General features: G+C 37.9%; 5 protein-coding genes and 1 long non-coding RNA gene across 6 annotated transcripts in view; 5 read left to right on the top strand and 1 right to left on the bottom strand.

Moving 5' to 3' along the window:
- Nucleotides 1–3,464: 3,464 nt before the first annotated feature.
- LOC139710742 (dnaJ homolog subfamily C member 28-like) lies at nt 3,465–4,724 on the top strand. Its single transcript, XM_071622658.1, has one exon. The coding sequence runs from the start codon at nt 3,465–3,467 to the stop codon at nt 4,674–4,676; it is 1,212 nt and encodes a 403-aa protein (XP_071478759.1). The 3' UTR covers nt 4,677–4,724.
- Nucleotides 4,725–11,929: 7,205 nt separating this feature from the next.
- LOC139710741 (retinol dehydrogenase 11-like) lies at nt 11,930–25,633 on the top strand. The gene is made up of 5 exons (XM_071622657.1): nt 11,930–12,143; nt 22,378–22,620; nt 23,237–23,443; nt 24,241–24,424; nt 25,417–25,633. The coding sequence occupies exons 1-5, from the start codon at nt 11,930–11,932 to the stop codon at nt 25,631–25,633; spliced, it is 1,065 nt and encodes a 354-aa protein (XP_071478758.1).
- A 7,828-nt stretch (nt 25,634–33,461) lies between these two features.
- On the bottom strand, nt 33,462–37,970 carry LOC139710712 (uncharacterized). The gene is made up of 4 exons (XR_011709473.1): nt 37,819–37,970; nt 37,124–37,352; nt 36,065–36,151; nt 33,462–33,979 (listed from the first exon to the last, which is right to left on the bottom strand). It is a non-coding gene; the product is annotated as an uncharacterized lncRNA (long non-coding RNA).
- A 7,889-nt stretch (nt 37,971–45,859) lies between these two features.
- On the top strand, nt 45,860–106,365 carry LOC139710725 (uncharacterized). The gene is made up of 15 exons (XM_071622643.1): nt 45,860–46,027; nt 80,417–80,476; nt 80,879–80,916; nt 82,036–82,236; nt 91,930–92,050; nt 93,823–93,915; nt 94,453–94,613; nt 96,271–96,353; nt 97,226–97,414; nt 98,220–98,344; nt 99,331–99,367; nt 100,638–100,786; nt 101,305–101,443; nt 102,716–102,800; nt 104,700–106,365. The coding sequence occupies exons 1-15, from the start codon at nt 45,881–45,883 to the stop codon at nt 104,908–104,910; spliced, it is 1,839 nt and encodes a 612-aa protein (XP_071478744.1). The 5' UTR covers nt 45,860–45,880; the 3' UTR covers nt 104,911–106,365.
- Nucleotides 106,366–115,672: 9,307 nt separating this feature from the next.
- On the top strand, nt 115,673–120,514 carry LOC139710740 (putative methyltransferase DDB_G0268948). The gene is made up of 5 exons (XM_071622656.1): nt 115,673–115,678; nt 118,074–118,237; nt 118,958–119,177; nt 120,165–120,265; nt 120,496–120,514. The coding sequence occupies exons 1-5, from the start codon at nt 115,673–115,675 to the stop codon at nt 120,512–120,514; spliced, it is 510 nt and encodes a 169-aa protein (XP_071478757.1).
- A 6,682-nt stretch (nt 120,515–127,196) lies between these two features.
- Nucleotides 127,197–144,179, top strand: part of LOC139710704 (mitochondrial pyruvate carrier 1-like) — a 17,579-nt gene continuing 596 nt past the window's right edge. The window contains exons 1-6 of the mRNA XM_071622624.1: nt 127,197–127,366; nt 127,517–127,520; nt 139,249–139,264; nt 140,726–140,806; nt 142,727–142,862; nt 143,795–144,179. The exon at nt 143,795–144,179 is cut by the window's right edge and continues 596 nt beyond it. Coding sequence (XP_071478725.1) covers nt 127,197–127,366; nt 127,517–127,520; nt 139,249–139,264; nt 140,726–140,806; nt 142,727–142,862; nt 143,795–143,816 — 429 coding nt within the window. The 3' untranslated portion in view covers nt 143,817–144,179. The remainder of the gene's footprint in view (nt 127,367–127,516; nt 127,521–139,248; nt 139,265–140,725; nt 140,807–142,726; nt 142,863–143,794) is intronic.

Raw genomic sequence — 144,179 nt, 5'->3', positions numbered from 1 at the left:
ATCATTGCTCATGCAGATACATACACATATATCATATACATTGATGGTACCATACATACAAATGGATATACATAAACATTAATTGCTAACAAGGTAAGTTTCATCATTACCTTTAGAATGTACAGCAATACAGTTTCTTCATTGCCTTTACAATGTACAACAGAACATAATTATCAGTGATGCAATGAATAATGCAGAAGGACTACAGCTTAAGCATTGCTTGATTTGCATGCAGCCCTCGTACATAATACATAACATATAGGAAAATAAGGGGAGGGATGACTTGCATAGAGATAGGATAGGAGAAAGGAGAGAGGAGAGGTCTGTCTGCTTTCACTAATACACAAAGTGAGATTACCTGGATCGCTGAATAGTAAAGCATGGCAAAGTATTTTCTCACCGAGGTACAGGTGAACAGTTACAGGTCATGGTCGGTTACATAACATTACGCAATAAATTCTGAATGGCGATAATTCAACGAGGGAATTTCATATACAATGTAATTCAGTTTATGATATAGTCAATACGGCATGACATGCCTATCAACATAGACCTACTTGCTGCCGTTTTGAAAAAACAAAAACAAAAACAAAACAAAAAACATCGAGACAATAATTTGTGTTCCTGCAGGTGATGGAGAATCTACTTGTAAAGAAATTAAAATAATTTTTAACCATCAAAGTTGGGTCTATACAAATCATATCTTATCTATTCATTCTGTCAATTTTGGACAGATATGACTAAGATAGATCCTAAATTCTTTTCCTATCGACTCCCATGAATAAATAGTCCACTTAGATTTGAACCATTTCCAGACTAAGGGATTCGATATTGCATACACTCCTCACCCAGTCGTTACAGAGCTACATGAACGTCGGCCAACATAATTATGACCTATAGTCAAAACACACCTAAAAGAATGACAAAACAACGAACTTCTTTTTCTTTTCTTTTTTATATAGGAAGCAGACTGGCTAGACTCAATAAAATTGTGACTGGCATACTATAATAGGCCTAGAGAAGTGGCAACCACGTATTTCCTTAGGCTAAATACGTGAGGTAGGCCTATATGCTGACAAGACTCACATAGTATAAAATTTTGCCCGAAATAATCCTCTAATTCTGTTGCAAGTTAAGATGTAGGCTTATTACATCGACGGTAGATAAAAAGGTTACAGCTCGTTATTCCGAAGATTCGTTATTCCGAAGGCTCTTTATTCCTAAGATTCGTTATTCCGACGGTTCATTGTTCCGAATTTCATTTTCGGATTAACCAATCTTCGGAATAACGAACCTTCGGAATAACGCCACAAATTTTCGGATTAACGAACCCTTTTTCATTTTCGGATTAACAAACCTCAAGGTATAGGGAATTTGCGTGTTTCGGATTAACGACCCCTCGGAATAACGAACCTTCGGAATAACGAACAGCACCCGATAAGGTTGTGGATATGATCATCATGAAACGACCGTCTTTGACATTCACTTTATGTTGGGAGAGGGGATGCCGATAATCCCCCCATTCAATTTAGTTTGAAATGACTTTTCACATTACTAGAGCACTAGTTTATCCGGACAGAGTGACCTGGGTGACCCCAACATCATCATCGTCATCGTCATCGTCATCGTCGTATCGTCATCACCATTGATCAGACTGGCCAACTAGAGATCACCATCAGCAGCATCTTCGGTTTCAGTTTATTTTCACAAACATTCACATAGTTAGCAAACACGCACAAGCGGAAACGTAAATAGACCTAAGGGCTACATCAGACAGTAAAAAGTGTTGTGATCACCATCGATCAGCAGCGCACTGAAATCTGAATTCATCATCAACGTCATGAACATCATCACAATTTAATCATCACCCGAATGACGCTCTTTGCCATTATCCGCACGTATTTCTGGAGGCGAGGTTGTTTATTGCGCAACACGTCAACAGATGACAGGTCCGAATCACGTTCCACTACACGTACACTGCACTAACTGCACTGATTGTTTGTGTTGTGTACCGGTACGTGGAGTGTCGTGCAGTGGTTCTCCTGCTCTTAATCAACTCTTTCACGGCCTATTCTTCCGTAGCTTCGTAGCAATAGATATCTATACTACAATACTATACAATGTGCTAGTACTGTAGCTTCTTGCTAGCTATTATAGCCACACGTGGCCCAAATGATACTATCCAACCAAATACGTCAATGCTGAAGTGGACAGTCCAGTCAATATCTTTGGAAGTGGGCACGGCAGCTCAGGCAGCAACCCCGGGGCGCCTGTACTGTATATGTTATACGCTGGTGCTGGTGCGGTTAGGTAGACAGATCACGGTAAGCCATGCCCTACGATAAGAGAATGCCACCTGGCAGATGGAGTGGACATGTATTTAAACCAGCAATCGGCAGTTGTCTATAGGGCCCACGCAGTAAAAATATGCACTTTAACGCATCATAATTATATACAAATGATGCACAGGATAGAGTGTGTTAGCGCCGAGTGCATGTTTGCAACCGTTGTCAATACTCGAGAGTGAGCCGCACCTTCACTAACGCCACGAAATAATCCTGTGCATCATTTGTTTTATAAAATGGGTCAAAAACTAACAGCATTATTCACGTACCTTTGTGGGTCAATACATGTAGCACTCGCTCAAAAGTCAAGATGTCCGAAGATGTTCGTCCCAAACATTTACGCACGTCGCACTCGGAAATCCCGCACATAAGTACTGTACGTACGTATAAGAGTATACGTACGCAACGTGTTATGCACAAGAAAGGCCGCCGGCTGTTGTGGCAGCCCGAACTAGAAGTTGTTTACAGGATTGACAGCGCGCATAGTAGCGCGTGACGCACTTGTAACAACTGATTGAGTGCGCACTGCTAGTGTAAACATTGTGACGTACGTCAGGCCCCGGCTGTGCATTTACTAAGAAATTAATGCACGCACACGTGACTCATTTCAGCGCTTCCAATGGGCTACATTCTTGAACCCATTTTATAATAACAGTTGTAGGCACCTTGAAGTTGCGGGGCGCTGTTAACCAGTAACGATGATACGTGTTGGGGTCGCTGGTGCGGTTACCTTGAAGTAAACATATATTGAATACTGCAGTCCACACAGTTCGCAGTCCAGAAACCCATTTATGCTTGTTGTATTTGTGCAATACTGTATGAAAGATGCAAATTGCATCCTGGCTGGGGCCATGGCCAATGGGGATGGGGTGAGGCCAAAATAGTTATGTCACATTACAGGGATATGAATGTTAATCTCAAATATGTGATGTGAATCATTTTGTTGTTGTTGTTCATTGTAACAGATCAAATGGAAATGATCTGTGGCTGGATTCAGATGTGAGAAATGTGAACCTCGAGACGTTGGCACCTAGAGATGGCCATATTAATCTAAGAAGCAAGTTTGTGACCTCTGCCTCCGATCCTGACTCTCTCCAAGCACGATAGTGAGAGTTTATCATGATAACTACAGACTACAGACACCTTGGGTACAGACTGTGCCATAGCTACCATGTCCTCACCAAAGGCTGGCATGGCCAAGCTGTGCTACGCCTCTTTCACACATCATCGGCCGCCTTAGGCTACCGCATCAGTCAGAATGTGCGGGACTGCTACCAACTGCTCAACGTCTCTGAGAAAGCTAGCATCGTGGAGGTGAAGGAGGCCTACTTCAAGCTCGCAAAGCTGTACCACCCAGACAGCAAGAGCAGACAGGCCGATGGTAACAAGTTCAACCAGGTGCAGGAAGCTTACAACACCATCTGTGTGCACATGGAAAAGATGGAGAAACTAGAGAGGAGGAAAGGGGAAGCTCAAGATGAATTGGGAGATAGGCAGGAGTTTGACATCAAGCACACTGCACCTCAGCACCGACAGTACCTGGAGTATGAAGGCGTCGGCTACGGCACGCCAAGCCAGCGGCAGAAGCAGTATCAGAAACACCGGGCAGTGAAGGCAGCTGATGCGGTCAGCTCTCACCGAATGTACAAGATAGCCATGACTGATGAGAAGAGCCTTGTAATCAAGGATAAGAGAGCAGCTCGTAAGATTAGAACAACCAATGTCATTGAGAGGCTTGTTGAAGATCTCATTCAGGACTCCATGGCTAGGGGAGAGTTTGATGACCTCCCTGGAAAGGGGAAACCCCTCCCTCCCAAACCCACCTACTGCCCTTACATTGATCTTAGTACCCACCACCTCAACCAGGTCCTCGTCAATAACGGCTATGCACCAGAGTGGATCCAGCGGGAGAAAGAGATCCGTAACTCACTCAGTGATGCAAAGAAAGCTCTTCTGAAGGAGCGCCGTAAACTGGGACCGGAACCACTCAATGATTTCAATGTGAAAAAGTGGGCGGGGCTTCAAATTGAATTTGAAGAGTCAGTGAAGGGGATTAACAAGATGGTGAATGACTTTAATCTAATCGTGCCTATCATCAAGTTGCAGATGGTCCATATTTGTCCCAAGAAGGAAATCTCCAAGGTTGTCTCAGAATATGATAAAATAGCAGCAGAAAATACTCAGGAGGAGCCTGTGACTGAGCAGGTTCAGTTGGCTGGGGATGAGGTTGCCGTTATGGCTGGCAAAGTTTTCTCCAGTTTGTCCATACTTCTCTCAAAAATGACAAGTCTTATTTTTGACAGAGAAGGAGAAAGAGTGAAAAACAAATGATATGAGTTGGCTTCGACTTTCTTAACACATGATATTTGATGCGTTGTACAGTGCACTCCCGTTATAACGAACATGATTGTAACGAAATTCCGGTTATAACAAAGTAAAACTTCGGGCCGTAACATTATCGAATTTATGTATTTTCATTGTTTATTTGTTCGGTTATAGCAAAATTTCGATATAACAAAAGAAAATTGCTGGTCCCGAGGACTTCGTTATAACGGGAGTCCACTGTATGTATCACTGTACGTAATGAACCGTACTTTACAGTGAATTCATACAATGATATTTGATTGTCGACAGACATTTAGGATTATAATCATTCAGTCAATGATTACTGGACAGGGTTCAAGCTTATATTCCTCTGAAGATAACGGATTAAGACGATGGGTTTATCTTTAACATTTGCTCTGTCAACCAATATTGTTAATTATCTACAAGATCTTTTGTCCAGTGTGGTTACTTAATTTTTCCTTTTTATATACCTCAGCTCAGGTATGGAAAAAATAACCATTAGCATAACATCTACACAAAGCATACACAAGGCACACAAACAAACATAATGTATCATCACACTGCAGGAAGAACTAATGACAAAACATCAAGTAATCACTGGTCACCTATTATTCTTATTGTTTGGGTGATATGCTTTCATGACAGTCAACTTCACAAGGGAAAGGGTTTGTGAATTTGCATTACGTTTTGCATAGCCGTATGTGCATATTTTACAGTCATTTTTAGCATCCCATTCACAGTTAAGGAGCTGCTCTTGAAGAAACAAGCAAAGACAGGTTACTACTAATGTTATGTAGTTCTGAATTGTTTTGTATTTTGTGAATATGAATGAGTGTGCATAACAGCTGAAATTTTACAAACCTCCAGGATTACAAAGTTTTGGGGCTCATATCACTGCTTCTTAAAGGACAAGTTCACCTTCATAAACATAAGGATTGAGAGAATGTAGCAATATTAGTAGAACACATCATTGAAAGTTTGAGGAAAATCGGACAATCCGTTCAAAAGTTATGAATTTTTGAAGTTTTTTTGCATTAACCGCTGGATGAGAAGACTACGGCAGTGTATGAATAACTTAGATGTCACATGCGTACAACAATATAAGGAAAATATAAAGAGATTTTCACAAAATTTCATCTTTTGAAAAAAGTACACATTCCCTTGACTCGTCACCGACATATGTTATGGGTAATATTATTCCCCCTGCCCTTAGAAAGAGGCAAGTCAAGTGCTCTTTTGTTATGCGAAAAAAGTGAAAATATGTTAACTTTTCTTTACATTTTCTTTATACTGTTGTACGCATATGACTCATAAGCTATAGTAGTCTCCTCATACAGCGGTTCCAACACAAAAATTTTAAAAATTCATAACTTTTGCATCGATTGTCCAATTTTCCTCAAACTTTCACTGATGTGTTCTACTAATATTGCTGCATTCTCTCAATCCTTATGTTTATGAAGGTGAACTTGTCCTTTAAAACAAATGTTGGTATTTATGTGGCAAATGATTTTGGGTTTCTTGTTATATGCCTGAAATATTTCTTTGTTACAAGACTAAGAGTGAGCAACATCAAAGTGCACTAGTTAAAACGGTATGAGTATGTATGAATTAACGCGGCACCCCACTCATTGCATTTTAAGTAAGTACATGTGTGTGATGTAAGTAAAGGACTATGCATACATGTTATTTTTCTGTTGATATGAATTGCATGGAAATTAATTAATATCTAATGATATCATTGCAAAGATTTTTTGAACAGTGTGTGGCATAATTTTCATAATCCATCAGTCCTTTATACATGAATGACAGACGATTAAACTTTTCAGGGCCAGTCAGTTAAGATGCTATTAACATCTTGAATCATTATACATTGCTTGGGGAATGAGAAAGTTCAAAGTGCAGCCAGTGTAGCATGTATCAGTCATGTATGAGTAATGCAATGTTAGCTTTGGGGCTACGCCAGCCTTACCTCTGCCACTAATCAATATTGAATGTCAGAGATCATTTTTTTTTTCCTTTTTCCTATTTTGGTATGTGTTGGGGAGGGCTGTGGATTGGTTGACCTACTCATGATTGACAGCCTTCCTTGATATATGGGATCCTAGAGTTGTTATAATAAGCTGCTTGGTACCACTGATATTTCCTTATTATATCAGGTTTCTTATTATATCAGAGATAAAAACAAGAATATAGAATGAATGGGTCAATTTTTTTATCAGGTACTGGGTACACTTGTATCTCTCTGTATCTGACCTCGTTATGACCAAGTTCCACTGTACACTTGCAATTACGATGGTCCAAAGAGCCTTAACGAGAGAGAATTTGATTTTATTTGAGAAAATAAACATGACTCTTGAAGATTTTGGTTCCTGTCCATTGCTATTGTCCAAGGTTTTAACTGTCATGTACTGATGTTTCCATCAGTAATGCAACATGAACTTTAGAGAAGAGTGTGCCTCAATGTACTGTATATTGTGAGTGATAGCCTCAGTGTGTATATTGTGATCAATAGATGAATTCTGTCGATGTATTAGTGATCATGGCTTTGAGCCAGAATGAATGATGTAATAAAGTGCAATGATGAAATATATTGTCCTCTTTTGTCTTGCTTTTGTTTTGTAAGGGCCTGATAATGCAACGTATCATTCGAGTAAAAAGAGTCATAAAGTTACCAAAACAAGATTATGCACCACTTCCATGTTTTGACTTTACAGAAAGGGATTTTTGTGTGCATATTACATGCATACAAATTGCAATATACTTTACACTGAATGTCAAGATATTACTCTACCATATGTACGACATATTCTTCTGTCAAAATGTAGGATACATGTACATCATGTAGTAGGTTCTTTTAACTAACACACATAATGAGTGCATGTCGGCATGTATAAACTTACAGTGATAAGAGTTAAATGCTGATTAATTCTATAAATTATTGTGCAATTTCATGGAAACATATTACAGTCACAATACTATCTGATCATTGTGTGCGACATTATATGTCTCTTGACAATGTTCATGTGTCTTGTTTCTTTGTTATATATATATATATATATATATATATATATATATATATATATATATATATATATATATATATGTGTGTGTGTATGTATGTGTGTGTGTGTGTGTGTGTACGATTCACAACAGTAGTTCAAAATATAAAAAATATACATATATATTTTGTCTGGTGTAGAGGAATGCTGTGCTAACAATACTTGACACTTAGTGGTGACAAGATTTCTCGCCCATGGTCTGGCATGGAGAGACTGAAGAGTGATGAACCTGTGTGGAATGAGAATGATAGAATTTGTTGAACCCAGAATTACTTTTTTTTTTACTGCCACTTCTATCCCAATATCGGCTGACAACCCCCCGCCCCCAAACAATCAAATAAAACAAAACCAAACACATACACAACACAAACAAACAAATGAATAAACAAACAAAAACGAAACATTAAAAAAAAGGCTTCACATAATATACACTGTATGCCAACTCTGGCAACGTCGGGCTGGGCCCCGAGACAGAGTGCAAGGAACATACTTTGTGGGTCTGGACACGTGATGGCGTTTTTCACGGGTAGGATTCACAGAACTTGACTGTATGCATATGGGCGACCGCTCCGCCAATGCTTGGTATCCAGCTGAAAGGTCTGGCAAAACATTGAGGAATAACGTATGGACGGATGTCAAGCGCATTTTTGCCTAAAAGTGCCATTTTAGGGCTAATGTAATAGAATGTAAGAAATCACGATTTTCATTTTTTTGGTCGAAATGAGTAATGCTTGATAAGTACCTTTCAAATTACTTCAGTGTTATTTTCAATTTGCAGCTAGAAACCTGACTGAGTGATGTACATTTGAAAGTTAGATATAACACACACGATACTCATGTACTGTGCAAAGAAGCTTAAAACTGTGATTTATACAAAATAACACATGTAGTTTGTGAAATCTACCAATATTCTAAAGTTATTGTTTTTTTAATCAATCTAAATTCTTCCATCTAAAAGTGTTTTTTGTTTGGACATATTTCATGAAATAATATTATGTTATAATATCCCACGCAGCCAAAAAAAAAGTAATACAGGCTGTAATAAAAAGTAATAAAAAAGAAGAATGATTCTAATCTAGATATTAGCAATGAAACCTAAATAAGAGGTACACATTGTTGACTACTGGTATCTGTTCGGAAATGGTTGTCATGGAAACTGTGAGAACAAATTACACTTGGGAAAATTGTAATATCAAATCCCCCTCCCTGCACCCTCACCCCTTTTATATTGCGTAATTAATGATCTTCTCTTTTTTTTTGTTCTCATGAGGAATGACTTTTAGACATCTTAGTCAAGAACTGCAGAGAACGACAATTGATGCATCTGAGGTCATTACCGCCCTTGTGCATGTCACAGCCTCTGAACACCGTCTTCCTTCCCTTGCTTTCTGAGAGTAATGACCTCACCCTGATATAATGTGTTCACAAATATCACTGCCTTCTTTTGTGAGCATTGGTTGTCAAGAGCGAGCTGCTAATCCTATTGAACTACTATACCCTCCAACCCTAAGCTTCCAACTTTAAGCTTGGTCCGAGTGACCTCAGCTTCAAATTGTACCTAGAATCTATCATAGATGAGTCAAGACATATAGAAGGAAAAGAAACTAAAAACAAAACAAAACAAACGATTAGAAAGTATCTCATAACGGTCTAATATGTGGTGTTAAACTTCTCCATCAAAATGTGAGATTCAACACAGCAATCAGGAAGGCGTGTGTATTTCACGGAACTCGATAGGCCAAATATACTAGAATAAGCGTTCGTATTCATTTGATCAGGACATAAAGATAATTCAGGTAAAAGGATCATGAAAATTAAATCATGTCTCAGCACTTGACTCACACAGTAGTATAAGTCATATTTCTGAAAACATTCTTTTTAATGAGTTAAATTCATGTGTAATCAAAATTTATGATTCCTTATAGATTCTGCTATGAACTGTTACTGTGCCAGTACAATACATTCTTATGTACTGCAAAATGCTTTGCCTTAAACCTACAAACTGCAGCAGTTCGAGACCGAGCATAACTTGCATGTTCCCTTACAATGTCTTTTGTTAGTCGCATTAGTAAAACGGAAACATGCAAGTTATGCTCAGTCGAGTGCATGGAAGGTGCATTCCAATGTCTTTTGTTAAACATATTAAATTAGTGTTTCAGCAATGATTGCCAGATGAGCTCAGGAGCAGAGTATTTTTTGCTTGGAAGGTTTTCTCTCTCTCTCTCTCTCTCTCTTTTTGTTGTATAAAATCTGAAATAATGTGGTAGAAAAATTCCCTATTGAAAGCATGATATTCGTTGCGCCACAAAAGTAATGTTGAGGGCATCACGAATCAACACAAAACAGCCAGTGTCAGCATGCATTTGCATTATACAGTTATAGGGCCTATTAGGCTCTTTAAGAACTTATCACTACACAATGTCGTGATTTTATAAGCTCGTTGCATAGTGCACTGGATAACATATATTTTATATGGAAGAAAGAAGGATTAAGGAAGCAATTCATAATATGATTTGTTGATTTACGAGTAGGTATACGATCACATTGTCAGTATTTCGATACTATGAAAAAGCTCTTTGCAAGTAAGTTATTAAATCCTCCCCTCCTTCACATCGACAGATCAAGCTACGATTGCAATGTCCTCCCCAAAAAAACACACACACACACACACGCACACACACACACATACACACACACACACACACACACACACACACACACACACACACACCAACAATACACATTAAGACAGTGTGAAATGTTCTTCAAACGCTTCAGTGAACTTGTAAAAAGAAAAAGAAGACTCTGGAGGCAGAGGTTTCTACATAATAATGTACACACATAGTGGACTCCCGTTATAACGAAGCCCTCGGGACTTGTTGTATCGTTACATAAAGGTATTTCGTTACATCGAAATTTCGTTATAACCGAACAAATAATAAAGACATAGAGCAGGTAATATGTTACGACCCGAATTTTGCTTCGTTGTATCCGGAATTTCGTTATAACCGTGTTCGTTATATTAATGGGAGTACGCAAGTACACTGTACACACACACTGAATCAATGGCGGCTATACAAGAAGGGCTCGAAGTATAACATGATGAAAGACGAATGAAATATTTATCGTCACCTCGTTACTGACATTTGTCTCGCCACTACGAAACTCACTATTCAAATTAAATCACTTACTGTGGCTATTAAACCGCTATTAAATTAAACTTCATTGACCATCAGGTGCGAGTTTCTTTACTTTGTCTCCCTCTACCCACTCTAAATTTACAGATCAGCAGTTAAGATCTTAGCAAATTTAATTTGTAGAGGGAGACAAAGTGAAGAAACTCGCACCTGAACCTTCACCCCTCTGAAATAATATCTTTCTTTCATTCATTGAGCATCTTAGTAAATCTAATCCTCTCAGCGTAGGATAGAATCACGGGAGATGGGATCTTTTAAAGGGAAATTGATAAGAGATGTAAGTAGGGAGATGGGAAAATGCCTAGTATGTGTCATGTGCCCTATAGGCTCGGCAGTCGACGAAACGTATAGAATCATATTCAGCTTGATGGTGGCTGTATGTATATACTGGCGTCTGATGATGGCGTCTTTACTCAATGGACCCTATCAAAAGCTATTATGCTCCTCTCTTGAGTATAACATGAACATGATACACTTCATACGATTTGTCCCCATTGTCTGAGTACCGACAATACACCACAGACCAAAGTCCAATTGGGGAGGGCATTTCATGAAGCGTTTTGTCAGACATATTTTTTTTCCCGACAAACTGATAGAAGCAAATGAAATCCTTGAATCTGATTGGCTATAAGAGAGGGGGAAAAAAAAAACCCGACAAGACGCTTCATGAAAGGCCCTCCAGAACCTATTTCAATTGAACAGACGTAAATGAATACTCAATCTTAAAAATGAAATTGCTACTCACTTTTCAACTTTTCAACTCGCACTTGTAGAGGTCCAGGGAAAATGTGGCTAAAACACGACAAAGTTTAAAAGCTGAAGTAAGCTTATATAATCAGTAAGGTATTTTCTGCTTGATGGTTGCACTTCTAAACGCCTTGTGCGAAGGTTTACAGTCGAACGGCAATTTCATCATTAATAACCGGCAATATATCATAATAGATTAAGTCAAACAGCGAGCGGATTGGTGCGGGTGATCGTGATGGAATTTGTTAGAGCAGTGTTCGTGTTTTGCAAAGATCTACTCCAACAGGAGGCCGAGTGGTTCCAGGCCGCCTCTCTCCCGGTGAAAATCGCTGTGAGTGGCGCTGGAGTTTTGGCTGCCACCTACGGGGTGTGGTATGCGTGGTTCTTTGGCGGCACACGACGTGTAAAGAGCAGTGTTCGTTTGGATGGCAAGACAGTTATCATTACTGGTAAATCGAATTTTATCTTATTTATAAGCAAATAAACAACGAACAAGACTGAAACAACAAGACTACTTCTTATAGGGAAAAGACTTTATACCTGACGAGACGATCGGTGACGAGACTAACATAACAACGAGAGGAAAATACAACAGAGAAAATGATCTTCAGATGTTTAACGAAAAGACAAGGAAAATAGAGCAGCGATTAAAGGGTTCATTTCCAAATCGTGACAAATATACTTATCGTAGTTTTTTACCTCTTTGCTCAATATTGTGCTGCAATTAACGCCGCTCTTCATAGAGATTTGCGAGTACTATGTGAAATATGTGAAAAAAACCCCAAACGTTTCTTTTCTTTCTTTGTCTAAAATAGATCTAACACGCAAGTTTCGGAACCAAACTCTTCATACCCGGAATGAGCTTAAAACTCTTACCCTTACTGTATATTCGGGCAATAATGGCGATAATAAAGGCGTCAGAGGAGATTCTAAGAGCGAGTGACAGAACTGTTAATTAAGGCTTTAATCGTGTTTATATAGGCCAATCCGATTCTGAGTCACCATTATACAATAGGATTGTAATAGAGGAAACTTCAATCTCCTTTTAAAAGAGTGTATAGAAGGAGCATTATATATATATATATATATATATATATATATATACATATATATATATATATATATATATATATATATATATATAAATATACCGGGTGTCCCAAAAAAAGCGGAACGGTGGATTTTCAGTATCTTGCGGTCTAAAAGTTATATATCTTTTGACATCATTAGAAAGAGCATCTTCCGCAGAAGACTATGATACCAAAATCATCAAATTTGGTTCAGTACTTTTTATTCTACGCCAATTTCTGAAAATGCAGTCATTGCCAAATTTCGCCGGATTTTTGCGACTTATGAGATAATAATTAAAGTGCACTACGCGATCCATACTGTGAATATTGTGTAAGCTCGGTGATCCGTGTCAACAAAAGATACAGCTTTCACATTGGGAAACCCGTGTGTGTGTGTGTCTGTGTGTGTGTGTGTGTGTGCGCGCGCGCTCCCAATATGAAAGCGTTATCTTTTGTTGACATGGATCAACGAGCTTACACAATTCACCGTATGGAACGCGTGTCGCACCCAAATTATTATCTCATAAGTCGCAAAAAATTGAATATGACTGCATTTACAAAAATTGGCGTAGAATAAAAAGTGCTGAACCAAATTTAATGATTTTGGTATCATGGTCTTCTGCGGAAGATGCTCTTTCTAATAATGTCAAAAAATGTATCACTTTTAGAACCCAAGGTACTGAAAATCCACCGTTCCGCTTTTTTTGGGACACCCGGTATATATATATCATGATTCAGAAAATTCCAGTAATTTGGACTAGTAGGCCTTAAAATAAGTGTGTTCTTCCCGTAGCTAAAATCGTTCGAAGAAGTGGTAAGTGAAATTCATTTGAGCGGCTATAGTGGGATAGTTATGGAGTGATTGATTTTGAGGAAGATAGAATCAAACATAAAGGAGAGTAAATTATTCTTATATGCTCCACATAAATTGTTAGAAGTTAGATAAAAACAACTCAATAATTTTTGATAAGTTATTACACTGCAAAAAGTCCGGTGTTAAATAGTGAACACCGAGCTGGTGTTAAATTTTCGGTGCTCATTTATGGTGTTAAATTAACAACTCCGGGTGTCATTTCCAAATTTTAAACTGTTTTTTTTTAAAGAGTTTCTTAGTAACTGCACTTTTTGATGATTTTTAATTTAAACAAGACGATCAAGAATTTTACATTAAAATACTAGATTTTTGAAAAAATGTGAAAATAAATTTACACCAAAGTAACACCAGCTGGTGTGGTCTCTTATTGAAGCTGGACGGGTGTTAAACCATTGATATTAACACCAACAAATATCAAATCAACACCATGTGGTGTCATTTTTGAATTAACACCAGTACAGTGTCAAAATAACACCAGGTACGGTGTCAAATTAACACCACGAAGTGTCAGGTGAACACTTTTCAACACCATCACAGTGCATTTTCAACACCTGTGGGTGTGGTCCTTTATTGAAGTTTGATCGGTGTTAGATTTAACACCCGTGGTGTTAAATCTAACACCGATGTTTTTACAGTGTTGAAGCAAGCAATAAATGTGTTCAGCCGTGAGACTGACCGTTCGCAAGGAGACTGCAAAATACAAGCTTTGCTTTTATGTCTCCTCCTTTACAACAATTTGAATTTTAAGAAAGCCGCAGTATTAATTGTCAATTCATTGATTATGTGATATAATTTATGTAAGTATTTTCTGATGTTGGAAACGAAATGAAAAGAAATTGACACATATATGAGAGAGTAACAAATGATGCTGAGGGCTTTCTTTTGCAGTAGCAACACTCTTTAGATGAGTATTCTCTATTCTAATGAGTACTGCCCCAAGCTACGATTCTATAATTAAGGTATTAAGGCAATATCAACGAGGAGTATGACGTAAGTAATAATTTTTTAGGGATATGAAATTTCAGTCTGTTCATGACGCCTATATTACCCGAAATGGTTTTACAAAATTTCCCAAGAAAGTTTCAATGTAATACAGATTCCAAGAAATTTAAGATATGTATTCTTTCTAAATTAAAATCTCTGAACTCAAAATGTCAACAGTATCAATGTAAAGCATATGACTCTCTTTCTTTTTTTGACATTCAATGATAGCTAATTAGCTATATATATGACCCAATTAATCACTTTTTAATGGAAACATCGATATCGTTATGGGCGAAAATACATGGTTGTCATCGGCAAAACATATGAAAGAAAGTTCTTCAGATACGGAAGAAAAACCGTTGATTGATAACAACGGCCCTAAAAAGACTTCCCTCTAGAACGCCACACTTAAAGGCATAATTTACCATTTTCCAGATGAAACAAAAAGCCAGCATTAGTGCCTCAAAATATAGTTCTAAAACGTGAAATATGGATAGAAACAATATCCAATGTAAAAACTTGAATCAGAATAATCATAATCGATGTTACGTGTTGTTAAATGTACAAAATGTGAACAATAGTTTTTATAAAATGTTTTCAGACTAAACCGTCTACATAGTTACGGTTTATTGAGAAAAGTAGTGATATCTCCTTATACTTTAGGCTGCATTGCAATTTTTTTTTATGGTAGGATGAACCACTCATGCTCCAAGGCTTTCCCGCTTATTCCTTATGCAATAACTTATAGAGTAAAATATAATGTTTCATTGTATCGAAGGCCATTGAGAAGTCCAAGAAAATACTTATTAAATGAGAGTGGTTGCATAACAGTATCTCTCTAAAAAAAAATCGAGTGAAAATATTCACTCCTAAAAGAGTGAATACAAAAAGGAGTGAATTTAGAGTGGAATTGGAGTGAATTTTGAGTGAAAATGTTCATTTTCACTCATTTTGGAGTGACCTCAGGGATCACTCGAAAATTTTGGAGGGATCCCTGACGTCACTCTAAATAGTCTAAAACGAGTGAAAATGAACATTTTCTCTCAAAATCCACTCCAATTTCACTCTAAGTCTAAATTCACTCTCTTTTTTGTTATCACTCTTTTAGGAGTGAATATTTTCACTCGTTTTTTTTTTAGAGAGTAAGTTGTATGAACCATTTTGTCAATAAGAATAAAAAGTGCATGGGTAATACTATATGTCTTTCTCGAAAACTAAAGTGGAATTGTAAATATTTTGCGCAGACTATAAAAAAATAACTCTAATGTCATTTTTATTTCTAAAAGTTTGGACAGTGAAGACGATAAGGAAAACGGGCGGTAAATCATCATACTTTTTTAACATCCAATTTGTTGCCCTTCTTAGATATTTGAAAAACTTTAGTTCATCAGGAAACACATCATTATAAATTGACAAATTGAAAATATGAGCAAGAGGATCTGCAACCGAGGGTATAAACCTTTGAGAATAAAATTATCTATCCTATCATGAATATACCGAACTTCGTTTATCTTCTGCAGGGGATACAATATCAGTAATCTCATATTTGTTGGGGTTAAAAATGGAATTGAGGTTAATCTTGCCTGATAATTCAGTAAATTTTTGTTTTGTAGCCGGGGTGCCTTGAGCAAAGCGTTTTATTTTTGTTCAAAATAAGAATTAAAACTTGCAATATCATATAGGGTCATTAATTATTTCATTATTCAGCTTTATTTCTCCAATCTCTGTTTTCTCTTAATTATCATTTTTTTACGCTTTAAAACTTTCCAAGTATTTTGATTTCAAACTTATATCTCGCTAACTGCTGAGAATGATACTTTTTCCTTTTGATTTTGAAATAAGTGGCCGAAAGGATGAAGACAAAAGTGTTTCTAGAAACTGGCCTGAGAAATTACCATTTCCGGATTTCAGCAAATCAATAACATAATCGCCAAATGTAAAACAATCCTTATTTCGAAAAATTAGTTGTTTTTTGCCAAATCTGAAGATAAAGCAATAAGTGTGCAATATTTGAGTTGGGTGCGGTCTGTAAATAATACTTTTACTACAACATTCCTATACTCACTTTGATACAAATTTATGAAAAGGGGATTCAACGGTGTTACACAGTAGACAAAATGTCATCGTGAACGATACATTATAATTTAAAAGTACTTGATACGTATAATGGAACACCGCCACCACAAACTCTTCATTTCATTTCATTTCATTTCATTTCATTTTTTTTTTTAATTTCATTTCCGGCCAAAGCATATAATAAGACAATTTCATATAAACAAATTAAGTACAATGTAACTTTTACATTTCCATATGAAATTTAGATACACGTCATTTGTTTACATGAATCAATAAACATACTCTTGTCAGGTCTACTGACATAAATATCGTTACCCTCAATTGCAAAAGAAATTTCAGTATACTGCCCTACTTTGGCAAAAGGAAGCAAGTGGCATACCTTCCGAATTTGAGTTATAGATGTTTTCATAATTCACGTAATGCGCTCTTCTTCCAGCCCAAATTTCATGCAGAGACACTCATCCTACTAAGAGATATGTTAGATAAGACATCATGATAGTCCATTGACGTCAGTGTAAATGACAGGCACATTTTGCTCTTTTATGAGAAATGTCACTTTTGTCACTTGCTTCCTTTTGCCAAAGTAAGGCAGTATAGTAGAAGTTAACTAAGTTACACTCAACATGCTCAGTCCAGCCACAGAGAATGACTGACTTGTATCAGATTCAAAATGCTGTTCCTTATGTTTAAATGCAACAGAGAAACTATGATATATCTTTGCATTGATTAGCGGTTATGTAATTACATGACGTGTTCAGAATTCAATCATTAGGCCTACTAAAATCATAGGGCAATTCGTTTGCTGATGAAATTTAGATTATCGGCATCCTTATTGTCATAAGGAGTTGTTCGTGTAATAATAAATGGTACTCCATCAACTGTGTCAAATTCTGATGTTATATGGCCAAGTAATTCCAACAAGTCATTATTTTCCACGGAATGAAAATGCATGCGCATTCGAGAAATCAGCTTTCGCAGTATTATTAATGTGATTATCTAAAATAGGAATCTGCGTTACCAGCAGAACTGTAGTCATCGGTAGTGAGGGAGTGCATAATATGAGAAAATATCAAACCAGTAGACCCTGCAGGGTGTATATAGACGGGATGTGACGACGTGAATGTGTACGGGAACAATCTAGGCACATGAATATAGATGGCGTCTGACATGCTGATGAATACGGAATGTGAAAAAAAAAGTACGGGAACAGTCGAGGCACATGAATGAGCGGCGTCGAAATCGGGATGAATAGAGGATCACTGCAAAGAAAGGGGAGCTTTGAATAGAAAAATGTAGCAGGGTGGGTTTGACGATCAAGATCAGCTACGGCGAGGGAGAAAAGAAAGCACTGAACACACACAACAGATGAATGAGGGGACAAAGCGTATCTCGGTGGGGTTCCAAAATAAATGCCAAGCACATACCTATGCACAAAAATGTTTGGCGGAGAATAATGGAAAGAAGAGGAAGGAATGCACATTTTACAGACAGCACTGCCCTACTGACTGATGCAACGAAGCCAAGGACCCGCCTCAGAAAAAATGTATATAAGCATTGGCGTACAACAAAGACGAGCTGAGCAGTTCCTGCCGATGCCGAGCCATGCAACTCTTCCAGAAAACCAGTTCATTTGATTGCACAATTACCTTTGCTGCTTTGTACAAAATAAAAAGCCAGTGAAGATGAGACGGACCTATTTTACCTATGTATATTTATCTTTAAAGGTACTTTTTACCATTGGGAACACGTAGTAATTTCGAAAATGTTAAGATATACATTTCATGCATATGTGGTAGGTCAGTTGTATCACAAAACATCCAACCATGAAATTATTTCGTAATAAAGTCTAAAACATAAGGAAATACCACTATTTTTCTCAATAAACCGTAACTGTACAGGTTTAGTCTAGAAGCATTTTTATTGTAACTATTGTTCACATTTTGTATATGTAACAATACTCTGTAAAATCAAGCTTACTGATTCAAATTTTCACATTGGTTGTTTCAATCCCTAACTCACATTCTAAAACTATTTTGAAGCACTAAGCCTGGGCTTTGTTTCATCTGCAAATGGTAAATTTTGTCTTTAAAGTATCCTATTTAAAAGAAAAAATGTTGACAATATTCGCAGTGTATTTCACGTGTGTGAGAGAGAGAAAAAATATCACTAAGAGAATAAATCACGACTATTAGTTTTGTAAAACAAACTATCAGATTACCCAATATTGGAAGTCCAACAAATGAAAAGAAATGTAAAGACATTTGAGAGAAGGAAAAGAGAAAACGAGGAAGTGGAAGAGGAGGAAGAAGAAAACCCATCAGAAGACATGTTTCGTATTACCAAACACACACAGTAAAAACATCGGTGTTAGATTTAACACCACTGGTGTTAAATCTAACACCGATCAAACTTCAATAAAGGATCACACCCACAGGTGTTAAAAATGCACTGTGATGGTGTTGAAAAGTGTTCACCTGACACTTCGTGGTGTTAATTTGACACTGTACCTGGTGTTATTTTGACACTGTACTGGTGTTAATTAAAAAATGACACCACATGGTGTTGATTTGATATTTGTTGGTGTTAATATCAATGGTTTAACACCCGTCCAGCTTCAATAAGAGACCACACCAGCTGGTGTCACTTTGGTGTAAATTCATTTTCACATTTTTTCAAAAATCTAGTATTTCAATGTAAAATTCTTGATCGTCTTGTTTAAATTAAAAATCAACAAGAAGTGCAGTTACTAAGAAACTCTTAAAAAAACAGTTTAAAATTTGGAAATGACACCTGGAGGTGTTAATTTAACACCATAAATGAGCACCGAAAATTTAACACCAGCTCGGTGTTCACTATTTAACACCGGACTTTTTGCAGTGCAATATCATAGCGCGTGGCTGTGACGAACCAACAGTGCACCAAGCGGCGCAAACAATTAGGTGATTGCAATTAGTGGCTGCTAGAAATACTCAAATTTCCTCGAACCCCTTATTGAATTCATAACGCGAAAATAACACTAATGAAAGCTCGGAGGCATGAAGCCTTTCGTAGTCATATTCTGCTTTTATATACCTTTATATTCTTTCTGACATTATTTGCTCTCAGCCAATCAGATGCAAGGATTTCAGTAGCCGATATGACAGTTTGTCGAAAAAAATGTCTGACAAAACTCTTCATGAAATGCTCCCCAAAACATAACCACTACGTCACGCGCAGCGAAGCTCACATACCCTAACTTTGCAAAAGAAAGACCAAGGGTGGGAAGATATAGTTTTTGTTGACATGGTGGAATCAAATCTTAACATTTCGCGAGACAATTACATACCCCTTGAGAAGTATTAAAGAGCATGTTATTGTAACAGGTATCAAGAGTTTCATTGATTGAAATCTCTGTTGTTATGGCTGAGATATCCAAAAACAAAGTAACGCAAAGTGGTCCCAACAAAAGGTGAGTGCCACCTTTTATTAGGACCACTTTCTTCAGCTGGATACCTCATGCACGTTTTGGTTTTTCTCACAACTTGAAAGCAAAGGTCATAGGTCTACAGAAACCTCCAAACCGGCTTAGCTTTTAGTGTATAGGATACCTGACCTTACTATTCACACCATTAAGCTAAAGTGAGAACTATATACATCAGATCAAAATACTTCCAAGTTACCATCACAAGGATAATTCCCGAGAGATGGAAAATCTACTCTTTTTTTTTTGACAGAATTAATACTCTCTAAATAATTTCTATAGTGTGCAAAAAGATGATTGTTAAATTAAGATTCTGAAAATGCAAAAGCTCCCTTGTGTGGTACAGCGTCAACCCATCCAATGATCCAACCCTCTCCCTCCTAAACACATACAGACGTCGATCTTCACACGAGTATATGAAAGAAGCTGTTTATTGCCATGAAAGTTTCCATCACGGTATGTTGCCATTGCAGGATGTCATGGTGAGTTAACATGCAGACATGCAATTTATGTTCAGTCGAGTGGAAAGTGCATTCCAATGTCTTTTGTTCAATATAGATTAGGCCAAATTAAGAAAAAAAAAATCGTTTTTGCCGCCGCATCAAAGAAGTGTTTTATTTTCCTTGTTCTCAACGATAAAAAGACGAAATTTGGCTCAAGCACATACATACAGCCTACATGTAACGTACCGTACTTAAAACGACTGTGAATGTGACTACACGAATAGCGTTGTGCAGTGGATAGGCCATTTTAAAATCCATTGTGTCAACTGAATCCTGGAAAGGCAACAACAACAACAACAACAACAACAACAACAACAACAACAACAACAACAACAACAACAACGACAACAACAAAGTGCCCTCCTCTTCCTTTTTTCTTTGGTTTATTTGGTTTGTTGAGAAACTAGTATTTTTTTTTCTACTTGGCTTTAGTATACTTTAGCAATAAATGAGATGAGGCCACGAGTATTTCGGAAGTTTATTTTTTTTTTTTTGTGGGCGTATCCAAGTAAATTTGAAGAAAAACATAGTAACAAAATTATCATAGAATTTGGAATGTATATAGATATTTGCTCTGCCACATAAACAGTGGTGGATCGGGGTGGGGGTGGGGGAAGGGGTTTAAATCCCTCTTCCCATGGACTGCTAAGTCAAAATTACTTGTTGTGATGTGCCCAGAAAACGCCGTCATAATGTGCTGGGCCACACAGTTTGTTCCTATTATATGTCAGGAAAACATCACCTATCGACGGGGATTCAAGATTGCAGAAAAAATAGTGATAAGTGATGTTGAGGATATCATGATCGACACATAAATCCAAAGCATTTGTGTAACATAGGTCCTTTAATACGAAACAAAGTAAATGTCATGGAATCCATCCGGAGACGCATGAAAAATTATTTATCTAGAATGATTGTATTAGAATATGGAAATACAGCATTTGATTTCACAGACAACTTCTAGAATCATCAGGATTTGCGTTTGATACAAAAACATGCAAAAGAAAAGATATTTCCTGCATATCTTAATGTTCTCTTTCGAGGAATCACACAAAGAACAATTGTTCACGACTGGACACAAGACTAAAAAAGAAGTCACGTAACATTTATATTGAATGTAAATCTAAACAAAATGATTTCATCATAAAAATATCTAGACTAAACATGGTGGAAGTATGGAAGGTGCAGATGCGTTGGTCTAGTGGAATATGCATGTACCAGTATTTGACTTTTTTGACATTTTTACCAGTTGTACTTAATCACTTACCATGCTTACACTCTTTACACTATCGATTCTATGTAGAATGCATCTTATAAGAGGAGTGCCACGTGTAATTAGCTCGAAATGGCAAGGACTGATATTTCTCAAATATCTTTCCGGGATGACAAAATTGTCTGTTTGTAAAGGAACATTTTGGCTTATTTGCCTTTTTTGGGGGGGGCCTAATTGTGGACGTAATTTGCATAATGCCGAGCTCATAGGCATTTTTTTTGCCTATAAGTGTCGAGCTGATGGGCCTTTTTTCCCTAGTTTCGAGCTAGCGGGCTGTCATGACCCATGGGCCTTTTCTCAATGTCTGTAATGTATGTATATAGCTCGTGGGCTGTATGACTCGTGGGTGTCCCTGTTTTATCATGGTCGTATACAGCATGAATAAAATCATTATGAAAAGTTTATAAACATAAGTTGGCAACCACTTTGCTCCCTCCTTCCAGGTGCCAATGCTGGCATCGGACGCGAGACGGCCGTGGACCTAGCCAGCCGAGGGGCGCGGGTTATCATGGCTTGTCGCAACCCGACCAAAGCCCAAGCAGCTCTGGCAGAGGTCCGCCAGAGATCAGGAAGCGACAACGTGGTCTTCAAACAGGTGGACACGTCTGACCTCAAGTCGGTTCGAGCTTTCGCTGATCAGATCTTGAAGGAGGAGGACAGACTCGATATCCTCATCAACAATGCAGGTGATTGAAAAAAAAAATCTTTCTTCGCTTGGCTCATTATATCAGTGTTAAAGTTTAAAACTGCTCTCAAGACATTTCTGTTCAAAAAGTATTATGAATGAGTTTGGTTCTGCATTTATGGTACACATACTGTACACTGCATTTCTTCTTTCTACTTCATCCCTCTCCTTAAAGCGCATAGAGACACCACGGTAGTGATATGCGCTATATAAGCACTGCGTTATATATATATATATATATATATATATATATATATATATATATATATTGACCACAGCATACACATTGGCAGTTTACTGGAAGTCGCAGCCAACTTCATCAACACAACTTTTTATTTGTCTTTTTTTTTTTGTCAAGAACACATTATTTATGATCAAACAAAATTGACATTCAATTAGTTCGATTAAAAAAAAATCCATTTTCAGTCTCTTTAGTCCATTGGTCGAACATCATTCAAACCAGAGCGACTATACTCCTGCAGGCACTTTATTTCATATATGATTGTTGTAATTTGAATTCGTACCGATGGATATACCCATGTCATGACGACATAAACATGTTGAACAATGGAAAGAAATAGAAGCATGATTTAAATTCAAGCATTCATACCATCCAGGTGTCGTCGCAGCAAAGGAAATCTTGACACCGGAAGGCTTTGACATGATCATGTCGACCAACCACGTGGGTCACTTCGTTCTCACCATGACGCTGATGGACCTTCTAAAGAAGAGCGCCCCCAGTCGGATTCTCAACGTCTCGTCACTCTCTCATGCGTGGTACACTGACAAGCCTGGCATGGAATTCAGCAACAAATCTGGCAAAGGTTAGAAACAAACTGATTGAACCAATTAATATTAACCAAAATGTCTGTCATCTTCAAGCGAATTTCTTGTGTCATTACGCATATCCGGGATTTCTGATCCGTGACGTAATGTTATCCAAATTTTTCTGCTGTGAATTTGCTCATTTGGGAGAACCGACAGATTACACTCAGTCCTTTGAAAAGATATTTGAAGTTCACCCTCAACAAATCAAATCTGGATACAACGGAGGCCTATAACGTTTTCGTTTTGTGAAAGAGTAGCAAGAAAAACACACATCAGTCTCAAGATTTGCCCTTAAATTTTCCAACCCTATGCTTCCTCGGAAGAATCTTACTTTGTGACTGAGAAGATTGAAATTATTTGTTTGTTGACATAAAATTTGAGCAGACTTTGTAAGAACAACAAAAAAGCAAACAAACAAAATAGATAATGTAGAATGCTTACGCTGCTAAAATAGGATACTTCTATGCTGCATGACATAAGCATTAAATTAGTTATCATAGAGTCACCTTTTTTTCCTCGATATTATTCTGTTGAACAAATTATACGCAGGAAGAGATGTTTAAAGGAAGCACTTGTTTCATAATAAAAGTAAAGACAAAGAGCTTATAACCCAAGATGGATCTTTCGTAATGACGAATTTAACATCAACCGGCATTGAGAAAGCCATACAGCAAATAGTTGTCCTCCAATCAAGACATTATCCTCAAATCAGCAACATTCAGCTTATAGTATAATAAACCTTTCAACAGATTTTTTTTCTTTGTTCCCTTTCATGACGTGTGCCCCTGCACAGGGTTAGAAGGCCTTCAATTTTACGCGAGGAGCAAACTGGCCAATGTGATCTTTGCCAAAGAGTTAGCCCGCCGCCTAGCGGGCACTGGCGTGACAGCTTACTCGCTGCACCCAGGAGCAATCTTCAGCAGCCTCTGGCGAACCGACGAGGTGTGGCTGCATTACTTCATGCGCCCGCTTTTTTGGTGAGTTTGATGTTGGTACTGGAGTATACTGTTGGTATTAACCCTATTAAGCCCAAGAGAGAGAGAGAGGGAGAGAGAGAGAGGGGGGGGGGGGGGGACATTGTGACCCCACCATGTTTTCATCTGCCACTTGGTGACTTTTCCAATAATCTTCATTGCGACCATTTTGATATATATTTCTTGTTACAATGAGAACCCTTGGATGGGAACCATAAACTGACGATCATGTTTGAACTAGTCAGATTTTGTGCATTTTTCTGATCCAGTTTCATTTGCGTATCATAGTGAATGAAATGGGTTTTAATGGCAATTTGCTCAAGGACCAAAATATAAAGTAATTATGGTTATGAACGGCCATTAAACGGTCTTCTTATCATTTCCTTTATATTTCTTGTGACATAGGCATCAAAGAATAGATTATGATAGAGATAACTGAACAAACAGTATTATCCAAAGACTACCCTTTTATTTTGTTTCAGTTTGAATCTTTTACACAAGTTTTTTTTCCTGTAGTTTCATTCGTTTATCATGTTATACATATGCGAACTCAGAATTCCAACACTGTATTATGGAAATATGAAATGTGATACCTGAAAATGTGCCTATACCAAACAATATAAATCATAGTCACTTGTATTTTCTTTATATTTAATGAATAACACCCGCATGACGATGACCTTGAGAAATTTCCACCATAACAAGTAGTGACGTGTGACTTGCTTTTCTAAAATAAAGATTGGGGTACTTTTCTCCGATTACAGTATTTGATACAGGCTGTATACGTTTTGAAGGACAAAGATGTCAGATTTCATTACATCTTCTTTTAATGAAGTGTTGACTTCTAACAGATGACTTCAAGCTAATGTAAGAGCCGATGACTGATTTTATGAAGATTACGTCAGTAATTCTCTATCTTTATTTGAACCTCTTCTGTCCTAAGTTGTGCTCTTTTACCTGTAGGCTTATACTTTCCATCTCTCAATTTGTCATAGGCTCTGCTTGTTGAATGAGAAGGACGGAGCCCAAACGACAGTATATTGCGCTATCGACGACTCAGTCACACAGCATAACGGTGAATATTTCGCAAACTGTCAGCTGGCGAAGGAGTCTATGCATGAGAAGGCCAATGATGTGGCTCTTACCAAGCAGCTCTGGGATGTAAGCTGCGAAGCGGCTGGCATCGACCCTAATGTACCTCTGGTCCGATGAGGTTTTCTCCTGTCTGACGACTTGTCACCCTTTTTACTGGGCTCCATGCACTTCATCATGTTGTTTGAAGTTTATTTGTTCCTTTTCTCTCTTTCTCTCTCTCTCTCTCTCTCTCACTCTGATGTGAAATCATACGGTTTGTTATCATTGTTTCTACAACAAATAAGATGTCGAGTGATGTCAGTTAGAGGTATTTTGGCCTTAAAGTGACTGACTGAAATACAAAAACCCGAATAAAATAAATAGATAATAATGAAACTCTTAATCCCATGCAAGAACTGTCTTTAGTTCTAGCTTTTCAGTATGCCGAACAAAACACAGATTTTCAAAAAAAAATCTTGTTTGTCCGACTTTGTAAACTTTTGTTTAACCAAGAAATTTCATCTTCTTCCTTTAGTCGTTTTGAGACTTGATAAAACTCGTGCATTCTCCCCACACCGATCAGACTAAGATTCTTTGCCTGGTCACTCTGCCGACTTTTGATGAGGATATCTATCTCTATAAATTCACACTCTCAGGGAAATTTGTTTTTCCACATTGACGAAAATAATGCGACTACACCTTTAAAAATCAAATCGCAAGAGAGTAATTAGGCTATATCATGAATTATCAAAACCCGTTTTTTCATTCTTCATTAGTTCTCTGTGGGTTCCAGCTAAAATGTTTTTGAATGAAATGTTCTCCGATTAATGATGTTCTTCCGTTTTTTTATATGCGAAATGAAGTCTGATCCATGCCTATGTGGTTACACTATAAAAATCATTTCTGAAATCCACATAACAAAATCGAATTTACTTGAAGCCTATTAATGTTAAAGTAAGGTATAGGTGTTTGCAATCGCGTGAGAGATCACATGGGGATTACTATGGGTCTTTGTAACTCCTGTATTAACGTGGAGTCACATTCATTTTTATGATTCAAGTTGATATTTTGGTGGTATATATGCATTTTAACGAGGTACTCTAGTATATAGATTTATCAAACGTGTATGTTTTTATGTATGCATTATGTTTTCACTCGAGGTAATACTGTAATTGGATTTGTGAGTTCTATACAGTGGATGACGGATCTGGTATTAAAGTAAACCAACTGGTATATTGTGAGATTATGGTTTGTGTATAATGATAGCGTTCTCATGTTATGTTAAGTTTTTCGGTAACCCTATTTCTATCTATTTTAAGTTGGCAAGAAAACCCTCTGTTGGATATTGTCTATTGACAATGAGTATGAATATTGACAATGAAGACTATTTTGAGTGTGCGCTTTTATAACAAGCTGAGTTGCTCATTATAAGTATCCTTCACCACTTGCTGCATAGACCGACTCCATCGCAACAATCTGAGTGGTATACAAAGATTTGTTTTGCAACCGTTTGAATAGATACTTCTTTGAATATTTATAAGTATCATCTATTTCCATTTTGTTTTCTAGACGAGACATTTGTTCACGCTCTTTACTCCATATTGTTTAGGCTTTTCTGGGGTGTGTTAACAAAATTACTTTCGAATGTTCATAATGTGTTCATTTTGTATTCTTAGGGTTTGTAAAAATCGTGACTATCACTAATATTTAACCGAATTAATCAGGGTATGTGTTTTCTTAGTCGGCAATAAATGGTTCAAGTGAAATCCGTATTAAGTTTCAGTCTCTATCATTCGTGATGCAAGAGGCAATAATTTCTCGTTTTCGCTCGCAAATGACCAACATTGTTTTATTTTCAGTATATATACTCTGGACAACGCTCTTCAGCGCGAATCCTCTCCCCTTTCTCTCTTACAACCCTACCAGAACTCTTTTGGATCGCTTGTGCTCAGTTGATCTCTTTTTCCTGAGTGAAATTACCGATCAATGTGTTGTATACCGGTAAAATTTCGCGTAGGATTTGCCTTTGCTTTATAGTATACCCCTTTTTGTTTGCATGGCATTTGCATGTTTTGTCTCATTGCGCTGATACAATCATTCTAGAGTGAAATATCTCTTGTTTAGGGGCGCATTGCTGTCAGGTTGGAGGTGGACCTTTTCCATCTGCATGATCTTATTCTCTGTTCCAGGGAGATGGACGGAGCCCAGGAACTATATCTACTGTGACTTTGACGAATTGCTCACACAACATAAAGCCTGTTTGTCAGTTACTCCTTGAAGTGGTGAAAACAAATCAAAATAATGTGATAGGGCTCACAACACATTCTCTTTTTAAACATAAGTACTGTGAGGGAAATGCTGTTATCCCCCCCCCCCCCCAAAAAAAAAATACAATACGATACATGTAGTACATAACGAGAACAGCAATGTTGATATTGTCTTTGGATACAGGCAATGTGTTGGTAATTATCTCAAAATTGCTAACGTTTAACATTGGAATGTGAATAAAATTCTGAGAAACACAAAATAACAAAATTGAGGCAATTTACACAAAATGAATATTATAGTAAAGAAGATTTTATTGAAAAATATGTGTAATAAACAGTGAACAGTGATAATAGAAGACTAGCAGGATGCACACGTAAATGACAATGTGTAGACGCTAGCTAGGCTATATAGACATTTGCACAGCGTATATCGTAGTTACCGTATCACAGGATGTTGACGGACGAATTCAGAATTGATGACATAGATTTTGGCTCTTGTAGATCGTTTTGGTATACAAGATTGGATTTTGGAAGAAACTTAAATCATTTGAATGTTTTTACAAGTATAAGATGAGACTATGTGGTTTTACTGGCATGTCTAAAATTAATCGGCAACGGCGAATCCTGTGTGCTAATTATAGCTCAGTCAGAAAACATAGAATAGTATATGTGGGACTGGGGTAAGATCGAGCGTATTCACGTACGAGAAATGGCGTTAAGAAATGTGTAATCTCATTGCTTACCTTTTATGCTTGAGAGAAATAAGTTGGTGAATAGCCAGAATTTGTTCTGGAAGTGTAATGTCCAAAGATGAGAGTGTAATTTTTGTTGTATCCAGGTTAATTCCCCGGCGAACAATGGTCGCTGCAGTGTACTTCCCAATCGAATTTACCGCTCTGCGTGACGTAAAAACTTTTAGCCAATCAGTGTTCAGAGGCGTATTGTCTGCACTTTAGGGCTCAGGGTCAAGGGGTATAAAAGGGGCCCGGGAAGCTTGAAATTTTACCCTGGCTGAGAAATCTTATGAAGATCTTGACTCTGTACATCCTTGATGCTTTGTTGATGCTACAAGTACAATTGTGATCTGATACAGTCTTGAGGCTAAAGTTAGAGCAATTAGAGATGGCGATGATGGAAAGCAGGGTCTGGGACCCTGGGATAGGGGGTCATGAACGATGTCTCCTAGGATAGACTCACTCTAATTATTGTTGTTACCCAAGTTCTTATCCAGTTAGTTGTTGTTACCCAGATTGGTAACTGGTGTTTGGAATTTAAACTGCATTAGGATTGTAGTTAGTGTTGTCTAGAATCTAACTGTTAGTTCTGCTTTTGTATGAGATGCTCGTTGAGACTTAGCTAGACATTTTGCAGAGAAGTGTGAACTTAGAATATTTTGTGGTGTCACTAGTCAGCACTTAGAAATTCTCGGAGAAGTGTGACTTAGAAATATTTGACAGTTGCAGCACTTAGAAATTTCTCAAGGAACTGTGAACTTAGAATATTTTTATGGTGTCAGCACTTAGTCATTCTCGGAGAAGTGTGACTTAGAAATATTTGACAGTGTCAGCACTTAGATATTATTCAAGGGAAGTGTGAACTTAGAATATTTCATTGTGTCAGCACTTAGTCATTTTCAGAGAAGTATGACTTAGAAATTTTTGACATGGTCAGAACTTAGACATTTTTCAGAGAAGTGAGAACTTAGAATATTTCATGAGGAAGGAACTTTGACATTTTCAGAGTGTTAACTCAGAATATTTTGAGGTGATAGCACTTTGACATTTTCAGGAAAGTGTGAACTCAGGCTATTCTATGACAATGGCACTTAGGCATTTTCAGAAGTGTGGCAACTTAGAATATTCTATGGTGATAGCACTTAGACATTTTTGCAGCAGTGTGAATATTTTTATGATCATAATGTGATGTGCAGTGGATTGTAGTTCAACATCTTATGAAGACATGAGGTGGTACCATAGTGGTGCTTTTTGTATTTGAAGACTGAATAGGTTATAGATATAGGTTTAGTTTGTGATGAGTGTTGGGCAGATTCCCTTCCCCTTCCCCCCCCCCCCCCCCCCCTCCTTTCCCTTTTATTCCCTGATGAGGTGAAAGACTGACGGCAGATTCAACAGCTTGATGAGTGACGTGTTACCATGCCGAGCCAGCAGTTGTGATGTTTTCAGTGTCAGAGACTGGGTTCGAGACGAAAGACAAGTTTGATGCTTTAGCTGAAGGTTGAGTCTCAATGATGTTGAAACTACAAGGGCTTAGCTGCAATCTGGCGATTGATGTCCTAGTATGATGTGGTCATGGCAAGCTGCTGTTCTTTCCTCTTTCTTTCCCCCCCCCCCTTTTTCCTCCTTGTGTTTCTGTCCGTTCACTCATTACTTGTAGTAAATTTAACAAGTGTCAAAATCGAGTGTGCCTAGGGCAGGCCTGACTAGTGCACAGTAACGGTCGAAGTGCTGAATTTAGTGTCAGAAGGTGGTTATTTGACAGCGGTGTTTGTGTCCCACCAGTGATAGGTAGGAGTGTGACCCACTTGATGTCTATGCTATCACCGAGTACCGGGTAGTGAGATACCTAGGTTGCAGGGTCTGACACCGACAGAGTGAGTGCAGAACTTGCAAGGAACTGTTGACAGGGCCTAGAAATGTATCTGTGGAGTGTGTGCTGGTTAAAATCCCGGCGGGGTGAGATCCGGATAGTGTCGTGAGACTAGCAGAAAGACGCGTGTTATTTATTCTTGTTGTTTGCGTAATTTTATTGAGCCGTGCTTTATAAAGGAGAAAAAACAAGGAAGACTGCTTGCAGTCTAGATTTGGAGACAAATGCCAGGAACTGAGCTTAGTAACATCTAGAATGGAGGACCGCTAATTCAATTTAAGTAAAAGACACTATAACCAAAAGCTGATAAAATCTAAGTTCACACTGTGCTGAGTGTAGCGTTAGTAATACTTAAGGTGGTTTAATAAAGTCAGTATGTAAGTAAAGAAATGCACTCATACTTCTCCAATGGGTAATATTAAACATAAGAATTGGGGCACAGAGTATAAGTATCAATGTCAGATTTTCTAAATGGAAAACAATCTATGTGTAAATGTTTGAACTGTATAATACTGTAAAGTGTACAGACCGTGGCGTTCAGAGTGTACATAATTATGTGTAACCACACTTACGACAATGTACATAACAATGTTAGAAGTTTGGAATTAAATGTTCAGTGTTGTTGTGAATTCAATCCCTGCTTGTACAGACTAAGTTTAGAAGAAAGTCAAGCGTTGTGTGATGATTGACTGAAAGTCTGCTTAGTGATCTGTGGATGCAGTTGTGATGTGTGAAATAGTCTAAGTAAGAGTAGTTTAGCAGTGTAGAACAAGACCATCCCACGACCGCGTCCATATACTGTGGACAAACGAACCCGTCATCGACGCTCGAGCCAGTTGAAGTAATTAGTTTGATAAGAACTTTGTTACTGAGAGAGAAGGGATTACTAGGAGTTTGGTATACACTGTAGGAATGCCAGAATGTGTGTGCCGCAATTTACAAGTGAAATCTACACGATAGTTAGGCCTGCTGAACCTATGCTCGAGTGTGGTTGAGAATGCTTAGCGTGCCAGTCTGACTGAGCGTGTGTTCGAAACACGTGTGGAGAATTTGTCGCTGTTTGGAGTGTTGGGTGCAATGACTGAAACGTGCACAGCTGACTCGTGGTATTTAAATATCTACACTAGGCACTAGCTACTCTAACAGTCACGATTATGCACAAAGACACTAAATATCGAATTATCAACTCACCTATATTATGCTGAATGCTTGAATGATGAGATTGTTAGAAACTTGGCATAGAAGTCTTGTTGAAACAGGAGATTTTAGTGCAAAATCACGAGACTCACCGCATTCAGGTGCTAGTAGTAATGGCTTAGTAGGACTGTTTGGCGGTCAAGTCAGTTATCTCATTTGCATGTACGCACTTTCAACCAATAGCACATACAGTGTGATAGTGGCATTCAGAGTTAAAAAGGCACTTATAAAAGGAGTTTTCCGATTGGTCAGTGTTTGTTATGAATAGATTCTAGTTATTCTCCCTCTCTCTCTGTAGTTCTGCTGACAAATAAGGAAGTTATGTTGTTGGCAAGGCGTGGTTTACCTGAACAAACCTGGTGGCAGCATTACCTTCGAATGAGTGATATTTGTGAGATTTGATTGATTGAGCTACCGTTACGGAGATCTAGCCTTGTTACTGTTTGGTGGCAGATAGGACAAATCTTTTAAGATCGCCACCCCAAATTGGTACATGGTCACGATCAAATACCGTTACATATTTTTGGTGGCAGCGGTGGGATGGTCACGCTGCATTAGTTGAGATATAAAATTTCTGTAAGTGGTGGGATTGGTCTCATTACTTTCAGAAATAAAATTTTTGTAAGCGGTGGGATGGTTACGCTGCACTAGTGAGAAATAATATTTTGTAAGCGGTGGGATGGTCACGCTGCATTAGTTGAGAAATAACATTTTTGTAAGTGGTGGGATAGGTCTCGTTACTTTCAGAAATAAAATTTTTGTAAGCAGTGGGATATATAGTCACGCTGCACTAGTAGAGACTGAAATTTCTGGTAAGCGGAGTGATGGTTAAGTTTTTACTTCAGAAATTATATTTCTGTGAGCGGTCTGATGGTCTATTGCAAAGGTCTAAGTCAGAATATCTAACTTAGTGAATTTTGTATCAGGACAGTAGAAGAAAAAAAAATTGTCGGTGTGGTTACAAACAGGTTGTTAGTTTTGGAAATAGTACTTTGGTTTATAACACTGAGAAGCACTTAGTGGTTAAAAATGAAGTACAGAATTTGTTAGGTGATTGCGCTATCTTGAACACTGGTATTACATGACAAATCTATGGAGTTTTGGAGAACTTATGCCGTTGTGGAGATATGGCAATGTAGTGACGTTGAAGTTGTGAGTTAGTAGTAGGTGAACAGCAGGGAGCTGTGAGACCTAGGATAGTGATGTGAAGAAGTTACGGTGACATTGGTGGTGAAGTTTGAGGTTAGGACAGCTGGTCTGTCGAGAGGCTCATGTAGTACCTGTGCTCTGAAATAGACTGAAAATTCTGAGTGTTAAGAAAAGTACTAAAGTACTGTTTTTAAAATTGGTTGGAGTATAGGAGAGTATGAGTGCATAAAACAAAGTATTAATACACGTAAGATGATTAAGTAGTGGTAAAAATGCACACTTCGCACCTTAGTGTAAGTTATAACTCTATTCACGAACTGGTTGGTTAGAGTTAAGGTGAAAGAGTAGTACATAGGTGAATAGTTGCATAGGGGAGCTTGCTCCTGATTGTTTGTAAGAGACACGTTCACAAACCCCATTTCTACGCTAAAACTAAAAAGGCGGTCATGACTGATGCTAGTCCAGTGAGTCCTGTGACGATGACAGAGGGTACTGGTGGGGGCGATGATGTAGTCACTAGAAGTTGGGCTGTTGATGGTACGGATCCAGAGATAGCTGTCAGAATGAATGAGTATGGTGATAGCATCCCGCCAAGAAGACGACGCGAATATACCGCTAGTCAGTTTGATGCCAACCCCCGCTATGTTGCAAGTGATGTCCCAACCGAAGACGATGATGCGAACTGCAGATGTACATCGCAAGGATGTAATTCCCGACAAGTTCAGTGGCAAGATGCCTTGGGGTGATTATCGCCGTCATTTTGAGGTTTGCAAAGAGTTGAATTCGTGGACTGATTCTGAGGCTGGGCAGTATTTGGCGACTCGTTTGCAGGGACCTGCTTTGAAGGTGTTGTCGAATTTGCCGCCTGGTGCACCCATTTCTTACAAGGACTTAGTGAAGCACTTGGAACATAGATTTGGTCCAGGGGAGCATGCTGAAAATTTCTTGATGGAACTTAGAATGAGGCGTCGTGGGAAAGATGAGACTCTGCAAGAACTCGGCCAAGCCATCCGTGATTTGACTGCCTTAGCTTACCCTGAACTGAGTAATGATGCACGTGAGAGACTGGCGCGTGGACATTTCTCAGAAGCAATTGATGACTCAGAGATTCGTAGTGGCATATTCCGTGCGCATGCAATGACTTTAGATGAGGCAATCCGTGCAGGGCTCGCGACAGAATCCTTTTTGAAGGTAGAGAAAGCTCGCGAGAGATGTAGGCCAACTCGATACGTCAGGACAGTGGAGAACCAGGCCCAGGCTGCACCTGTGAATGACAAAATGAGACATGAAATTGATGAGCTGAAATCTACTCTCAGACAGTTGACTGAAGTGTTGAGACAGAGTGATGTGAGACCAAAGATTGATAGATCTACTGTCACATGTTTTGCTTGCCAGCAGATTGGACACTTTAGTAGGGAGTGCCCAAATCGTGGAGCTCAGCAGGGAAACGACAGGAGGTCTTCCCTGTTGGCCAGGGGACGGCCCAACTACCAGCGATCAGGCCCACACAACTAGATGATGAACAGCAGAGTAACAGAACTAGGATTTGCACTATCAGTGATGTCAGTTACACTATGTTCATTCCCGTGATGATTGATGACAGACAGTTGCATTTCTTAATTGACACTGGAGCAACAATTTCATTAATTTCTCATGATGTAGTCAGCACAATGCATCAAGCAAATATGTGTCATTCTGCAGTACAGCTTTCTCAAGCAAACGGATCTGCAATTACAGTGTATGGAGAGATTGAAGTAGAGATGAAGATTGGAAGTAGAGTACATGAAGTTGAGTTAGTGGTAGCAGATATTGAGCAAGATGGAATTTTGGGGATGGATTTTCTCCAATGCACCAATGCGAGAATAAACTGTGAAGAGGAGTTAGTTGTGATAGACAATGAGGTTATTTCCTGTGCCAGTATGAGTGATGAACGAAGCCGTGTTCAGAGAGTTGAAGTTAGTGCTGATGAACTGATTGATGATGTACCCAAACACCTGAGAGACTTGTATATCGAAGCAACAGCCAACATTGATGAGCGACAGCATGCCAAAATAGCCGAGATGTTAGCTGAGTATGGAGACGTATTTGCAAGAGGAGACAATGACATAGGTCGAACTACGATGATGTATCACTCCATTCACACGACATGTAATGCACCATTACGACAAGGGCCAAGACGTCCGCCTATGGGTCTGAAAGATGAAATCGACAAACAAGTGAAAGAGATGCTGGAACGAGGCATAATCAAGCCATCATGCAGCCCGTGGTCTTCCCCTGTTGTACTCGTAGATAAGAAAGATGGTACCAAGAGGTTTTGTGTAGATTATCGCTTACTCAACAAACACACTGTGAAAGACTCGTTTCCCCTTCCAAGAATAGATGAGTCGATTGATGCTCTTGATGGTGCAAAGTATTTCTGCACACTAGACTTAGCCTCTGGTTACTGGCAGGTTCCCCTTGATGATGATGCAAAGTTGAAGTCGGCTTTTGTCGTGCCTGGAGGTCTGTACCAATTTGAAGTGATGCCTTTTGGGTTATCAAATGCACCGTCTACTTTTGAGAGATTGATGGAAACTGTGCTGGCAGGACTTCATTGGAAGATACTACTCATTTACTTGGATGATGTTATCGTATTCGGCTCATCAGTGGAGGAGGTGATCGACAGACTCAAACTCGTTCTAGATCGTCTGAGAAGTGCTAACTTGAAGTTGAAACCCAAGAAATGTCACCTGTTCAAGACAGAAGTTCTCTACCTCGGTCACATTGTGTCAGATAACGGAGTACGCACAGATCCTGAGAAGATAGAATCAATCAAATCGTGGCCTACACCTGCCAACACAACTGATGTCAGAAGTTTTCTTGGCCTGGCGTCATATTATCGCAGGTACATTAAGGACTTTGCTGAAATTGCAAGACCACTTCATGTCCTCACTCAGAAAGAGAAGAAATTTGACTGGAGCTCAGAGTGTGAGACAGCATTTCAGACTTTGAAGGAGAAGTTAACAACCTCCCCAATTCTAGCCTACCCAAGAGAAGGAGTACCATTTCTTATGGACACTGATGCAAGCAAGTACGCTATCGGGGCTGTGTTATCACAAGCACAAGATGGGCATGAGAGAGTCATAGCCTATGCAAGTCGAACTTTGAGTCGGGCAGAACAAAACTACTGCGTGACGAGACGAGAGCTGTTAGCGATTGTTCACTTTCTGAAGCACTTTCGACATTATCTCTACGGTCAAGAGGTCCAAGTTCGAACAGATCATGGCGCACTGACATGGTTACTCAATTTCAAGAATCCTGAAGGTCAGCTAGCCAGATGGTTAGAGATTGTTACTCAGTATCGCCTTACCTTGGTTCATCGCGCTGGAAGAGTTCACATGAATGCTGACGGACTGTCAAGACGCCCTTGTTCCCAGTGCGGCCGCCTAAATGATGCCTGTGTAGGAAACAGAGACATTGAATTAGATACTGATGACTAAGCGTGTCGAGTAGTTAATTGAAATGGTGGAGTAAACTACGAAGTTATTGAAGTTTCAGACATTTGAATTTTAGTGTTGTTGTTGTTGTTTCTTACTTAGATACAAGTTATTCATGGATGATGGCTGAGAATACAGCTTTTGATGTAGATGAGTTGACAGAGAGAGTTGCTGCAATTACTTTGCTTCCCTCTGTGACGTTTGAGAGAATTAGACGAGCACAACAGCAAGATGCTGACATCAAACATGTGTTGAGATGGAAAGAAACAAATGATGTGAAGCCAGAATGGAAAGAAGTGTCTGCCTTTTCCTCTGCAGTGAAAACCTATTGGGTGAACTGGGATTTACTGGCAGTGCGAGATGGAGTATTGATGAGAAAATGGGAGTCTGTTGATGGTAGTGATGTGACTTGGAAACTTGTTCTCCCTCGTACACTACGACCAGAGATTTTGATGGAATTGCATAATTCTCCAACAGCTGGACACTTAGGGGTACATAAGTTGCTTCATAAGGTACAGCAGAGGTATTATTGGGTAGGACTTGCAAGTGATGTGAGGTCGTGGGTGAGAAAATGCAACACTTGTGCCATGATGAAGAATCCGCCAAAGAGACTTCTTGCCCCTTTGCAGCAATATGGAGTTGGAGCCCCATTAGAGCGTGTTGCAATGGATATCATGGGACCCCTACCTAAGACTGATAGAGGGAATGTCTATGTGCTTGTCATCGGAGATTACTTTACTAAATGGATTGAAGCCTTTGCCATTCCTAACCAAGAAGCTGTGACGGTTGCTAAGGTCTTTGTTGAAGAATTCATTTGCCGATTTGGGATACCCAAAGAGTTACACACTGACCAGGGACGCAACTTTGAGTCCATACTGATGAAGGAAGTATGTAAGTTGTTAGGAGTGAAGAAAACTCGAACTTGTCCTTACCACCCTAAGGGAGATGGCTTCGTTGAGCGATTCAACCGCACTTTGACGACTACACTAGCTGCATCACTTGACCCTGATCGTCATCAGAGAGACTGGGATGAGAGGATACCATTCGCTATGATGGCCTATCGAACGTCAATCCAATCGTCGACTGGTGAAACTCCCTCTATGATGATGTTGGGAAGGGAAACCACTCTTCCGGTAGATTTGACGATAGAATCACCAACACCTGATGATGAAAATGACAAAGATGATTATGCATACAGGTTAAGATGTTCACTACAAGATGCACACGAGAATGCGAGATCAAAACTGAAGTTAGCAGCTTCTAAGCAGAAACAGATGTATGACAGAAACACTGTGATGCGTACATTCAAGAAGGGTGACTGGGTTTGGTTGCAAAGTATCCAGAGGAGAAGAGGTCTATCACCTAAGTTGATGATGAAGTGGCTGGGTCCGTACCTTGTAACCAGTAAACTGTCTGAAGTAGTGTATCGTATCCAACAGTCACAGAGGACCGCACCAAAAGTGGTACACGTTAATAGACTTAAGATCTATGATGGTTCCCCCCGCAAGAATTGGCTTGATGAGACTGTGAGACGCAATCCCCATAGAGTTAGACTGCCTCCACTTAGATATGGGAAGGATGATGAGTAAATGACTAACCAGATCATATTTGTTTTGTTTCTACCCACCTGATTGCTTCACAGATGAAGTGCCGTTTCTGTTCATCGTATTACAACACGTGGGAGGTGTATCGGCAACATCTAAATAATCATCATGAGACAACCATAACGGGCAGATGTAGGATCTGTGGGAGGGAGGTTGAGAATCAGAGAGCGCTCGATCTCCACCATGGAACACACCATCCCCATCGAAGGCTGCCCACCATCCAGTATGGTGTCGCTAGTGAGACGTATCGCAAAAACTGGATGAAGAATAGGTCCCAAATCGAGTTGAGGGGGGAGCGGATAACGAAGAAGGAAAGGAGAGACAAGGAAGAGAAGAAGGAAGGAGGGAAGGAGAGACAAGGAAAGGAGAGGCAAGGAAGAGAAGAAGGAAAGGAGAGACAAGGAAGAGAAGAAGGAGGAAAAGAGAGGCAAGGAAAAGAAGGAGGAAAGGAGAGACAAGGAAGAGAAGGAGGGCAAGGAGACACAAGACGAGCAGAAGGAGGAGCCAAGCAAGGGAAGTAAAGACAAAGTTACAACGGTTGAAGTGGAAGACGAAGGCGAGTGGGAGGAGATCTTCAGTGATGGTGACTCCAGTGATGATGAGGGCAGCAGCCACGACTCCGACGGCAACTCTAGTGATGACGATGACAGAGCTAAGAATGATGACGGCGCTGACAGCAACTCTAGTGATGACGATGGCAGCACTAAGAATGATGACGGCGCTGACAGCAACTCTAGTGATGACGATGACAGCGTTAAGAATGATGACGACGCTGGCGGCAACTCTAGTGATGACGATGGCAACACTAAGAATGATGAGAGTGTAAGCACCCCGAGCACGTCTACTTCAGAGACAACTACAAGTTGTAGGAAGCGAACGATCGACCTGCGGGACGAGAGTGACGATGAACTGACCATTCTCCTGAAAAAGCCGTGCGTGGGGATCCGGGTCATCACTCGCATTGAAATCAGGAGCAAGGTTTATGTGACAGCACATGGACAGACGCGGCTCCTGAGAGAGACAGTGGACGTTGTTCACCCGGAATCAGACCTGTGCGAAGTGAAAGAAGAGTAGAGTGTAATATGAACTGTATATAGTTACTGTTGTCGTTGTAAATAAGTGTAGATATATGAGATGTAACATATGTCATATAGTTGGTGTTGTAGGATATGAGTAGGAACTTTATTAATTCTGCTCATTCAGGAAGACATTAAAAGTTATAATTGGGATCTGTAAATTTAAAGGTGGTGGTAATAATCACTGGGACAGTGATTGTCGAGGAGGGGGATAGTGTGAGGGAAATGCTGTTATCCCCCCCCCCCCAAAAAAAAAAAAAAAAAAAAAAAAAAAAAATACAATACGATACATGTAGTACATAACGAGAACAGCAATGTTGATATTGTCTTTGGATACAGGCAATGTGTTGGTAATTATCTCAAAATTGCTAACGTTTAACATTGGAATGTGAATAAAATTCTGAGAAACACAAAATAACAAAATTGAGGCAATTTACACAAAATGAATATTATAGTAAAGAAGATTTTATTGAAAAATATGTGTAATAAACAGTGAACAGTGATAATAGAAGACTAGCAGGATGCACACGTAAATGACAATGTGTAGACGCTAGCTAGGCTATATAGACATTTGCACAGCGTATATCGTAGTTACCGTATCACAGGATGTTAACGGACGAATTCAGAATTGATGACATAGATTTTGGCTCTTGTAGATCGTTTTGGTATACAAGATTGGATTTTGGAAGAAACTTAAATCATTTGAATGTTTTTACAAGTATAAGATAAGACTATGTGGTTTTACTGGCATGTCTAAAATTAATCGGCAACGGCGAATCCTGTGTGCTAATTATAGCTCAGTCAGAAAACATAGAATAGTATATGTGGGACTGGGGTAAGATCGAGCGTATTCACGTACGAGAAATGGCGTTAAGAAATGTGTAATCTCATTGCTTACCTTTTATGCTTGAGAGAAATAAGTTGGTGAATAGCCAGAATTTGTTCTGGAAGTGTAATGTCCAAAGATGAGAGTGTAATTTTTGTTGTATCCAGGTTAATTCCCCGGCGAACAATGGTCGCTGCAGTGTACTTCCCAATCGAATTTACCGCTCTGCGTGACGTAAAAACTTTTAGCCAATCAGTGTTCAGAGGCGTATTGTCTGCACTTTAGGGCTCAGGGTCAAGGGGTATAAAAGGGGCCCGGGAAGCTTGAAATTTTACCCTGGCTGAGAAATCTTATGAAGATCTTGACTCTGTACATCCTTGATGCTTTGTTGATGCTACAAGTACAATTGTGATCTGATACAGTCTTGAGGCTAAAGTTAGAGCAATTAGAGATGGCGATGATGGAAAGCAGGGTCTGGGACCCTGGGATAGGGGGTCATGAACGATGTCTCCTAGGATAGACTCACTCTAATTATTGTTGTTACCCAAGTTCTTATCCAGTTAGTTGTTGTTACCCAGATTGGTAACTGGTGTTTGGAATTTAAACTGCATTAGGATTGTAGTTAGTGTTGTCTAGAATCTAACTGTTAGTTCTGCTTTTGTATGAGACGCTCGTTGAGACTTAGCTAGACATTTTGCAGAGAAGTGTGAACTTAGAATATTTTGTGGTGTCACTAGTCAGCACTTAGAAATTCTCGGAGAAGTGTGACTTAGAAATATTTGACAGTTGCAGCACTTAGAAATTTCTCAAGGAACCGTGAACTTAGAATATTTTTATGGTGTCAGCACTTAGTCATTCTCGGAGAAGTGTGACTTAGAAATATTTGACAGTGTCAGCACTTAGATATTATTCAAGGGAAGTGTGAACTTAGAATATTTCATTGTGTCAGCACTTAGTCATTTTCAGAGAAGTATGACTTAGAAATTTTTGACATGGTCAGAACTTAGACATTTTTCAGAGAAGTGAGAACTTAGAATATTTCATGAGGAAGGAACTTTGACATTTTCAGAGTGTTAACTCAGAATATTTTGAGGTGATAGCACTTTGACATTTTCAGGAAAGTGTGAACTCAGGCTATTCTATGACAATGGCACTTAGGCATTTTCAGAAGTGTGGCAACTTAGAATATTCTATGGTGATAGCACTTAGACATTTTTGCAGCAGTGTGAATATTTTTATGATCATAATGTGATGTGCAGTGGATTGTAGTTCAACATCTTATGAAGACATGAGGTGGTACCATAGTGGTGCTTTTTGTATTTGAAGACTGAATAGGTTACAGATATAGGTTTAGTTTGTGATGAGTGTTGGGCAGATTCCCTTCCCCTTCCCCCCCCCCCTCCTTTCCCTTTTATTCCCTGATGAGGTGAAAGACTGACGGCAGATTCAACAGCTTGATGAGTGACGTGTTACCATGCCGAGCCAGCAGTTGTGATGTTTTCAGTGTCAGAGACTGGGTTCGAGACGAAAGACAAGTTTGATGCTTTAGCTGAAGGTTGAGTCTCAATGATGTTGAAACTACAAGGGCTTAGCTGCAATCTGGCGATTGATGTCCTAGTATGATGTGGTCATGGCAAGCTGCTGTTCTTTCCTCTTTCTTCCCCCCCCCTTTTTCCTCCTTGTGTTTCTGTCCGTTCACTCATTACTTGTAGTAAATTTAACAAGTGTCAAAATCGAGTGTGCCTAGGGCAGGCCTGACTAGTGCACAGTAACGGTCGAAGTGCTGAATTTAGTGTCAGAAGGTGGTTATTTGACAGCGGTGTTTGTGTCCCACCAGTGATAGGTAGGAGTGTGACCCACTTGATGTCTATGCTATCACCGAGTACCGGGTAGTGAGATACCTAGGTTGCAGGGTCTGACACCGACAGAGTGAGTGCAGAACTTGCAAGGAACTGTTGACAGGGCCTAGAAATGTATCTGTGGAGTGTGTGCTGGTTAAAATCCCGGCGGGGTGAGATCCGGATAGTGTCGTGAGACTAGCAGAAAGACGCGTGTTATTTATTCTTGTTGTTTGCGTAATTTTATTGAGCCGTGCTTTATAAAGGAGAAAAAACAAGGAAGACTGCTTGCAGTCTAGATTTGGAGACAAATGCCAGGAACTGAGCTTAGTATAACATCTAGAATGGAGGACCGGTAATTCAATTTAAGTAAAAGACACTATAACCAAAAGCTGATAAAATCTAAGTTCACACTGTGCTGAGTGTAGTGTTAGTAATACTTAAGGTGGTTTAATAAAGTCAGTATGTAAGTAAAGAAATGCACTTATACTTCTCCAATGGGTAATATTAAACATAAGAATTGGGGCACAGAGTATCGAAAGTATTAATACTAGATTTTTCTTAATGAAAACAATCTATGTGTAAATGTTTGAACTGTATAATACTGTAAAGTGTACAGACCGTGGCGTTCAGAGTGTACATAATTATGTGTAACCACACTTACGACAATGTACATAACAATGTTAGAAGTTTGGAATTAAATGTTCAGTGTTGTTGTGAATTCAATCCCTGCTTGTACAGACTAAGTTTAGAAGAAAGTCAAGCGTTGTGTGATGATTGACTGAAAGTCTGCTTAGTGATCTGTGGATGCAGTTGTGATGTGTGAAATAGTCTAAGTAAGAGTAGTTTAGCAGTGTAGAACAAGACCATCCCACGACCGCGTCCATATACTTTGGACAAACGAACCTGTCATCGACGCTCGAGCCAGTTTAAGTGATTAGTTTGATAAGAACTTCGTTACTGAGAGAGAAGGGATTACTAGGAGTTTGTATATACTGTAGGAATGCCAGAATGTGTGTGCCGCAATTTACAAGTGAAATCTACACGATAGTTGGGCCTGCTGAACCTATGCTCGAGTGTGGTTGAGAATGCTTAGCGTGCCAGTCTGACTGAGCGTGTGTTCGAAACACGTGTGGAGAATTTGTCGCTGTTTGGAGTGTTGGGTGCAATGACTGAAACGTGCACAGCTGACTCGTGGTATTTAAATATCTACACTAGGCACTAGCTACTCTAACAGTCACGATTATGCACAAAGACACTAAATATCGAATTATTAACTCACCTATATTATGCTGAATGCTTGAATGATGAGATTGTTAGAAACTTGGCATAGAAGTCTTGTTGAAACAGGAGATTTTAGTGCAAAATCACGAGACTCACCGCATTCAGGTGCTAGTAGTAATGACTTAGTAGGACTGTTTGGCGGTCAAGACGTTAGTCAGTTATCTCATTTGCATGTACGCACTTTCAACCAATAGCACATACAGTGTGATAGTGGCATTCAGAGTTAAAAAGGCACTTATAAAAGGAGTTTTCCGATTGGTCAGTGTTTGTTATGAATAGATTCTAGTTATTCTCCCTCTCTCTCTGTAGTTCTGCTGACAAATAAGGAAGTTATGTTGTTGGCAAGGCGTGGTTTACCTGAACAAACCTGGTGGCAGCATTACCTTCGAATGAGTGATATTTGTGAGATTTGATTGATTGAGCTACCGTTACGGAGATCTAGCCTTGTTACTGTTTGGTGGCAGATAGGACAAATCTTTCAAGATCGCCACCCCAAATTGGTACATGGTCACGATCAAATACCGTTACAGTACTATTAGTATATACATCAAAAGTATAGCTCAGTCGGTAGAGCACCGGGCTAGCAATCCGGAGGTCTCGGGTTCGAATCCCGATAGAATCCCATTTTCTTTGCTCAATTTTCCACTAATAAAAGTATACATAATACAATGCTAGAGAAAAATCAAGCAAACAAATTATCATGCATACTAAAATAATTCAATGACTTTAAAACAATTACGAATTAAAAACTGCATGTAAAATTGATATAAAAATAAACAAACAAAAATTATGATTAAAACTGGGACCACTTAAATATAGAATTAAATGTAAGAAAGCATGAAAACAACACGAAACTGTAATCAAGGTCATCTTAAAATCTTGGATTTTTAACTACTTATTGCCCATCAGTTGAATGCAGCTAAAAAAGAGCACCTTGTTTGATATCAATTTGTGTAGAGTCACATGTATACTTATTCACCACAGTATAGTAAAGCCTGCGCTTTTGAATGAGTGTCGGTTTAGGTATATCTAACTAAATGAATGTTTTATGGAAGCCATATTGATATTGTACGAATAACTGAGAATATGACACTTCTGAAACATATTTACATAACTTGTACATAATTATTTACATCTTAAAGTGAAGAGTTTGTTCGCAAAAACCGATAAGTCCATATTTGCCACATGGAGATGTTTGCGATTAAAGGTCAAGAAAAATAAAGAGAATAATAAGAAAAGTTTTGCTTCTTTTGACCATAACTTCAAAAATGTACCTTTATATGTAGTGACCAATATATCATTTAAAAGGTATTATCTTGTACTTTATGACAGAGACCGTACTTCAAAATCTTCAAAAATGGACTTATCGGTTTTTGCGAACAAACCCTCGAATGAGAAAGAGAGGGAGAGAAGGTCTCTGGAGAGAACGAGAGAAATAGAGGAAATAAAGTGAGAACCGAAGGGGGAGAGAGAGGGAAGAAAAAGAAAGAAAAAAAAGAAAGAAAGAAAGAAAGAGAAAAAAATAAACAGTGGAATCAAAATGAATAGGAATTCCGCATGAATAATATGCCATGTAAAAGTTGATATAAGATTACCTTATCCCTATAGGGTAAAAGTATTCAGATATCTGGTATAGGATTATAAAGGCTAGTTACATCGTAACATATTTACTCAGAAGACTTAGTTTTAATTTGTATTTGAATGTTTTGAGGCTTGTGGTTTGTTGAAGGGAATAGGCTAAAGAATTCCAATATTTCGGTCCAGCAAAAGCAAGTGTATTGTGTTAAAAGTTTATTCTAATGGATGGCAGGTGGTAAGAAGAAGACTGCCGAGTGTAGTAATTGCGCACTTGTTCATTCTTCACAAAAAGTGACGTAACAACCTGTGGAAATTCGGAATCCCTCGAGCTGTACATAATGGATCCTAGATTCATAGGATAAATATCCTGTACTTTTAGAAATCTATTTTCATAGAAGAGTTCATTAATGTGAGAACGTCATGTTGCACCAGAAATAATTATCACTGCCCGTTTTTAGAGTAAACTTATCCAAGTATAATTTTGTTGAGTTTCCCAAGGCAAGAACGCCATGATTGAGATAGGTTAGTACAAGGGTTGCGCAATCTATTCCTTGGAAATATAGATTTGTATTATTGACAACGCCAACATTTCTGGAAAGAAGTTTACAGTAGCATATCCATGCATTCTCCAATTCCATTTGTCATCTATAATTATGTAGGCCAAGAAATTTTGTATTCGTGACTTTGTGTATTTATGGCCTGGTAAAGATGATAATACATGTATTGCTAAATAACATATAGTTGGTTTTCAAGAAATTTAAAGATAGCTTGTTTGCATGGATCCATTTAACTACAGATTCCAGTTTTGAATTTATAATATTCAGTAGTTGATGTGGATTTTTGTGAGAGAAGGAAAAACTAGAATCGTCGGCAAATAATATGAAAGAAATAAGTTGTGACGATTTTGGAAAATCGTTTATGTATACAAAATAAAAAGTAGGGGACCAAGCAGCGACCCCCTGTGGAACACCACAAGAAATAGATCTCAAAGTAGACTTCGCATCATTTACAATGATTACAGTGATCTTTTAAAAATCAACAACTTGTAGGCATGTTATTACTTTAGAAGAGGTGCAAATTTTTATTTTATATGCATGTTAACTGTTAAATTTGGCGGTGTCTGTCTACTCTTTTGAGTCAGAGATGGCCATAAGAAGTACATTGTATTTTGATTTGTATGTCGTCATGAGAGGGCGCCAAAGATACTTAGCGTGTCCACTGCATGCAGGTCCACTGTCCACTGAACTGTGCAGCTTTGCTGTGCAGCCCACAGGTTGAGTTCTGTGGTGCAGCCAGAGGAGCGTAGATTTCACAACGCACACACGTACTACACGCATGCACGGTACGAAAACAGTGCAGTAAATTTAGAACAGTTCACAGCTAGCTCGCTATTACTACTGCGCTAAAGAAGCCCGATGCCCCGAGTGCTACCTGGCCTGGCACTGGTGTTAGTGGAGCGAAAATCCCTCGAAATTTTGCTACCATGGGTTATTTCAAACATTTATTCGGAATTTTCTCTGGAGCCATTGTGTTCTGGTTCCTCTTTGTGAAAAGGGCAAGCTCAACAGGCCGTCTGATCAGGAGGAGGGCACTCCAACCAGACTCCACCGAATACAATTGCAAGAAAGCGGTAAGCTGACTCTGACCTACATTTCTCGGGAGTGCAGCCCGTTGAAACGTTGCTGTAGCACTGTTCGGTCGAGGCAGAGAAGAGCGAGTGTCCCATTGATACTTGCCTGACTACAACAGTGTATAGATACACAATATGTACTGGCAGTGGTACTTGGGACACATCCTCAGCGGGTTGAACTCATTTAAAACTATTCCGCGGAGGCTTTACTTTTCAGATCAATTGGCATATCCTTCCACTTTCATGAATTTTGATGGTTCTTTGAAGAATGGGCAATTGTGCACTTTACGGCCCTATATTATCGGTACCTCATTCGCCGTATGCCAGGGTGATATCCCATGAACCACCACGCACTGATCAGCTGGCGAGCTTCTCTTGCTGTATGGACCGCCGTTTGACAAGTGATAAGGTCACTAAAAGCCCGCCTGGGGTTTAGGGGCACAAGACAATTGTGACCCTACAACAATATAATTTGATCATAAAAATTGTTTAACGGTATTCTTACATGTTTCAGCTTCCTAGCGCCGTCATTACAAAATTGAATTTACAACCACAAATATTGTCAGATGCACTAGAAAACAGCGATGTACCGAGACTCGTTCGTCGATCGCTGAGCATCATCGGCGCGCACGCATTCGCCTGGTATACGTGCACTCCCTACTGAAGTGAGCGCACAATCCGCCGACATCGCCTATGTATGGTGGCTTTAAGCGGCCAAGAACCACAGGAAAATGGCGGCTGTTTTGATCATGGCGGATCGTAATGGTAATTGTGAACCGATTTTCACCACACTTCCAGGGTTTGTTCTCAATGAAGTAAGAAAAAAATATCACTTTGGGGGCGAAGGTCAAAGGTCAAGTGGATCTTAAAATGATTAAGAAAGTTAAATCTCCCATGCAGTATAGGGCCTAACTTAAGAACGGATCATTTTTTTCACAAAACTCTCAGGGTGTGTTAACAATGAAGTGAGGAAGAAACCATTTTTATTTAGGGAGTCACGAAAATTAAGGTCAAAGGTCAAATGTCACAGAGGTCATAAGTACATAAAATGTGCTTAATCTCCCAATAACTCAAGAGTTAGTGGTCGGATTTCCACCATGTGCACTAGTTAAGTGTCTTAATGATTTGGCCCAAGTGCGAAAGAAACAATTTAATTTTAGGGTCAGTTGGGGGTCATTAGGTCAAAGATCAAAGGACATGTATGGGGTCATAACTTGACATTCAATGATAGTGATCTTTCTTTCACTCGATGCAAAATTTGGGGGTCATGATTTCGAGTTCCAAGGTCAAGTACCGGTACCTGAAATGTGTAAAAATTAACAAAAATCGTCCTCTCACAGGACTCAAAATACGTGCCAACCTTGTCATTTTTTTTTCATATGTTCTGAAAGGGCAATTATTTTTTACGTTAATCTATAAACCAAATATGCGGAGACCACAGACCTAATCTTACTAGTAATCTCCCAACAGCTCAAGAACGGGTAATCGGTTTTTCATTAAACATGGTGTCTTAATTATGAAGAAAAGATGTTATTGGGGTATTAGCTAGCAGGTCGAATGTACAGATCTTAAGGTTAAAAAAGAACATTATAACAATAAGCACTATCCCTTTTTACTAAAGAACAGATGGACTTGCAGGATGTGTTATAATGCCAAATCTGTACCTGACAGTTTTCCTTCAAATAAGAGCAAAAATGGAAGAAACCTGTTTAAGGGAGTTCTCAAAAGAAATCAATAAATAATGCCTGTGTTCTAACTTCAAATCTTGTCAACCCCTCATTCTGTGGAAATATCAAATACTTAAAAGATGAGTTTGCAAAGATTGGCGAATATGTACGACGGCCATTCAGCGTCAGAACTGAGTTTGGGAGCTATAAGACAAAGAAGAAGAAGAAGAAGAAGAAGAAGAAGAAGAAGAAGATATTATAGACACACTTTTATTTTTGTCTTGTCAAGTGGTATAATGCCTTCAAATCCTATACAATTAACATGGCATCTCGAAAATTCCCTAATTTCCGTTGATTATGACATGAATATCAAGATTTTTCTGTCAATGTTTGAACGAAATCAGGGAAAGCATAAAGGGCCGGCGGAGAAATTAGGTGGAGATAGTGTATCTGCATGTAACTGTTTAAAAGTTCCCTTGGAAGAAATGGTTCTTCTTATGTGACACCATATCCGTCCGAATTCGATAGGAAATACTTCTCTTGACAATGGACGACGTTTGTGAAGATTGGAAAAAAAATATATATGAATAGTTGCCAGCAATAAAAAGTCAGAAATGACTCGTTGTTCTGGGACAATAGTCCTTTATATAAAGCCCACTGTCTTCGGGTAACGTCTCTGAGAGCTATAGAAATGATCCCCCCCCCCCCTATCGAATTATAATATACCATATTTATTGAAATTGAGGTACATGTACACTGTATTCAATGAAGATAGCTTACATATCCCTCATTTTCTGCTAAACGATACAAAGACGCTTCTGACAAAGTTTGTTTGAAATTAACACGATGATGAAGTAATTACAATTTTGTCAACTTGTTTGTTTGTTTGTTTTTCATCTCAGTAACATTATTGGTGTATTACCAGTTTGTTTTATTTTTATTTGCTCAGTAGCCTATTTTTCATTCGGTTTATGGGCAGTTTGTGTAATGATTGTTTGGTCAACTAAACCCGTTTTGGTCACATTTTATGAAGAATCTAATTTCATCTTGTGTAATGGCAATGTCTGATTTCCATGTGGATACAAGTTAATTCGTTTAGCTTCCAGTTCGAAGCGCGATATATTTAGATAACTCAATCTTTTCACTCGAGTAGAAAGCAAAAATTATTGACCAAAATTGCTCTACCTTTTTTTTTTTTTTTTCAAATAGAACATACAAACTGCAATTTAACCCCTCAATTATATTTTTTCCATTTTCTACATATAATTGAAAACACAACACGTTCAAAAAGCAATTCCATCTTTGCGTTTCAATAGACAGAGGAAAGTACAAAACCGACCCCTATTTTCCATTGTTCTATTTTTCATTTGGAATATGAAATAGAAAGTCGAAGACGGCCCTCATCGTTCAAAAGTGCGCACGCGGGAATAGAATGCTGCGTGCATTTCGGCCAATATTACGATTAAGTCTAATTCTAATTTAGGGCAGCAATTACCAATACAGCTACTCTTATATTTCGTCTAGTATGTCCATGGGATCAGCTAAGTTTCTGTTTTGCATGTCATTGTGAATACGTTATTTAAAAAAAAAAATAACCAGCCAAGTGTCGGCATAGTTTTATGAATTCATTTCATGGATAAATTGGACGAGAAATATATTAAGAGGGAGAGAGAGAGAGAGAGAGAGAAAGAAAATGAAAGACATAGAACAATCCATAATACTTTGAATTAAGTTTTGAATATAAGATGTGTATACATTATAATCATAAATGCAGGAGAACGTCTTCATAAGGTTTTAAATATAAGGTAGTGAAATTGATTTAAAAAACAGAAATAAGTCTTCGCTTGTGAGAACGAGACAATATTGTTTGACGACAATGGCACGTAATGGATTTGTAGAAAGATCGTGGCTGTTATTATCGTTAACACTTCTGCCAGTCTCAATATCTCACCTAGACATGGATTTGATACACTGTAGTTATTCACAGAGCCTGTTCATGCAACTGCAAACTCGCGTCCATCCACACGAGCATAATATGGTTTATGTTTGTAGACACAATCAGTGAAATGAATAACAGAAATGGGATAGAGATGTGCTCTATGATGATAATGGCTTTAGGTTTTTCGTTGTAAATATTTCGAAGAAAAACAAAAACAAAAACAGAAAACCCAGACCTGAAGAAAATATTTCAAAATTGCCCACTATAACAAGGGCCTACTAGGCCTTTACAGAAATTCATTAAAAGATATAATAGAAAAACGTGTGGACCCCCCACATATTATATGTATATATATACATAATGTCTGTATATATATATATATATATATATATATATATGTGTGTGTGTGTGTGTGTGTGTGTGTGTGTGTGTGTATTAATGTACCAGCATACATGAACGGTATTCATTACGACAAGACAATATGGAAATCTGTGTACGATCTCTGGTTCTCATGTACCAACCGACACACACAAGCACATACGCACATGATTACATCGTTATATACACAAAATAATGAGCGTGCACCCACACAGAGATAAGTAAAATATTAATGCGGGAAAGAGCAACTTTCGATGGCAAGGTTTTTTTTAATGACGGCTATGTCTTAACATATAATCGCCGAACAACGTAACTTGAACATACTGTATGAAACACTTTGACTGAACTGTCATTTTTTTTATTTCTGGCTGTTTAGTCTGCTGTTAGCACAATATACCTCACATGGACGCATGTAGGAGAACAGAGGATGGCACGTGTACTCAGGTACATGATAAATGGGACTTACATAATTATACATGTTTAGCTTTGCATCCCCACTTGCGAATTTCAAATTATGTAGGGCCTACAAGCTCTCGATCTCCAAGGCTGATAGATACATATAGAGTCAAAATACTTAAATTTGTACTTTGGTTTTAAGCAACCTCTCACTTCATCCAACCAATTATGTAAAACACAGCTGTCTTTTCTTACTTAAGCTTCACAACAAAATTGATAATGATAATAATGATTATTTTCAACAAAGAATATGAAGTGTGTTTTTTTCTTTTGCGTACGGTCGTGAACAAAAATTGAAATATGGCCAGTATGGGAACACTTTTCGTTATTAAAAACAAGACGACCATAAGCTCCGTCATCTTTCTCGCATAGACCGATGTCACTAACTATTGTCACACGAATACAAAGTAAAGAACAAAAACAAACAGGAATATTGACTCCCTTCAGAATAATTCGTCATTCAATTCTAGAAATATCAAATGTGATGTCAGCTGTAAAAGACTAGCCATCACTCAGGATATGGTTTATCAATGGAGAACTATGATGTGCATGGAGAGTAGACCCTGTACCATTATTTTGTCGGGATGAATGATTTTTACCGACTGTTGCGATAGATAACTTGCGCAGGTGCATCGAACAAATAAAGAAAACAAATGAAACTAAAGCAAGATGATAGCAGTATAATCAGAGAAGACAATAAAATAATGGAAGGCAGGTGAAAGGCTGATGACAAGTACTGTGCCAAACAATGAAAACCTCGGAAAACGTGTGAAAATTACACACACACACACACACACACATACACTCCCTCTCTATCTCTGTCCGTTGCATGTCAAGACATAACGTTTGGCAGTGGTTGTTGGGCTTTGCTTTTCACTCATTATGCTTTCATTTATTTTTTTTTAATTCAGGAGGAATTGGAGGTTTGCTACTTCAGGATTACAAAATGTTTAGTAAAGCGTAATCATGATAAATTTATTCAAATGAATGTTATAAGTGTTATTGACACATACAGACAGAGTTTCTTTTTATATATCACAGAAGGATGTACAACGACACGCATGTATTACGCATTCTGACTGTATTTAGACTATTGACGCGTGGCTTACACATAAACATTTATCATGCATATTCTGTAAAGGAAGAAAATAAAACATAACATATTAAAATTTGAATTTTTTTTTCGAGTGCTACGAATTTTCATGGATTACCAGAGGAGTTGTGTATAGCGTTAGTATTTAATAACTTGTTGTATTGAACCATCAATGAAAAAGTAATAGATCGCATTCCCGGACACTGCATAGTTCATCAGCAAAGAAAACAAAAAGAAAACTCATCAATAATTTCAAGGGCAATGTCATAAGCCGTCATTTTGGTGTACAAAGCCTATGGGGTTGTAACGGGGGAGGGGTCAGAGGCAAAAAAAGCGTTCCGCTTTGACGATACCTAAATTGATGTCAAGATAAACCTATAGAAGTTGTAGTCTGATATCTCCTTCACACATTCTAATCGATTTCATACGATGAAAAGTTGTTTCAGGTCCGTAGAATTCATAATTTCAAGAGCAATGTCATAAGCCGTCATTTTGGTGTACAAAGCCTAAGGGGTTATAGCCGGGGAGGGGTCAGAGGCAAAAAAAGCGTTCCGCTTTGAAGATAACTAAATTGATGTCAAGATAAACCTATAGAAGTTGTAGTCTGATATCTCCTTCACACATTCTAATCGATTTCATGAGATGAAAAGTTGTTTCAGGTCCGTAGAATTCATAATTTCAAGAGCAATGTCATAAGCCGTCATTTTGGTGTACAAAGCCTAAGGGGTTATAGCCGGGGAGGGGTCAGAGGCAAAAAAAGCGTTCCGCTTTGACGATAACTAAATTGATGTCAAGATAAACCTATAGAAGTTGTAGTCTGATATCTCCTTCACACATTCTAATCGATTTCATAAGACGAAAAGTTGTTTAAGGTCCGTAGAATTCATAATTTCAAGGGCAATGTCATAAGCCGTCATTTTGGTGTACGAAGCCTAAGGGGTTGTAACGGGGGAGGGGTCAGAGGCAAAAAAAGCGTTCCGCTTTGAAGATAAGTAAATTGATGTCAAGATAAACCTATAGAAGTTGTAGTCTGATATCTCCTTCACACATTCTAATCGATTTCGTGAGATGAAAAGTTGTTTCAGGTCCGTAGAATTCATAATTTCAAGAGCAATGTCATAAGCCGTCATTTTGGTGTACAAAGCCTATGGGGTTATAGCCGGGGAGGGGTCAGAGGCAAAAAAAGCGTTCCGCTTTGACGATAACTAAATTGATGTCAAGATAAACCTATAGAAGTTGTAGTCTGATATCTCCTTCACACATTCTAATCGATTTCATGAGATGAAAAGTTGTTTCAGGTCCGTAGAATTCATAATTTCAAGAGCAATGTCATAAGCCGTCATTTTGGTGTACAAAGCCTATGGGGCTATAGCCGGGGAGGGGTCAGAGGCAAAAAAAGCTTTCCGCTTTAAAGATAACTAAATTGATGTCAAGATAAACCTATAGAAGTTGTAGTCTGATATCTCCTTCACATATTCTAATCGATTTCATACGATGAAAAGTTGTCTCAGGTCCGTAGAATTCATAATTTCAAGAGCAATGTCATAAGCCGTCATTTTGGTGTACAAAGCCTATGGGGTTATAGCCGGGGAGGGGTCAGAGGCAAAAAAAGCGTTCCGCTTTGAAGATAACTAAATTGATGTCAGGATAAACCTATAGAAGTTGTAGTCTGATATCTCCTTCACACATTCTAATCGATTTCATGAGATGAAAAGTTGTTTCAGGTCCGTAGAATTCATAATTTCAAGAGCAATGTCATAAGCCGGCATTTTGGTGTACAAAGCCTATGGGGTTATAGCCGGGGAGGGGTCAGAGGCAAAAAAAGCTTTCCGCTTTAAAGATAACTAAATTGATGTCAAGATAAACCTATAGAAGTTGTAGTCTCATATCTCCTTCACACATTCTAATCGATTTCATAAGACGAAAAGTTGTTTCAGGTCCGTAGAATTCATAATTTCAAGGGCAATGTCATAAGCCGTCATTTTGGTGTACAAAGCCTATGGGGTTGTAACGGGGGAGGGGTCAGAGGCAAAAAAAGCGTTCCGCTTTGAAGATAAGTAAATTGATGTCAAGATAAACCTATAGAAGTTGTAGTCTGATATCTCCTTCACACATTCTAATCGATTTCGTGAGATGAAAAGTTGTTTCAGGTCCGTAGAATTCATAATTTCAAGAGCAATGTCATAAGCCGTCATTTTGGTGTACAAAGCCTAAGGGGTTATAGCCGGGGAGGGGTCAGAGGCAAAAAAAGCGTTCCGCTTTGAAGATAAGTAAATTGATGTCAAGATAAACCTATAGAAGTTGTAGTCTGATATCTCCTTCACATATTCTAATCGATTTCATAAGATGAAAAGTTGTCTCAAGTCCGTAGAATTCATAATTTCAAGAGCAATGTCATAAGCCGTCATTTTGGTGTACAAAGCCTATGGGGTTATAGCCGGGGAGGGGTCAGAGGCAAAAAAAGCGTTCCGCTTTGACGATAACTAAATTGATGTCAAGATAAACCTATAGAAGTTGTAGTCTGATATCTCCTTCACACATTCTAATCGATTTCATAAGACGAAAAGTTGTTTCAGGTCCGTAGAATTCATAATTTCAAGGGCAATGTCATAAGCCGTCATTTTGGTGTACAAAGCCTATGGGGTTGTAACGGGGGAGGGGTCAGAGGCAAAAAAAGCGTTCCGCTTTGAAGATAAGTAAATTGATGTCAAGATAAACCTATAGAAGTTGTAGTCTGATATCTCCTTCACACATTCTAATCGATTTCATGAGATGAAAAGTTGTTTCAGGTCCGTAGATTTCATAATTTCAAGAGCAATGTCATAAGCCGTCATTTTGGTGTACAAAGCCTACGGGGTTATAGCCGGGGAGGGGTCAGAGGCAAAAAAAGCGTTCCGCTTTGACGATAACTAAATTGATGTCAAGATAAACCTATAGAAGTTGTAGTCTGATATCTCCTTCACACATTCTAATCGATTTCATAAGGCGAAAAGTTGTTTCAGGTCCGTAGAATTCATAATTTCAAGGGCAATGTCATAAGCCGTCATTTTGGTGTACGAAGCATAAGGGGTTGTAACGGGGGAGGGGTCAGAGGCAAAAAAAGCGTTCCGCTTTGAAGATAAGTAAATTGATGTCAAGATAAACCTATAGAAGTTGTAGTCTGATATCTCCTTCAGACATTCTAATCGATTTCGTGAGATGAAAAGTTGTTTCAGGTCCGTAGAATGCATAATTTCAAGAGCAATGTCATAAGCCGTCATTTTGGTGTACAAAGCCTAAGGGGTTATAGCCGGGGAGGGGTCAGAGGCAAAAAAAGCGTTCCGCTTTGACGATAACTAAATTGATGTCAAGATAAACCTATAGAAGTTGTAGTCTGATATCTCCTTCACATATTCTAATCGATTTCATAAGATGAAAAGTTGTCTCAGGTCCGTAGAATTCATAATTTCAAGAGCAATGTCATAAGCCGTCATTTTGGTGTACAAAGCCTAAGGGGTTATAGCCGGGGAGGGGTCAGAGGCAAAAAAAGCGTTCCGCTTTGAAGATAACTAAATTGATGTCAGGATAAACCTATAGAAGTTGTAGTCTGATATCTCCTTCACACATTCTAATCGATTTCATGAGATGAAAAGTTGTTTCAGGTCCGTAGAATTCATAATTTCAAGAGCAATGTCATAAGCCGTCATTTTGGTGTACAAAGCCTATGGGGTTATAGCCGGGGAGGGGTCAGAGGCAAAAAAAGCGTTCCGCTTTGACGATAACTAAATTGATGTCAAGATAAACCTATAGAAGTTGTAGTCTGATATCTCCTTCACACATTCTAATCGATTTCATAAGACGAAAAGATGTTTCAGGTCCGTAGAATTCATAATTTCAAGGGCAATGTCATAAGCCGTCATTTTGGTGTACAAAGCCTATGGGGTTGTAACGGGGGAGGGGTCAGAGGCAAAAAAAGCGTTCCGCTTTGAAGATAACTAAATTGATGTCAAGATAAACCTATGGAAGTTGTAGTCTGATATCTCCTTCACACATTCTAATCGATTTCATACGATGAAAAGTTGTTTCAGGTCCGTAGAATTCATAATTTCAAGAGCAATGTCATAAGCCGTCATTTTGGTGTACAAAGCCTAAGGGGTTATAGCCGGGGAGGGGTCAGAGGCAAAAAAAGCGTTCCGCTTTGAAGATAACTAAATTGATGTCAAGATAAACCTATAGAAGTTGTAGTCTGATATCTCCTTCACACATTCTAATCGATTTCATGAGATGAAAAGTTGTTTCAGGTCCGTAGAATTCATAATTTCAAGAGCAATGTCATAAGCCGTCATTTTGGTGTACAAAGCCTATGGGGTTATAGCCGGGGAGGGGTCAGAGGCAAAAAAAGCGTTCCGCTTTGACGATAACTAAATTGATGTCAAGATAAACCTATAGAAGTTGTAGTCTCATATCTCCTTCACACATTCTAATCGATTTCATAAGACGAAAAGTTGTTTCAGGTCCGTAGAATTCATAATTTCAAGGGCAATGTCATAAGCCGTCATTTTGGTGTACAAAGCCTATGGGGTTGTAACGGGGGAGGGGTCAGAGGCAAAAAAAGCGTTCCGCTTTGAAGATAAGTAAATTGATGTCAAGATAAACCTATAGAAGTTGTAGTCTGATATCTCCTTCACACATTCTAATCGATTTCGTGAGATGAAAAGTTGTTTCAGGTCCGTAGAATTCATAATTTCAAGAGCAATGTCATAAGCCGTCATTTTGGTGTACAAAGCCTAAGGGGTTATAGCCGGGGAGGGGTCAGAGGCAAAAAAAGCGTTCCGCTTTGAAGATAAGTAAATTGATGTCAAGATAAACCTATAGAAGTTGTAGTCTGATATCTCCTTCACATATTCTAATCGATTTCATAAGATGAAAAGTTGTCTCAAGTCCGTAGAATTCATAATTTCAAGAGCAATGTCATAAGCCGTCATTTTGGTGTACAAAGCCTATGGGGTTATAGCCGGGGAGGGGTCAGAGGCAAAAAAAGCGTTCCGCTTTGACGATAACTAAATTGATGTCAAGATAAACCTATAGAAGTTGTAGTCTGATATCTCCTTCACACATTCTAATCGATTTCATAAGACGAAAAGTTGTTTCAGGTCCGTAGAATTCATAATTTCAAGGGCAATGTCATAAGCCGTCATTTTGGTGTACAAAGCCTATGGGGTTGTAACGGGGGAGGGGTCAGAGGCAAAAAAAGCGTTCCGCTTTGAAGATAAGTAAATTGATGTCAAGATAAACCTATAGAAGTTGTAGTCTGATATCTCCTTCACACATTCTAATCGATTTCATGAGATGAAAAGTTGTTTCAGGTCCGTAGATTTCATAATTTCAAGAGCAATGTCATAAGCCGTCATTTTGGTGTACAAAGCCTACGGGGTTATAGCCGGGGAGGGGTCAGAGGCAAAAAAAGCGTTCCGCTTTGACGATAACTAAATTGATGTCAAGATAAACCTATAGAAGTTGTAGTCTGATATCTCCTTCACACATTCTAATCGATTTCATAAGGCGAAAAGTTGTTTCAGGTCCGTAGAATTCATAATTTCAAGGGCAATGTCATAAGCCGTCATTTTGGTGTACGAAGCATAAGGGGTTGTAACGGGGGAGGGGTCAGAGGCAAAAAAAGCGTTCCGCTTTGAAGATAAGTAAATTGATGTCAAGATAAACCTATAGAAGTTGTAGTCTGATATCTCCTTCACACATTCTAATCGATTTCGTGAGATGAAAAGTTGTTTCAGGTCCGTAGAATGCATAATTTCAAGAGCAATGTCATAAGCCGTCATTTTGGTGTACAAAGCCTAAGGGGTTATAGCCGGGGAGGGGTCAGAGGCAAAAAAAGCGTTCCGCTTTGACGATAACTAAATTGATGTCAAGATAAACCTATAGAAGTTGTAGTCTGATATCTCCTTCACATATTCTAATCGATTTCATAAGATGAAAAGTTGTCTCAGGTCCGTAGAATTCATAATTTCAAGAGCAATGTCATAAGCCGTCATTTTGGTGTACAAAGCCTAAGGGGTTATAGCCGGGGAGGGGTCAGAGGCAAAAAAAGCGTTCCGCTTTGAAGATAACTAAATTGATGTCAGGATAAACCTATAGAAGTTGTAGTCTGATATCTCCTTCACACATTCTAATCGATTTCATGAGATGAAAAGTTGTTTCAGGTCCGTAGAATTCATAATTTCAAGAGCAATGTCATAAGCCGTCATTTTGGTGTACAAAGCCTATGGGGTTATAGCCGGGGAGGGGTCAGAGGCAAAAAAAGCGTTCCGCTTTGACGATAACTAAATTGATGTCAAGATAAACCTATAGAAGTTGTAGTCTGATATCTCCTTCACACATTCTAATCGATTTCATAAGACGAAAAGATGTTTCAGGTCCGTAGAATTCATAATTTCAAGGGCAATGTCATAAGCCGTCATTTTGGTGTACAAAGCCTATGGGGTTGTAACGGGGGAGGGGTCAGAGGCAAAAAAAGCGTTCCGCTTTGAAGATAACTAAATTGATGTCAAGATAAACCTATGGAAGTTGTAGTCTGATATCTCCTTCACACATTCTAATCGATTTCATACGATGAAAAGTTGTTTCAGGTCCGTAGAATTCATAATTTCAAGAGCAATGTCATAAGCCGTCATTTTGGTGTACAAAGCCTAAGGGGTTATAGCCGGGGAGGGGTCAGAGGCAAAAAAAGCGTTCCGCTTTGAAGATAACTAAATTGATGTCAAGATAAACCTATAGAAGTTGTAGTCTGATATCTCCTTCACACATTCTAATCGATTTCATGAGATGAAAAGTTGTTTCAGGTCCGTAGAATTCATAATTTCAAGAGCAATGTCATAAGCCGTCATTTTGGTGTACAAAGCCTATGGGGTTATAGCCGGGGAGGGGTCAGAGGCAAAAAAAGCGTTCCGCTTTGACGATAACTAAATTGATGTCAAGATAAACCTATAGAAGTTGTAGTCTGATATCTCCTTCACACATTCTAATCGATTTCATAAGACGAAAAGTTGTTTCAGGTCCGTAGAATTCATAATTTCAAGGGCAATGTCATAAGCCGTCATTTTGGTGTACGAAGCCTAAGGGGTTGTAACGGGGGAGGGGTCAGAGGCAAAAAAAGCGTTCCGCTTTGAAGATAAGTAAATTGATGTCAAGATAAACCTATAGAAGTTGTAGTCTGATATCTCCTTCACACATTCTAATCGATTTCGTGAGATGAAAAGTTGTTTCAGGTCCGTAGAATTCATAATTTCAAGAGCAATGTCATAAGCCGTCATTTTGGTGTACAAAGCCTATGGGGTTATAGCCGGGGAGGGGTCAGAGGCAAAAAAAGCGTTCCGCTTTGACGATAACTAAATTGATGTCAAGATAAACCTATAGAAGTTGTAGTCTGATATCTCCTTCACATATTCTAATCGATTTCATAAGATGAAAAGTTGTCTCAGGTCCGTAGAATTCATAATTTCAAGAGCAATGTCATAAGCCGTCATTTTGGTGTACAAAGCCTATGGGGTTATAGCCGGGGAGGGGTCAGAGGCAAAAAAAGCTTTCCGCTTTAAAGATAACTAAATTGATGTCAAGATAAACCTATAGAAGTTGTAGTCTGATATCTCCTTCACATATTCTAATCGATTTCATACAATGAAAAGTTGTCTCAGGTCCGTAGAATTCATAATTTCAAGAGCAATGTCATAAGCCGTCATTTTGGTGTACAAAGCCTATGGGGTTATAGCCGGGGAGGGGTCAGAGGCAAAAAAAGCGTTCCGCTTTGAAGATAACTAAATTGATGTCAGGATAAACCTATAGAAGTTGTAGTCTGATATCTCCTTCACACATTCTAATCGATTTCATGAGATGAAAAGTTGTTTCAGGTCGTAGAATTCATAATTTCAAGAGCAATGTCATAAGCCGGCATTTTGGTGTACAAAGCCTATGGGGTTATAGCCGGGGAGGGGTCAGAGGCAAAAAAAGCTGTCCGCTTTAAAGATAACTAAATTGATGTCAAGATAAACCTATAGAAGTTGTAGTCTGATATCTCCTTCACACATTCTAATCGATTTCATAAGACGAAAAGTTGTTTCAGGTCCGTAGAATTCATAATTTCAAGGGCAATGTCATAAGCCGTCATTTTGGTGTACAAAGCCTATGGGGTTGTAACGGGGGAGGGGTCAGAGGCAAAAAAAGCGTTCCGCTTTGAAGATAAGTAAATTGATGTCAAGATAAACCTATAGAAGTTGTAGTCTGATATCTCCTTCACACATTCTAATCGATTTCGTGAGATGAAAAGTTGTTTCAGGTCCGTAGAATTCATAATTTCAAGAGCAATGTCATAAGCCGTCATTTTGGTGTACAAAGCCTAAGGGGTTATAGCCGGGGAGGGGTCAGAGGCAAAAAAAGCGTTCCGCTTTGAAGATAAGTAAATTGATGTCAAGATAAACCTATAGAAGTTGTAGTCTGAAATCTCCTTCACATATTCTAATCGATTTCATAGGATGAAAAGTTGTCTCAAGTCCGTAGAATTCATAATTTCAAGAGCAATGTCATAAGCCGTCATTTTGGTGTACAAAGCCTAAGGGGTTATAGCCGGGGAGGGGTCAGAGGCAAGAAAAGCGTTCCACTTTGACGATAACTAAATTGATGTCAAGATAAACCTATAGAAGTTGTAGTCTGATATCTCCTTCACACATTCTAATCGATTTCATAAGACGAAAAGTTGTTTCAGGTCCGTAGAATTCATAATTTCAAGGGCAATGTCATAAGCCGTCATTTTGGTGTACAAAGTCTATGGGGTTGTAACGGGGGAGGGGTCAGAGGCAAAAAAAGCGTTCCGCTTTGAAGATAAGTAAATTGATGTCAAGATAAACCTATAGAAGTTGTAGTCTGATATCTCCTTCACACATTCTAATCGATTTCATGAGATGAAAAGTTGTTTCAGGTCCGTAGAATTCATAATTTCAAGAGCAATGTCATAAGCCGTCATTTTGGTGTACAAAGCCTACGGGGTTATAGCCGGGGAGGGGTCAGAGGCAAAAAAAGCGTTCCGCTTTGAAGATAAGTAAATTGATGTCAAGATAAACCTATAGAAGTTGTAGTCTGATATCTCCTTCACACATTCTAATCGATTTCGTGAGATGAAAAGTTGTTTCAGGTCCGTAGAATTCATAATTTCAAGAGCAATGTCATAAGCCGTCATTTTGGTGTACAAAGCCTATGGGGTTATAGCCGGGGAGGGGTCAGAGGCAAAAAAAGCGTTCCGCTTTGACGATAACTAAATTGATGTCAAGATAAACCTATAGAAGTTGTAGTCTGATATCTCCTTCACATATTCTAATCGATTTCATAAGATGAAAAGTTGTCTCAGGTCCGTAGAATTCATAATTTCAAGAGCAATGTCATAAGCCGTCATTTTGGTGTACAAAGCCTATGGGGTTATAGCCGGGGAGGGGTCAGAGGCAAAAAAAGCTTTCCGCTTTAAAGATAACTAAATTGATGTCAAGATAAACCTATAGAAGTTGTAGTCTGATATCTCCTTCACATATTCTAATCGATTTCATACAATGAAAAGTTGTCTCAGGTCCGTAGAATTCATAATTTCAAGAGCAATGTCATAAGCCGTCATTTTGGTGTACAAAGCCTATGGGGTTATAGCCGGGGAGGGGTCAGAGGCAAAAAAAGCGTTCCGCTTTGAAGATAACTAAATTGATGTCAGGATAAACCTATAGAAGTTGTAGTCTGATATCTCCTTCACACATTCTAATCGATTTCATGAGATGAAAAGTTGTTTCAGGTCGTAGAATTCATAATTTCAAGAGCAATGTCATAAGCCGGCATTTTGGTGTACAAAGCCTATGGGGTTATAGCCGGGGAGGGGTCAGAGGCAAAAAAAGCTGTCCGCTTTAAAGATAACTAAATTGATGTCAAGATAAACCTATAGAAGTTGTAGTCTGATATCTCCTTCACACATTCTAATCGATTTCATAAGACGAAAAGTTGTTTCAGGTCCGTAGAATTCATAATTTCAAGGGCAATGTCATAAGCCGTCATTTTGGTGTACAAAGCCTATGGGGTTGTAACGGGGGAGGGGTCAGAGGCAAAAAAAGCGTTCCGCTTTGAAGATAAGTAAATTGATGTCAAGATAAACCTATAGAAGTTGTAGTCTGATATCTCCTTCACACATTCTAATCGATTTCGTGAGATGAAAAGTTGTTTCAGGTCCGTAGAATTCATAATTTCAAGAGCAATGTCATAAGCCGTCATTTTGGTGTACAAAGCCTAAGGGGTTATAGCCGGGGAGGGGTCAGAGGCAAAAAAAGCGTTCCGCTTTGAAGATAAGTAAATTGATGTCAAGATAAACCTATAGAAGTTGTAGTCTGATATCTCCTTCACATATTCTAATCGATTTCATAGGATGAAAAGTTGTCTCAAGTCCGTAGAATTCATAATTTCAAGAGCAATGTCATAAGCCGTCATTTTGGTGTACAAAGCCTAAGGGGTTATAGCCGGGGAGGGGTCAGAGGCAAGAAAAGCGTTCCACTTTGACGATAACTAAATTGATGTCAAGATAAACCTATAGAAGTTGTAGTCTGATATCTCCTTCACACATTCTAATCGATTTCATAAGACGAAAAGTTGTTTCAGGTCCGTAGAATTCATAATTTCAAGGGCAATGTCATAAGCCGTCATTTTGGTGTACAAAGCCTATGGGGTTGTAACGGGGGAGGGGTCAGAGGCAAAAAAAGCGTTCCGCTTTGAAGATAAGTAAATTGATGTCAAGATAAACCTATAGAAGTTGTAGTCTGATATCTCCTTCACACATTCTAATCGATTTCATGAGATGAAAAGTTGTTTCAGGTCCGTAGAATTCATAATTTCAAGAGCAATGTCATAAGCCGTCATTTTGGTGTACAAAGCCTACGGGGTTATAGCCGGGGAGGGGTCAGAGGCAAAAAAAGCGTTCCGCTTTGACGATAACTAAATTGATGTCAAGATAAACCTATAGAAGTTGTAGTCTGATATCTCCTTCACACATTCTAATCGATTTAATAAGACGAAAAGTTGTTTCAGGTCCGTAGAATTCATAATTTCAAGGGCAATGTCATAAGCCGTCATTTTGGTGTACAAAGCCTATGGGGTTGTAACGGGGGAGGGGTCAGAGGCAAAAAAAGCGTTCCGCTTTGAAGATAACTAAATTGATGTCAAGATAAACCTATGGAAGTTGTAGTCTGATATCTCCTTCACACATTCTAATCGATTTCATACGATGAAAAGTTGTTTCAGGTCCGTAGAATTCATAATTTCAAGAGCAATGTCATAAGCCGTCATTTTGGTGTACAAAGCCTATGGGGTTATAGCCGGGAAGGGGTCAGAGGCAAAAAAAGCGTTCCGCTTTGAAGATAACTAAATTGATGTCAAGATAAACCTATAGAAGTTGTAGTCTGATATCTCCTTCACACATTCTAATCGATTTCATACGACGAAAAGTTGTTTCAGGTCCGTAGAATTCATAATTTCAAGGGCAATGTTATAAGCCGTCATTTTGGTGTACAAAGCCTATGGGGTTGTAACGGGGAGGGGTCAGAGGCAAAAAAAGCGTTCCGCTTTGAAGATAACTAAATTGATGTCAAGATAAACCTATAGATGTTGTAGTCTGATATCTCCTTCACACATTCTAATCGATTTCATAAGATGAAAAGTTGTTTCAGGTCCGTAGAATTCATAATTTCAAGAGCAATGTCATAAGCCGTCATTTTGGTGTACAAAGCATATGGGGTTATAGCCGGGGAGGGGTCAGAGGCAAAAAAAGCGTTCCGCTTTGACGATAACTAAATTGATGTCAAGATAAACCTATAGAAGTTGTAGTCTGATATCTCCTTCACACATTCTAATCGATTTCATACGATGAAAAGTTGTTTCAGGTCCGTAGAATTCATAATTTCAAGAGCAATGTCATAAGCCGTCATTTTGGTGTACAAAGCCTATGGGGTTATAGCCGGGGAGGGGTCAGAGGCAAAAAAAGCGTTCCGCTTTGAAGATAACTAAATTGATGTCAAGATAAACCTATAGAAGTTGTAGTCTGATATCTCCTTCACACATTCTAATCGATTTCATACGACGAAAAGTTGTTTCAGGTCCGTAGAATTCATAATTTCAAGGGCAATGTTATAAGCCGTCATTTTGGTGTACAAAGCCTATGGGGTTGTAACGGGGAGGGGTCAGAGGCAAAAAAAGCGGAAAGCTTTTTTTGCCTCTGACCCCTCCCCGGCTATAGCCCCATAGGCTTTGTACACGAAAATGACGACTTATGACATTGCCCTTGAAATTATGAATTCTACGGACCTGAAACAACTTTTCATCTTATAAAATCGATTAGAATGTGTGAAGGAGATATCAGACTACAACTTCTATAGGTTTAACTTGACATCAATGTAGTTATCTTTAAAGCGGAAAGCTTTTTTTGCCTCTGACCCCTCCCCGGCTATAACCCCATAGGCTTTGTACACGAAAATGACGACTTATGACATTGCCCTTGAAATTATGAATTCTACGGACCTGAAACAACTTTTCGTCGTATGAAATCGATTAGAATGTGTGAAGGAGATATCAGACTACAACTTCTATAGGTTTAACTTGACATCAATGTAGTTATCTTTAAAGCGGAAAGCTTTTTTTGCCTCTGACCCCTCCCCGGCTATAACCCCATAGGCTTTGTACACGAAAATGACGACTTATGACATTGCCCTTGAAATTATGAATTCTACGGACCTGAAACAACTTTTCATCTTATGAAATCGATTAGAATGTGTGAAGGAGATATCAGACTACAACTTCTATAGGTTTAACTTGACATCAATGTAGTTATCTTTAAAGCGGAAAGCTTTTTTTGCCTCTGACCCCTCCCCGGCTATAACCCCATAGGCTTTGTACACGAAAATGACGACTTATGACATTGCCCTTGAAATTATGAATTCTACGGACCTGAAACAACTTTTCGTCGTATGAAATCGATTAGAATGTGTGAAGGAGATATCAGACTACAACTTCTATAGGTTTAACTTGACATCAATGTAGTTATCTTCAAAGCGGAAACTTTTTTTTTTTGCCTCTGACCCCTCCCCGGCTATAACCCCATAGGCTTTGTACACGAAAATGACGACTTATGACATTGCCCTTGAAATTATGAATTCTACGGACCTGAAACAACTTTTCGTCGTATGAAATCGATTAGAATGTGTGAAGGAGATATCAGACTACAACTTCTATAGGTTTAACTTGACATCAATGTAGTTATCTTCAAAGCGGAAAGCTTTTTTTGCCTCTGACCCCTCCCCGGCTATAACCCCATAGGCTTTGTACACGAAAATGACGACTTATGACATTGCCCTTGAAATTATGAATTCTACGGACCTGAAACAACTTTTCATCTTATGAAATCGATTAGAATGTGTGAAGGAGATATCAGACTACAACTTCTATAGGTTTAACTTGACATCAATGTAGTTATCTTTAAAGCGGAAAGCTTTTTTTGCCTCTGACCCCTCCCCGGCTATAACCCCATAGGCTTTGTACACGAAAATGACGACTTATGACATTGCCCTTGAAATTATGAATTCTACGGACCTGAAACAACTTTTCGTCGTATGAAATCGATTAGAATGTGTGAAGGAGATATCAGACTACAACTTCTATAGGTTTAACTTGACATCAATGTAGTTATCTTCAAAGCGGAAAGCTTTTTTTGCCTCTGACCCCTCCCCGGCTATAACCCCATAGGCTTTGTACACGAAAATGACGACTTATGACATTGCTCTTGAAATTATGAATTCTACGGACCTGAAACAACTTTTCGTCGTATGAAATCGATTAGAATGTGTGAAGGAGATATCAGACTACAACTTCTATAGGTTTAACTTGACATCAATGTAGTTATCTTCAAAGCGGAAAGCTTTTTTTGCCTCTGACCCCTCCCCGGCTATAACCCCATAGGCTTTGTACACGAAAATGACGACTTATGACATTGCCCTTGAAATTATGAATTCTACGGACCTGAAACAACTTTTCGTCGTATGAAATCGATTAGAATGTGTGAAGGAGATATCAGACTACAACTTCTATAGGTTTAACTTGACATCAATGTAGTTATCTTCAAAGCGGAAAGCTTTTTTTTGCCTCTGACCCCTCCCCGGCTATAACCCCATAGGCTTTGTACACGAAAATGACGACTTATGACATTGCCCTTGAAATTATGAATTCTACGGACCTGAAACAACTTTTCGTCTTATGAAATCGATTAGAATGTGTGAAGGAGATATCAGACTACAACTTCTATAGGTTTAACTTGACATCAATGTAGTTATCTTTAAAGCGGAAAGCTTTTTTTGCCTCTGACCCCTCCCCGGCTATAACCCCATAGGCTTTGTACACGAAAATGACGACTTATGACATTGCCCTTGAAATTATGAATTCTACGGACCTGAAACAACTTTTCGTCGTATGAAATCGATTAGAATGTGTGAAGGAGATATCAGACTACAACTTCTATAGGTTTAACTTGACATCAATGTAGTTATCTTCAAAGCGGAAAGCTTTTTTTGCCTCTGACCCCTCCCCGGCTATAACCCCATAGGCTTTGTACACGAAAATGACGACTTATGACATTGCCCTTGAAATTATGAATTCTACGGACCTGAAACAACTTTTCGTCGTATGAAATCGATTAGAATGTGTGAAGGAGATATCAGACTACAACTTCTATAGGTTTAACTTGACATCAATGTAGTTATCTTTAAAGCGGAAAGCTTTTTTTGCCTCTGACCCCTCCCCGGCTATAACCCCATAGGCTTTGTACACGAAAATGACGACTTATGACATTGCCCTTGAAATTATGAATTCTACGGACCTGAAACAACTTTTCGTCGTATGAAATCGATTAGAATGTGTGAAGGAGATATCAGACTACAACTTCTATAGGTTTAACTTGACATCAATGTAGTTATCTTTAAAGCGGAAAGCTTTTTTTGCCTCTGACCCCTCCCCGGCTATAACCCCATAGGCTTTGTACACGAAAATGACGACTTATGACATTGCCCTTGAAATTATGAATTCTACGGACCTGAAACAACTTTTCGTCGTATGAAATCGATTAGAATGTGTGAAGGAGATATCAGACTACAACTTCTATAGGTTTAACTTGACATCAATGTAGTTATCTTTAAAGCGGAAAGCTTTTTTTGCCTCTGACCCCTCCCCGGCTATAACCCCATAGGCTTTGTACACGAAAATGACGACTTATGACATTGCCCTTGAAATTATGAATTCTACGGACCTGAAACAACTTTTCGTCGTATGAAATCGATTAGAATGTGTGAAGGAGATATCAGACTACAACTTCTATAGGTTTAACTTGACATCAATGTAGTTATCTTTAAAGCGGAAAGCTTTTTTTGCCTCTGACCCTTCCCCGGCTATAACCCCATAGGCTTTGTACACGAAAATGACGACTTATGACATTGCCCTTGAAATTATGAATTCTACGGACCTGAAACAACTTTTCATCTTATGAAATCGATTAGAATGTGTGAAGGAGATATCAGACTACAACTTCTATAGGTTTAACTTGACATCAATGTAGTTATCTTTAAAGCGGAAAGCTTTTTTTGCCTCTGACCCCTCCCCGGCTATAACCCCATAGGCTTTGTACACGAAAATGACGACTTATGACATTGCCCTTGAAATTATGAATTCTACGGACCTGAAACAACTTTTCGTCGTATGAAATCGATTAGAATGTGTGAAGGAGATATCAGACTACAACTTCTATAGGTTTAACTTGACATCAATGTAGTTATCTTCAAAGCGGAAAGCTTTTTTTGCCTCTGACCCCTCCCCGGCTATAACCCCATAGGCTTTGTACACGAAAATGACGACTTATGACATTACCTTGAAATTATGAATTCTACGGACCTGAAACAACTTTTCGTCGTATGAAATCGATTAGAATGTGTGAAGGAGATATCAGACTACAACTTCTATAGGTTTAACTTGACATCAATGTAGTTATCTTCAAAGCGGAAAGCTTTTTTTGCCTCTGACCCCTCCCCGGCTATAACCCCATAGGCTTTGTACACGAAAATGACGACTTATGACATTGCCCTTGAAATTATGAATTCTACGGACCTGAAACAACTTTTCGTCTTATGAAATCGATTAGAATGTGTGAAGGAGATATCAGACTACAACTTCTATAGGTTTAACTTGACATCAATGTAGTTATCTTTAAAGCGGAAAGCTTTTTTTGCCTCTGACCCCTCCCCGGCTATAACCCCATAGGCTTTGTACACGAAAATGACGACTTATGACATTGCCCTTGAAATTATGAATTCTACGGACCTGAAACAACTTTTCGTCGTATGAAATCGATTAGAATGTGTGAAGGAGATATCAGACTACAACTTCTATAGGTTTAACTTGACATCAATGTAGTTATCTTCAAAGCGGAAAGCTTTTTTTGCCTCTGACCCCTCCCCGGCTATAACCCCATAGGCTTTGTACACGAAAATGACGACTTATGACATTGCCCTTGAAATTATGAATTCTACGGACCTGAAACAACTTTTCGTCTTATGAAATCGATTAGAATGTGTGAAGGAGATATCAGACTACAACTTCTATAGGTTTAACTTGACATCAATGTAGTTATCTTCAAAGCGGAAAGCTTTTTTTGCCTCTGACCCCTCCCCGGCTATAACCCCATAGGCTTTGTACACGAAAATGACGACTTATGACATTGCCCTTGAAATTATGAATTCTACGGACCTGAAACAACTTTTCGTCGTATGAAATCGATTAGAATGTGTGAAGGAGATATCAGACTACAACTTCTATAGGTTTAACTTGACATCAATGTAGTTATCTTTAAAGCGGAAAGCTTTTTTTGCCTCTGACCCCTCCCCGGCTATAACCCCATAGGCTTTGTACACGAAAATGACGACTTATGACATTGCCCTTGAAATTATGAATTCTACGGACCTGAAACAACTTTTCGTCTTATGAAATCGATTAGAATGTGTGAAGGAGATATCAGACTACAACTTCTATAGGTTTAACTTGACATCAATGTAGTTATCTTTAAAGCGGAAAGCTTTTTTTGCCTCTGACCCCTCCCCGGCTATAACCCCATAGGCTTTGTACACGAAAATGACGACTTATGACATTGCCCTTGAAATTATGAATTCTACGGACCTGAAACAACTTTTCGTCGTATGAAATCGATTAGAATGTGTGAAGGAGATATCAGACTACAACTTCCATAGGTTTAACTTGACATCAATGTAGTTATCTTTAAAGCGGAAAGCTTTTTTTGCCTCTGACCCCTCCCCCGGCTATAACCCCTTAGGCTTTGTACACGAAAATGACGACTTATGACATTGCCCTTGAAATTATGAATTCTACGGACCTGAAACAACTTTTCGTCGTATGAAATCGATTAGAATGTGTGAAGGAGATACCAGACTACAACTTCTATAGGTTTAACTTGACATCAATGTAGTTATCTTTAAAGCGGAAAGCTTTTTTTGCCTCTGACCCTTCCCCGGCTATAACCCCATAGGCTTTGTACACGAAAATGACGACTTATGACATTGCCCTTGAAATTATGAATTCTACGGTTATGAAATCGATTAGAATGTGTGAAGGAGATATCAGACTACAACTTCTATAGGTTTAACTTGACATCAATGTAGTTATCTTTAAAGCGGAAAGCTTTTTTTGCCTCTGACCCCTCCCCGGCTATAACCCCATAGGCTTTGTACACGAAAATGACGACTTATGACATTGCCCTTGAAATTATGAATTCTACGGACCTGAAACAACTTTTCGTCTTATGAAATCGATTAGAATGTGTGAAGGAGATATCAGACTACAACTTCTATAGGTTTAACTTGACATCAATGTAGTTATCTTCAAAGCGGAAAGCTTTTTTTGCCTCTGACCCCTCCCCGGCTATAACCCCATAGGCTTTGTACACGAAAATGACGACTTATGACATTGCCCTTGAAATTATGAATTCTACGGACCTGAAACAACTTTTCGTCTTATGAAATCGATTAGAATGTGTGAAGGAGATATCAGACTACAACTTCTATAGGTTTAACTTGACATCAATGTAGTTATCTTTAAAGCGGAAAGCTTTTTTTGCCTCTGACCCCTCCCCGGCTATAACCCCATAGGCTTTGTACACGAAAATGACGACTTATGACATTGCCCTTGAAATTATGAATTCTACGGACCTGAAACAACTTTTCATCTTATGAAATCGATTAGAATGTGTGAAGGAGATATCAGACTACAACTTCTATAGGTTTAACTTGACATCAATGTAGTTATCTTTAAAGCGGAAAGCTTTTTTTGCCTCTGACCCCTCCCCGGCTATAACCCCATAGGCTTTGTACACGAAAATGACGACTTATGACATTGCCCTTGAAATTATGAATTCTACGGACCTGAAACAACTTTTCGTCTTATGAAATCGATTAGAATGTGTGAAGGAGATATCAGACTACAACTTCTATAGGTTTAACTTGACATCAATGTAGTTATCTTCAAAGCGGAAAGCTTTTTTTGCCTCTGACCCCTCCCCGGCTATAACCCCATAGGCTTTGTACACGAAAATGACGACTTATGACATTGCCCTTGAAATTATGAATTCTACGGACCTGAAACAACTTTTCGTCTTATGAAATCGATTAGAATGTGTGAAGGAGATATCAGACTACAACTTCTATAGGTTTAACTTGACATCAATGTAGTTATCTTCAAAGCGGAAAGCTTTTTTTGCCTCTGACCCCTCCCCGGCTATAACCCCATAGGCTTTGTACACGAAAATGACGACTTATGACATTGCCCTTGAAATTATGAATTCTACGGACCTGAAACAACTTTTCATCTTATGAAATCGATTAGAATGTGTGAAGGAGATATCAGACTACAACTTCTATAGGTTTAACTTGACATCAATGTAGTTATCTTTAAAGCGGAAAGCTTTTTTTGCCTCTGACCCCTCCCCGGCTATAACCCCATAGGCTTTGTACACGAAAATGACGACTTATGACATTGCCCTTGAAATTATGAATTCTACGGACCTGAAACAACTTTTCGTCTCATGAAATCGATTAGAATGTGTGAAGGAGATATCAGACTACAACTTCTATAGGTTTAACTTGACATCAATGTAGTTATCTTCAAAGCGGAAAGCTTTTTTTGCCTCTGACCCCTCCCCGGCTATAACCCCATAGGCTTTGTGCACACATATTTTGACGGGCTCCAAGCATTAGTACAGCTTGTAAATTTCATTACGCCTATTTTTTCTGTTTTATCATCGTATAATTTTAGTTTTAAGTTTTTTCTTCTTTTATAATATTTAAGATTACGTTTGTTTCAATTTCTTTCTTTTTCTTTGATAATATCATTTAGCATTCTTTACAACGTACTTTATATTCAAATTGGATATTGTGTGTGTTTGTGACAGCTCGCCTGGAGAAAAACAAGACAGAGCTTTGATGAATCTAAAAACTACATATGCAGAACGTAATTAAATACATGTGCAGTTGTATTGTACATTGGGAATTTCTCGCTAAAATAATATTGGCGAATACTTTACATGAGAAAGCAACTATTTTGGCAGGTTGGTTGTGAGTTGTATTCTAATTTTCCCATTTTTCGCACAATACTCATACTATAAGTGGGGCATAATTCGCCACTTTCATTTTATCCCATTGCATATAGCGCAACAACTCATAATCTCACTTTGGACGGCTTCCGATCCAATTTTGGTCATTCTTCACAAGTTTTAACCAATGTCATCCTTACAGTATTAGCTGTCGAAGCAGGGGCAGACGCACCATCACAGATTAGCAGAAATCAACCATGACTTTAAAGGGAAAGATTAAACTAAAACTGAAAATGCTATGATTTTGTTTAATTGCTCCTTGGTTTAAACGGGCACCGACACTTTATTAGTTTGATTAATTTCAATCAAACTTTATCAGAATCATCTTTGGCTTATCTAACATAAAATGAAGGATAGGTAAGGTATCTTCATTAACTCTTTTCTGCCATGACACAAACCCCTTTGTGCCACGTTCTTCTGAGACACCAACATTGTCATACTTTGGAGAAAACATTCCGGTTTTTTTATATCCATGCGAATTTTCATAGATTTCTGCTAAGATGGACATGAGTTATTGTGGTGAACAAAATTGAGGATAACATGCCAGGCTTCGCTTTGATGTAAATTGTATATAACACATACATGATTGCGTTCTTTTAAAATGACCAGCAGTTGTAGGCCTATTGCTGTGAAGTCATGACTTTTGCACACAAAACAGTGAGAGAAACTTAGAATTTACAGGCAAATCCAGGACAGAATACTGCTTGCTGGTCAATTCCCACAAAAAAAAAAATGCAAGCTTAATGTAAGAGGAACAGAATCCCGAGAAACGCTTTAATTGTACTGTGGTATTTGGCGATTTATAGATTGGTTTGGGCGGATTTGTGGGTTTGAGCAGAATATGCGAAGTTGGCACGCCATTGACTGAGTCGGGCGTGCGAACGTGGCACATAAGAGTTAACTGCCCACATTTTGTATTATCATGCGTTTAGGAAAAAGTGGAATTCTATAGCTCACAGCGACTTTACCCGAACATAGTGAGTCCTATCCACCACTGCATGGCCAATCGCAACCACTCATTCTGGAATTAAAAGACTGCCTACAATTCATATTGTGGCAAGTATTCACAATCTTTCGCCAATGATATTCTTTAAACATTGGCTATCAAAATTTAATGAGAGGAACCATCTTTGACTAATCTAATAGAAAATGAGAGATAAATAAGCTTTCTGGTGTAGCTGCCTTAATTTCCAAGAATCATTCGGTAGAAAAAAAAAAATCATTATTTTCTATCTCTCAGCAACTTACCAGAAGACAGTAGATTTAGGATTATTTTCCCAGCACAACAAGATATTTCCGACTTTGAACGGCTGCCATTTATTCACATTTTTCCAGTCTTCACAAACGTTGGCCAATCAAGTATTTCATATCACGGAACCAGGCCTACCTTCTTTAACGGGAACTTTTGAACAATTACCGAATATGCACTAACTCCCATCCACTCCGCCGACCCTTTATGCTTTTTCTGATTTCATCTAAACATTGTCAGAAAAAATATTTAATAAAATCAACAGGAAATTAGGAATCTACAAGATGCCCAGTTAATTGCTTTTAGGAATGCATTATGGAAGGCATCATAATATCACTGGACAAGACAAAAATGAAATTCTTCCTAAGTAGCTTCTTCTTCTTCTTTTTTGTTGTTGTCCTTTTATAGCGCACAAACTCATTTCTGTCTCCGAATGACCGTCATACATAATATTTTCGCCAATCTTTGCAGACTTTTATTAAAATCATCTATTATGTATGTGGTATGTGTATGTGGTATGCTTTTGCATTGGGTGGATACGTGTCAGTGTTTTGGGTGCGCAGCCGCACACAGACGCTCTGGGTGTGGATATTGTGTAGGGGTATGTACAGCCGCAGAGCTACTATAGTACTGTAGCCCTCATGGTTCAGCTGTACACGTGTGATGTGGGCGTGTATGAGGCGTGGGTAGGTGCGGGTGTGTCTGTGTGTGTGTGCGTTTGTGTGTGCTTGTGTGTGTGTGTGTGTGTGTGTGTGTGTGTGTGTGTGGTTTGCGTGTATTGTTTTTTAGTGTTGGGTGGGTGGGGTCCCGACCCATGCATGCTTTTTGCGTGTAATAAGACAAGTCATGTACCGGTACATGTGCAGGGACCAAGTGCAATATTTTGATTATTACAATACATGTACTTCCTGTACTTGTTTAGTGTTATATTACTTGTCTCTCAGTTATGTATACATATATATTTATTTTCCTTTACACGTGAAATTTTTAATGGAGACTGTTGTAAAGATTTTTATGCCGTAGTGCATGACAATAAATGATCTGAATCTGAATCTGAATCTATTAAGTATTTGCTATAGAATGTGTGGGGGTGGACACAATTCAAAGGGAAGTTTACACACAGGCAAAAAGAAACAGACTTCTTCCATTTTTGCTTTTATTTGAAAAAAAAAATGAAGGAAAATTTGTCTGGCACAGCTCTTATTGATACATATCCTGCAAATCTGGTGAAAATCCCAGATCATCTGTTCTTGAGATCCGTAAGATTTTATACTTTCGACCTACCAATCCCCAAATAAAATCGTTTCTACATAAGTAAGACACCTTGCGAGGTAAGTGAAAATCCTGATCATCAGAGCTGCCAAGTCTCACGCATTCTGCGTGAGACTCAAGCATTTAGGGGTCATCTCACGATCTCACGCATGGCACCCATTTTTCTCACTCATCGGGCGAAGTCTGCAACTTGGGCCTATAATAATGAGCATAGCTCAAAAGATTTAAGTGATAGTTACAAATGAAGGTAAATTCCCTTTTGTCTTTAAAAAATAAGTAAAAAATAGTCACTTCTCAAGACATTAAGAGGAAAATCGGACAATCGATGCAAAAGTTATGAATTGTTAAAATTTTTGTGTTGGAACCGCTGGATGAGGAGACTACTACAGCTTGTGAGTCATATGCGTACAACAGGATAAAGAAAATGTAAAGAAAATTCAACATATTTTCACTTTTTTCGCATAATAAAAGAGCACTTGACTTGTCTCTTTCTAAAAGCAGGGGGAATAATATTACCCCTAACATATGTCGGTAACGAGTCAAGGGAATATGTACTTTTTTCAAAAGATGGAATTTTGTGAAATTCTCTTTATATTTTCCTTATATTGTTGTACGCATTTGACATCTAAGTTATTCATACACTGCAGTAGTCTTCTCATCCAGCGGTTACTACACAAAAACTTCAAAAATTCATAACTTTTGAACGGGTTGTCCGATTTTCCTCAAACTTTCAATGACGTGTTCTCCTAATATTGCTACATTCTCTCAATCCTTATGTTTATGAAGGTGAACTTGTCCTTTAAGTATGCACCTGATCGCACCACGAAGAGCTAAAAATTGAAAAAGCTCCCTACCGTGGGAGGCCACAGGGGGAAAAAACCCCTCCCACACCCTCGCTCGCGCGCACATTCGCATGTCGAGATGCCGAGTCATGAAAATCTCACTCATAAAATTGTTTTGAACTTGGCATCCCTGGATCATTCGTTCTTGAACTGTACTGTAGGAGATTCAGCTTAAAGGGTGTGTACAGTTTTGGTTGAGGTGAGGATTTACCTTTTAATGTTTTGAATGATATTCAGAAACCACTCTATGAGATGCCAAAGAGCAAGCAATTGTAAGGGGTAGGCCCTATCGACAGTTTGAAATGCCTGAGATATCCAAAAACAAGGTGAAACAAAGAGATCCTAATAAAAGGCGTGGTCTGTCATCTTTTATAATTATCACTTTTTTTTTTTTGATATCTCAGCCATTTCAAAACACATCATTTACATCCAAATAAACGTTGAATCCTTTTCAAAATTACATCCCTGGATCATTCGTTCTTGAACTGTACTGTAGGAGATTCAGCTTAAAGGGTGTGTACAGTTTTGGTTGAGGTGAGGATTTACCTTTTAATGTTTTGCAAGATATTCAGAAACCACTCTATGAGATGCCAAAGAGCAAGCAATTGTAAGGGGTAGGCCCTATCGACAGTTTGAAATGCCTGAGATATCCAAAAACAAGGTGAAACAAAGAGATCCTAATAAAAGGCGTGGTCTGTCATCTTTTATAATTATCACTTTTTTTTGATATCTCAGCCATTTCAAAACACATCATTTACATCCAAATAAACGTTGAATCCTTTTCAAAATTACATGCTCTTTCATATTTCATCAGATGTATCTCATTATCTCACTTAGGAATGTGCAAAACAATAACATGAATCCCCACCTCAACCAGTACTCCTTCTCATTGTACGTTTCTACAAACACTTCAGGAACCTGTGACCTTTGACCGCAATTCTCGTGAACCCTGAAAGTTTGATGAAAATCTAATGATGATCTGTTCTTAAAGGGAAGGTAAACCCAAAGAGCAATGTGGATTGAGTAAAACCAGCAACATAAGTACAAAACATCAGTGAAAGTTTGAGAAAAATCGGACAATCGATGCAAAAGTTATGAATTTTTAAAGTTTTGGTGTTGGAACCGCTGGATGAGGAGACTACTAGAGGTTATGACGTATGAGAGGACAACAATACAAAGAGAATATAAAGGAAATTCAACAAAAATTCATTTTTCTAGCATTATGAAAGATCACTTGACTAACCGCTTTCAGGAAGCAGGGGGAATCATTGCTACCCTTAACATATGTCAGTATCAAGTTGACAGAATTTGTAATTTTCATGAAAAATGGATTGTTGTAGAATTTTCTTTATATTTCCTTTGTATTGTTGTCCACTCATACGTCATAACTACTCGTAGTCTCCTCTTCCAGCGGTTCCAACACCAAAACTTTAAAAATTCATAACTTCTGCATCAATTGTCTGATTTTCTTCAAACTTTCACTGATGTGTTCTACTAATGTAGCTGCTTTTACTCAATCCACATTGTTCTTAGGGTTTATCTTCCCTTTAAGTTATTACACTGAGAGATTTATCTTTCTTAACCCTATAAAGCCCCCCTACCAGATTTTCGTTTGCCACTCCTTCGCCCTTCATCCGATTTCAACCAAATTTGGTGACTTTTCCTAAAATCTTATTGCAAACATTTTGATATATAATTTAGCTATATTTGATGTTGCTGGTTGCTATGGCAACCATAAACTGACAACCATGTCAGTCAGATTTTACGTCTTTTTTCTGTTCCCATTTCATTTAACAGCAATACAGTGTATGAAATAGGTATTTCTAGGCTGAAATTTGCTGAAGGAGCAAAGTTCGAAGTAGTTATGATCCTGGAAAGTTTTTCTTATTATTTCCTTTGTTTTTATGTGACAAAGGCATAAAACAATAGATATAAGAGAAATAATTGAAAACAATGATATTTTCTAAAGATTGCCTTATATTTTGAGTTATTCTAATTCCTTCACCCAATGTATGCCTCTAATATCATTAGTTTATCATATTATCAATGTGCAATCTCAAAATTCCAGTATTATGCAAACCCATATGAAATGTCATAACTATACATGTACCCATCCCAAACATTTCATCTCAGGTCTCATAATGTATCACTATGTTGATATGAATAGCGCCCCCATATGGTGACCTTGAGAAATTTCAACCATAACAAATAATACAATTCCACTTGCTTATCATTTGTGGCAAATATGAAAATGATTGGTGTATAATATGACATATATAATGGGGATGAAGAAATTATACAGAAAAATCATGTTTTTAGCGTATTTCCTATGTATTTCTTTATATTTTGGTAAATAGCGCCCTCCATGGGTGACCTTGTGAAAATTCAAATGTACGGTCATGTAGAGTATGAGTTACTCTACCCACGTGCCAAATATGACGATGATACATCAAATAATAAAAAAGTTATATACTGGGGGGCACAATGTGCCCCCCCCCCTCCCTTGGGCCTGCGAGGGGTCAAAATAGCTTGGGCTTAATAGGGTTAGGCCCTAATCATTTTAGGATCCCATCGACCTTTGTCCCCAAAGCGATATTTTTTCTTACTTCGTTGAGAACAAACCCTGGAAGTGTGGTGAAAATTCTTCACAATTACCATTACGATCGGCCATGATCAAAACAGCCGCCATTTTCCTGTGGTTCTTGGCCGCTTAAAGCCACCATACATAGGCGATGTCGGCGGATTGTGCGCTCACTTCAGTAGGGAGTGCAAGTACATTTTGTATACCAGGCGAATGCGTGCGCGCGCCGATGATGCTCAGCGATCGACGAACGAGTCTCGGTACATCGCTATTTTCTAGTGCATCTGGCAATATTTGTGGTTGTAAATTCAATTTTGAACGCTGCATTCGATCTGTAATAATGGCACTCAGAAGCTGAAACATGTAAGAATACCGTTAAACAATTTATATGATCAAATGATGTCGTTATAGGGTCACAATTGTCTTGTGCCCCTAAACTCAGGAGTACCCTTTGCTCTGCTGCAGCTGAGAGCAGGATTATCGTGCTATACATTATTACATATTGCATCGCAGAAAATTGCCATGATCGTGGCGCAAAGTGTGAGAAAGTTGGCAGTAGTCTGTGATATGATAGATTCCATTTTTGAACATCCTAGCTCCCGCCAGCTCACCACAACAGTTACGTGAATATTTTCATGCCTCTTCATCCATCCCGATCCCTCGCATCCCGATCCGACCCTATCACAAATCGCACAAACCAACCACACGGGCGAGGCTTGTGTGTGCCCGTAAATAGGTTGCTATACACACTTAGCACAGCGTCTGGTCAGGCTCGTTAAACGGTAACTGTGTAGACGAAATTAACACTAACAGACTGACGAATCGGGGTTAGATTTTGATTTTTTTATTATCATTTCGCAGAATAATTTCACCAAGGCCACGAGTGGACATATGTTCTCTGCAACAGGTTAATTCGCGATTTCCTGCTTAAGATATAACACAAAATTCATTCATTTAAAATCATGATTGAAGCACGGAAGTTTACCACTCGTTGTGTTCCGTTGTGTGCCAGTGCACAGCACCCTGATTGTCTAGGGTCTGCTCGCACTCGGTCACGCCGCGCCGCACGGGGAAGGGCGTAAGAGCAACAATGTGGCGTACCGTAAGAGCTTTTATCACGCACACGCACGTTGACACATTCACACACACTGCATGCATCCCAACGCGAAATCTCACACACATGAACACAGTACAGTGCCGGAAGACCCGCTGTCGACCCGCGGTGCCTGATGGGTACTCGAATTGGCCCGCACTGCTCGATTAGGGTAAAATCTCGCACCGATAATATAGGGCCGTAAAGTGCACAATTGCCGAAGAATGTTTTCTTTCAGATATTTGTTCTGTCTTGATCTAAAATTGAATTACCAGCATATTATGGATAAAACTAATATGATCATGAATATCATTAATCATGATCCAATGAAAATTTGAATGAATGTTGGAGGGTAATAAATTGTTTGAGCACATGAACATATAGTATAGATAGCAGTTACATCATCTGTAAATATCTATGTCATAGTTACAGATGTACAGGCATGTTTAAGAGCTTCAAGTGAGAGAAAAGAGATTTTTTTTTTTTCTTTTTTGGTACCGGTATCTAGCAGTAGCACAAATTTATTATTGATCAACCTATCACTCGGACCATGTATCAGTTCATGGTTCTATAATGGAAGTTGTTGTACGACATGATTGTTAATTGCAATGACATGTTGTGTCAGGAGCTAGAAGGATTAAAATTTTATGGTAAAAGTTTACTTGAGTTAATGGTATCTTTAATGTAAATCAGGATGTGATCCAATGTAACAAGCAGTCCAGGAGCCCTGTGGCACTCCGCATTGAATAGGTTAAGGTTGAAGATATATGGTTGTCAATCATTACAAACTGAAAGCAATTAGATCTAGACCGATAATCTTTGAATAATTTTAGTCAAATGCAGGGAATACTATAATTCTCTGTCTTTGACAAAATTTATCAGGTACTTTTATAATCAAGAATATAAAAGGCCTTTCCAAGGAAAAAATATGTCTTTGGTCAATTCCATTGTGACTTATGGGACAAAGTGACAATTTTTGGCAATTTCAAACCAGTCTTTTGAGAAAATAGTTGCATCAAATGCATTTTTCTCAGTTCATGGTTAGATCCATCATATCACAGTTTATGAAAAGTGTCATTGCATTACGTAGAGCAACGAAAAATTGCTGTCGTGACTTATGGGACATTTGAGGACCACCGTTTTTCACATGGGAAAGTAAGTTCTGAAATATTCTTACACGCAGAGTCTCTGGAAAGATATTTTCTTTCCTGAATGTAGCAAAGGGTTGGTGCTTACCCTCAGCCAAGTGGTATGAATATCTACTCATTGGTACAGTAGCAGGATAGGGAAAACCAGTGTGACTGATGGGACACAAAAACGTGACTTATGGGACGCTATCAACTACCACATTTTGAGATTGAGAGAATAATATTTACTGATGCCGGAACAAGTTCTAGAACATCATAAAACCAATCTATGACCAAAGAACATTCAGAAAATAAGCCATCTGAAAATTACACAAGCTGTATTATGGTGATAATAGTGTATCAGAAATGATACATAAATTCTGCAAAAATTGACAATTTTCATGAAAAATGAAGGTTTTTGGGACGTAACTCCACTCCACATTCACCGATGTTCACAAATGAGGTATCAAAATATCCGTTGTGAAAGGCTGCTTTGAGTAAACCATACCAGATCATCTAATTAAGCTTCATTAATCATCTATACTTAATAGTTTGATTTTCATAAAATGCAACCTTTCCGTGGAATTGACCCTTTGGCTCTTGCTTTTGATAACAGAGATGTTGATAAAAATGGATTTTCAGCCTGCTGAATTTGTGAGCTTTTATCCCTCCTCAAATTTGAATTGCAAGCATCTAAATTAGTGTGAAGACATCCCTTTCCTTAAATTGAGATTGGTAGAACCTTGTCCGTTTGTGTTTTTGTGATAAGTGATTGATTCGTTTATTTCTATTTATTTATTTATTTTTTTAATGAGCTCTATGTCCTCTTGTGCCCCAAGTGTCATAATGGGCAATTTTGATTTTATTACTTGTTAATTTCTGCAACAGAATGATTTTTACCTGCTTCTCATGACTCAGATCTTATTGTTTTCCTTCCAGAGTGTACCACTGAGGTCTTCAGGTCTTCTGCTGAGATTTTTGCGGCACATGAGCAGTACAGTAAGTTCTTAAAAATATAAAAACTTGTAAAAACTTTGTTTAAAAAGGCCAAGTTTAAAAAAAAAAAGTAGTTTTTTTTTTTGCCCTAACTTTTGGAGAAAAGGAGGGTGAGTGTTCTTGCTGTTTTTGCTGAGTGTAAGGTTTTTGTTTCATTTTGTGATTGTGAACCTTGGGACTTGGCTCGAAGAATGATGGACTTGATATTTCCTGTTTACACGTCCCTCTGCATCCTATGTTTGAAAATGGCACCAAACATTGGCAGTGCATGCATTTCTGTGCTCTGTTAAATGTTGCAGTGTAAGGTGGTATGTCTCAAAGATTATCTATTGAGGTAGCTATGAATACCAGTCTTTCTTAGAACAGATTCAACATCTCATATCTCTTTTATCTTGACATCCACAGTGGGTTGGGACACTGCTTCTAAAGCCCCATGCTGCAAGGTAAGGCTTAAATGATTACCTCCACAAGCAGGTTATATTTTTGCTGGTAATGGCTTGTTTGTCTGTCAGTTTGCTTGTTTGTTTGGCTGTCTGCTTACCCCCCCCCCCCCCCCCCAAAAAAAAAAAAAAAAAACAAAAAAAAAACAAACAACAACAACAACAACAAACAAACAAACAAAAATGTGAACGGATTTGGGTGAAATTTATGGGAAAAATGAGTAATGACACAAGGCACAGATGGCTAGATTTTAGTAAGTGATTGAGATAACCATCTGGATCCAGGAATTGTTTTCATTTTTTTTGAAGGACTCTTGATATCATTTGCAAACAGGGCCAACAAACAAGTGAATTCAAGTCGCCTGTATTTCAGATACAAACACAAACTGAGCATGCACTTGGAATGCAGCAGTAAGCCAAAGTAGAGGCGCTAGAAAGAATTCTTAATCATTGGGAAAATATGGCCATTAAAAGGTGTGCAGTAAACTGAAAATCAACAGAGCTCGAATCCCTTACCAGGCAAGCCTGAAAAGAGGAGAATCAATTTCATCGTTTGATGAGACTTTTGTGATGGAAAGTATACCAGACATGCAGTGTATCCAGAAATAGAGTGTATGTATAGTACTGTGCATAATATTTATACTATCAACATACAGAAAGCAAAAATAGATATTTTTAGTAAGTGATTTGTGTCATTAGCAGATTTACAGTACAGTGCACTCCCGTTATAACGAAATGCTCGGGACCGGCAGTTTTCTTTTGTTATAACGAAATTTCGTTATAACCGAACAAATACAATATATAACGAAAACAAGGAAGCCACGCATATGATATTCTGTTTGTTGAATACTCGTCATACACTGGAAAGCTATGTGAACGATAAAACAAATAGTTAATCAATTTCAGATTATTGTATTACAATAGTCAATAACGCCGTAGTTGTGTAGAATTCAAGCTTCAGAATATTTCAAAGTAGTAAAGCTCGACAGTATATTTGTTGCATTAACATTTCCTGTAAACTTTATTTCCTTTCTAAAAAAAAGAAGAAGGGATATCAGTCTTTTCAAGGCACTGGATATCGTTTTTAGATAATCTTATATTAAACATCATCCCGTCCTCTAGGAATGTAAACATGAGACTGCTACGGACCCTGATACTTGATGATGCTCCAACCTACTACCCATCCATTTCAAATGATAAGCCGCCTGCTGCCACGAACGCCTTGGAAGTGCAACTTGACCAGTTCATCGAGCCAGAGAGAGCAAGACCAGCGGCAGACGAGTTCCGCTTCAACACCATCTCTGATTATTATCATGCCTTCAGGTAAGGTGCAGGCAAGGCTGGTATTGGTGGTCGAAAGAAATTCTGTCCAGCTACTCTTACTCTGTTTGCTATGCTCAGTGTGCCACTTGATTTGTTGATAGCCCATGTCAATCTGTTGTGCTTAATCATCATGTTTGTGATTGTTTGTCATAACACAATGATTTCCAGTCATAATTTCTTGAGACACAAACTAGGCCAGTTTCATATGTCTTTGTAGAAACATTCAAAGAAAAACAGATCAGGAGAGATATTTAGTTGAAAGTGACATGTCAGCACTATGAGGTCTAAAATAAAATTTACACTTGATCAATCAATATATGGTATCATGGTGCATATGACAAAATTTTGCCAAATATGCTGCAGGGATATATCCTGTTAGGAGAATAGTGTCGTGTCTAGAGTACATAGGGTAAGTTTGGTAAAGACCAGGAGTCCATGTTGAAGTTTTACACCATCAAGTTTTTGCAAATATTTAGATATTGGTGCAAATTTGCTTGAACTGACCTGTGCAACCATAAAGATTTAAAAAGAATAGACGGAGTAACGTCAAGATTTGCAGATCAAATTTGTCTCCTGACATTTTGTCCGAAGTCCCAATCTTATTTCATGATATTAATTAAATCTCTGTTGGAAGTCTGGCAAATGATCAAATTAAACAAGATTAGATTTTGGATGGGTATTTTGTGGGATTAAAGGTCAAAATAATGCAAGACATAAAATTTGTGATCATTAATTGGCATTTACCACCACTTTTGATATCTGGAGAATGATTAACAGAGTGGCTAGTAGATGGGACACATTAAAAACAATTTGATCAGAGTAAGTACAAATTAATGTACAAACATATGGTGTCTGTTTCATCTTTTCCTGTCTCATATCTTGTCACTTAGTTACTAGGGAGCTGTTGTTGTGATTGGTCCATGTTGCCCAGTCCACATAATAAGATTTAAGTCCACTACACAGCATGGACCTCATATTAGTGATACTGTAAGAATTACAATGTCTGTTGTGACGTCACACCTGACAAGATGTATTATACTAATATGGTCAGTTTCACGGTAAAGGGTGTAACTTTCAATTTTTAGCCTTTTGGCCCACCCTGAACACATAGATTTACAGATCTCAAAGATTTTTTCCCATGTGAGTCACCTTATGAGTAGCCACCTTGGGTAGCATAATCAGGTCCAGGTATTGATGCGTTTTGTTTTGACAGTCACATATGTACCCTAAAAATGACTATTTTGTTGCATTGAAATTTATATAACATTTTTGAAATGTTAATAATTTTCTACAGCAACTGCAGAGATATAATTTTTTATGTTAAAAGCATAGTTGTATGGTCAATTGAAATGACCAAATTAGTTTAGTTTGTATCTGGCTCTTTGTTTTAGAATACTATGACCTCAAATTTGAGGTTTCGGAGGCTTCATTTTCCGTTAACAATTGTTTACAAACTTTGATGGACAGTAATGATCAGTGGATGTGTTTTGGTTACTTTCTTTTATGCTGAAAATAGTAAGGTACCGCTAAACTTTAGACTTACATCAAAGTTTACTTGATTCTAGGGCTATTTGAAATTTTGTGATAATTTTATTCCATCAAGTGAAATTTCCGTTAGCAGTTTTGAAGCCTCCGAAACAAAGTGTTTAGTCAAATAATATGAATATAGATAAGAGAAGCGACCTAATCTATATGTCAAAATGTAGGATATGGGGCCCTAACCTAATAGACCAAAAATAGTTAAGATCCGTCGAACTCTCTGAAAATAGGAGACAATACGAATTTTCCGTTAACACGTGAAGCCTCCGAGACGCATTGAAGCCTCCGAAACAGCAAAAACATCTAATTTGACATTTCTGATAAATTCTTTGAGTGTCTGCCCCAAATTATGCCATTTAATCATCAACAGACATGGACAAACAACAAAAATAATAAAAACATTATGATACTGCAATAATTTTTTGAGCTAATACACTATATAGAGAAAAAGTGGTTTCGGAGGCTTCAAAAGGATGTTAACACTGCATTTTTGTGATTTTCTCTGGACAAAATCAAATTAGATTTATTGTTCACCCACCCAATGATCGCTTATGACATATCTAACGATATTTAATCACATTCAGTTTTCTGGCGGCTTTGTTTACTCACCAATATAGATTTACTATACGATTTACCTATTTTTCTTAAACAGTGCAAACGTGTCACACATAACTCACCTTTTCATTCAGCAATGAAATATTGGCAGATGAGGATGTTGCCCCACAAATATGTTTAAACAGTGTATATCAACCAAAAAAGACACAATTTACCCATCACTTTCTACATAACATACATGATTTTCATAAAAACATACGGCATACCAAATTAATTTTCCAGATGTTTCGGAGGCTTCATTTTATGTTTACAGCATGTAAATGGAATGTTTTGATTACAATTTTGTAATTCTAAGTCTATCAAATAACTGTTTGGACTGAATGAGACTTAATGATTCCCCAAGCAAGGTGTAGATAGTTGTTTAAATGTATGAAAAGCATTTATTTTGTAGGTTTCCTTTTGAAACAATGGAACAGGCTAGATATTGTGAGTAATGAAAGTGACTTCCAGCTTGCGTGCATGCCCACATCATGCAACAGTAGTGCAGCAAAGCAAGTACAGAAGCTGTAGTTGTGGATACATCAATGTTCTTAAGTTGGATAACTCATTTTTACTCTTGAGAGAAGTTGAAGTGTTGTGACCATATTTGTATCACTCTTTTGACTGGTTAGACTTTGTTAATGAAGACCAAACAATTACTTGATTATTTAGTGTTAAATACACTTTTTTTTTTATAAAGAACAGAACACTATTCCTGTCCTGAAGATTCCAGGACTTTAATAGATGGTTATTCAAGAGGGAAGCATACACTTAACTAAGAAATATATTACTTTTGAATTTGTGCATAAGGTTGTATCTTTTATGCATGATCAAGAGCAAATGGTGGAATATACTTTTTGGATTTTTACACTTTCGACTCACTATCATCTGAGTGTAATACATTGTAGTTTCGAAACACAATCTTTTACATGTCCATTTATAACCCATTGACAAATCCATTCTATTGTTACTCACATGGCATTTGTTTTTGCCATACTAAAATCTTGACTTTTTCAGCTTTCCATTTCTTAACAAGTTCTTTGGCTTTCATTTCCAATACTTATTTGGAGGAAAGTAATTAATCAATAAATTTGTGATTGGATTTGAAAATAGCTAACATCTTGCAGATTATCATTTCTGTGGTGTGACTTGGATCACAGGGTACTGTTTTGGAATTTTGACATTTGATTACTTCATTCAGACAGGTTTTCATGTCAATCTGTATGTCAGATTTGATGCATGCTAGGTGCAACACAATCTTGATACTATACCTAATTTTCCATACTTTATTATGCTGGCAGTGACCACTTGACTATTTTTGAATAAACAAAATGTACACATATGTAACTTGTGTTACGAAACATCTCTTCGCAAACATGTTTGAGGCTCTATGACATGTTTGCGGACGTAGTTCTCAGTGCAGTAAATGGACAGTAATGGTTGGGATAGGATTGTTTATAAATGACATATAGACCTCTACTTATAAATAGCCTGTTGCCATGGGGTACATGTAGTTTACATGGGTGGGTGACTGGAGAAGTTATGTTCATGAAGAACAATATTGAAATGATTGAAATCTTTATAATCTGTTTAGTCCTGGCTTTTCTGGAAAAAGTTACAAGCCCCTAACTATTTTGAAATTTAAAGGGTTAAAACTGTAGTCTGTGGGTTTATATACTGTTTAAAACAAACTTGTGGGTTTCTAACAAAACTTAAATATTTAAACACATTTGCTGCTTTTTAATTATTTGCTAAAAAGGTTGTCATTTTTAGAAACAGTAAAAGTTCTGTCAGCAATTTCTCAATGCGTACCTTCAAAAACAGGCCTCCTAGCTGTCACAGGAGTCACACAAACTGGAATTTTATAAAATAACTATAAAAAAGAAGCCTTTGAAGAATAAAAAAAAAATAAAAAATAAAATGATATGAAACAGGGGTGACTTGTATACCACAGAAAAAGAAAGTAAAATTCTAACTATCATATATTATAGGGAACTATACATTTGGTGAACATTTTTTTTTTTAATTCAAATTCATACACAGTCATGGGTAGGGTATGTACATTTATCTTTTCAACAGGCGATTCAAAAAGATGAATGGGATCTTGACCATTTCAATTTCTATTGAGCTCCATGATAATATCACCAATATATTGATTATTCCAACTCCATTTTGATGATGACAGTTTGATGATGACCCTTACATGGAATGGCTGATCAGTGTTTAAGATTGCTGTTCAATGACCATGATCACTTTATATGATAGCTATAGTAGGGGATATCAGGCATGGTCCATATGCAAAAGAATGTCTATAAGCCTTTTTTCCCTTTTCTATATTTTACAATGCTATGTTGTAATCTAACCGTCATGCCATCACATAGTCTATTTTCTATCCCTTTCTCATCAACAGTTGAAATTGATTTCACATACATAAAACAATTATGATGGGTGGTTTATGTCAATATACATCCCACAAACTGCACTTATAAAGCAAGCAAACATAATCTTGCATTAAGTCTATAGCTACAGTTCTAACTCATTGAAAGTAATTCTTACTGCATTATGATGAAAAGTTTGACAAATGCATACAGCTGTACATGTGTGTAGCCTAATCATGTTCCTGCATTGCCAAAGTCATGGATATGCCATTTATACAGTGTATGTATACAACTGAGCATAAAGATTTAAATATTTTCTTTGTCTCTTAACTATGTTGGAAAGTCTTTTTTCTGCATACAAATAAATACTATTTTACATGTTACAACATTGTTAGTTTATTGGAAACAATCAGCTGCATTAATGTACTTCATATCACCTTAAAATGGACCATTTTTGCATGTTAACAGTCATGATGAAGCCTCCGAAACATACATTGCTGCTAACTTTAAGCCACAAAAAAAAAGATGTTCCTAATCAGTGTACTTTTATTGCTACTGTTGCAGTTTCCTTTAGAATCATATTGCCTCATGTAATGTCATAAATTCGAACTGAGCATTGGTCAAAGTGTACACAGTTTGTTATTCACTTTTGTGGAGGCCAGTTTCCTTATAATAATACAGTGTCACGTAAGTACAATTTGTATGAAGGGTAAACATTATGCACTGCCATAAAATGTACATCTGTATACTGTTATTCACATTTTATTGATGCCCTGTTGTTATTCTAGCATGTAGTGATAGTTGCTTACTGTAGTTTTATTATTTTAAGTGAATACAGGACTAGAACTTTGTGTTAGCAGTTTTGAAGCCTCCGAAACACACTAGTTTGTTAACTGAAGCCTCCGAAACTCACAAGTCTGAAATTTTCAACTTTGTCAAAAATAATCCAATTTCTTTGGGATTTGGGTTGATAAATGTTTGTTACCACGAGATAATTTAGGGCTATGTTTAGAGTGGGTCTTGCTTCTAGAACATTCTTTTAACTTAAAAATAGTTTGTCAGGTACCATTTTTACCTTGGAATTTGAAGTTCAAATCCAAATAATTGCAAGAGCGAATATCTGTTGGGGGAAAAGTGTTTTCATATTTCAAATACATGTTCACAGCAAATGAAAAGTTGCATTACATCCACCATTTATCTTCATTTGGTTGCTGTGGGTGACCAAAACATTCTTGTTGTTTTTACCTAAATTTATCTAAAATTCCATAATAGTCACATCATTTTTCATATTTAGCCTAAGAATTAAGCTCTGGAATGACAAAATATTGAAAATATAGACATTCCTATATAAAATAAAGGCATAGATAGAAATGGAAACACAACTTTAATTTTTGACCCTTGCTACACCAAAGTTACACCCTTTACTGTGAAACTGACCATATATCTCTGAGTTGTGAATGTCATTTCCTTGCCTTCTAAACATCTGCCCAAGTTTGTTCACCTACAACTCAGTCATTTCCTTCCTTACCTGGTGTGGTATCCTCAGATTGTATCTATCCACCTGAACATTGAACTTTTAGACAAAGATCAAATCTGTCATCCTGAAAATTACTGAACTTTGGTCAGCCATACTGAATGAACTTGCCTTGATTATTGCATTACAATAGGGGTAACTGCAACCTACTTTGCGTATGAATATTTGACCTTTGCTCTACTTTTTCTTTACGCTTTGATAGAAATCTATGATCTGTAACGTTCTTCTGTTGACATTAGGCTTGTAGTTTATTCATGACAGTGCTCTGATTCCCTTTGTTACTGTTCTCCCCATTCCAGTAGTTTATTGAATGGGAAGTTTTCCTATATATCTGGATTGAGTGAATGCAGCAATATTAAAGGGAATCTCTCCCCTAAAATTTGAATTTGAGGGGTGTGAGAGCATGTCCTAAGAACTCTGGAGAAAATTCTATTCCATCACAAAAATGTCCCAAACTATGAAATATTAATCAGCACGCACTAGTGCGTGCTGCAATAGTAGCCAGATCTAAAAATAGTAGCCGCGCGTTGACCATCGGTGGGTGCACATTTCCTTCGTTCGCCTCCGTCTGCACACAGTATATCAAATACTGTCTATCGGTATCGCCTCATCGAGCCTTAAATGCATGTGTAGAGGCTGCCGCGGCTGCCTGGTCAGTGCTAGCACCAACCTACATGTAGCTGTGTACATCTATGGACATTATTTTGCGTGCATTTGCGTGTTTTGAGAGTATTGTAGTACACTGATCGTACGGACAATTATCGAACTACACAATCGAATGCAGTCTATAGGGTCAGAAGACTACTCTTAGATCAAGGCGCAATGTAATTTTTGGCATTTTAGAGATTGCTCTATGTCTCTTTATTGCTATACAGTATCTCTGTATGTGAGTAATGCTACACTCTTAGGGATATTACCAGTACAATAACCTACAATGTCAGAAAACTAAATTTCTGTGTACCCATACACTTTACTATAATGGTCAACACATTGAAGTTTGAGGAAAATCCGACAATCCATTCAAAAGTTAGGAATTTTTAAAGTTTCGGTGCTGCTGTCACTGAATAAGAATACTACAACAGTTTGTGATATCACTGCAGGGCAATGATATTTAGAAAATGTATAGAAATTATGCAAAATTAGGTAGAATTTTGTATGAAAAGGGCACAATTATTTCGTAGACTTTTACTGACGTATATTTTGGGTGATATCATTTCCCTGCTTTCTAAAAGAGGTAATTTAATTACTCTTTCATTATGCCAGAAAAGTGAAATATGTTGAATTCTCTTCAAACTATTTTCTCTCTTTTTTTTTTTTGTCCTGCAGTGATGCCATGAACTGCTGTAGTCTTGTCATTCAGTGATAAAACTTTAAAAATGCATAAATTTTGAACAGATTGTCCAATTTCATCAAACTTCACTAAAGAGATGACGGTGTGTTCTACTACCTAATACGATCTGCATTCACTCAATCCTCATTGTACACTATACCGGATGTCCCCCCCAAAAGAATTACAACGGTACCCTCCACAATGATAACTCTAAAAATAGTGAATCAATCCAATACAATTTCAGGGCATGAAACTATAATTTATTTCCCACATCTTACTGAAAACCCCATCCGATTTGCTTCAGTGGTCAAAGAGAAATGAGGAGTTTTGTAGAGCATGTCAGGAATCCCTTCCCTCCAAGTTCTGTCCATTTTGTTCACACATTATGCAGTTCCAAGAGCATCCAAGTGCCTAACTTGGAAGATGACATGCATTACAAAGATCCACATATCTCTGGGACCACTCAACCATATTGAATGGGGATTTCTGCATGATATAGCTAAGATGTTATATTTTAAGATCCTGAAGTTGCATTTAAATGGTTCAATCATTTTGGAATTTATCAATGCGAAAATCCGATTGTAATTTTTTTTGGGACATACTGTATATTTGTGTTAAATTCCCCCTAATAACTCGGCCACATGTACATGTAGATAGTATAAGTCAGCCTACAGCTGGGCATGATATTTTGATGACAGAGGGTTCCAGATTCATGTGGCAGATAGTTTGTTTGTTTGTTTTCAAATTTGGTTATCATAATTAAATGTTGGACAGTCTTACAAAAATGAAGAGCCTCAGAAATGCATACTGTCCTGGAATAATATTGTGTCAACATTGCTTCACCCATGATATACTGGTAGTTCTGTAGCGATCAGGTGGAATGTTTCTTGCCTTTTAACATCCTTCCTGTTCATTATTTGAACTATGTACTGAAACTAAACCATGGGAGTGGTGATTGGAAAGACTTTCATTTTTCATATCACAAGATTTATTGTATGTTGTATAAGTTGTCTACTCAGTTGTACCAAAGGTATTATAGTCTTCATTAAAGCTTGATCTCGTGTATTTGTTCAATCCACAACAGGCAGATTAATAAAAGTAGTATATTGTCTCATGAAATACTACGACACAGTCATAATTTTGACATGTTTCATTAATCTGCTGTTTCATATTAATAGCTCTGTTGTCTCCCCCCCCCCCCCCCCGCCCCCCGCCCCCATCAAATAGAAAATATGTGTTTGCATCTTATCAGGTCCACTATCTTAGGATGCACAGACCCTTATCTTAATTTTGACTTTTGAACTGTGACCAGAAATGTGAACTACAAGTGTGAATCATATTTTCCGTTTGTGGTCTCATATCATTATGATTGAGAAGACAAGAGTCACACATTATGTTATTATGTAGGTTATGAAGATATGAAGTTTTCATTATGACTATTGTGTCTAGATGCTGTTGGCATCATTTGGCAGACCTAATCATAAGCCCAGTCTTGATATCTATTCTCATGTTTGCATACCATGCATAATATAAGAAGCTTATGTCATCTTGTGATAGACAGCATGCAATCAATGACTGATGACTAGACTGTTAGAAACAGCCTTTTCTTCTGTTTGCCCTATGAATGTTGCTGTCTGGAGAATTTTACAGTGTTTAAATATGATATGTATGCATTACTGAATTTATTTGAAATGGTTATGATCTGCAATATAGATTCTGTTCTGCATTTTATTTGAAATCTTAAAAGTATGTCTTCGTGATTCTGCTACTCCAGTAAAACAAAGTATGGTGTATTTGGTGTAAAGCATGGCAGTAATTGTACTTAGGCATCTAAAATCAACTACAGTATACTAGACTTATGTTTCAGTCAAAGTTGCGTTTTGCATACAAACTTGTAAGTTTTAACAATGCCTGCTTATATTGGGAATTTCCTTTTTCTTCCATCATATTGTCAATAGTATCATTGTGTCTAGCTTTTATTCAAAGGCAATATGGCATACATCACATGGTTTGATTCATCCAGAGACTAGCAAGTGTAAATTTTCAAGGAATTCTTCGGACCTGTTTTTTTTTTTTTTTTTTGCATAGCATCCAAAATGCAGTTGTCTCTCCATGTGTATCTTTTACATTCTTATACTTGCCTCACAAGCTCTGAAACTACATTACACTCCCAAACCTACTCTGGTTGCCATGGCAATAATAACTTTGCATCATCTTCGGTCATCCCTTGTGTGTTGCATTGTATTTTCTTTCAATATTGGTATCATCCATTTACCCATAGAATTTCTACGTCTTTCTTTACCCCCTTCTGAAATCAGGTCTGGTAAGGTGACACCAGAGGATGTAGCAGAGAGTGTGATGGAGGCTTTGGAGAGGAGTAACCAGATGAAGCCAAGGATGCGGATGGTGACACAGTATGATCTGGAGGAGGTTTACAAGGTTGGTCACACAGTATGATCTGGAGGAGGTTTAAAGGTTGGTCACACAGTATGATCTGGAGGAGGTTTACAAGGTTGGTCACACAGTATGATCTGGAGGAGGTTTATAAGGTTGGTCACACAGTATGATCTGGAGGAGGTTTACAAGGTTGGTCACACAGTATGATCTGGAAGAAGGTTGGTCACACAGTATGATCTGGAGGATGTTTATAAGGTTGGTCACACAGTATGATCTGGAGGAGGTTTACAAGGTTGGTCACACAGTATGATCTGGAGGAGGTTTAAAGGTTGGTCACACAGTATGATCTGGAGGAGGTTTACAAGGTTGGTCACACCGTATGATCTGGAAGAGGTTTATAAGGTTGGTCACACAGTATGATCTGGAGGAGGTTTATAAGGTTGGTCACACAGTATGTTCTGGAAGAGGTTTACAAGGTTGGTCACACAGTATGATCTGGAAGAAGGTTGGTCACACAGTATGATCTGGAGGATGTTTATAAGGTTGGTCACACAGTATGATCTGGAGGAGGTTTACAAGGTTGGTCACACAGTATGATCTGGAGGAGGTTTACAAGGTTGGTCACACAGTATGATCTGGAGGAGGTTTACAAGGTTGGTCACACGGTATGATCTGGAAGAGGTTTACAAGGTTGGTCACACAGTATGATCTGGAGGAGGTTTTAAGGTTGGTCACACAGTATGATCTGGAGGAGGTTTATAAGGTTGGTCACACAGTATGTTCTGGAGGAGGTTTACAAGGTTGGTCACACAGTATGATCTGGAAGAAGTTTGGTCACACAGTATGATCTGAAGGAGGTTTATAAGGTTGGTCACACGGTATGATCTGGAAGAGGTTTACAAGGTTGGTCACACAGTATGATCGGGAGGAGGTTTATAAGGTTGGTCACACAGTATGATCTGGAGGAGGTTTATAAGGTTGGTCACACAGTATGTTCTGGAAGAGGTTTACAAGGTTCTGTGATCCTGTTTTACACCTTTTTGTCAGGGTGTCAGCCCTGACAAGACATTCTCTCTCAATTTCAGTAAAATCTGTAGTTTCGAGAAGCTCTGGTTTTTACTGACTGCTAATATGGTTATTTTCAGAGACTGACAACTTGTCAGGGCTGACAACTTTCATGAAACGGTGTCGGGGTATAGTGGAGAAGTATCTGTCAGCTGGTGTTTTTTTTTTTTAAGGGGGGGGGAGTTTGTTTGTGTTTTTGTTTGTTTGTTTGTTTGTTTCAATATAATAGGAAGACAGATGTAGGGATACAAGTTTAGGGAAAATGAAGTGTACATGCCCATCTTGATACTTCTTTGTGATAGTATACTCTGAGCAACATTTCTTCTGCCATCTCAGTTTATTTGAACGGAAACTAAAGTCTATTCAATGTGGTATTTCAAACTCAAGTGAACTCTTGATATGTGTGCTACTCATCAACTTCAATCTAATGAATTTTGTTTTATGTAAGATGCACCACTTCTGATGATGTTTCTGCAGAGGATGTAGAGAGAAAAATACCAGAATAAGTCGTAGTCATATTTTTACTGCATTTGATGTCACTGGTACCAACAATGAAATGATTGTTGGAAGTTACATGTAATTGAAGTCAATACCTACTGTTGTGCATGAATTCATGGTGTTTTGCACAACATATTGACAGTGGGTCAAAAATGCATACCGGTAGGGAGTTTTCTTGTTTTTCTGGGCTCAGTATGTGGCATAAATGGAACGTTTCTTGTTACTCATTAATTTAAATTTGAAATTTTCAGATGGCGAGAGCATCAACAGTGAGGATTAACAACAAAAAGCCTTTGTCCATCTTTGATGGTATTCCAGTGGTCATCAAAGAGTCTCTGGCTGTGGTATGTAGCCTACATTAGTTCCGTTTCTATTAGTGGATGTTATGAAAGAACACATAAGAAATATGTGTTATTTAATGAAAACTAGTGAACACTAGATAAAACTTCCTGGGTCCGAAATATCTGAAAAATAAATCTGAAAAAAAAAATTGAGATATTTGTGTGACTAGATTTACCATGTTTTTGTTATTATTATTATTTTTTTAAATGTAGACTGCAGCATTAAAACAAATCTTTCAGTGAAAAATCTGTGAGCAGGGTGATATATGCATTCATAGATGTTTTTATACTGACAGCATAATTTCAATATTTTTGTTTGGTGATGTGTGTTTTCATCCGTTTGAACATCAAGATGATCTCAGTCAACAAAGTATGGCATTTTTAATTTTGATCTTCACAATGTCGAACATGTCTTTAAATTGGAAGTTGTCTTTAAGGTGAAAAACGAAACATAGAGCATAGATCTCAAGTTTCTGTTAGTGAATGTTCAATTTTGGCCAATAGGAAATCTTAGGATTTAAAATTCATTTCAATGCTCAGGTGCCGTACAAACACAAAAATGGAACGTCTTTCCTTGGCCGTGATGAAGAGAAAGAAGACAGTACCATTGCTGCCAAGCTGAGGGCTGGGGGAGCCGTCATCATTGGTGTAGCAAACATGCACGAACTTGGCCTTGGAGCCTTCGGCATCAACGTCAGCTCGTATGTTTCCTGTAGGGCCAGTAGGCAGAGACCTTAATATGTCGTCCTTTTCAGGACCAGACGCTCAGATTGTCACTACCAACATCAAAACCATCACAAACATTTTTTTTTCACTATTTTCACTTCTCCCTCCATATCTTGGAAGTGGCTCGAGGTATCATCATGAAACTTAGTACATATGCATTTACTGCCTGACAGTGAATCTCTTGGGAATTTTAGGGTCGTGTGCCCAAAGGTTAACGGTCAAAGGGCAGGTTAAAGGGTGTGTACAGTTCTGGTCGAGGTGAAGATTTAGCTTTTAACGTTTTGTGAGATATTCAGAAACCACTCTATGAGATGTCAAAGAGCATGCAGTTCTAAGGGGGTATCAAAAATTTATTCGATGAAAATCGGTTTTGAAGTGGCTGAGATATCCAAAAACAAAGTGAAACAAAGAGATACTAATAAAGTTGGGGCATGTCGCCTTTTATTAGTAGCACTTTTCTGGATATCTCAGCCATTTGAAAACCAATTTTCATCAAATAAACGTTGAATCCTTCTTAAAATTACATGCTCTTGCATATTTCATAGGAGGCTTTTCATTACCTCACTTAGGAATGTTCAAAACATGAATCCCTACCTCAACCAGTACTGTACAGTCCCTTTAAAATACTAAAATTCTAGTATGTAATGCTGAAATTAAACTTTTCTCCATACCTTGGAGATTACTCAATGCATAAATTTATAAAAGGGTCGAAGATCAAGCAAAAAAATCATCAAATCCCTGAATACCCGGTATACCTATTCATCCCAAGGAAAGTAAACACTCAACACATTTGTGACAAACATGGCATTTTAATTTTTGGCCAGTTATGTGAAACTGTCGTCGCACAATGTCAAGACGTACTATAGATCTAGTGAGAGAACCATGCATTACGGCAGAGGCATATCAGTCGCCATACTGACGTTTCTATTTTTTCCTTATTCCAAAGGTAGAAAATGTGGTTAGAAATAAAAAGAAAAAGATGTTGTTTAAGGTTGGGTACAGTATGCTTGATATATGCATTTCCTCTAGCAAAACTTCTATTTTGCTTTCAGGATATGCATGTGTATTTCTTGCCTACTCATCCGGGTGTTTTGTATTTTTTAGCTTTTTTTGTCTATATTTTGGTAGCCCCTGATGATTCCAGGTGGCCAGCTCTTGTTATGGATTATGCAACTTTGATAGAAATAATGAACTGTAGTGACATAGCTGTATGAATTTATTTGCTATTCATTGTCATTAAATGTAGAATTCAACAATTATATGCTTCACAAATGAAGTGATATATTTAGTGGCCTATTTAATCATGAATATAAAATAACACTGTCGGAATTCAGAGCCTGGGTATTCGCTCCAGGTTCATTGTGTCACTGCCAGCAACCAGGGATAGCCTGGTGGTAGTAGCATCGCTGCCAGCATAGCAGAAGATGACAAGTTTGAATTCCCACTCGTTTCGTTTTCATGGCATGCTTATTATGATTGTAGATCACTAGTAGTGATCTTAAAATACAGAGGTATTTGAAAAAAAGAAAAAAACTCTGTTACAGCACATCTTCTCCCCTCAAGATCGATTTCTTTGAAAAGTAATTGATAGAAAAGGTACAAATAACATAACTCTGATATTCTTCTCTCCAGGAGTGGCACAGCTCGAAATCCTTACAACCCTCATCACTATGCGGGAGGAAGTTCTTCCGGGTCGGGTGCCTGTGTGGCTTCAGGTAGAATCAGACACCAGTTAATAGCTTTCTCTTTCTCTTAGCTGCAATCTTTTTAACAGTGCATTAAGTAGCTGTATGCAAGTGGCTGCTGTCATAATGAAGTCCTTGGGACCGGCTGTTTTCTTTCGTTATTTTGAAACTTTGTTATAGCCAAATAATAAAAGTATTCAAAGATATATTGGTAACAATTTTTTGACCTGATTTTTTTCTTCATTGTAACAAGAGTTTCCTTATTTCTTTGTAATGGGAGTGTACTGTAGTATGCCTTCGTGTAGAATTTAATCAGGGACCTGGATGCAAAAACTTATGACGAGTTGATAAGCAGAGGAATAGCTTTTGGCCATCCACATTATTTGGAAGTCGAAGGGTGTGTTCAAGCATTCTTATGTGTACCATACTGTATTGTACCTGTGCCAGAGGAGCGCTTGAACGCTCCCAAAGCATACCATACTATGCTGTACTGGTTCAAAAGCGGACCACTTCCCAAAGGGGTACAAAAGCATGTCATACTGGATATAGACATGAGAAAAAATGTTCGTATCGCACAGTGCATCGTTGCAAAAAGATTTGATTCTGTTCATTAGTAAAACTTTTATGTAGCGTAATTGCACAAAGTGATTGACACCATTGCTATGCAATGTGTAATCCTTCTGAATTGAGTCCAGAAATAACTTGTGAGGTAGGCTAATCTCCACAGAGTGCTTAAACACTTCCAATCTGTCATGGTACTGTTCAGTATGGTACAGTTCGTTTTTAAGCACTGAAACACGGCCAGAGTTGATGATAATACAGCAACAATTTGAAAGATATACTCTCCGTTGACTCGATGTCAGAGAAGTCTTATTTTCTTCTCGTTTTACAACTGCCTGCAGGACTATGCCCCATTGCCATAGGAACAGACGGTGGTGGCTCAATACGCATCCCATCGGGATTGTGTGGCATTGTGGGTATAAAGCCGACCCATGGACGTGTGTCGGCAGCTGGCACCCTGCCGCTGTGCCACACAGTGGCAGTGACTGGGCCCATGACTACCTGTGTCAGGGACACTGCCTTGCTGCTTGGTGAGGAAGGCCTGCACTTCTCTCCCTCCCTCCCTCCCTTTCTCCTTCCCTCCCTCCCTCCCTCTCCCCCTCCCATCCAGAAAGGTGTTCAGATACTGCTCCGGTTGTATTACTGTAAAAGTGGAAATTTTCAAGAGGTGGAAATTTTTGCGTCTTTTGGGCATCATGAAGCTCTTTGCGAAAATTAATGTGCAGTCTTTTACCTTGCTATATGTAATATCATTTCATATCTTTGATTTCAAGGAAGGTATATTGTGGGTATAAAACTGCAATGTTGGATGTTATTTGTAGTTTTCTTCAGGTTTGCTAGCCTTCTGGCACGAGTGAATTTGCTTTCATAGTGCAGACCAGTTACCGTTTACCGTAGAATCTGTTGCCAGAACCCTTTAAAATGGCAGTGGTAGCGTTGAACTGTTTGAAGTGCTTGCTCAATTGTCTAGACTGTCTTGAAAATTAAAAACATGAAATTCATCTTACCTGGCCAAGCACATAAAAAATACTCGCACAAAACTTTCCACTTTTATCATACTCTAAATGATTTCCCCGATTTTCCATAAAATATCCACTGGAAGTTGCTCAAAGTATATAAATAGTATGAGCTGTTTTGAACTCTTTTTAGCTACAATGCAGCTTAATATGAGAAAATTGTGTGTGTGTGTGTGTTTTTTGGACATGTTTTCTTTCAATACACATGATATGTTCCAGCTCTCACTTTAAGGAAGTCTCGATTTGTGTAAAATAAGACTCAGTATTATATGGCACAAACAGTATGAGACTAAACCTTTTCTTCTCACCTCCATGACAGCTTTTCTATCTGGCCAAGACCCTAGAGATCCTTCATCGTGGTCTCAGCCACCCTTGGTCCTCAATGACCTTGAGCCAAAGAGCCTAGCTGGACTCAAGATTGGCATTGACTGGACTCATTTTAGGGTGAGTTGGACTCTAACTACCATTCAAGAACCTTTCTATGTGACATGTTATCAAAGCCTAAGATTTGATACTCTTTGTTTTATTATTGGAAAAATGAGTAAAGAAAATGGAATTCCATCGGGATTCGAACCTGAGACCTTTGGATGCTAGCCCGGTGCTCTACCGACTGAGCTGTAGAAAGTTTTCGTCCTAGAAACCCTGAATTGTCAATGCTCGGATGGTCAGAAGCTATAGCAGTGTGTTTGTGTGTGACACACACGCACACACTTACACCTGACGTAGACCCGAAGGATAATTCAACTTGGGGATAAATGCGAGGGATCACTGAAGTGATGCAGCTTTTTGAGTATGTAACAAATGCAAACTTACATTATATGTTACTCATAGTTTGGAGGAGAGTACCTTCCACCAGTACCACTATCGATCAGTAACTAAATTTTGTTTGTTTGTTTGTGTGGTTCCATGTTTCTATGCCTGTTAATGCATACTTCATACCACACAATAAAAAGATTTGATAAACCAAAGCAAGTGATTGTCTGGACTTAGTAACCAAAAGGTGGAGTAGACAGAATGAATATATTATTATTGTTACTATTATCATTACTATTACTATTACTATTACTATTATTATTATTATTAATATTGTCATTATTATTACTGTTATTATAATTATTATTATTATTATTATTATTGTTATTATTATTATTATTATTACTATTATTATTATTATTATTATTATCATTATTATTATTATTATTATTATTATTATTACTATTGTTATTATTATTATTATTATTATTATTATTATTATTATTATTATTATTATTATTATTATTATTATTATTATTATCTATTCAGCATTTGCAAGACAAGACTTAGTGACAGCCAATTGATAATGATCTCTTAATTTTAATCATTTATACTAATGAGTTCCTGCAAAATAATTGTCTGTGGTCTTGTTCTCCATGTTATCTTGCTCTTTCTAGCATGCCAATCCAGAAGTTGTAGCAGAGTGTGACAGAGGTATGTGAACATTGTAAAATGCTTCAGTGGTCAATGACAAAATTTCGTCTCAAAAGCCTTCTGCATGATTTCTGTTTCCCCAAAGTCATGTGAAATTTGTGTGTTTTGTAATTTTCAATACACGATTTTATGTAATATTTCTCATACCAGCTTATTTGCAAACAACACTACTATAGCAGATGCTTGTTGCTGAGCACATGCAGTGGCTTTTTAACCCATTAAGGATGGGCTGATTTTGCTATAACATGCATTTCCCATAGACACCTGACCAAATATACTTGGGACAAGTCTTCAACATGTTAATTTGTTTTGTGTTGGATGAGCTCCACTTTTGAGGGGTGATACACCAAGTTAACTTCCTTTGAATAAAAGTAAGCAAAGTTAAATAAAGTATAAGTAAAAACAACACAAAAGTATCTTTTTTTTTAAACGCCAGATGTTTTCAGTATATTCACTGATACACATAGATAATATTGATATTGTCAGATTGAAATCAGTATGAAGATGCTGTCATGGTACCACATTGCTTCGTTTTAGGATGTCAATATTTTCCAAACTAAATGTACATGTAGATACAGAATTCTATTTTCCCCTATTTCTTTGCAGTATTTCCCTTCATCTTCATAAAATCATTGCAAAATTTTGTTTGTCAAACATGGAAAAGAGTAAGGAGCACAACTTTCAGAACCAGCATGTCTAAGACTTGTTCCTGTCTTTGAAGATTTTTTTTTCTTCTTCACATTGGAAGAGATGAAATGAATCTGATTTAAAGGGATCGTACAGTTCTGGTTGAGACCTAATTTCAGGTTTCTAACATTTTTAGATGAGATAATGAGAAATCTCTTATGAAATATGAAAGAGCATGTAGTTCTATGAGGAATTCAACGTTTATTTGATAAAAATTGATTTTGAAATGGCTGAGATATCCAAAAAAGAGCGATTCTAATAAAGTGTAGGACCCACACTTTGTAACGATCGCTTTGTTTTACTTTGTTTTTGGATGTTTCAGTTATTCCAAACCCGATTTTCATCAAATAAACTTTGAATTCCATTTAAAATGGTATGCTCTGTGCTATATCATAAGTGTTTTCTTGGTATCTCGCAATAATTTAAAAGCCCAATTCTCATCTCCACCAATACTGTACTATCCCTTTAAATCAGAAGTGTGTTGGAAACAGGGACAACAATAATAATCAAGCCCCCAAGAACACAGAGTTCCCACTAAAAGTTACAAAGTGTTTGGTGATTCTTTTCTGGTATGACCCATTAGGAGTTAGCTTCTTGGAGCAACAAGGAGCGGAGCTTGTTGGGATCCAGATTCCAGAGTTTGAGGAGATGAGGATTGCCCACGCCCTTCTCATCTCCACGGAGATGCTCTCTCTCCTCCAGGGAGCGATGAGAGACAATTTCTATGACTTGGTGAGCAGTGATTTCTGATCTTATTCATTCTTGCTGTCATTTGCAATCCTTTCCAGAGTTTACCTTCATTCTATAGAGGACAGAAGTGTGACATCAAAGCCATCCATCGCCATGGAAACTCTTTCTAAACAAAATCATTTCACCTGAATATTTGTGAACACAACAGTTACTAACAATGTTCACATCCGGTCCCAACCCGCTGCTGAAGCCTCGTGGAAGGACATTTTGTTAAGAACCAGCACTAAGCTATAACAAAAGACTATGGCATCTTCATTTTGGTATGCTGTAGTCTAATATATCCTAGTACCAATGAATGTGAATTTTTGTGCATGCTTTCCATGTGTAATTGGCAGCTAAAGCAACCTAAAAGTTTGTCCTAGGTTTTGCCGAAAGTCTGAGCCTTATGTAAGGTAGCAATTATCAAAATGTATGCAAACGTTGCTGCTGTCAAAGTGTAGGAGTGAAAAAGATGAGATGCAGTATGGGAGATGAGGTTTTGATTTCATTTTTGTTTGCAGGCAGCTGATACCACATTGGTTCTAGGTCTGGCAGCCACAGCCTCAGCAGTGGACTACATCAATGCCAACAAGCAGCGGACGAGAACCATCCACTTTCTGAAGCAGATTTTTAAGGAGGTCGACGTTATCGTCTGCCCAGGTATGTGTTCTGCAGAGTCTTTGACGGAAGATTTCTCACTTTCTGATGATTTACAATGTACTCTCTTCACCATCTGAGAATGACATCTTCTCTTGGAAAATCTTTCAGTTCACTGTAAATGAAGCATTACTAGGAAATCAGTTGTCTTGTCAACTGAGCCCTGAATGATGACAACATGTAGAGTATCACCTTAATTCATGCTGAAGATGGTCTATTATGTGTCCACAGAACTTAGAATTGCCTGGGTAAAAACCTTAAGATAGACATATCTGGTACAAGAATGTGCATCATATGAATTAATGAAGTAATCAGAATTGAAATTGGGAAACTGGTGAGATAGAATTGAATAACATTGTCCTTCCAAGCAATGCATTTACTGGTCCAGTAATTCCGTGTATGTCATCAGTCATCACTTTTTTGTAAATGAATCTTCAGCGACCTTTAACTGATTACCCATTGTTAATGTCAAGCTTTGCTAGAGCAGAGGACTGGTCTCCTAATGTGATTACCCAAGGCTTGACACTAACTTTTTTATCTGATGGCCTGTTTTGGCCGCTAAAATCTTGTAATTACCTCCCCCAAGGGAGGAGGTTATATTTTCATTACCGTTGGTTTGTTTGTTAGTTAGTTAGTTTGTCCTTGTGCAAAATAACTCAAAAATTGTGCACGGATTTGGATGAAACTTGCAAGAAAGATTGAGAATGACACAAGGAACAGATGATAAATTTTGGTAGTGATCTGGAAATCTTTATGGATTTTATGAAGGATTTTCGATATTTTGGCAGGAAGGGGCAATGAACTTGGGAGTTCAAGCTGTGCATTTTTTAGGTTTTCATAGGCGCACTAAAGTGCGTGCTGTAGTTTCTTTTAGGGCGAGGCGCGCCGTGCAGCTGAGGGTTTATAACGTAACAAAGGCTTCTATGTTGGGAAATCGGACGATCTTCAGCATGCATATGTATGGGAGGAAATCACTGATCTCTATGGAAGAGCAAAATCATCATTGGAAAGTAGCTGCTTGGCTGAGGTCTGCGCTCTCAGAGTGCTTTATTTTCTTGTTTGAAATTTTGTTTGCCCAAAAAGAAATATATTGGCCTTAAAATAAAATGAAATATAACTATAAAAATTTTGAATTTAATTGCCCGATTGGACCACTTAAGTAAACAGTTTGGATTTGGTGGCCCGATATAGATTTCTAGTACCCCCTGGCCCAGAATTACCTGTCAGACTTTCAATGATAATGAGGTCATATTTCCAATTTTTGTTATCAAACAGCTACCGGTATGACAGCTCCCCAAGTCATGCCAGGAGATCTACAAGTTGGAGTCAATGACACGGGAACCCTTTTGGACCTCATGAGGTGAGAGAGTTAACAATGACTGAAGAACATTCCATTATGTCTTTTTATTTTATGCACAAGCAAAACATTTTTCTAGCAGTCAGAAAGCTTGTCATATCATTGTATTCTTCCACTTGGTTGCTTTTTGTCTCGCCCACCGGAGGTGAAGGCGAGACTAAGGGATCCAAATTGCGTCCGTGCGTCGTCCGTCGTCCGTCCGTCGTCCGTCCGTCGTCCGTCCGTCGTCCGTCCGTCGTCCGTCGTCTGTCCGTCGTCCGTCCGTCGTCCGTCACAAATGTTAAAGTTTACCTGCAAGACTCTCTTATGATGCATAACTTGGCATCTGTTACAGCAATGGCAGCCACACTTGGGTGATAGAAGCACTAGGGGTATCTTCATGTTATGGTGTTGTCAGAGGTCATGTGATGATGTCAAAGTTCATTTGAGGTCATAAATTAAAGAGTATGTGCAAGACTCTCTTTTCTATGTTAAAGTTTACCTGCAAGACTCTCTTTTGACAAATAACTTCACATAAGTTGCTTGGATTACAATCTAACTTGGGTCATAGATGCACTGGGGGTACCTTCATGTTATGGTGCCATTGGAGGTCACAGGATAAGGTCAAAGGTCATTTGAGGTCAAACGTTAAAGTTTACTTGCAAGACTCTCTTATCACATGTAACTCGACACATGTTGCTACAATGGCAGTCAAACTTGGGTGATGGATGCACTAGGGGTACCTTCATGTTATGGTGCCGTAAGAGGTCACATGATAAGGTCAAAGGTCATTTGAGGTCATACGTTAAAGTTTACTTGCAAGACTCTCTTATCACACGTAACTCAGCACATGTTGCTACAATGGCAATCAAACTTTGGTGATGGTAGATGTCTCTTGGGAAGTTGAAGGTAACCACAATGTCAAAGGTTACAGACAGGGGTCAACGAACTTTTAGGGCCCAATGTTAAGTTTTTAGGGCACATTTCGTTTATGGCTCATAACTTTTGATCCCTTTGTCCGTTTGTGACCAAACTTCGATGGAAGATGTCCCTTGGGGAGGTGAAGGTCGTCACAAGGTCAAAGGTCACAGACAGGGGTCAACAAACTTTTAGGGCCCAATGTTATGTTTTTAGGGCACGTTTTGATTGTGGCTCATAACTTTTGATCCCTATGTCCGTTTGTGACCAAACTTGGACGGTAGATGTCCCTTGGGGAGTTAAAGGTCATCACAAGGTCAAAGGTCACAGAAAGGGGTCAACAAATTTTTAGGGCCCAATGTTAAGTTTTTATGGCGCGTTTCGATTATGGCTCATTACTTTTGATCCCTTTGTCCGTTTGTGACCAAACTTGGATGGTGAATGTCCCTTAGGGTGTTGAAGGTCACCACAAGGTCAAAGGTCATAAGCAGGTCAATTAACTTGTGGGAGTTATAAAAAATATTAATTCCTTGTACGCGAATGGGCGAGACACAATTTGGCGATTGCCTTGTTTGTTGTTGTTGTCATTATCATTGCTATCATTATTATTATTATTTCTTTTTCATTTTCTTTTCTGTTTTAGCTTCACATCTCATAAACAAAAATAATTTGTTTGATGCTTCCTATTTTCGGGAAAGCCAGAGGTGCTTGTGACATCAGAAATACTGAAATGTTCAAAACTTCTCTGTACAGGAAAATTATTGTATAGTTTTTATGCCAGGAGTCCATTTTGAATAGATTGTATGTACGCATAAAAGCGGATTTGACTCTATTGAATGGAGTGGAATTAAGTGATCGATAGATTTTGAAATGGATCATTATTCAAAAAGTAAATAATGTGTGCTAGATTTTCAAGTGCTGCCATGATGTACTACTTGTTTTGTTTTATTTTGAATATGAGTTGTCACACCTTTGACATTGACGGTGATATCTGTTATGTTGCAGGTTTGCTCCACTGGGCAACTTGAGTGGTATACCAGGGCTGGCGGTACCAGTAGGCTATGATGCCAAAAATCTTCCCATTGGGCTCCAGATCATGGGCCCGTGGTGGGAGGAGAATCGCATCCTTCGAGTTGGGGCGGTCCTGGAGCGTATGCTGAAGAGAAAGCACCAACCACAAGTCTACTTTGATGTCCTCAAGGAGGCAACGCACTAATCTGACCGCATGGTTATTATATAAATAGTGAGTGCGATGGAACAAGATTTTGCACAAGGTGAAAGATAGAGGCGCTCTATTCAACGAGGCAAAGCCGAGTTAAATAGAGGCCTCTTCTTTCACCTCGTGCGAGATCTTGTTCCATTGCATGAGTAAAGACCATACACTATTTGTTTTTTCCATTGCATGAGTAAAGACCATACACTATTTGTTTTTTACAACACCTCGCACATCAACAGATGTGTTCCACACAGATTCTGGAATTAGCACAGAAATGGCAACCATTTTCCATGAAAGACGAATGAGTAGCCACACAGCACAGTCACCGTACGTGTACGTATGTACGCAAAGCCCGTCGGTTGAAGTTGTTTAAAAAAATGAGTGACAAAAGTACGCGCTTGTAAAGCGCGTTTGTGATTGTTGAGTGCGCGCGGCATATGTTTGTTTATTGTGACATCAGAGCCGTGCGATGGAACAAAAACTTAGGGGTCAATCGTGAGTTTAACACGGGAGTCAATGGAAATGGGTGACGTCAGCCATGCGCTATCCATTTTTGCTCAAACAAAATTTCATGGCTGACAGCCACAGTGTGTGATGGAAATTTTAACTAAAGGTGTATAATACAAATAGAAGGTCAAATGGACACTGTCCATCTAGGACAATCAGTATTGTGATTATGACTGTCCACCTGAAGCAGTATTATGACGATTCAGTGTCTATAATGTGGGCACTTGATAACTGAGGAGTATTCCAATAATAATAATAATGATAACAATAAAGAAGTCTTTCAGTGCGCTGTGTCTGTCGCATAATGACATTCCTGGCAAAGAAAGGAGGGAGGTCTTTTTAATATTGCTGAGATGATTAGAATCTGTGTTCGTAATTTGTGAGTGACTTTTGTCCACTCAGGGCAATGTGAAAGAGATATGTTTCTTAGTGGAAAAAACTCTTTTAAATATTCTGCATTTGCTGCGGAACAGCCATGCATCGGCTCAGGGAGGATTCAAATAACGAATGTCCAGTCTTGGCAGTGAGAAGTGTCCACTTGGACTGCATGCCAGTGATATGTGTCCATTCTTTGATATTAAGCAGATAATGGTATATGTGTCCTCCTCAGGTATCTCTGTCATATACCACCTTGCCAGTTCCATGCCTCAAATTTGTCAGGTGTAGAAAGATGTGTGAATGTATTGAAAGCTTGTGCTGTCTTTAAAGATTTGTGGCTTGTTTGCTGAGAAAAGAAAAATAGCTTTTCTAAGCAAAACTCCTTAATCTTAAGTAAACTCAAGTTTTTGATGCTGCAAAATTTAGGGCCTTGAATAATATGTAAATATTGAGTGGTTGCATTATAAAGTCATATATGATATGTAGCAGTTTGATTTACAATTACAATGTCTTATCCTCCAATTGAAGGGGCCAAAAGTATTGTTTTGTTTTTTTAAGTTACTATATGATTATATAATCATTTGTTATACTCCACTTGCGGTTTTTCATCTGCTTGTGTATGTTGCATTGCTTTTTTGCCTGTAATTGTTATATAGTGGAATCTAGCATTTGTATCATATTTTACAAAGATATTACCCAAAATTATGAAGGCTTTAGGAGTCTTTTAAGCATATATCACCCACATAATACAGACATGCTTGCTTGTGATTCAACCTCTTTTAGGGATTGAGAAAGGAACAATCTAGAACAATCAGGGATGGGAGGTTCCTGCCGAAAAGATTTGAGTTCTGGTGGGAACTGTTTTTTATCTGTTTATATGTCCTTTAGTGGAGTCTGTAGGGTTTCTTGCCGTCATGGATTTTAATCCTTCATGAATTGAGAAGAAGACACAGCAGGAGTTCTGTGTCTGTCTTGCTTTTTAAGTGCCCTGGTCAAGGTAGCAGCTAGTGATGATTATCAGGCAGGCTGGATGATGTGAAGAAGTGATAAAGTCTGATTGATCTGGCTACTTTTAGTATTACTGTGTAGGTTCACAAGAGGTTTGCTGATCAGAAAGATTAACTTGTAGCTTCTAGTTTTAGCCCTATGTAGACATTTTTATGCCTCCGCCACGAAGTGGTGCCAGAGGCATTATGTTTTCGGGTTGTCCGTCCGTCCGTCCGTCCGTAATGAATTTTGTGGCAAGCGTAACTAAAAAACCTTTTGAGGTATCCTAATGAAACTTGGCATGTATGTGTATTAGGGGGTGAAGTTGTGCCTATCAACTTTTAGGTGCACATGCTCAAGGTCAAAGGTCAAACGGTCAAGGTCAAATACATAAAATTTCACAATTTCCTCCATATCTATGCATTGCCAGAAGATATTTTCTTGAAACTTAGTGTATGCATGTATTACCCAATTAAAATTCTCTGGTGAAAGTTTGGGGTCATGAGGTCAAAGTTCAAAGGTCAAAAGGGCAAGTAGAAATATTAAAATTTCACTTTTTTCTCTGTACCTTGGAAATTGTTCAAGGTATCTTCATGGAACATAGTATATATACATGTACTGACTGGCAGTGATTATCTAGAGAATATAGGGTTCATGGGGTCAAAGGTCAGGGGTCAAAGGTCAAGGGCAACACTTCAAAATTGTAAAATTTCCCTCATATTTATGCAATGCCAGCAGGATTATTTTTTTTACTCTTGGTGTATGCATGTATAACCCAATAGAGATTCTCTGTTGAGAATGTGCTGAACTAACTGTTTCTTCCTTATCTAGGAAATGGTTCAAGTTATTTTGAAACTTTCTACATATTTTTGCATGTTCTGCCTGATGATGATTATCTTAATATGATTTCTAGGGTCAAAGGCCAGATGAAAATGGCAACAATTTACTATTCAATACAGAAATTACACTTTTTGTCCATACCTTGAAAATTACTCGGTGCATAAACTTATGAGTGGATCAAAGTCAAGTTAAAGTTCTTAAATCTCCAAATACATGCTCTCCTATCCGTCCAATTAAACCTAGGTCAAGGAAGGTGAACATTCAACACATTTGTGACAAACTTGTCATTTTAATATTTTGCCAATTTTGTGAAAATGTAATCACACGTTGTCCACATGTACTATAGACCTATTAAGAGAACCATGCATTATGGCGGAGGCATACCAGTCGCCATAGCGACATTTCTAGTTGGAATTATGCAATCTTGTAAAATTGTTAGTTGATGCTTAGCACTGCGAGGTTTTTAATTATTATGCTCTATCCATGAGCTGAAGAGGATCCCTGTGCATTGTTTTGAGTTGGACACAATATTAAGATTGGACACAATATTTGGACACAATATTAAGATTGGACCAGAATTTACCATTTGAAGTGTTATCATTATGTCATGAATATTTAGGAGAAAGTTGATTGCATATTTCTGCACAAGGGGAAGAACTTTTTCTTCATCATCCTGCTGCTTGTGGACTTATTCAACCTTATCCATTGGGTATTTATCTAGTATGTCTCCAGTGTCAAGCGTTTCAAAATCATCATCATGTTCATCAAGAAAACTCACAATCTCTGAAGGTGAACACTTTGTATGTCGTGTATCCGTGTTGGAGCAAGTGGCAGTTGCAGTTGGATACGGCAAATATTCCGACATTCTTTTCATTAATAAAAGACTCTAATACATGTATTTGTCAAGTCCACCCACAGTTCCGTGAAGTACTCCTTTGCCGCAGGCTTTTTGCCCTTCTTTTTAGATCCCCGACTTCTTAGACTCACTAAGGCGGGTTTCCCCATTCACTTTTCTGTTTCATTTTTTAGGGTTTCCCTGCTGGTGAGCCCTTGGGATCAGTCCTCGTAGATGGGCTCATGGCAATATTGCCCAGCGAGGTGTAGAATCACGCAAAAGAGGGTAAAAGGAAACTATTATTGCTGTTTCATTTGGAACTTCAATATGAGGTCAGCTCGTGATACTCAGAAAGTTGACCATACCTTTCATCCGTGATAGTCTTAATAATTCAGTCCGTGTTACATTATTCTACACAAGGTTTCGGCTCTAGTTGTGCTCAGCATTTCTCTGGTGTTCTGCAACTTCGGGGTGGTGTTGCTGCCTACTGAAATGGCAGTCATGTTTGCGGATTTCAGTAGTAAGAACTTTGATCGTTGAAATCTGCCACCAAAATTTCTCACATTTCTTCTCGGGGAAGACTAAAGATCAAAGAGTCACTCTCATGTAAAAGCAGTTTGTATGGGCCAATGGTGCGAAAAAATGCTGAAAATTATAGTAGCTTGATTTCTTAGGAAAAGTTGTTTTCCCTGTGTATTTCATGTGTAAGGCGAATGGACTGCACACGCATGGGTGGATCTAGTGGTGATAATGATAGAATAAATATAAAATAAAGTAATCAACTAACTCAAAAAGGTAGCATGTTCTCTCTGTGAATCCCATTCTCCCCGTAGCTTCCAGGTCAACCTGCACTGTGTGGAGTACTTTACTGTATCACTCATATTATCTGGTTTATTGCTAGCACTGTGTGTTTCTATTTCTTCTGGTTTGTGGTGTAATCAAGTGTGACTCTGGCTTGATGGTTAAGTTATAAAGATTAGATGTTTTGTGGATGCTCCTCATGTCTAAGGGGAAAGCTCTTATCACCAATGATTAGCTGGGTGCACATCACGAGACTGACACCCACGAGTCATACAGCCCATTAGTTCGACACTAGGCTAACAAGGCCCATGAGACCGACACATTAAGCCCCGTGTTGTATCTGTCGAACTCGTGGGCTGTTTTTACCTAGTGTCGAACTCATGGGCTTTATTTGCCTAGTGTCGAACTCATGGGCTGTATGATTCATGAGCTGTATGACTCATGGACCTGTTTTTAATGTTGAACTTGTGGGCTGTATGACTCATGGGTGTTGGTCTCGTGGGATGACCCTGATTAACTGTCATTGGTGATTAGCCTTTTTGTGATCATACTTATATTTTCTCCCTGGATGAATTGGGAGTAGACAGAGGATTTGTTTTCAGCATATATGGAGATACATTAGCTTTAGAAAAACATTTGATGTTTGTGTGCCGGCAGTGAGATTAATTGAAAGTCTTTGCTTGTTTTTTCTATATGTTTTTTTTTTCTTTTTTTTTTGTGTGTTTGCTTGTTAGCTTGCAGTTTTGTCTGCCATTTTAATTTTCTGGTTTTATGTCTTAAAATGATGCAGAAGTCTTCTTATGTTTTTTAAAGGAGAAAATTGGTATAACAAGGATACCAATTGTATTGATGTGTCTAGAGTGGATTGGGATTCATACCTACAATAGTAAATGATGCTACTCATAAACTGCTGTAGCATGCACTCAACTGTAATGAGACCTTTGCTCTTTCAATCAATGCAACTTTACGTATGTATTTGAACTCTGGTAAGATTGATGATTATTCCAAATACAGGTAGGCCTACAATGTATTGTGAACTTATTTTCATTGGGTCATTTTGCCATTCATGAATTTAAATCACTGCCTGAAATACAGTGTATGATATGGTGTATATGTAATAAGAAAAAAACACTGTCATTCCACATAATAAATGTTCTGATACATTTGACCAGTTTCTTCTGGCATTAATAGAGAGTGTGCAGCAGTTATTTCACTTGAATAACAAATGGGTATAGATGGCGACACATAGCTCATTGCATAATGTTGCCTTAGAGCCAGTATGTGTGTATTCGGATTGGATGGTGTGCTTTTTGCCATTCACTGAAGTTTTCCTTCACCGTTTCACTATCTACCTCCGCCAAGGAAGGAGGAGGTTAAGTGATCATCAGCATTGGTTTGTCTGTTTGCAAAATAACTCAGAAAGCTGTGAACGGATTTGAATGAGACATGCAGGAAATGTCGATATAGTGACACAAGGAACAGATCATTAAATTTTGGTAGTGATCCAGGAAGTTTTATAGATTTTATAAAGGATTTTTGATATTTTGGCCAATAGGGTCAATGAACTTTGGAGTTCAGGCTGCGCATATTTATACCCCCGCCAAACGAAGTTTGAAGGGGGTATATAGGAATCAGCGGACGGGCGGTCGGGCGGTCGGGCGGTCGGGCGGTCGGTCCGTTGCAAATCTTGCGTTGCGAACTACTTCCTCAGTTTTCAACCGATTCCCATAAAACTTGGCACAGATGTGTGCCTTGGGTTGTAGATGTGCAAGATGTATTTTTTGACAGTACCCAAAAGTACGTTGCCATGGTAACGGCATATTATGGGCAAAAATGGATACAAATCTTGCGTCGCGAACTCCTCCCACAGTTTTTGATCAATTTTTATGAAATTAGGTACAGATGTTCATCTGAATATCTTAATGTGCAAGACACATATTTTCGCAGTGGCAAAAAGTGCGTTGCCATGGTAACGGCATGTTATTGGTAAAATATAGGGCAAAATGCTTCATGGCAAAACTGCTTCATCAGTGTTCTTCCAATTCTCATGGAATTCATATTGAATGTTTGTCTTAGGATATAGGTCAGCATGACACATTTCTTGACAGTGACAAAAAGTATGTTGCCATGGTAACAGCTCACATATTATGAGCCAAAATGATGGAAAATTTTGTGTTGCAAACTACTTCCTCAGTTTTTGCCCAATTTCCATGAAACTTGGTACAGATGTGTGCCTTTGGTTGTAGATGTGCAAGACGCATTTTTCGACAGTACCCGAAAGTACGTTGCCATGGTAACGGCATATTAATGGCAGAAGATCAAGGAAAGATCTTGCGGATTTAACTATTTCCTCAGTTTTTTGACCAAAGCTTATGAAATGTTGTTTTGACCAAAGCTTATGAAATGTTGTTTGGCGGGGGTATAACCAGTCGCTGTAGCGACATTTCTAGTTGAGGTTTGCATATGCACACTGAAGTGCGTGTTCTAATTTGTGCGCTACTGGAAATTGATGATGTAACAAAAGGCTTCTATATTTGGAAATCGGGCGAACAAGATCAATAGTGGAAATGAGCTGCTTGGCAGAGGTCTGCGCTCTCACAGTGCTTCTCTAGTTGTCAAAGTAGTAATTTGATTATAGCTGAATGAGTTAAGAGGTGAAGAATTGTAATCTGAGAGGACCCATTTCCAGAGATTGATAGATAGATAGAAAGTGTGAAAGAAAAAAGAAAGGCAGAAAGAAAGAGTGAGAGGAGAGAGATTTACATAACTTTGCAGTGGAATGTTGGAAAGAAATCATGAACATTTTTTCTTTCAAACAACACTTTGCTACAATGTGATGAAAACAGATTAAGTTACATTACAAATAATTTCAAAGTGCATTGAAACAACAGAGATGATTTGCCCTGAACCTGCAAGACAAGATGCAAACAGTTGCATCGCAATATAGATTGTTTTCATGTTATTGTGTTCCAAGTTGTGCATATCTGTATACAATATCATGCATACTTGTAAATGTGTGAGGTGTAAACACTCATGTGATATAGATTATTATTATTCCTTTTTTTTAAAAATCTCAAATGTCTGGTTTCTTTCAGTTTTATTGATGCATCATTTGAACTGACTTGGTGTATACAAGATTAGATATTTCATTGATGCCTACCAAAGTTTTTTGGTTTTTTTTTTCAGTGATGTTTTCCAAAACATATGGATATGCCAAGAAAGTCTCTGAGAGGAATATAGGATGTGTGTGTGTGTTTCATGGAAATATAGAACATACAATATTCACTGCCCTTATCACTTTATTCAATGTGATGTCATGACTTTTACATGTATATTGTTGCAATGTGTGTGAAATATTCTTGCTTGAATCAGAGATTGCAATGAATGAGTGTTACTCTTTTGTGGCAGTCCCAGATGTAGTGGTGAGCCATTCAAAATCTGTCATGCATTAATCTAAAGGAGGTCTGTCACCTCAAGCTGGGTCCTTTGATTCTGAGAGTAGAATCATTTGTCAATGACAAATGTAAAAGAAATCAGTACCTTCTCCATATGATTCAAATATCTTACTAACAACATGGCTAAAGAATTTCATCGTGATTATACATACACTGTACTTGCAGATTATTTTTCTATGTCCTTTGGTCATTTGCATTGTTTACATGATATTGTTGGTTTCACATTTATGGGTGTTGAAATTATGCCTGGGTCAACTGCAAATACATGTAAAATCAAATTATGCCTATTGTCTATGAATTATCCAGCCTATCCATAACTATATATAAAAAGTATCTAAATCTTTATACAATAACATGTATGTACTGAAATTATGTAATCACTCATTATCGTGTATGATCATTTCCAGTAATGATATATGGGCTTTTAGGGAGAATAAAATTGAGACAATGGATATTATCTGATTGAATTTGTATTACTGCTTTTGGTATTGCTTGACTTCTTTTGCTCCACTTGTTCTTGCAAACTTATTTAAAGGCACATAGTCCCGGTAGTCTAGAGGGCGCTGTTGATGATACTGCCGATCACCGTTAGCATTGATACGAAGATTGCCGGAGTTGAGCCACAGAACATGAGTTGAGCCCTCATCAAGAGTAAAGCGCGTAGGTGTTGCTAAGTAACGTTGCCTTCGTTGTCTTCTCTGCGCATGACGCAGTCTGTAGTAATGCCAGGGTGCGTGCATATGTGCTTCTTATTATGACATCACTAAAGAAGTTTGCTAAAGCGGTCATCCCCCTCAGCCGAATCATGAGCCGACCTGTGATCGGACCACTGACCACAGTGGATCGGACTTCTTCGGACTCGGGGGAAATGGGTTACAGCGTAAGCGCTAAAGAGGAGTCGATAGCGTAGGTCTCTATAGGAAACTTGTGCTGTGTGCCCGCGTACGCATTTGACTAAACCACCGGGACCATGTGCCTTTAAAGGACGAGTTCACCTTCACATACATGTGGATTGAGTGAAGGCAACAATGTTAGTAGAACACATCAGTGAAAGTTTGGGGAAAATCTGACAATCAGTTCAAAAGTTATGAATTTTTAAAATATCTGTGCAATCACTGCTGGAGGAGAAGACTACTACAGTGTATGATGTCACATGCGTACAACGATATAAGGAAAATAAAAAGAGAATTTCACAAAACTTGACTTTTTGAATAAAGTGCATTATGTCCTCGACTTGTTACAGACTTGTGTTAGGGTAATATTATTCCCCCTGACTTCTGAAAAAGAGCAAATGAGTGTTCTTTTATTATGTGAGAAAAGTGAGAATATCTTGAATTTTCTTTATACTTTCTTTATATAGTTGTACTCATATGACATCATAAGCTATAGTAGTCTTCTCATCCAGCCGTGACTGAGCAGAAACTTCAAAAATTCATAACTTTTGAATGGATTGTGTGATTTTCCTCAAACTCTCATTAATGTGTTCTACTAATATTGCTGCATTCACTCAACCCACATGTCTATGAAGGTGAACTTGTCCTTTAAGTTTTATTTGAGAAGTTGTGGAATATAAAGCCAGAAGAGAGGTCTAAGGATGGAGTGATGAATGTGTTCATGTCTTTCTGTGCAAGTGTTGTGCCATATTCTGGGTACATGTTAGCCTATTTTGATCTATTCTAAAAGTGGATCTTTTCGTGTGAGTATTTTTTGCACTCGGTCTGGTGAGGTGAATTTCGCGTGCTTTTAATTCTGCGGAAATAGGATATTAATTATTGGAACATATGGCATGCAATTTTTGCGACAGCTTGTGGTTGCGGGAAATGCACAAAAATTTCCACTGTTACAGTAGGCGGAGGATGCAGCTATTGTCTTTGCTGTTACGCAAAATGTCTGATGTGGTGAGACTGTTGTCTTTGCTAAGTGATGTGTCTGATGTGGCAAGACTACGAACTGTGGAAGCATCCACCACCTATATCCTCCTATCTAGCTTTAGTTGTTGTTTTCTTATTATCGACTATGAATCGGTAGTTTTCGTATGAAAAATTGTGTGACAGTAAAGACCGTAGGTGCATCCTCTGCCTAGATTGTAGGCTAGGTACATGTTGGGGTGGAGTGGAAAATTATAAAAGCTAGGGAGAACAGTCAATCTACTTGAATATTTCATTTGGATGATAATAAAGGTATTCACTAGGAATGGAATACCACTTTAATTTTCATGCTATGCAGATATAGTGGTATTGCTACTGCTGCTGGTACGTGTGGTACCTATGGTACTACTGTTATCATTACTGGTACTGCAATTTTTGCTACACTCCCCACATACTCACACCTTTTTTACTACAGTGTATACACTGTATAGGGCGTACATTTTAAGACAGCATGTTTATTTCTTATCATTATCTTTTTTTTCCAATTTGGGCCATTCAAGACAATTTTAAAGCGGCTGACTTTGTGATCGAGAAGCACAGTGTCCGACGAAGTGTTATCCCTTTTCCAGAGGAAATGTGAGTCCTTTCCTTCCCACCTGGGATGATAATGATATACATGTACAATGCTTTCACATTGTGGGAGGCAACATTTTTTTAGTGGGCGGTAAATTTTGCTAGCATTGGTAGTAGAAAGGAGTCGGGGGGAGAAGGGAAAGTAGGGGAAGCGAGAGAAAAACAAAGGTGTCGGATGTGATAGATACACTGTACAGTACTATGATGACCAACGAATCCAGGGACTGGGGACTTCCCCTGCACTAGCCTGTTTTCCAGACGTCAATTTACACTGTTACATGTACTTGCCAGCTGTATTTTCGCGTTCGTGTCACTTCTACAGCTCAGTTTAATGCCTGTGGAGTCAAGCGGCGTTTGTTAATCATTTTTTCTGTGTGTCATTAGTTAGATTAAAGAAATAAAGGTCAGACTGATAATTTTTGCCCCATGGATAAAGGACTTGTACGTGGATATCGATTATGGAGGTAAGATTTACGAGTAGATCTAGGGTGTTGTTAACTGCGACCAGCCCCAACACGCAGTGTCTGCTCCCACAGTGTGTAACTGTATACGGAGCGTCCCGGGGTTAGGGTGTTGTAGTCTGTGGTCCCACTCGTAACTTTTGTAGTAAGCAGTTGGACTCCACTGTCACTGGCATTGCGAGAGTTGAAAAAGAAACGTTTCGTTAAAACATGGTCGAATTTTGGCACGGAAGGTCGAACCTTGGTGCGGGTGCCGTATACTAAACTTTTGCCTTTCAGTTTCAATATACACTTAGCCGGAAACCAGAAATTGGGGTGAGGCTAAAAATGGCATATTCCATGTGCTTTCTCTGCAACTGCTTGGTTTCTTTCCTTTCATTGATTTTAGGATGTTAGTGAACACATCATCACATGTCATGTGATTTAAAAACGATGACGATATAGACTAGAGGTACCGGTATTATTATTAATGTAGGGATCAGAAGAAGAAAAACAATTTAAACAGAAACTTGAACATTAAATTCTGTGTCTTAATTCTGCTCAAGAGTACAACTCCTGATAGAACGAGGGTTAGTCTATTTCTGACTCAGTCTTTCTGTTTTTGTTTGTTTGTTTGTCTGTCCTGTGCAGCTGTGTGCATGTGTACGAGTGGACGTGTGTGTGTGTGTTTTTCTTTGTTTACTGTGACCGTGTCGCACCTATGTCTCAGTATTATATGCCTCGATAGATATTCAGATCCAGATTTGGTCCTTCTTGAAGTAAGCTGGGTCATGGCCATTATGTGATGATATTTAGTGACGTACACACATATAATATTAAATATGACACAATTCACATTTGGATGCACACCCATGTGGGCAATTCCGCGGTTAGTAACGTTACATTTGAACAAATTTAGATATTTGTTTTTACTACTAAATTACCATTTATTCATTTCAAGCCAAAATTATGTCAAAAACATGTTCATCATTCCCAGGTTTATGATACAGAAAAGAATGAATACAATCCAAGAAATAATAGCATTGCTATGGCAACTTAAAGGGCTGGTTAGTAACGTTACGAAAAAAGGACATGACAAAAAAAATCAATGTCTTGTAACAAAAAGTGTGCAAAAATTCAAGTTACTTCGAACAAAGTGTTGCATTAATTTCAATTATTGCATCATGACAAATGTTCACACAATGTTTTTTAGCAGTTCGACCAATAATTTCTTAGCTAGACCCCCAAAAGCATGGTTAGTAACGTTACGGTTAGTAACGTTACATTTGTCCGGAGAAATTCCGCAGGTCATTTCACCCTTTTGTAATTGACAAAATGTCACATGACTTCTAGAGTATTTAAATGTATTTATCTTTTACCCTTTAGCAAAACTTTGAGGAAAAAATTTCAAAGGAACCCACTGTAATTTGCATTTAAGTGAATTTCAGCATCCCCAGTCCCACATGTACATTTTAAATGATGGTTTTAGATCTCGTGAAATCAATCAATACAAAAGATAAAATCTACTGAATTTGAAAGACCTTAATGATTGGTGAACATCCATGGCATTAGTTGATACCTAGATTAAAGAGTAAGATAAAGAGGCACATTTATTTTATCCATGTCATGTCCACCTAACTGCGGAATTGCCCATGTCTATCTCTGTATTAAAACTTATCATTTCATTTCACTTTTTAGCCAAACTCTTGCTTGCTCCTCAACCAAGAAAGTTTCTGGAAGTGAAGCCTTTGAAGGCTCTTCTGTTGCTGAGCAGTACATGAAGTTCCGGCAGAAGGTCCCAGATCATGTTACAAAGTCTATTTTGGACAATTCACAAATCAGTTTCAAGGCAAGTAACAAGAACAATAGCAATGTGTTATTGAGATGGTGATTAGAATCTATAGGTATACCAAAGAAGAAGAAATATTACTTAGTCCATTTAGGTAAATGAAGCAGCTACTCATTCATTGTTTTCGGCACATCATACTTATTAGTTAAGTGAATTATTGTTGCCATAACCTGTGGTCATAATGCCATGGTTTGCACTGTTGTGTCTTGCAATGTTCAAAAATATAGTGATATAGTAAGCTATAGAATTAGTCCTGAACTTGGTCTATCAACTTATTAGGACTATAATGTCCCAATATATATTCAATTTACAGAATTAATATGAAAATTGAAATGATAGATATCTCCCAGTGCCAGCAAAGAAAGGTTTGTGTGCACCAAAGTCCATTTTATGTGTGATGTGTTAAATTAACCCGACTAGTTCACTGTCACCAGTTTAATTCATCTTAGTGTGTGAATGATTAACTTTTGAACAATCATTTTGGCAATGTATGAATTGAAAGAAGTGTATGCTCATGAAGTATTTTTGTAGTTTCACTAAAGAAGATCTTCCTTTTCTCTCTCCTTTTAGAATGAATCTGGCAAACCTGCACTGGTGGTTGATGTAGGCTGTGGGAGTGGTCAGTTTACTCAAAGTTTGGCCAGATATTGTGACCGTGTTATGGGCTTTGACCTCAGCAAAGGTCAAATAGCAGAAGCTAACAGACTCATTCAGATGCCAAACTTGGAATTCAGGTACCTGTAAAACATGCGTGCCTGTTTCCCATTAACCATTCTTTAAATAATAATTTTCATTCGAGTAACCAATTTATTAAGTTATTTTCTTCTATTTGTCTCCCTCTGCGAATAAAATTTGTAAGATCGCAACTGCTGATCTATAATTCAACAAACATGTCAAAAAAAAAAAGGAACCAGTGGACTCGAACCTGTCATCTACTGCTTCCCAGGCAGCAACACTACTACCAGGCTATCTTTGGTGGCCGTCAGTGACATAATGGACTTGGAACGAATACCCAAGCTCCAAAATTCTGACTTTGTTGTGTTGACCCGTTGAGGACGAGTCCCGAATATACTCAGGGCAAGTGTCTATTGGAAGTGCGTGTTGTAACAAAATCAGTCTTCCTCAATGGGTTGAGTAGTCCAAGGCAGACAAGGCACTGATGAAAGCAAGAGAATATAAAGCAGAGAACATTAATCCTTCATGCATCAGCTTAATATTCTCATGCTTTCATTAAATTATCCTTGTTTTATAACAGATTCTTTATAATTGATGATATTGTCTGATTGATCAACACAACATTAGAACCAACTTGTCTGTCTCTCTTGCTGAGCAGATTTTGAATCAAACATATAAATAGAAGTATGTGTGCTACTGGTTTACATTTTAAAACATTTTCCAATGTATCCTGCTTTTTTTTATAGTTTTTCTGTTTGTTTTTTTCTGTTGATTAACAGTGTGGCGCCCTCAGATGACCTTCCGCTTGAGGACAAGTCCGTTGACCTCATGACAGTAGCCTCAGCAGCTCACTGGTTCCCACTGGCAACCTTTTCTGCCGAGGCTGAGCGGGTGTTGAGGCCAGGAGGAGTTATTGCCATACTGACTCCGTTAAGGAGAAGGATATACCACAATGAGCCAATGATTCAAATGGATCTCCACCACTGTGTTGCAGAGTGTGTAAGTGTGACCCCTGAAACAACAGAGTCTCTCCTCCTGCCAGTGATATTCATTTTGTTTAATGTAATTCAGAAGTTTCATTGCATACATGATGATATTCCCCTTCCTTCATTATCTAAAAAAAAAAAATCATGTATGTAGATGTGAAAGTGCATCATATTGAGTGTGATACTAAGATTAATGTTTTAATTTGATAGAATTAATGCACCAAAACCAAAACCAAATAGAAATGAAGCACAATTAGCAAACAAGGAAATCCTTCTACCAGGACAGATCCACTAAAGATGATTTGACAAAACACTTTCAACCACAGATGAACAAATGATACTTCTTAACCCTGTGATACCTCAGAGATATCAGCATCAATTGTTTGTTCAGTGTAATCTTGTTCAAGACAAGCAGTCCCTGAGAAGTCCAAGCAAAAGGGCCCAAAGTCACAAAAGTAGTAGTTTGTGTTTGTATACAAAAGAATTGTGAGATTTGGTTGGCATTCTACAATACATGTATTAAATGGGTTAGTCAAATACTGGTTAGTGATTGGCTAAACACAGTCATGTGATGGAGGCACATTCGTTTATATGTTCGCCCATTTGTCCATGGGAAAACATTTTCACGTAACAAATGACAGCAGGCCGTGCGCGCACAGTGAATTTGGTTCTGCGCGAGCGATCGAGTGCGTTGTGCTGGTGGTTGATGTTGACGTATTTGACATACAGTATTTAACATATTTGACTAACCCATATAACAGATGATGACTTTTGTTGTCGGGAACATGTACCAAACGTTCCACCCTCACGGTTTTGAAATGCTATTTCGGGCGGCTATAAGTCTCTTGACTTCGTCTCGGGACTTATAACCTCCCTCAATAGCATTTCAAACCCTTCGGGTGGAACATTCGGCATGTTCCCTCCCCCGCCAGTCATCATCTATATAATAATTTCTTGTATTCATGTGTTAGATATTGATTTTTATATTTCATACCCACAGTTGAAGGAGATGGAACACTTTGCTCCAATAGGTCACAATGACAAGGAGAAATTTTACTGCGATTTGGAATTTCCATTTGCTGCCCAGGATGAGATGATCAGGTATGTCGTGATTTTTAATCAGTTCAATCAAAAATATGAAAAAAAAAAAGAACACTAAGGTGCGGTAAGAAATATGGATAATGCAGCACATTTATTTTATTCTGAATATTGCATACATGTTTATGTGTAATGACAAGTTTTTGGATTCTTTATACGGATACATTAATTTAGCATAAATTAGCATCAGAATTGTGAAAGGATGAGTTTGTCAGCTTTTTCCATACTCACAGAAGTCATTTTCATCTCTAGTAAAAAAAAGTAATAAGTGTCAGAGAATGTAAGAGAATGAGAAGGAATAAGTTTATCAATTTTTCCTCACTGTAAGAAGGGAAATTTCATTTATATCTAAATCTGAACCTTTCTTCATTTTCAAAGATATGGAATTGACTATGCCGTGAAGCACACACCCCACACCTTCACTGAATTAGTGAAGACCATGAGCTATGCTGTCAAATACCAACAGAATCATCCAGACACATCTCTGTTTGTGGATACAGAGAAAAGGTGAGTTCTCAGCACATAATCAGAGAATGGAAATAGTTAGTCTGTCTGAGACCCCACCAGGAGTAGTAAGATGGACAAACCCCCTTTTACATTCAAAGAGCAAATGGGACCCCTTGCTCACAGAATTTCAGTAGCTTGAGATCTAGCACTAAACTTACTTTGATTTTACACATGTTGTATGATTATAAAACAAGTTCTATGCAGAGATTGCTTTGTTGCATTACGAAATCACAGAAATTTTGATGGTTTCTCGATGATAATTGCTGACTTTGAGCTGTTGCAAGCCTGTAGAAGTACGTTGACCCATTACCTGCAGTCAGTTTGCCTATGAAGGAGATTCTACTAGGATTGCAAACTCGAACCCCTCTTGTCTCGAGCTGATATGTTTTAAATAAAGTTCTGGAAAGGAAGTTTTCCTTTGTAATTATTCAGTAATAATTCTAAAGATTTGTAGCACGTGGATGAATAATGTAAATTAAAGAACAAAAAAAAAAAAAGAAAAAAAAAAAAGAAAAAAGATCTAAACTTAATATTTAATCACTGTTAACACAGATGTCTGACTGGAAATGAATGGAGTCAAAGTGGCCTGAGCTTTTGATCCTAGCAGAATCTTTGTCAGAGGCAAAATGACCAGTGTACATGATTGCTATGCTCAGGTTGTCTGAAAAAAAAAAGGTGGTACATGTATTGCTTATTCTGATTTCATCATGTATTTGTTTGTTTGTTGTATTTGTTGTTTATTATGCAGGTTGCATGAGATTGTCCAGCGGTCTTCCAGTGAGGAATTCAAATTGATAACTGGTTATGAAATCATGATAGCAAGAAAGCCAGACAAATAGAGGACAACACCACCTACAGCCAGTGCTGCCATTTTTTGCTGCTGGGGGATTGGATGTTGGGTTTGATACTGTTTGATTATTGGGAAAAAGAGGTTGACACTGCCAAATGGAATAAGACAACTTTCAAAGCAATAATGACTGAGACAGAGCAGTGGAATGCAGATGTGTCAATAAAAAGATAATCAAACTGTAATAGAATATTGTATTGAAATAAATCTATCTATGCAATCTCATGAAAGTGGAGTGAAAAGCCATGTTGTTCACTATGACTTTGCAGGGTGGAAGATGACAAAGTTCTGCTTTAACATTAGTTTTCAAATAGATTTTTGAAGTTGTTGCAGGTTACTGACATGAGTGGTATCCATTCATTTTCAAAAGTATCTCAGGAAAGAATATCTGTGTAATTTTGGTACAGTATTGACAGAGACTCCAACTCTCCCGTTTTCGACGGGAGATCTCCCGCCGGAAACCCAATTTTGCAAAATCTCCTGTTCTCCCGTTTGAGATTTAATTTCTCCCGCCCTGGCTCAATGTCTCCCGTTGGAAAGTATTTCTTACTTATTGCTATTGTATGTTGCAAGAATAAGCCTTAGATAGCACCAGAGAGCATCTGTAACCCTAGGAACTTCGCACTTCGCACACATAAACTTGGAGTCTCCCGTTTGCTAGGGGTTTCAGGCGGGAGAATCTCCCGATCAGAAGGTGCTTGGGGTTGGAGTCTCTGTATTGATACATGTATTTTGAATACCAGGTAGTATTAGAGCTAAAGAAAAGTTATTAGAAAGTCACATAGTGGTTGATTATATGACTTTTTGCAGACATCAGGAAGTATTTGATGTGAACATGTCGACTCTATTTTCAGAAATACTCTACACTGTGTACTGTTTCTATGGTCAGTATGACATACAGAAATGCTTGCTCTACCTGATACAATGTACTTTAATTGGTACCGTAGGTAGCAAAACACTGACTCTAACTGTTACCTGATATATGTCCTTGCCTTCTGTAATGCAGTGATACAGAAATTACTGATACTGAAATTGCTTTTCAAAATTATGTGTGTTTTCATGTATTTCAGACTTTTATCAGTGAGAATCTATTTAAAAAGTGGCAATCACTAATCTTATCATATTTGTTATGCTCAGGTTGAATGTAAGCACAATTATGATATTTTGTGAGATTCTGTCACAATGTATTATGCAAAATAATGAGCTTGTGTTTTTTTATATAACATGCATGTGAAAGTAGGTTGAAACTGAGGATAAAATGTTAAGGTAATATAGTGTTTGGTCATTCAAAATATTCCATCATCATCATCATCTGGTAAATTAGATTTGATTTTTTGTTTCCAATTACTGATCCTATGATATTTGGTTGTAGAGCCTTGAAAAATAAGAATTTTAGTATCATTTTGTCAGTACATGTGTAGTTATCATAATACATGTATAATTGTGTCAAATTGGAGACCCTATAAACCACAAAATTGTATATGGACAGATAGCTTGATTTGGTTATTTGAGAAATAATGAACCATGCATTTTTCTTCAACTTCCAGCTACAGATTTTTTTTTTTTTTGTCATTGGCTTTACTAATTTAAGAAACACAAAAGGAGAAATAAGAAATGCTCTTCATTTACATGGCAGTCTCCTAGTGTGTGTCTATTTTTTATGAAATAGCTATCCAGAGACTCCAACCCCAAGCACCTTCCGATCTGGAGATTCTCCCACCTGAAACCCCTAGCAAACGGGAGACTCCAAGTTGATGTGTGTGAAGCGCAAAGTTCCTAGGGTTCTAGATGTTCTCTGGTGCTATCTACGGCTTATTTTTTCAACATACGATAGCAATAAGTAAGAAATCCTTTCCAACGGGAGACACAGAGCCAGGGCAGGAGAAATCAAATCTCAAGCGGGAGAATGGGAGATTTTGCAAAAATGGGCTTTCGGCGGGAGATCTTCCGTCGAAAACGGGAGAGTTGGAGTCTTTGGCTATCTGTGCAGCTGTACATACAGTTTGACAAAGTTCGTTGATCTTTACCAATTATCAGGGATTAAAGTTAACCCTCTCTGCATGAAGATTTTTTTACTTTATTTTAATCCTTTACTGACACACTACAAAAAGAGCATAATTGAACTTACCTATTTCAATGAGGTCAGAAACTGGCATGTTTCGTTGACCTGTGACTTTGACCATTGAGCTTTCACCCCTGTCACTGCAGGCAACTTTAATTACTTATTTCTACTCTTCTCACCTGATGTTATCACCAATTTACATTCCTAGCTGAAGTTATGGTTGGAAAATGATCTTTGACAGGTGACATTGAGCACTCTTTCCTTAAATTTGCAAAAACAATCAGTGGGGTGGGTAGACAAACAAGAAAAAAATCATGCCTCCAATGCCTTTCAGGATGGAGGTATAAAAATGAACGGTTTGATAGCAAAATGATTTAACTATATTCTTGTCAAATTTAGATACAATTGTATTTTATTTGCAATTAAACATGCTAAAAAAGCAAAGAAAATAATGGGAAAATTTAGGATTTTTTAATCATAACTTCAAAAATAGTTCACCCAACCTTGCATACCTTGAATCTATTGGGACTAAAGAAAATGGTTTGACTTATACAAACTTGGATGTATGCGTACACAAGTTTTAAGAAGAGGAAATATGGAAGGAAAAAATGGGATGTTATTTTGCCTTGGAGTGAAGTGATATTTGGCTAATTTGACTTTGAGGTATGCGAGGTTCACTGCACTTTTATGCAACAAAGAGGTATCATTGGAATGGTCTTATTTTGCTCTATCTTATGATGGACTTACTTTGAAATTTGCAGGTCTGGCACTTAAACATTTTTGTGATCAAATTCATCAAAATATTGTGCAATCTGTATATAATTTGGATGTATTTGATGACTGATTCAGTGTTTATGCTGATCATGGCATGATTGATATAAGAGAGAACCTAGATGAGAGCACATATCTAAATTTATTATAGAACATTTGTCAATCTAAATTTATCATAGAACTTTGCCACATTGTTAAAGATGAAGATATATTAATAGGTTGAATGTTTGAAAATTGATGATGATACATAATGTTTTTCTGTTTTACAATGTTGGCAAAAAGATGCCTTTGTGATGTTTAATATGTCTATTGAATGTTGTCAGTGTAATTGTGTATTGCATATTTTTCTGTTTTGTAAAAAGCATGTGAACAAAACAAATATCCATGATATGGAAAATAAAGACTGAAATGAAATGAAATTAATTGAAATGAAATTGTTCCATATGATATAAGGTTGTTTTACATTAAATAATTCTGATTCTTTTGTTTGTGCTAAATTATAGTATCAGAGTTTTCCAAGCATACATACAAAGTTCTGAAATAAGTAGGCCTACAGTATTACTGAAAACAGTATTTATACATGCAACATCAAAGAACATGATATTCAACACACTGAATGTGTGCAACTGTCATGTCATCAAAAAGATGAGATCAGAACCAAAAATTTATTTCAACTAAAAAAGGAATTAATCTCTGATTATATCCTGTGTGAAACTATGTCTGATGATATAAGTGCTTTAATCTTAGATTTTTGTTGAATTGTGTATTGTTTTGATTTGGAAAAGCTGCATGTACTGTGAAAGTGAAAAAGAACAAAACTTGTAAAAGCCAAATACTAATAATTATGCCCAAAGCATCATGTGGACCTTGTTTTGTTGCTGGTATATATATGAATGAAAGCTTGATTAAATCTTTATTTGATTTATCATGGACATGCTGTATATGTTTTGCTTGTTTTCATTATACACTGTATACACACATGATATAAGCACATGAGAATATGTATTTCCATAACATGTTTGGAGTCAAGAGTAAATTGCTATTTACAAAAGATTAGTAGAATACCCTTTTGTGGTAAATACATGTACTGTATCGATTTATTTTCTGCAGTATTTGCCCATTGGATTTGGAATCATATGGGTTTGTACAGGTGAATCATGTTATAAATGAAGTGATTGGGACCAGCAGTTTTTCTTCATGATATCAAAATTCGATTAAAACTGAACAGTTAAATACATAAAGATAATAGATAATAATTTTGGGACCTGAAATTTTGCTTCATTGTATTGAGAATTTAGTTACAACTGTGTGTTTGTTTTGTTTGTTTTTGACGGGAGTGCACTGTAAGGGTACTGATGGTACAGAGTGGAGATACGATGTATAACACAGACATAAAAATCAAACAAGTACATTCACACTTATGCCACATGAGTAAGTTATATATATACAATATATTTACAGTATTATGTGTTTGTGTATGTATTATGTACGACCTAATAATGATATAATTATAGCAACATAACACCAATGTAGCAGTATTCATGATGAAACATTTGGATTCATATAATTTTATATATGAAGAGTTTGTTCGCAAAAACCGATAAGTCCATTTTTGAAGATTTTGAAGTGTGCTCTCTGTCATAAAGTACAAAATAATACCTTATTAAATGATATATTGGTCACTACATATAAAGGTACATTTTTGAAGTTATGGTCAAAAGAAGCAAACATTTTCTTATTCTCTTTATTTTTCTTAACCTCTAAGCGCAAATATCTCCATTTGGCAAATGGGCTCATCGGTTTTTGCGAACAAACTCTTCATATATATATATATATATATATATATATATATATATATATATATACAGAGCTACCAAGTCTCACGCATTCTGCGTGAGACTCGAGCATTTAGGGGCCATCTCACGCATGGCACCCATTTTTCTCACGCATCGGGCGAAGTCTGCAACTTGGTCCTATAATAATGAGCATAGCTCAAAAGATTAAGTGATAGTTGCAATTGAAGGTTTATTTTCCTTTTGTCTTCCAAAATAAGTAAAAAATGTTACGTATGCACCTGATCGCGCCATTAAGAGCTAAAAATTGAAAAAGCTCCCTACCGTGGGAATCCACAGGGGGAAAAAACCCCTCCCACACCCTCGCTCGCGCGCACATTCGCTCCCCCGAGATGCCGAGTCATGAAAATCTCACTCATATTTTTTTTTTTAACTTGGCATCCCTGTATATATATATATATATATATATATATATACTCATATATATATATATATATATATATATATATACATATATATATAATATATATATATATATATATATATATATATATATAGAGAGAGAGAGAGAGATATGTACACGACATGATATGTTTTCATATGTGAAAATAACAGAGCTGTGTACAAAAGTGCAATAATTTATTTCACGCTTTTTCCTCAAACACCCGACATAAAGGATGACATACATAATTGTGAATGTATGATGTAATTGTATAAAAAGTAACTGATTGACAAATTACCCTTGCTTTCATACACTCCGATTATTTAGTGCTTTGAGTAAATTACCATGATTTACAGAAAAAAAAAAGAAGAAGAAAGAAATCATACGAATGCATAACCACCTTCGTGGGTACCAGCGGTACCAGCAGCAGACATACATAATGGATTGTAGACGTTGATGGCGCTGAACTAATACAGTACTATTATCTCACCGCTGGAAGTCCGCGACCAACCATGGCATCACACGTACTTCGTCGTTCTTTTAACAGTTTTGCCAATAAAAATGTAAGGGATAATTTGCAACGTAATCTTCAGATGAGGATACGGCGTCAAGCAGCAACAGAAAGCAAAGCAGCTGTTGAGGAAAAGAAAATTGAGTTGACATGGGGACAGTATTTTATGAGGTATGAATTTCATGCATTATGATTGTGTAGTCCGATACCTCTACTTTTGTGTCGGGTAGAAGTAAGTGACAGATATCAGATGGTGCACGAAAATAGGGCCTAGCTAGCTAGGTAGACAGAATAGGCCTAGCCGTAGGCCTACTACACTAGTACAGTAGTACACGTTGGCCCTACCACTACTCATCGACCGCCTAATTTTTATTTGCCTGATAAGAATATTTAACACTGAAATTCATGTAAAAACTTACCAGACCTGGTATTATTGTATTAAGTGTTTGAGAAAATCCAGCACTATCAAATGCTGGGGTAAATTACACTTAATTTACAGTACCGGCAGCCAATCACGGAAAGTGCAAATCGCTCTGAAAAGAGCGTAATTACGCTTGCTGATAGCAAGCATCTGAAATATTAATCTGATCTGTGATACAGTCCGTGATTCGGCTGACGAATTCAATTCAAAGAATTCAATTCAATTCCCTTTTCAATTCGAAGTTTCAGTGCAAAAATATCACCGTTCCTGCGTTGAACTTGAGGCCGTCTTTTCAGTTCCCCGCAGTCCCGCTCCTATTTTAGATCAACCGCTATTTTTGAATTGACAATGTACACAAACCGGGTTGTATTGAAAACCGTGTTGTACGAAGCTTAAATGCATTGACATTACATTACGATCCGATTAAATTATTCATTCAATATTTTGTCCTTGATTTAAACTATTGGGCATTGATGTCAAATGAACAGTGAATTGTTGTTTTCCCCGCACATCCTCATCAACAGTCAGAGCCAATGCATTTTTATGTGCTCTGCGCATGCGTGCAGTGCGTACTTAAGCGTTCTGTGTGCCAAAAACTAGTGGTGGTCGGTTTCGATAAGGGTGGTCGATGTGTAATAGAGTTACGTTACCGGTACCATACTACCACGTATGTTACTAGTCGATAATAGACGCGTCTAGTCTAGTACTACCCTTACTAGATCTACAACTGTAGACCTCTAGTAGTCCAGGGCCCCATCTTATAAAGACTTGTGATTGTATCAAATCAATCGCAACTTTACAATGGAATGCAAATCCATCTTATAAAAAAGTTATGATTGAAATTAAGATGGAGAGCAGCAATCAATCAAACACAGGTTGCGATTGATTGCAGGTTTCAAGAGATTTTTATCTCAAGTTTTATAAGACAGGACCCAGATCTAGTCTGTCTAGTCATTCTGCATGTTGTTGGACGTCATTTTGGCACTGTGAGCAGGGTATGATGGCCTTGAATGACTACTATTGACATCCTAGGTATTGTAGAGTGGGATTACGTAAAATATTCTTCTTTTACTTCTGCCAACTCGGCACGCAGTGTTCAAGTTCAAGTTCAAGTTCAAGTTTATTTAACCAATTCATTAAACATTTGACCCGTCATTGATCCTCACACCTCGTAATTGATCAACAGTTTGCACAGTATCAGTCTGCCTTACAACATCATATCACTAGTCTGTTGAAGCAATATGTAACAAATAAAATCTGATTTCAAGTTTCAACTTTCACACACCCACACCCAATTCCTTCACCAGTGAACATGTCAGATTTCGGTTTAGTTAACACCAATAGACACCAATACTCTGTACGGTTTCAATAACACAGTCACTAAAAGATTATCCCATATTTAAAGTGGATTCAATAAATGCAGAAATATTGAATTGTTTACTCTGCAGTGCAGTGAAGTTTGAGGAAAATTGCACAATCTGTTCAAAAGTAATAAATTAATGAAGTTTTGGTAAAATTAATGAGCTGTCATTCACAACCACAACAATTTGTAACACCACAGTGGGACAACAATATGCAAAAGTAAACTTAACAGAATAAAATTTCAGCATATCTTCATTTTCATCATAAATGTAAGAGCACTTTGTTTACAATACCGATGTCATATCAGAAGTCAGGGGGGATATCATTACCCTTAATGCATACATTGTAGGTTCTTCAGGTGTTGCCCATGACACATCCTTCACTTCTGAAGGTGGTATAGGCATAATATGTTAGTAACAAGTGGAAGGAATAAATACTTGTCATACACAAAAAGAAATTACATTTTGTTTAATTCTGTATGTATTTCTTTATGTTGTTTACCAATTTCAGTTTTCTCCTAAGAAAAATTGTCTTCACACCATCCAATTTTCAATGATCTACTTTTCTGATTTTTCTGTTTTTTGATTGAATATCTACATTGTATCAGAATAGACTTTCCCCATTAATTAAATCACTGACTATATGACATATTCTTTACTCAATGAATGCAAAAGAATGTTTCTAATGATACAATAATTTCCCGCTTTTCTTTTCCTGCTTCCTACTCAACGTGGATGACTCAACATTTTCAGCACGGTAAGTCTCAGCATCTCGTGGCTTTACACTAGAACTGTAAAAGTGTATATTTTTGTGCGAGCAATTTTTCGCGCTTGTCTGAGTGAGATGGATTTTGCACGTTTTTAATTCTGTGGAATCAGTACATTTGATTAACTATTGGAACATATTGCATGCAAAAATGTTACTTAAGTGTGGTTTTATTTTCGCATTAGCTTCTGGTTGCGCAAAATGCATGAAAATTTCCACACCGCGAAAATTTCTACTTTTACAGTAAATTATTGTGCAGATAGATAGAGTATGATTAGATGATGCCATAATATAGCCCATTCCATATTGTTCATGATTGTCATGAGTGATGGTACAATATTTTGCATGATTCAATTCAAATGATGAGGTGCTCTATTTAAGTCAGCATTGCTTCGTGGAATAGAATGTTGCATCTTTAGGTCTTTAGCATAAAACCAAATCTTGTTCCTTTGCACAAGTGTGTTACAATCCTGATTTATTTGGCAAACTTGTAATATGTTTTGCATGCAATGTGCCTTGTGGTACCAAGTACACTCTCTCTGTTTTGCAAGGTAAATTGATGACATTCATGTAAATTAAAACAAAATGAAATGATGAGATGGATTTTGTTTTGTGTGTGTTTTTTTTTTAATTTGCTAAGAGAAGCAAATTTTGCAAGATCTATTTGTATGCACTCTATATGCTGGCAATGTTGAAATCATCTTTTTTTAAATTTTATCAAGAAATTACCAGTAGGAGGGGAAATCAAGAAAGGTTTTAGTATTACTGTCCTCATTGGTCCGTATTGCACACAATGAACTGTTGCCGTACAAAACTTGCTAGTCTGAAATAGCAGAGCTACCAAGTCTCACGCATTCTGCATGAGACTCAAGCATTTAGGGGTCATCTCACGATCTCACGCATGACACCCATTATTCTCACGCATCGGGCAAAGTCTGCAACTTGGGCCTATAATAATGAGCATAGCTCAAAAGATTAAAGTGATAGTTGCAATTGAAGGTATATTTCCCTTTTGTCTGTCAAAATACGTAAAAAATACACTGTAGTCACTTAAGTATGCACCTAATCGCACCATTAAGAGCTAAAAATTGAAAAAGCTCCCTACCGTGGGAGGCCATGGGGGGGGGGGGGGGGGGGGGGGGGGGGGGGGAACCCCTCCCACACCCTCGCTTGAGCGCACATTCTCATGCCGAGATGCGGAGTCATGAAAATCTCACTCATAAAATTTTTTTAAACTTGGCATCCCTGAAATAGGCAGTGGATTACATGGAATTTTTGTATGGGTGGGTGGGGGTGTATGGCTATTCATTCTACAGTGTAGGTTTAGATAGCCAGGGTAGCTTTGGGTGATGCTGCCCTCTATATTTCAAACTTTAAAAGCTGCTTTGATATCACAGCCCTTGTGGCTGTTATAGTCTATAAATAATTTTTCATACACACACAAGTTGAAAATAGAACAAAAAAAAGATGCTGTGTATTTTGTTATTAATGTCTAAGTAGACCTACTTATTTCACTCTAAATTCTGACATGGGAAGGGGGTGGGGGAGGGAGGGGTTCCTGCTCAATGAGATTATGGTTTTACACTGAAAATTTCTATGCAATAGCAATTTTCTTAACCCTTCTGTGCTAGTGAATTTAATATGCACAAATTTCACACAAACCTATGGACAGGGAATCAACATGGCACACAGAGCATCACCCAATGCTGAAACAAATGCAGTCCCCCAAAACTGAAAAGAAAGCTTGTGCAGCCTCTACATTGTAAGATTAAAGATGCAGGGATTTTAATACCTTCATCAACTACACCACATTAGTTCTTAACAGCCTTGTATGATTTATTTTTTATATTTTTTTTCCCTTCAGATTTACTTGTGTCTTTGGTAAAAAAGAAAGAAAGAAAAAAAATATGTGATTGTGCTCAGGCTGGTCCAAGCTTTTTTTTTTCTTTTTTGTTGTTGTTGTGATACACGTACCGAGCATGCTATGCTTTCTACCAGATCCCAGTCAAATTTAATGGGGGTATATCATCCCAAAATCTAGAGGCCTAAATTGTTTTGATAGTTTAATTATTTTTGACAGTTCCTTCCGTGTTCTGTCATTCATAGGCAAAAATGTGAAGTCTAGAGTGAAATTTAGAAGGTCCACACACGTAGGTGCCTAACCAGCCATTTATTTTAACCGGTTGAGGACGGTTTGATTTTGCTTGTACAACATACATTTCCCATAGACGCTTGCCTGAGTATACTCGGGACTCGTCCACAACGGGTCAATAGACCCTGTACAATGGTACATAATTATTCCAAGGGTGGGAAAAGACACCTCCAGAGACTCCAACTCTCCCGTTTTCGACGGGAGATCTCCCGCCGAAAACCCAATTTTGCAAAATCTCCCGTTCTCCTGTTTGAGATTTAATTTCTCCCGCCCTGGCTCAATGTCTCCCGTTGGAAAGGATTTCTCACTTATTGCTATCGTATGTTGCAAAAATAAGCCTTAGATAGCACCAGAGAGCATCTGTAACCCTAGGAACTTCGCACACATAAACTTGGAGTCTCCCGTTTGCTAGGGGTTTCAGGTGGGAGAATCTCCCGATCAGAAGGTGCTTCGGGTTGGAGTCTCTGCACCTCTAAAGATTGATTTGGGTGTGCTGCCCTCATTGATCCATCATAGACAGTGTCAGAGGTCACTTTTAGCAGATGAACAATCGCAATAATGCTAATGTATCTAATAATTTGTATGTATGTACTGTTTGTAGAGGTGTGTGTTTGGTCACTTTAGATCGAATATAGTTTTTTTTGGTATACTGCCCTCATGTGTTGTAACTTTTTGACAGGCTGTTTAGACAGAGTCACATTCTTTGTTTGCACTGTTCTATCCACTTGTCTTGCAAGATTTCATTACAACTTTCTGTGTACGTGCCATGGGAAGTCTGTCTACATGTACATGTAGCTTGCCATTGTTTTTGGTATTAGGGTCTTCATTGTTCTGTCTTTCCAGACAAGTAATGCTCAGATGGTCCATCACTCCATTAATAAACTGAATTTCATATTTTGTAGCTGGTTTCTCATTATCTGACAACAACAAAAAAGAGTTAAACTCTGAAGCATCCTCTCATCAAAATGATACATTCTCTTTAGTATTTCATGGTGAAAGAATTCAGATTCAATATTAAAGAGTATGAATGCATTGTGTGGCAGCAAACATTTCAAGTTTTAGATAAATGAATATCAACATTGTGGTATTATGGATCACTGAACGAATAGTTGGGATTTGGCTTCATGCGAGACGTGAAAAAAGAAGAAGAAAGAATTCTCCTACTCACTACTGGCTGTTAACATGTAGGAATTTCACCCTCAAAGAGGAAATCCACCCCAAAAATGAATAAACTTCAAAAGAAAGAAAAAAATGTTACATACTGAACAATACAAAAATGGCAAAAATTGGATAAGAAATAAGGAAGATATGACATTTCGAAATTTCACACTTTCACATGGGGGGGGGGGGGGTCACATAAGCCCCCTTAATTTTATAAAGGCACCCCTCCCACCTTTACAGAATTCCTGGATCCGCCACTGACCATCATGACTTGCATATGTATGCAAGGTACATGTGAGTTTAAAAACATTATGTCGATAGTTAGTTTTCATAAGTTCCCTGTGAGTATCACAAATTATATTGACACCTCTCAATTTACTCTTTCTATTTTTGTTGTCATATCCTGTTTCCTTGTCTCAGTGCTGAATGTGATTATATGTGGTATAAAATCCAACCAACTTTCATAACATTTGAAACATGATGACACGGCAATCATCATGAAAGCTATAAAAGTGCATAAATTTGTTGATATTTTCATTGTAGAACATTGTAGAACATTTCATTGTAGAAAACTAACTGCCACACAATGCATTCATACTCTTTAATATTGCCCCCTTAGGGTGGAAAGGAATATTTTGATAATGACTAAATGAGGTAAATGTGTTTACAAATGTAGATTGGAGGCCATTATAAGCCATAGTTTGGTTGTGATTAATTTGATGAAGAAGTGGTAATGAGTTATTAAAGCTGATATTTGTGACAGTCTAACATTAACCAACCTATTACTTTGTGCTTCTGATTTCCTTGAAAACATCAATTTCATTACATGTCTTTTTCAAAGTCATAAAAGCAAATTAGTTTTGTGCAATGTTTCTAATATCACGTGTATCCATCTCTAATATTGTTAAAAGAACAGGAACAGCGCAGTGTTTTCAAAAGTGTGGGGGCCCACTTCCGGGTTTCATGAGCTAACAAAGTGATGACACCTTATGTATTCCTTTGTATGGTGCACAAAAAGTGTGGGGGCCCGAGCCCCCACGCCCCCCATGGCTGCGCCGGCCCTGAAGAATACAATTATCGTGTACTTACGAAGTGAAGTATGCATGTACATGTCCTCAAATTTGCACCAGAAAAACAACTCTATTTGGAAAGATTGATATGTATTTGTTATTGTAATTTAACACTAAAAAGCACCTGGAGGGAAACCTAAACAGAAATTTTCAATGAAACATTCAAGGAGAATCTGCTTCAGCCATGATGTGAAAGTTGCGCTTGGAACTTGCAGTATGATACTTAAAAGAATAAAATAAGGCTGTCGTGCCAGTTGATGTGAGTGGATGAAGTCACGCTAATCATGTGCGCATCCTTCAGATTATTGTGACAGCATTTGTGTGTGTAATTGATACACTTTGTGCATTATTGGTACTATGCATTTGCAGAACTTTGTCCAAGAAGTTGAATCCACCGATTGCCATCCTGTGTTAGTGTGTAGACCAGCCACATGCTCTGTGCACTGGGCGTGTTCCAACTACATGTATTCTTGCATGAACATACAAACAATGTAGGCTGTACTATTCAGCATAATCAGTGTCCAAGGGTAGCATTCTTTTCTCTATACGTTCTTTCCTTCCCTTTTTTTTCTTAAATTGTTTTTGAACATGATGTTACTCTTATAGATTGCGGTCACCACGTATATGAAACATCTCTAGTCCTACAGCCATGCATGGCTGGTGAAGCTCAAACATAGCGGCTGTATATTTGTTCAGTCCTATGCATGACTGACCCATCATGCATGTTAATACACTTGCATTTAGTAGCAAAACTTGTAATTAAAGTCTTATGTGATGTGACACCAATAGTTATTCAGGTTAAACGGAGTTCATATCTTTTGGAGGACTAATTGTAACATTTCCTCATAGATATTGCTCATTCTGTGTTCAGCTGTAAAATCATGTTTTACCACATTTCTCATGCCAGGTGTGAACCTTCGTAGAGTTGTTGATATTCAATCAAATTGATGAAACAAGACTCCACTTTTGTCTTTTGACAGTAAAGTTTGCATTGATTTCTTTTTTAATTAGTAACCGATAATATCACAAACAGTTAGCCAAGTAGATCCTGAAGAGAGTTTGCATATTATACAGAAGTTTGTTTAGTGTGGATGTGGCAATAGGGACATCCTACTGGTATGGCATCATAGAACACCTTATGATGTAAAAGATCTGTTTCATTTGAGACAGAAAGTTACAATTTGTGTTCGTGGTTAGATATGACACTGACAGATGTGTCATACAAAGCAGTGTGTTTTCATTTGTGTTGCTTTACACAAACTTCACTTTATTTGTTTCAAACTCTACCTGATATCATGACAGCATAAATATTTGTAAAATGAAATTTGCCAATATGAAACATAAATTCTGACTACATGACATCTCTGACATGAAGAGTATGTTGACTGTGTTGTATAAATTCCTCACCAGTAAATCTTGAGTTGTATTCATGAATGACCATGATATTTTGACAGTGACCATTGGAATGTTTTAGAGTAAATCCAGACTATACTTGCATCTCATGATGACGTAACACTGTCTTTCAGATTAAGGTCATTAGTGCCAACTTACCTATTGTAAAGGCAGAACCAATGTGACCTCAATACTTCATCCCAACTCCACAACTTGCAGTGATTGTTCTGGCAAAGTTTGTCTCTGGACAAAAGAAATCTTAAGTAGGTCTTTAACACCCCCCCCCCCCCCCCCCCCCCCACCCAGCAGCCATCCCCTTTGTGTAGAATCAGTGAACAGCCTCCTTGAGGCCCAAATCAAGTTCTGCACTTCCTTGTAAGAATACAATGAGTAACCACGTAATCCAGAAGCCTTTCAGTCAGACATGACAGGCTTTACAAAGCTCCCCTTTCATTTCCTGGTCCCATGTCACTGTGACTGGATGAGCTGACGTCACCAAGGGGCATTTATGCAACCAATGTGTTACTGTGCCCTTGCATTTCTTTTGAATCCTGAAATCCAGTCGAACTGAACTTTTAGCATGAATTTCCTCCTTGATTTTGTAGTGGTGCCACTTTGTAAATGTTTTGGAAGTCATTTTTTTTGGAACATCAAGATAGATTTTTTACATTGGAGGATCAGTCTTTTTTTTTTGTAGAATCTTAACACTTTAAACTACAAGTACAGCTACCATGGCAACAGCTAAGTAGCAAAACCAGTCAACATTACGTACTTTGTCTGTTGCTATGGTAACTGTAAAGACTATTGCTCTCACTGTTGTCTCTGAGTTGGCCTTGGAGACCAATCCTCGCTCTGCCATCCTGTCATTGTTTTCTTCTTTTTTTTTCTTTTAGCTTTGCACCTCATAGTAAGGGGAAGCGAGTGATGAACTGCATAAACCCCAACTATCAATATAACCACATGCTGCCAAGCCTTTCAGATTTTTCAGGAGGCTCCCTGAAATATATTCCATATCCTAACAAGAGAATATAAAACACTTTGATTCTGGAAGTATTTTCTCCTGTTAACCCGTTGAGGACAAGTCCCGAGTACACCCGGACAAGTGTCCATGGGAAATAAGCATGTTGTAGCAAAGTCGGTCCATCCTCAATGGGTTAAGATGTCACCTTGACTGCTCTCTGCGACTCCCTGATATTAAACTTTGAAATATATGCACTCCTGATGTAATGATTTGATGCTAGTCTTTCTCTCTAAGATCATGTAGTAATGAAAATTGTGCCTTTGATTTTGTAAGGAAAATGTGTGCCTTTTTTTCTTACATGTACTGCAAAAAAAAAAAAAAAAAAAAACCCACACAAAACAGTATAAATAGTGGTTAGTTAAAATGAATCAAAGTAAAGAGAGTATTAGCTCAATTTTGTGCTTGCAGTGGTATCCCATACACACTGCCTGGTGTTTATAAGAGCTTGTTTTTAATACCAGTTAAATTTTTAATGTGATTTTCTCATTTGTAGATAGCATGGGCATGATTTTGAGGTTCAAAGGCAACGTGTGAATGCCCTAGTTGGGCATACCATAGTCTGACTGTATGCTTGTTATCTTTGGTTATTTTAGTTTTCTATATAGATCAAAAGATATTGCTGTCATGACAGGGGATGTACTGTTTTCTAAGTGTTTGATGTTCAGTTGTTTTTTAATTACAAATCACAAAGAGCAAATTCTTACTGAGCATGTAAAGAAGTCACGGTATGTTATAAGACTGACAATAATTCTCCCCAAGAGAGATTAGTTCGAAGAGACAGACTCATTGCATTGTCTCCTAAGCTTTCTGTCTGTAGAGATCCCTGACTTGCCACAGAAATGCAGCTGTTGAATTGTGAAAAGTGGCTTTTGTCTACAACAGGGGACTGGGATGGAAGTACTCAGAGAGTGGTTGGGGTGATTAAAGTGGTCTGGAGCCAAGACTATCCACAAGCAAGTCTTGTTTCATAATAATAAAGGGAATTGTGACTGAAGAAGTGTTGTGGAATGAGGAAGTAAATGACTGGCATTTTACTGAGGTAAGGAGCAAAGAGAGTACCAGGCCTTGTGTTGGAAGTCACACAGCTTGAATCTCTAAAGGCAAAGGCCTTCCTGAGTGGGTGGTTGGGAACGAGCCAAGGCTCATTTCATTTGAAAGTTAAAAATCTGTTCACTTTTATAGGATACTTATCATGACAAATTCCACACAATAGGCCTATTTTAAGTCATATAACACCAACCTGCAGAGGACTGGCTGATTTTGCTACAACACACATTTCCCATATACACTTGCCCGAGTATACTTGGGACTCATCCTTAATGGGTTAATTAAGAATACATGCTGAGCATTTACTTCATGAAAACTTAAGTAAATTCAGGATTAACACCAATATATTGGTTGAAATTTGTAATCTAACTGATGATATCAGAAAATTGTAGCCTGTCTGCCACATTTCCTATACCATGCACAATGTGACATATTTCAGTTACATCTTTCAGCTTCAGACAGTGCTGTGTTGACATGGACTAATATTTTCATAAAAGTTCAACTTGAAGTGGGATGAGTGCATTGCAAACACCCTGGATGTTTGCTGCTTAGTTCAGGGGCAGAGCTCCTTTACATATTTGTACAGTTTGGTGGAGGGGTGGGGACTTTCCCATCTAAATATTGCAATATTATCAAACTGACAAAAACTTGTGAAGGTTAAATAAGAGAAGGATGGGAGTGGAGGGACCAAAGTCTGCAAAATATTGCACAGATTTTGCTCAGTGAGGATTTAGATCTAAAAACCTCAATACACACATTTTTGGAAATATTAACCAATATGTTGCTTTCGATGCCCCTCTTTAAATAATAATTTGCAAACATATCAGTGGCAGAAGTCTATGGTTTAATCCTCAACAGATTGTTTGGAGTCACAGAGTATTTTATATTCTCTTGGCAGGATATGTTTGTATGTTATAATATGGGCTTTAGAATCTCTGCAATCTGATTGGTCAATTGTCATGCATTGATTTTTACTGATCCACACTGAGCCATGCATCGGGTGAAATCCCAATGCATGGCTCAAGTCTTGTATAGTGTTGTAGGTGCACCAGATGCATGATTGGGAAAACGGTTGTATTTCATAAATTTGCGAGCCCATTTTATAATACAAATGATGCACTGGCCAATTTCATGGATCAGTGAGAATTGGATGCTCTTGTTTCACTTTGGAACAATCTAAAACAGTTCCAAAGTTAAACTCGTGCATCCAATTCTCACTGATCCACTCTGTCCTGTGCATCATTTGTATGTTGATATATTATCAGAGAGCCTCCTCCTCAAGAATCAGAAATACTTGGCATCATGGTTGCTGTTTTTAACTCTTTATAATGTGCCATGGTGAAAACCCCCTGTGTGCCACGTTATTCTGAGAGAGCCACCTAGTCTTGCTTTGGGAAAACATTTTATTTTTAAATCTATGTAACTTTTATGGATTTTTGTTACCTTGAAAGTAATGAACAATGACTTTAGAGAAAAGTAAAGGTGAAGTGTAGTCTTTTTACAGTGTGAATTGAATTTATGAAATCATTACATCAGCATTCATTGCAACTTTGACTTTACAGAATGATAGACAGATACATGCCAAGAATTCAAAAAAAAGAGAGAAAAAAGTCAGTTTACAAGGTTTTTAATGCCTCTTTCTGTTCTCTCCCATGTATACAGCATTTCTGGGGCCCAGGTAAGTGCTTGAGAGTTCCATTTACAACTTGTACTTAAAAAAAGGAACAACAAAAAGAATAATGGAGATACATTTTGTAGCTTCCACTTGCATCCTTTGTGAATATGTTCCCCTACACACACTTCAAAGTGAGTTCTTTTCAGCCATGTCAATTGATGTACACTTTACTGTATGTATGCCCTATCATATCAAGCATTTATCAGTTTTTCATGTTTTGACTTTGACTTAAAAAGAAAAGTTCTTTGCCTGATAATTTTTCATTCTGCCATTTTGCTAAGATATTCGTATAAGATTATAAAGGAAACAGATATGATTGAGAACATCTACCTTGATTTATTGTGGCAGAAAATACTTGTCCTGAAGTGCCATTAGTGTAACCCATTTCCTCATTCAAGGCGTTCTGTTGCAATATGGCTGAAAATAAAACAGGAATTTTAAATGGGAAAAAAGAATGTCATCTGTCATTTCTAACCGCAGCAAGAATATTAGTACAAATCATGACTATGAACAGTGTGAGAACACTAAGTGGAGCCGTGAGCAAACATTGAGGGTATTTCCCTGAGACACCCCCTACAAGGTGGCAGACCCAAGCTACAAGTGTAATGTCTTGTGTATGGCAGCTGACATAGTCAAAAGCAAAGTTAACTTCAATTTTCTTTTACAACTTTTTGTCTTGCACAACGATGTAGCTTACAGCAGTGGTGCTTATTCTCTGCGCACTTTGTAAGATAATTTCATACAATACATTTCATGTTGTGAAACGCTTGATAATTCATACATATTCATGTTAACTGACACAATAAAAAAGTTCAAGTTAACTAATTCGATTGAGTAAACGAAACCGGCGTAGTACAGATAATGTCATCACCCAACAACTGTGCCATTAGTATGTACCTGTAGTGGACTCCCGTTACAACGAAGTCCTCGGGACCGGCAGTTTTCTTTCGTTATATCGGAGTTTTGTTATAACCGAACAAATAAACAAGAGAAGTACATAGAGTGGATGACATTGCAGCCCAAATTTTTACTTCGTTATAACCGTGTTCGTTATAATGGGAGTGCACTGTACTAAGAGCTGCCCAATGCAGACATACTAACTCTCTATCCTGTACACTGTCTTTGCTGCAAAATTATTCCAAGCCTAGAATAATGTTTTGTGAAAAATACATTTATTTTTACTCTCCATGAATTCATGATGCAACAAGAAGGTTTATAGAAAAAAAAATGTATAGAAACAAAAGGGGACCTTTTGATTACACCATATCATTCATCTTGGACTGTACCCATATCACTGTTGTTGATATGAAAGAATTTAAACACTAAATTCCATAACTTTTTCATAATTATGTTGAAAGAATGTTTAATGGTCATTTTTTATGTGTTTGTACAATCTATTCAATGTGAAAATTGAGTGGAGTTTCATGATTTTGACAATAATTTTGTTGTTGTTGATAACTTTAGTTGCAAACTGGGGCATTCCACTGGCTGCTCTGTCCGACATGAAGAGAGATCCAGAGATCATTAGTCCTCGAATGACTGCCGGTGAGTTAAATGGCTACCCCCCCACGCCCATCCCACGAGACCGACACCCACGTGTCATACAGCCCACAAGTTTGACATTGAAAACAGGTCCATGAGCCATACAGCCCATGAGTTCGACACTAGGCAAATAAAGCCCATGATTTCGACACCAGGTAAAAACAGCCCACGTGTTTGACAGATACAACACAGGGCTTAATGTGTCAGTCTCATGGGCCTTAATATTAGCTTGGTGTCAGACTATAGGCTGTAAGGCTGTATGACTTGTGAGCTGTATGACTCATGGGCGGCATGACTCGTGGAAGTCAGTCTCGTGACATGCACCCCCCAAAAAAAAAACAAACAAACAAAAAACTCTCTGTCTCAGAGGCGTGGCAAAGGTGATCTAGTTATGAATGGTTCCGTAGGTAGAGTGTGTTATTCTCCCGTAAAGAATTATTTCTAACAGGTTTTGCCTTTTAGTGATACTTCCTTCATTTTGTTTCTGTCATAGATGGCTGAGCAATATACTGTTTATTCAGGGGATGTTAAAACTGTGATTTTGAATATTTAGGCAGGGGCTGCCGTGGGCTTTTATTCTTTCCCAAGGAGCTTGATGCCATGCTTGGCTCAGCTGGAATATTTCCATCATCAAAAATATACATTTCTTTGTCTTCCCGCAGTGTAGCAAATCGTGTCTCCCTGACTTCCGTACTTCGTAAGTCAAAAAAAAAAAAAAAAACACACCACGTAAACAAAAAAACCAAAAACTTGTCGTCTCAGGCACATTGAAGTCTGATAAAGTAGCATTACACTTTAAAGGCATAATTAACCATTTGCAGATGAAACAAAAACCCAGCATTAGTGCTTTAAAACAGTTCTAAAATGTGAGTTAGGGATAGAAACAACCACTGTAAGAATTTGATTCTGTATAAACAATGATAAGTATTCTCAAATACACAAAATGTGAACAATAGTTATAATAAGAATGCTTCCAGAGTAAACAGTCTACAGTTATGGCTTATTGAGAAAAATAGTGATATCTCCCTATATTTTAGGCTTTATTGTGAAAATTGTGTGTGGTAGCATGTTTTGTGATACAACAGATCTACACATATGCATCAACGGTGATATATTGAATGTTTTTAAAATGAGTTCTCCCAAAGGTAAACTGAACCTTTAAAATTTTTCCAAACAGAGCTTTGCAAAGTTCATATTTGACTGACTCAAACTTTGCTAGATATTTATTGTTCAATGATTTATCAAACATAAAAAAGGAAACCAATGATACTGTGTGCATACAATGACCTACAAAAGGGATGAAACAGAATTGACTGTAAAATTTTACATCCTGCTTCAACAAGCAGTTTGATTTTATGTACAAGTATACAGGTTGGTACCTGGCATGGAAAGAATCCTAACTTCTAGGTAGCATTTGTGCATGATCATGCATGTCTTTTGAGCAAACATGCATGAATGCCATAGTCACATCAGGTAAATTGTGGTATGGGAAGGTTTCTGAAATGGAGATCAGACAAAGGGAGCTCATGATTTATCGAGAATTTCTGGCAATACACTGTACTTTCATTGTTGTGATTTATGCACAGTGTTGTTTGTGTTTTTAACCATTGGAATGAATTTCTAGATCAGCCTCAGCTGAGATGTTTTTCAGTGAATCTTTTCACAATTACTGTGAGACTGAAGTATGAATTCAAAAGCTTGATTCATTGCCCTTACCTTATCTTCTTCAATTTGGAGGTAAATGCTTCTATTATGCCTCTAGATGTCTTTGTGTTTGCCAACAATGCTGTCTGCTATAATTTTTCTTGCCTAATGTTGAGATTTATGCAAGTGTAATTTCTTCGGGATTAAAAGAAAAAGAAAGAGATTTTGCCTTGTGTTGTTAATCCTTCATCACTTTTTGTTTCTCTGTGTTTTGTTCAGCACTCTGTGTGTACTCTGCTCTCTTCATGCGTTTTGCCTACATGGTTCAACCAAGGAACTGGCTGCTGTTTGCCTGTCACTTCACCAACGAGGGCGCTCAGATTACACAGCTCTGTCGTTACATCAAACACTCCAGGTAGTAATGACAGTAGAGTTGCCATAAATCCATTCCTTTCCATTTCCTGTACAGGATGATACACGCCATACAGTCAACCTTGCCTAAGTCAATTCTATGTGGACTGAAGAAATAGCTAGAAAAGTTGACCTATGAAGGATTAAAATGAATGGAATATATTAATAGAGAAGAGGACTCGACTATACCTTCGACTTCATAGACGATTATTCAACTCATGCAAGGTTGACTTGAGCAAGGTAGACTGTGTACCGGTATGTGTAACAGGACAATTTTTTTTTTCCAATCACATGCATCCTTAATCTCTAAGAAGCTGATATAGAATTTATCCAGCAATATCAGCAATTTATGAAATTCTTCCGTCGAGATGTTTTCTTTGCAACTGATTGACAAACTGCCCTACATCGACGTAAATAAGCACTGAATTGATCAGTGTTTTAGTAGTAGCCATGATGAAAAAATCATGGGTGTACATACTCGAGCAGGATTCTAACCTACGACCTCCTGATCACCGGACAGGCGTCATCTCCACTGGACCACCGAGTTTTCGCCCGACAGCAAGTGTTGGTTCTAATCCCTATAGCATGCAGCGGGTACTGCGTTGTTATTCAAATTCATGAAATTCTTCCGTCGAGATGTTTTCTTTGCTCGAGTATGAACGCCCATGATTTTTTTATCATGGCTACTACTAAAACACTGATCAATTCAGTGCTTATTAACGTCGATGTAGGGCAATTTGTCAATCAGTTGCAAAAAAATATCAGTAATGTTTTGAGTTGTTAGAGATGTCTGTTGATGTTAATTTTTAGTGATAATTGTTGCAACAATTTCAAAATTGAAGATGATTATTAACTCATTGTTGTGAATAGATAAAGAAGTTTTAATAAACCAAATTAATTTATTTTGTTTATGTGTCTTTAATATCTCCTTTTCAGAAGCAAGAAAGAAAGCAAGTGAAAGTTGAAATTCTTTGGAGCTCTGGCATCAACGGAATATTTCAAGCACAAATAAGGGTTTCTATATAATCATGAACCTGGCAGCTGTCCATGGAAATATATATATTTTGAGTATTATGGCAATTCATTGTATGGGATAGCATGGAGTATGCATGGTAAAGTATTATGGAGGAATGAATGTCATGGCATGTAAGAGTCAGTGCTGACGTTTCGTCTAACTTGAGTCGTAATCTACGGTGGTTCAGGGGAATATTGCTCATAGTACTCACCGCTGACCAAGATAGATTGGCCATCGCAACTGTGTAGAAATATTTTTGTGGTTGACAAGGTTAATGAGACTTGTGATTAATTGATGAATGCAATA

This window comes from Diadema antillarum, unplaced genomic scaffold (genome assembly GCF_040938485.1).
Source record: "Diadema antillarum isolate AM-2024a unplaced genomic scaffold, OU_Dant_1.0 seq00001558_RagTag, whole genome shotgun sequence".
NCBI lineage: Eukaryota > Metazoa > Echinodermata > Echinoidea > Diadematoida > Diadematidae > Diadema > Diadema antillarum.
This window is presented reverse-complemented; position numbering and strand designations above follow the sequence as displayed.

What these genes read in the sequence shown, in the direction of transcription:
- LOC139710742 (XM_071622658.1), top strand. Translation starts at nt 3,465, where the DNA reads ATGATAACTACAGACTACAGACACCTTGGGTACAGACTGTGCCATAGC.
- LOC139710741 (XM_071622657.1), top strand. Translation starts at nt 11,930, where the DNA reads ATGGAATTTGTTAGAGCAGTGTTCGTGTTTTGCAAAGATCTACTCCAA. An exon ending in TATCCTCATCAACAATGCAG is followed by an intron (nt 22,621 to 23,236) that starts GTGATTGAAAAA and finishes CATACCATCCAG; the next exon opens with GTGTCGTCGCAGCAAAGGAA. An exon ending in TTCATGCGCCCGCTTTTTTG is followed by an intron (nt 24,425 to 25,416) that starts GTGAGTTTGATG and finishes AATTTGTCATAG; the next exon opens with GCTCTGCTTGTTGAATGAGA.
- LOC139710725 (XM_071622643.1), top strand. Translation starts at nt 45,881, where the DNA reads ATGGGTTATTTCAAACATTTATTCGGAATTTTCTCTGGAGCCATTGTG. An exon ending in GATTATTATCATGCCTTCAG is followed by an intron (nt 82,237 to 91,929) that starts GTAAGGTGCAGG and finishes TTCTGAAATCAG; the next exon opens with GTCTGGTAAGGTGACACCAG. An exon ending in TCAAAGAGTCTCTGGCTGTG is followed by an intron (nt 93,916 to 94,452) that starts GTATGTAGCCTA and finishes TTCAATGCTCAG; the next exon opens with GTGCCGTACAAACACAAAAA.
- LOC139710740 (XM_071622656.1), top strand. An exon ending in ATGCCAAACTTGGAATTCAG is followed by an intron (nt 118,238 to 118,957) that starts GTACCTGTAAAA and finishes GTTGATTAACAG; the next exon opens with TGTGGCGCCCTCAGATGACC. An exon ending in ACCACTGTGTTGCAGAGTGT is followed by an intron (nt 119,178 to 120,164) that starts GTAAGTGTGACC and finishes TCATACCCACAG; the next exon opens with TTGAAGGAGATGGAACACTT.